This window comes from Pseudorasbora parva, chromosome 16, assembly GCF_024679245.1.
Source record: "Pseudorasbora parva isolate DD20220531a chromosome 16, ASM2467924v1, whole genome shotgun sequence".
NCBI lineage: Eukaryota > Metazoa > Chordata > Actinopteri > Cypriniformes > Gobionidae > Pseudorasbora > Pseudorasbora parva.
This window is the reverse complement of record NC_090187.1, coordinates 40991482-41135660: the sequence shown is the minus strand read 5'-3', so window position 1 is coordinate 41135660 and position 144179 is coordinate 40991482. Positions and strand designations below refer to the sequence as shown.

The window sequence follows — 144179 nt, the reverse complement described above, 5'->3', positions numbered from 1 at the left end:
CTTCTCTCTGAACTCCAGCCTGAGGCATTAGAGTAGAACTTTGTCAAAAGTGCAACGTGGCCCAGACAAAGGTCGGAAACAAACCCACAGAAGGGGTACCTAGTGGGTTGGGTTCCTCGAGTCCTCAGAGGAGGTGCAGTGCAGGTACTTCCTAGTTGTAAAATCTAAAAAATGTGGATGGTGAGGACCAGCCGCCTGCTGCACAAATGTTATCAATGGATACACAACTGGACCATGTCCATGAAGTGGAGTGTGCTCTGATGCAGATGGAGCATTGAAGGCCGATTGAGGCGTAGGCTAAAGAGATGTCGTCTACTATCCAGCGTGATAGCCTTTGCTTTGTGACCGGGCTTGCAAATTAACCACTCACTTGACTGATGCTAGAGAGCTTTTCCGGTATGAAGAAGTTACGGCTGTAGAAGCCTGACTCGCTCTGTAAAGGGGGAACTGTCTCAAAAGCCCCCTTTGCTAGCAGGTTTGTCTCTTCGATGCGGAGGACGTGAGCCACGCTGCTCCTTACTGAAGTGTTTACCATGGTATAAAAGCACGGAGGTCTGCGAGTGAATTGGAGCGAGTAACCTCAATTTATTGTATTCAGCAGCCATTCTGACACATCAGGGATGGCTTCCCAGAACTTGGCCCGAGTGGCTAGGGACTGAATTAATTCTGGAGGCGGGGGGCCGGCCAGCAGGGTGTTTGGAAGAGGAAAAGTGCTCTTTTGTTGAGAATTTTTGTTTTATTTTGTTCGCTGTTGAAACAGCATTTGGTTGCAAGGGTGCTTGATTTTGAACTGGCCCTGTTTTTTGTTTCCAACCACCTGAAATGAAAATGTGGCTGGAGATAACACACAGGCCTTTTTTGGGGGTGTCTTTTCCCAAAAAATCATATCTTAAACCAGACGCTAATTTGCGCTGCTTTTGGTAGATTGTGTTGGTCATAATGGAAATGATCCGGCTGCGTGTGTTTTCTTTCATTTGTGTGTCATCAGTAGATCATGCTCAGCCCAGTGTTACTTCACGCTTACTGACCGCCAGTTTAACTGATTAGAAATTAGCTACAAGGGTTAAATCATTATCACACATGAGCAAAAAAATATTTTTATCATGTATGAAAGTAAGGTGACACTTTAAAAATTCTGTGAACAAATTCCAACCTTTATTGCAAACCCATAAACACCTAATAGAAAACGCACAAAACATGATTTCTGAAATATTAAGAGAAAAAAGGTATACAGTAACCTCGATTGACAGACAAGGATTTATCAGTAATATTTCACAGCTGTATTTGAACTATTAAAGGGTTACTTCAGCGATTAGCATATGGCTTTGTATCAGTAGAAACCCTGGAGTATAATCAAATAATTGGGAATGGCCTCACAGGGCAGCGAAGCATTCTGGGAATTGTAGTCTTTCGTCCTCATGAGACAAAAATACATTTTGTCTTTTCTCAGTCTAGGAGGCACCGAATTCAAAAATAATTTCACATTTCTACTACAATAATGACCCAGTTTAAATACCGATTTATCTTTCCAGCGCTGAAGTACCCCTTTAAAAAAGGTCTGTTTCTACACTAAAAAAAACAAAAAAACAAAAACAGATTAGTGATAATCAGTTTAGTAAATGAAAAGAATATCTGTGTAATTTATTCTCTTAAGTGACTTATTTTTAATTATTTGTTTAGTGCATGCATTATGATAAACACATAAGTGATAAATTGGTCATTTAGAGGATTCTTTGCTTATTGACATTAATCAAAAGTGCATTAGAGAGATTGCTTAATGAAACAATGGAAGGCACTGATCCATTCTTTCAGTCTTTAATTCTGCAAGCTCAGCTGAACTGCTGCAGTCTCCTAATGTAATGCTAATTACCACCAGATGGAATGTTACACAACAGGCCTTGACGTCCTGAGTGGCGATGGAAGCCCATAAATTAACGTATCACAAAGTCACAAGAAAATTGTGAAATGGGAAATTGCTAATTTTTCATTGCACACAGCACTAACCAAGGTCTGAAATGAACACTTGCAAGTTTGCTTTGGCAATTGAGAAATGGTCATGATAAAACTCACTGGTAACTTTATAATGAACTGCGATATAATAATGTGTGTGCGTGTGTGTGTGTGTGTGTGTGTGTGTGTGTGTGTGTGTGTGTGTGTGTGTGTGTGTGTGTGTGTGTGTGTGTGTGTGTGTGTGTGTGTGTGTGTGTGTGTGTGTGTGTGTGTGTGTGTGTGTGTGTGTGTGTGTGTGTGTGTGTGTGTGTGTGTGTGTGTGCAAGTGCGTGCGCGTGTGCATGAGTGTGTGTTTAATCGAAATTTTCTGGCTAATATATTTGTTTTGCCGGTTAATTTCAGAGGTACACTATGTGGTTAAAAACCAAACTGCATGGATTTTGATTTGGTTGTGCTTCGGCTCGGCGTGACTGAATATGGTTCTTTCTCATGACAAAAAAAAAAGAAAGAGATTATCCTACTGCTCATAAAATATTCACTATGGGCTTAAGATATATAGCCAGTTTAGTTGAAAGGATCTGCAGTGACTAGCTGTAGATGTTACTGTAGTTTCACTCATAAACAGACATGCTACACTGTATAAAATGAAGTTATCATGTGTCCAGCATACTGAGTTGTGAATAACTGTGACTCTACAAATAAAAATGTTAGTCCAACAAAATTCTCCAAAATTTTTCTGTTGAGCAGCAGCGATACTTACTTGAAAAATTTCAGCACAGTGCAACAACAAACATATGTTTTATCATGAATGTTAGATAAGCAATTTATCTGTTAAATAAAATCCTAAACCCTTAAAAAAAAAACTTGCTGGCCTTTTAAGTAATAAAAACAGCTTAATCTCTCCATTATTTTTACAACAAGTCCCTCAGTTCTCAGATCTCAGAAAAGCCAAGCCGATGTTGATTCTTGTTTTATTACGAGCTCTGTCTCGTTCTCTTTTCTCCATCAGACTGATTCTTCGCAGGTTGGAGATTTAGCTGCTCCATGTCAACATTTCTCACTTTATGACAACCAGACACACGTCACTTTCTGACCTCCCACACCAGACACACGTCACTTTCTGACCTCCCACACCAGACACACTTCAACTTTTCATTTATGGATATGACGTATAAACGCAATATCCCACAAAAACCATCCCAACAGGTATAAATATAAACACCTATAATAAGCTTACCATATTGAATCAGGGTATGGCAAAAACATGTTTTGGAAGAATGATTGATGATATATTGACTCTAAATGTTATTAATTTTGAATCAAAAAGTTACATAGTGTACATTAAATGCGAAATACAGAACCCTGCCCCCACCTATCCAGCCCACACTGAAGTGAGAGAAAAAACGAATTCACCTCAGTTAACAACTAAAAGCAGAAACCTGTATAGGTTAGTCCTGCATATTTGCAAAGTCATGGTTCCATGGTTCAAAGATCATGCTTGATATACAACCTCCCACTGAGAGAGAAATTCACTGATGATATTAGAGTGATGTGACTGCCCATTATGATCAGAAAAAAAACCCCGGAATAATAATACAGAGCAATGAGATTAGCAGCACACATCAGTGCCATTTATTCCACGTTGTCATGTGGTGACAAAATGTGTCACAAGTCAACAGCTCGGTTGTGCCAGCTAAATGATTGACATTTGCTTAATGAATTCTTGTTGGAACTTTTTTTTTTTGTTCACCATTCATCTCAGATAATTGCACCCGCTGTGCTGGAATATATTTGAAATCTATGCTGATAGAGTTGAATAGCAGGGAGTTATTTGCATTAAAATTAAAATTATACAACAATGCCTACAAATTTTTGAAAGTTTTCTTTTCTTGCTTGCTCTGTCTTACACACACACACACAGAAGCACGTTCTCTAAAATTCAATAGTGTCTCAGCCTAATAACGGCGCTCTGAATAGTTCCAGAGATTGGCAATAAGCCGCAATTTCCCTGTTGCCAAGTGAGTCAGTGGTCTCCTAATGCCACAGATCACAGCTCTGACTCAAATTTCCTCTGTTGGGATATGATACATACATAGATGAGCGGTGATCTTCTACGCATAGTCTGGTTTTAATGGAGGTGTCTAGTCAGTTGTTCCTAAGCAGGAATAGAGCAGAAGCGTTTAAAAACATTAGGATGAGAAAATAATCAACAATCCAAAAATGAAACGCGCATATTTTTTGAAAGTAACAGTCTAATAGCAATGCATACACCAGCATCTCTTTTCCCTTTCTTGAGATCTGGTCAAATATAGGCCCATCGGGAGCTGTGCATCCAGGTTACTGTGATTGGCTGATTATTCTGTCAATATTATAATAGTTTATCAGTGACTGCCTACTAGGTATGTATTTACCAAATAAAAAAGTCTTTAGCTTTGTTCAAAATCACCCTCATTCACTATTCCCATACATTACTCCACTAATGTAGATGTAGTCCATATAAAGAGTGAAGGAATCGAGTTAGTGAATTCGGACATGAATACGCCAGAAGGGCTGCCACTTGTGTATATTTTTTTTTTTATTGTAAATTTTTATATATATATATACACCACAAATATATGTGGTGTGGTCCAAGAACCTAGGACTTGTGCACTTGAACCCGCTGAAGTAAGAAGTTTGATTTGGGCCAATCATTACGCTTTGTAATTTTTTATTTTTTATTTTTTTTTATTATTTTTTTTTATTATTTTAATTACTATATCTTTACGACTGTTTTAACTATGCTTGTTTTTAATTCTTTATTCGTCCAGATGGTATTCTTTTTTTTCTCATGCATTTGTTACCACTATTTTAATTAATTTCTATGTAAAGCACTTTGAATTGCCATTGGGTATGAAATGTGCTGTACAAATAAACTTGCCTTGCCTTGCCTTGCCTTGCCTTTGTCTGAGCTGTTTGTGTAAGTTCAGATGCTTTTAATTGTTCTGTTTAGACATGCACTAGACAAACATCTGACCATTGCACTGCATCTTCATTAATTTGTGCTGCGACTGTATTTTACTCGCTGTACTGCAATATAGTAATATAGTAACTATGGTGTCTTACATTTTTAAAAGCAAACCTACGCTCTGTGTGCTCGTCCCCTTACGCCTGTCACTCAGAAGTGAAAAAAAGTAACTCAATTTAAACTAAAGCACCTCTTCTCACCAAGGTGGATGAAGAAAACGTCTGTGTTTTAAGGTCATTTCCGATGATTGTATTTTGGTAGGCCTTGATGTGTGAATGGTATCTTATCAGAAAAAAGACGGAACGGCATTGATTGTGTGAACAGCACAATTGTGTATTTAGCGGAAAAGTTGTTCTGGTAATTTTATGGTAATTTACCAGTATTGCTTTGTGTAAGTAAAGAATAATTGACGATGGGTAGTTAAATTATTTGAAAAATAATGCACACCCGAGGTGGTAATGCGGCCACGTTACACCTCAGATGTGTATTATTTTTCAATAATTCAATGACCCGGAGTAAGTTATTCCACTTAAGCTACAGTTACCACATCTCAAAACATTGTTCAGAGGACGTATTTCAAGACAATTGTCAAGTTTTTGTCCTTTAAACACTCTTTTAGAACTAACTTCTTACGCATCTAATCCTAAATCTCTAGTGGAGAGAGAGAGAGAGAGAGAGAGAGAGAGAGAGAGAGAGAGAGAGAGAGAGAGAGAGAGAGAGAGAGAGAGAGAGAGAGAGAGAGAAAGCATATGTGTAGCAGCATCTCTACATGTAATATGACATCAGTTCACATATCCACATTGAGGCTTTAGGCCCCGATCACACCAAACACGTTTTTCAGGTTCGAAAACGCGAGGCGCAGCAAGCGGTTAAAACGCGAGGTGCCCAGGGCGCATAAGCAGCGCACATAACGCTCTCTGCCAACCGAAATACATTCAAAAAAGCCGCCTCTCGCTGCAAAAATGCGTTCTGTGTGATCGGGCCCTTAGGCAGGTTTGTTATCTTCCACTCCAGTAATAAGGGTTTTGGTTCTTTTGCTGTTGTCGGCTGTAAGGACCTTTGAAATAACTCAAATCATGCGGCGAAGTGATATGGAACTAGCCTAGAAATCTAGACGCACCCTAGCGGCAGCAAATTTAATTTGCCCGCAAGTGTCGTCTAGGAACTCTCAATACCCTTCTGAGCTGTATTCCTCACAATCTGGACGGGCCAATCACATCGTGTATAGAGTTGGCGGGCGGGGCCATAATGACGATGGCCAAGTTGCGTTTGCATGCTTCTGTTGTCTAGTAAACACAGAAACTGGTGATCGGCGGTCTTTCGAATCAGCTTTGACCGCGACTCTGGAAGACTTGGAGTTAAGCTTTTCTCTGAGAAAAGAACAAAGAACGGCACTGAAGTCATTCTTAAGAAGGGAAGATGTGTTCGGAGTTTAGCCGACCGGATACGGCGAATGTTTAATCTATCAACAAGCTCTGTTTCACCTTCTTTGCTCTGGTTGGTTGTAGCGCTATCCTATCGCGTGCAGAGGGAGTTTGAAAGACAACCGTTTATCCGCCCCTCGGATTGAGCTGTCAATGGTGAGTTTCCAGACCAAACATCTTGATGTGGGTCTGGCTTGTCAGGCTAATATGGAACTGTAATGCGGTCAAGACCTGCTGGAACTACTTTAGCCGTGCGTTTCCCTGAAAATAACTGCACAACTGAGCGTTAGTCAACCAATCAGATTCAAGCATTCAGCAGCCTGTCGGATAAAACACAAATAAAGGTTAAAACATCAAATGGAACTTTATTGTACACTAGATTTAAAACAATGCTAATAGAAGACTATGCCCCTTCATTTCAGATGTCCAACACACACCACAGGAGTGTAGCCACAGGCAGGGACACAGGGACAGGAAGGTTATGTTGTGTGAGCAAACAAACACTTGACTAGAAATGAATTGTTTGTTTGTTTGTTTGTTTGTTTTAATAGGTTGTTAATGTGTGCTAATACTAATAGTTTCCCAAAGGACATCACAGGTGGAACTGAGTTCATCTCGTGGCCAGGTTATAAGGGTTCGTACATTTGTACAAGCTTGGGGCAAAGTTGTCGCTTCTATTTACAATCAGGAAATGAATTGTGTGTGTTGTGTGAGTGTGTGTCCCATGCCCTCTGTGTGGGAGACAGACGAGGAGCTCATGGTAACAGCCCAGAATAGAAAGTGCAGTGTCATTGTGCTGAGCTGTGTGTGCTGGAGCACTGAGCACGCAGGTTCGGGGTGACATTGGCCTGAGCTGAGGCAGACACTGCAGTGGGATTGTGTTTCAAAGAAGGCGAAATGGAGAAGGTTGTGTGTGGGACTTGCGGGTGGAGAATGTGGAGGTATCCTGTTGAACACCTGACAGTGCAGAAACCAAGGAGGTCAATAATACCTAGAGAAAGCTATATTTTAGCACTCACAGCCATCTCTAATCCTCTAGTCATCCATAAATTAAAATCTGCCATCTTCACCCATTGTGCCTGGGGTTGATTATTCAAACAAGCAGATTTCAATGTAGGTCAAAGTACAAACAGTCTTAAAGAAGGTTTTGCCATAACTTCACCGTGTACATTAAAGGGATAGTTCACCCAAAAAGGAAAATGTGATGTTTATCTGCTGACCCCCAGTGCATCCAACATGTAGGTGTGTTTGTTTCTTCAGTAGGACACAAAGGAAGATTTTTAACTCCAACCGTGACAGTCATATAATCGTGTGAATGGGTAACTTTCTATGAGAGCAAAAAAAAACATGCTTAGACACAAAGAGGCCTGTGGCTCATGACGACACACTGATATATTAAGACACAAAACGTTCAGTTTGTAACATCACTTCTGGGATACACGAGCTGGCGTATATGCCAACACCAGAAGTGAATCTCATACACGATGCCAGATCATGTATATTGACCTTACTGGAAGTGAAGCGTGTTCCAGGCTGTTGGAAATAGCGTTGTATTGGAGGTAAAAAAAAATTATAAATACTGCTCGATTTCTCACACAAACTGATCGTTTTGTGTCTTAAGATATCAGTGTGTCATCATCAACCACGCGGTGTCATGGTGTTGTGGCGCAGGAGATGAGGGTTCAACACAGACTTTACTTCAACAGGACAAAGAATGTTCACTACATTCACAATAACCGACGAGGAACTGAACAGAACAGAGAGCATAACTACACGGGGTGAATGAGGGACCTAATAAGACACAGGTGGAGATGGTAAACTAATCATACACTCTAAAAAATTCAGAGTAAAAAACAACCCAATGTTGGGTCAAATATGGACTAACCCAGCAGTTGGGTTGTTTTAACCCAGTGATTGGGTTGTATGAAGCAAATATGTAACCCAACCGCAGGACTAAAACAACACAATCGCTGGGTTAAAATAACCCAATTGCTGGGTTAGTCCATATTTGACCCAACATTGGGTTAAAACAACCCAGCATTTTTTAGATTGTAGACAAACGAGCACAGGCGAAGACACGACAGAACATAATTGTGACACAGGGCTCTGTGTGCATGTTGTCTAAGCATGTTTTTTTTTTTTTTTTGCTCTCATAGAAAGTTACCCATTTACTCCATTATATTAGCCTGACAAGCCAGACCCACATCAAGATGTTTGGTCTGGAAACTCACCATTGACAGCTCAATCCGAGGGGCGGGATAAACGGTTGTCTTTCAAACTCCCTCTGCACGCGATAGGATAGCGCTACAACCAACCAGAGCAACGAAGGTGAAGCAGAGCTCGCTGACAGATTAAACATTCGCCGTATCCGGTCGGCTAAACTCCGAACACATCTTCCCTTTTTAAGAATGACTTCAGTGCCGTTCTTTGTTCTTTTCTCAGAGAAAAGCTTAACTCCAAGTCTTCCAGAGTCGCGGTCAAAGCTGATTCGAAAGACCGCCGCCGTTCGCCAGTTTCTGTGTTTACTAGAAGCACGCAAACACAACTCGACCGTCGTCATTATGGCCCCGCCTGCCGACTCTATACACGATGTGATTGGCCTGTCCAGATTGTGAGGAATTCAGCTCAGAAGGGTATTGAGAGTTCCTAGACGACACTTGCGGGCAAATTAAATTTGCTGCCGCTAGGGTGCGTCTAGATTTCTAGGCTACCATTATATGACTGGCACACAGCAACGGTTGGAGTTAAAAATCTTTATTTGTGTTCTACTCAAGAAACAAACACACCTACATGTTGGATGCCCTGGGGGTAAGCAGATAAACATTTTCATTTATGTGTGAACTATCCCTTTAAATATTTTTTTTTTATTTATTTATTGTTTTTTGCCTGCTACAGACTGTGTGATTTTGGCAATCCTATAAGATCATTACAAATCACACCATATGACATGGATCTAATAAACTCGGGTATGGCACCTATTTAATCGTGGACTATGACGCAAGTTCGAAGAATAAAACATCATCAGCATACTCTTGTGGTAAACAAATAGAACAAGGTGAATCTCATTTTGGCGATTATGGTTTTTATGTGTGCCTAAAAAAAGAAGAGGGAGCAAAAGAGGAGAATATGGACGTGATCATGGCTAGGGAAAGAGGCCAACTTGACATGCCATCTTGTAAATGAAGCTTGAGGTCAATAGTTTTAATTAAAGGGATTATGTCCTGAGAAATCAAATTTTCCTTGAGCTTTTGACATCATCCTATAAGAATATCTTGAACGTTTCAGAACTACTACTTTGCCCAGAGTAGGACTCATTGTGGAATGTGCCTAGATCGGTGAAAGACCGCCTCTGCAGAAGAAAGTCAACGCCTACTTAATCATTGAATCTTTGGCCCCGCCCACTGGTGTGTTAGTGAGATGACGAGGAGAGGAGAGAAGAGCGCTACAGGGTGAACTACAAATAACATCACCTTCCATAGGATCCTAATGATGTGGTTATTTATTTTCAACATATATTGTCATATTGCATCCCTAATTACAATGCAAAATTAATGCATTATTAATAACGGCTTAGGAAAGTTTCTAAGGAAAGTGTTACAGACTTTTCTATTTTCTTGCATTCATAAATCATAATACACTTTTGAATGGCCGCCAAAGGTGCTTTTTGCAGCCAGATGGTGTGGTAACAGTGTGTACCAGCCAAACCGTGGCCGTTTATTGGATGTTATTCTCAACGACACAAACCAGGCCATCTCCAACACTTTGAACTCAGACTTCAGACAGCAAATACTCCACTTCCATCCACCATCAGTGTCTCTGCTCTGAAGGTTTTCAGTTAGTATAAATAATGAATCAATGAACAGCACCTGACGTCTCTGCTTGAACCTAATCAGTGTAATATGTTTTTACCACTGGCCTTAAGGCTAACTTGTATCACATTATTGTCGAAAGGAACATTGATTATAGCCGGAACAGTGGTGAAATATAACCGCATGGTCACTCAGTAGGTGTAATTTAACGGACCACAAAAGTGATATTAATATTTCACTAGATTGGGAATGGCTCGTTTCTTGTGAAACCCAAATGACCCACACTTAAGCTTTAGATTGAATGTACACTAGCACCTCAGTCATGAATAAAACAGCCTAACAGAACTATTATCTTCATACTGTATGCCCTGAGTATCTCACGCTTGATGTGGTCTCTATATAAATCATAAACAGCTTGCATTTCTTGTTTGTTTCATAGGAGAAATAGTGTCGAAACGTAGCAGGTTCATGTGTTGTGCTGAGGTTTCATCTTTTGTGATGAATAGGAAGTCCAATAGCTTTAGATCGATCGTTCCCACGCTGGCCATATGCTTGCATTATGACTATAGATACGACGGGTTACTATATTAAACCAGGTCCTTTGTGAACACATTTGGGAAATTCTTTCTTGACCAATGCACCCTTGACTTCTTATATAAAATAATTAAGATCTCATTACCACCAATTAACCTGTCACATCTTATTACATCCCATTCAAAATCACCTTTTAATATGTTTTTCATTATGACTCGCCTAGCAATAATGGAGATGGTGAAAAGGGTCTTGGGTTTCATTTCAAACACGTTGTCAATAACTGCTTAAGCTGCTTTTCGCTGCAAGAAGAAAAAGTAATCTGTAACAATGTTGGAGACGTTTAATACACACAATAATATACTAAATAGTGATTCACATCTCCTAAAATTTGTATTAAGCATATCTCACAAAACAGCAAGTTACCTAACAATAAAAGCAATGATAAAACAGTGTAAATACAGCTGGAGAACAGTAAAAAATGCAACCATGATGGGAACACCAGTATCAGAAAGTTGAGTAGGTTTTATTTCCTTTTCTAATGTTGATATATGCGCTTTATTTCTACAAGCTTAAATGGGAGTTGGCTAGTATTTACTTTGTGTTTTAAATTATTGCCTGAACTAACTTACTGAACTTTTCTGTAGCATTTACTTCACCACAGAATCATTTTTATCAATGTACTGATAAAACTGTCTAGCAAAGCCCTGCCTTGACACATTCAGATCTGTTTTCAGGAAATCCAGTTAGACTAGATTCATTTATATAAACTCTAACGTACTGATTGTAATTGAGCCTTTGATGAACACCATCACTCTTCCTGAAGGTGTGATGGTTTAGTCTGACTGGCTGATATATCCGTGTGAAGATGAGAGAAGTTTCTGAGGGGTTTAGTCATGCTGCTCGCATCTCACACTCTGCCACAGCGTGAGCTCAGAAATCTGTTTGATGTCCGCCTGACGTCTTTCAGATCAAAGTCAACAAACGTGCATCCCTGCCTCATTTTTGGCCTGTGTAGAGAGAGATTTATATGTCAACTGACTGTACCTGTTGTGTGTGTCTTTCATCTGAAACATTTTGTGGGTTCGTAAAGCACATTATGACAATATGTTACGATTTTAACATCATTGCCAATGAGTGATACATCCGTAATATAAACAAATAGCCTGCCTTGTTGGCAGGAGCAGTGGCGTAACTAATTCTTCTCTCCTTTCCCATCGCATATCAGCTCAGACAGACATTTATTTTAAAGAAAAATATTCAAAAAGTGGAAATAAAAAGCTTAACAGCTATGCCATTATCTGAGTGTGATACTAAGTGCAAATAGCCCACCTCGTTGGCAGAGGTGCAGAGACGCTTTTTACACTAACTCCGACCACTGACGTCTTTTTGGGTCAGACAAAATTGCAGAAGATACTAGATTGTCAACAGAAGTGTAGGGAATAACTTTTGATGCAATTTAGCCTTCCATTGCATATCAAATCGGAAAGGCATTTATTTTCAATGAAAAAAAGGAAATATTAGAAAAGGGGAAATTAATTTGTCTTATGTGTGTTTAATAGTGTTTAGGGTCAGGTGTAGGGAGGGCTTTATTGTCCCAATAATGCTGTATCCATTTAATAATTTTAATAAATATTTAAATATAAATATCTAATAAATAGCATCTAGTTTACTATTATTCCAAAGGAAATACTGCTAATTTTACATAGTGTGAATAAAATCTATTGCTATCTAAACAAATTAAAGTCACCATGAAATCCAGTGTTTTGGCTTTTAGTATTAATATGTTAGTCTTACTGTTTTTTAAAAGCTAGTGCGCTCCAAAACAATGACAAAATACGTATCTAGAAGATATTCGAAACTCACAATCTCTCCTTCCGCCAATACGGCATTTCAGAATGTTTGTAAACCATCGGCACCAGGATACTTCTGGGTGGCAGAACGCGAGCGGCTTCTACTGACAAACTGAAGAGATCAGCCGCCTACTGTAAACAGTTACAGTTAAGAACATTGTTGTTGATTAAAGTTGAAACTATGACGAAAACGTGTTGTGTTTGGGGTTACGCCGTCTTATATACAGCAAAAGGTGTAGGATTGTATCGATTTCCTTCAGAAAAAAAGTAAATATATCCAGCAAAACCTGTGAGGAGGCTAAAGCGAGTGGACGTCGTCAAAAGAGGCGCTACAGAGAAGTATTCTCGAAACGGTCCATCTACAAAATCATAGCAGAGCATAATTATCTTCAGCTGGGGAAATTCGAGACTAATATTAGTAAACTTTAGATCTCTTTTAAATATCGAACTCATTGCCAGTCACTGCCTGAAGTTAAAGTAGGAAGAGACCGAACTTCTAGTGTCATGTAGGCCACTGATCGAATGTCAATGGAAGAAATAGGAAAAGCAAAACATAGTTGTAGGCTGATGGATGATTGATGCGTGTACCACACTGGCTTCATCATCACCGCGAGTTTAGTTTGAGTGAATGTCTAACATTAGCGGAGTAGCGCTAGTCTACAGCACGCTATCCTTTTGACCGTCAGAAGCTCACGACTGTGCCATCTGATCCGACCCCGACCGAGCAACAGAAGACGATCATAGCCGTTTGAGTTAGATAACAGGGAAATAGACCATCTACGATAGCCTAACATATTGTAAGTCAAACAGCAACAGTCACTAAAATAACTACTATTAGTAATAGTAATAACTACTAGTAGGCTGAGGCTCATTTAAAAATTATGGTATTAGACTAGAGCTACATCTACTGGAGCAAGGTTAGGCATTTCATGTATGGCTATCTCCTGAATTAGTTAATCAGTCCCTCAATAATCATGTTAACTGTCTGAATCCCAAGCAATTTACTAGCGTTGCCATAGGAACGCTTCAGCTTTTGTCACCCGGAAGATCGTTTATTACTGTTGGGACGTCATGGTGAATTGTCGTATATGGATCAATGATTTTGATGACATCACTCTGCACTTCAGCTTCTCATCAGATTTTCTGTCCAATCAAATGCTCTGTAGAATCTGAAGCCACGCCCCCTACATAAATAGACACTGAAGCTGTGACTAAAATCAGTCATTTGTTCACATATTTACTATTTATCTATGTCCCATTTGTCATTTTAGGTCTGAGAAGGGTGCTCACGAGGTGCGGGTTATGCAGGGGACTTTTTCCCGGCAGTCAAAACGGCATTACGTTGTGAAAGTGTGGACTCAGAGGAAGACCATGAGGGTTTAGAGTGCCATTTGGGACAGGCTATGAATAATGCTGCGCATTTCAAGGCATTTAAATATCTGCATAACAAGGGCTGTGTCTGAAATTACATACTCTAGTATTTACTAGTATTTACACTAGACTCCTATTGTCATGCCTGTAATTAGCTCTGTGGTCAAACTCAACTTGCTCTTGCCAACTATTATAACTGCATTTTGCACTTCATTTGTGAATTTGTGAAAATTATCGGGATGTACATAACGTGTAAGAATCAAACCCTTCACAGACCTTATTTAACTACAATAATCCAAAAGCTAATGGAAAAAAATAGTTTTTAGTTTTTTTTTTCGAGAGAACTTCAGGGTTGGCCTACAAAAACGTCTCATCCCTGCACCACTCTAGCATCTATCATTATTGGCAATCAGTGCAAATAACCTAAAAAAATAGTTTGTCAAGCCAAAATGTCTTGCATCAAAATGATTTCTTCAGTTTAAGTGATAGTTCACCCAAAAATGAAAGCTCTGTCATCATTTACTCACCTGGCCTCATGTCTTTCACCCTGTATGACTATGACTGACTTTATTGTGAATTAAATTAGCAATATTGGCAGACTGTCATCTTCTTTGTTGTGTTGATTGGAACTTAAAATAGTTTTGACATTCACTGTTCCCGCCGCACTGCAGCACGCAGATGCACCGTCTGCCATTGTGCATGCCTCACTGTCCCCTTCCTTTCATCTGCGTGCATAATGGATGTCCATCTGTGAGAAACTCATAAACAGAAAAAGGAGCTGCAGATGTTAGCAGGACAATGCAGATGGCACACATCACTCTCGCTGTCATCGCACATCTGCCCCGCTGGCCCGCAGGCCGACCGACCGCACATGAGCCAAAAGAGCTCCTCTGTAGATGAGGGTGCCAAGAGCTTTTGGAAGTTATTAAAGATTGATTGAACTTGATTTTAGTGGTTTCTGTTTTATAGTAATATTCAAGATGGTTGATTATTGTTTATTTGCAAGCAGATTGCCAATTAAACGCTGACTCAATGCTTCATTGTGCTGCTTGTGCTCATGCAAGGAAAATTTCAATAGTGCAAACAGTACATCTTTTACAGTATCTTGAACATTTTCAAGCAAATAAATACACCGTTCAGGCATAACATGAAAGGTGAATTACACTGATGATCTCTTCATCACGGCTCCTGTTAGTGGGTGGGATATATTAGGCAGCAAGTCAACATTCTGTCCTCAAAGTTGATGTGTTAGAAGCAGGAAAAAGGGGCAAGCGTTAGGATTTGAGAGAGTTTGACAAGGACCAAATTTTGACAGCTAGACGACTGGGTCAGAGCATCTCCAAAACTGCAGCTCTTGTGGGCTGTTCCCGGTCTGCAGTGGTCAGTATCTATCAAAAGTGGACCAAGGAAAGAATAGTGGAGAATCGGCCACAGGGTCATGGGCGGCCAAGGCTCATTGATGCACATGGGAAGTGAAAGCTGACCCATTGGTTCGATCAAACAGGCGAGCTACTGGAGCTCACATTGCTCCAGAAGTTAATGCTGGTTCTGATAGAAAGGTGTCAGAATACACAGAGCATCTCAGTTTGTTGCGTAAGAGGCAGCATAGCTGCAGACCAGTCAGGGTGCCCATGCTGACCCCTGACCCCGCCGAAAGCACCAACAGTGGCACGTGAGCATCAGAACTGGACCACGGAGCAATGGAAGAAGGTGGCCTGGTTCACCCTTTCATGGAAACCGTATTCCCTGGTGGCTGTGGCCAATAATGCTGTGCCACAAAGCACAAATGGTTCAGGAATGGGTTTGAGGAGCACAAGAACGAGTTTGAGGAGTTGACTTTGCCTCTAAATTCCCCAGATCTCAATCTAATCGAGCATCTGTGGGATGTGCTGAACAAACGAGTCCGATCCACGGAGGCCTCACCGCACAACTTACAGGACTTAAAGGATCTGCTGCTAACATCTTGTTGCCAGATACCACAGCACACCTTCAAGGGTCTAGTGAAGTTCATGCCTTTTTGTCTCAGTTGCCTCAATGTTTTTTGCCTCAGTTTTGGCAGCAAAAAGGGACCAACGTAATAATTATGTCATAATGTTGTGCCTGATCGGTCTACATCAAATGTGTACAATTATTCTAGCACATTTAAAAAATTCCATATCAGACAAAAGTGCTGGTGTGTGTGTGTGTGTGTGGGGGGGGGGGTAACGTTTACATTACTTGAAAAATCATATTTTAGATTGTCATATTTTTTTAAAAAACATTGTGAAAAGAAACTTTTGCCACAAGAATAAGAAAGTTAACAATAGAAGATTCTAATGATTTTATTCTAATGACTAATGACTCGTTAAACAAATAAAATCCAAAGACTACAATTAATATTGCTTGCACTAATTACTATGGATTAATGATCATTGTTTTCCATGACAGGAATAATAAATAAATAAAAACGCATTTCCAATGCTTCACATAACTATAAGAAAAATTATCTACATCAGTGGATTTGTTTCATTATAATTAGTTTATATGCAATTTATTTAAAATAATGCACATAATAACATTTATAGTCTGTACGAGTGAGTCACTGAATCACTAATTAAGCTAATTCGTAAAACGCTGAATCATTCAGGAACGAAACATGTGACTACTTTATGAATTAGCTGAATAACCAATTAGTTCAACAATGAAGTCACTCAGAAGTGGGTTTTTTATAACCCTAAATATTACCCTGACTAAATGTTAGTATGTTGTATATTATTGCATTTGATATCAAATGTATCTTCTGGATTACATTTTTAAGTAAAGTAGAAGGTTAAAAATCCATTATCCATAATACATTTCCTTTAGTTTGTCTTTTCTGATTTTAGTTAGTAGCACACATTTCAGGCAAAAGATTATATTTTTTTTGTCCTTTCTGCAAATCTATTTTAGTGCAGGAGCATTTTCACTCTGTAAGGACACCTCGAGTAGATTACCTCAGACAACATTTTCATTTGATCCAAAAGAGAAATGCAGTGTTTTGCTGTGTGTGCAGTAAAAGGTCATATTAATTCAGAAGCGAATGACAGCCACATCAGTTAAACTGTCAACGTGTCAGCGGTAACCTTTTGGAAAAAATATATGAAATTAGAAAATTGAGGAAATATTTCAGAGCAGCCGAGTGTGCAATCATTGCTCATTAATGAAGACCTTAAACCGTCTGAAGCTTTTAATTTGTAGGGTCCAGACAGCTGCGGAGGAGAGTGTCTGCAAGAAGCAAATTGCTATTCACATCCACATGTGTGCGTTGAGAAATTGTTTGCATGATTTTATGGACTTTGAAAAGGTCAGTTTGGATACAGTTCACAGCAAATATAAAGTGAGGATTCTGACAAGCACAGTGATTTTAAGAAACAGATGTATTTACCTTACAAACAACACATCTGCTGGGAAATTTAGCTGGATTTCTATAAATTGGTAATCAGAGTCACAACAACAGACAAACACAGTCTGCTCGACCACTTGAAATGTACTGGAAAATATTTGTGACGATGAGGATTAATAACTTTTCCTTGGCAGTGTAATATCACACACACACACACGTGTGCTTTGAGAACAGTTTGACATCACCATCAAACTGACAAATTCAATTGGCTTTCACGCCGATCCAGAGAGATGAATGTAAGGCCATCTGTCCGCCAAATGAAGCTCAGCAGAAGCTGGGTGATGCAACAGGACAAAATCCCAGCGCACAGGAGTGAAACGGGATCATTTGGAGAGGCCCAGTTATAGTCCTGATGCTTTGGCATGAGCTCGAGAGAGCGCTTCACACCAAATATCCCAAGAATATTGAATATTGTAGTGCAAAACTCTTCCTGGCAGTTGTGTGCAGGTCTGCAATTATGTGAAAGTTTTGATCATATATCTGTTTTTGCGCTCTGGAGAATGTCAAAGGTTTCTATTTAGGACGTGTTTTTTGCAGTGTTGAGCAGTGTAGCCAATCACAAACATATCAGTTGATTTCTTGAATGTAATGGCCAATCAGAGGTTCTGCTTGCAAATCCTCTCTTTATAACAAACAATTATGGGTAACGCTTTAGATTACAGCCCGGAAAGTACTGTGTAATTAAGTGAATTAACAGCGTAAATTTCAGTAATTATAGTGTAACTATAAAGTAAGTATGTGTAGGTATTAGGGAACAGTAATATTTGGGGAATAAAGGTGTAACCATCAGGAAAATTAAAAAATTATTTATACTGAAAGTATTTTTTAATTAAGGGGTAATTATCTATGTAGTTACAGTAGTTACAGGCCTTAGCCTGAAGTTGGTTCACCCGCCATCTAAGAATGTTGTTAAATTATAGAAATATTATAAAATAAATAAAAAAATAATGCCCGGTTTCACAGACAAGGCTTAAGCTAGTTCCGGACTAAAATGCATGTTTGTTTTAAAGGTGCACTATGTAGTATTTTTGCAGTAAAATATCCAAAAACCACTAGGCCAGTGTATTTTGTTCAGTTGTACTTACAATATCCCAAATGTTTCCAACTATTTGTAAATTGTGGGAAAATTGCTATTTTAACTAAGGACCGGGACGTTTCAGCATAGCGTTGAGGGAGTCACCTGTCAATCACGTCACATCTGCGTTATCCTCGGTTTTATTCTGCAGAAGCGCTTTACTCTTAGCAGTGTGAACATGTCACAGCAGCGCCGAGCGAATGCACAGAGTAACGTCAGAACATCATTTTAAACACACTTAAATGTATCTAATATGATAAACAGAGCTGCTTTACCTCATGACCGGAAAAGTGGAAGTGCGCGCCCGGCGAATGTGTCCCGTCCCGTCATAATAAAAGTCCCGGTGCTCGCGAGCCGTTTGCTTGTTAAATACTCGCTCCAGCGGCCGTGCTCAGCTCCACAACACTCTGTCCTGCTCTGCTTTAGACTACAGTAACGTTAAAGGGGGGGTGAAACACTCAGTTTCAGTCAGTGTCATGTCAATCTTGAGTACCTATAGAGTAGCATTGCATCCTGCATATCTCCGAAAAGTCTTTATTTTTTTTATAATTATATAAGAAAGATGCGCTGTTCCGAGTCTTTCCGAAAAAAGCCGAGCGGGTGGGGGCGTGTCGTGTGAGCGGAGCTAAATAATGACGTGTGCAGCAGCGCGCTGCAGTGAGGAAAGTGAGTCGCTCTGTGAGGAAAGTGATTCGCTCTGTGAGGAAAGTGATTCGCTCAGTGAGGAAAGTGATTCGCCCGCCGCGTGAGGAAAGTGATTCGCTCTGTGAGGAAAGTGATTCGCTCAGTGAGGAAAGTGATTCGCCCGCCGCGTGAGGAAAGTGAGTCGCTCTGTGAGGAAAGTGATTCGCTCTGTGAGGAAAGTGATTCGCTCAGTGAGGAAAGTGATTCGCCCGCCGCGTGAGGAAAGTGATTCGCTCTGTGAGGAAAGTGATTCGCTCAGTGAGGAAAGTGATTCGCCCGCCGCGTGAGGAAAGTGAGTCGCTCTGTGAGGAAAGTGAGTCGCTCGGTGAGGAAAGTGATTCGCTCAGTGAGGAAAGTGATTCGCCTGCCGCGTGAGGAAAGTGAGTCGCTCTGTGAGGAAAGTGATTCGCCCGTCGCGTGAGGAAAGTGCTAATACAGATCGACCGCCGGCCTATCAGTGGGTAAGTCAGTAGCTACTGGTTATATCACCTGTTTAGCATCCTACAAGCCAGCGCTTTGATGGGCGTAGCCTGTTGCTTTCGCTCTCTCCCTCGCTCTCTCTCACGCGCTTCCGGTAGAATTGTCCGTAAGGCCCATACAAGGAAATTCCGCCCCCATTAACGTCAAAGGGGACGCATGATCTCAAAAAACTTGCCGAAACTTATGACTAACCGGAAGTAGTATTTTTGACAAAGAAATACTCCCATCAAACGTCCACCTTAACTTTTGAAACTTTGTCTATGTTTAGTATGGGATTCCAAGTCTTTAACAGTGTAAAAAGATCAGTATGCATGAAACAGCATTTCACCCCCCCTTTAATAACCACATCCATGAACATGATTTCTGCCCGAGTCCTATTTTCCACCGGCTGTGAGGTGAAGACCACATGTCCCAAGATGCTGCGCTCAAACTTGGCGTCATCAAACTACGCCTTTGTTTAGAATAGGCGCCCTCTAGTGGACGGAAAGTTGCATAGTGCACCTTTAACTGAAGCAACTTCCACTCACATATCTTAAAATATATCACTGACATTGTTTTGTCTGAAGATGCACAGCAGTAATGTGTTTTTCTCTAAGTTACGTTTATAAAAGCTACTTAAATGTCCTAACTGAACTAAGGCCTAATCCTGGCTTAATCTAAACCCTGTCTGTAAAATCAGGACTATTCATTTTAAGGGTACAAGTAGATATTTTAGTCAAAGGGTTTTGGATGTCCTGTGTCTGTGAAACACAAAATAAAACTTTGTAACAAATGTTCCATATTAATAAAAGTAAATGGGGTCCAAACATTTTTTGGACCACTAAGTTTTTTATTATTTTGAAGAAAGCAGTTGCAACATTCTTTAAAATGTTGGATAGACTTTAGAATTTAAAATTTGAGAACCGTCCCTTTAAATGCCTATCCCTCTCCCACGTGTAAATGCAAACATAAGGATCAATTTATCCATAAATCCAAGTGAATCTTCATAATGTTTACTCTTTCTAGGCCACATTTGCTTTCCATCTCTGCTGACCTACAACATGAAAGCTGACTCGCTGATTGGTTTGGAAAAAACACTTTCGACTGACAGTTGCTCCAGATAACTTGTCAATTTTATTTCTGTTTGGTTGGAGCTGCCAGAGCATAATGACGCTTTCCCACTAATGTTATTTTCATGCAGGGCATACTGCATAGTGCTTAGATATGTAGATTGCCCACCGGGGATTGTTGTGTGTTTTCATCACAAACATTTCCAGCTTCAGATCTTCCCCATGAGTTAACAACAGAGGAATGTTATCTACCAAGGTCTGAGACATTCTCTGGTCCCCGAACGATAAAACTGATGAACTATAATGAGCACCAGAAGTGTTTGGACAACAAGCCTTTGCTGTGTACAACAGCTCATTATATTGAAATGACCTGGTAACACCACATGCATTCTGGGAGTGTCAGCAAATTATTGAAGCACTGGTCTGCTGTGCATGACTTTCCATACATTAAATAAGAGAGAAAGAGTGAGAGCAGTGTGCACTAGTTTGATATTAGATTCTAGCAGAGCAACTGCGTCTCTCATGCTAATGGATGCCGCTGTCCAGGAGGGTGGTGCTGAATCGCTCTTATAGGCAACACTCAAAGCAGGGTCTTTTAACAGTTGTTGGTCGATAAACCAGGTTTTTAAAAAACCCGACACCTGTTCTGAAATGTGACAGGAATATGACGTCTATCACAGCACTTCTATTTAAGTTGCCTTTTCAGTTATCCTAACTTGACTAGTGATTTACCCTCCACCATTCCCAGCTCCACCTCTTGTCCACAGTCAGGATTTGGGCTCTGACATTCCTAATGTCATTGTCATCGACTGCATTACAGATCATTAATGTTACTTCGGCAGAGGTGGACAAAGTACACAACTCTATTACTTGAGTAAAAGTAAAAGTACTACTGGTCAAATTTTATTCCGTTACAAGTGAAAGTTGTAAAAATAGATTTTTACTCAAGTAAAAGTACAGAAGTATTTGATTTCAAAAGTACTTAAGTATCAAAGTAAAATTACTTTTTTATGCCAATGCATTATTTTATTATTGTTGTATAAATGCACACTGTCATCATGGTTTAAGCCAGTCAGTGATGCTCCATCTGACATACTACCATACCACTAACTTAAACTCATTAAGATACTTGTATATAAGTTATAAAGCTCTTTACAAAGCTGCTGTCACTTTAAGGCCAAATGCACGGATCCAATACACTGATTCACATCTGATATTCTCCCAACTTTCCTCTTCTCTTTCTCCCAGATGTTTATATTTTTAATATTTTATAAGACATGCATCAAGTGTATAACAACTAAACTAATCTTGATTTTTTTTAAACTGAAACATACTTTCAAAGTATGGCTATGGGTGCACACACTTGTGCCTTAGAATCGTCTTTTTCTATTTTGCTATGAACTGATCAGTGTTCAAGAAAAGTAGCAATGTATATGACCCTATAAGAGTGATTCCTGACAGACTGTCTGAAACAACAACACCAAAAAAACGTTTAAAGATGGAAAAAATCATCCTCCGACTTTCAGAGCTGCTGGAGAAACGACTTTCGACCTTGATAGAAATGTAGTGGATTTGTCTTTCAAATGTAGTGAAGTGAAAGTAAAAGTATCCAGAAAAAATAATACTCCAGAAAAGTACAGATACTCAAAAAGTGTACTTAAGTACGGTACTCAAGTAAATGTACTTAGTTACTGTCCACCTCTGTACTTCGGTTCTCATATCACGGCTCCACTTTCTGCTCTCTACTCAGCACAAGATGTCAGTGCCATATTCAGACATCGGTGGCTTGACTTTTCTACAATGGAAGATAGTGAAGGGGTGTCATCCATCTTTTTTTACAGCCTTTGGAAGTGATGAATCAAGTTGCATGGTGATGCTCCAGAGTGGTGTCTTCAAAAATCTGGTGAGAAATAAAATAATAAATGCATCTCTGCTACAGTGTAGGATGATGGAAGTGTTTTTGGCTGCTGGTATTGGTGAGCTGCTTCACTGTGAACAGTCATTTAATGCTTCGGAGTACAGGAGAATATTACAGAATGGCTTGCTTCCCACAAATCTAAAGAGGCATGATCAGATGTTTTTTTTCAGCAAGACAATACTCCTGTCCAAATTGCAAAGACAACGAAGAAGTGGCTTGAGAACAAGTCCATCAGGATCATGTTTTGTCCAGCCTTTAACCCTATGTGAATATTAGGTCTTACATTATACTCAAACGAACTGGGAGATTTTTTTTTCAACTACTCTGTTTAAACTCGAGGCCATTAACATTGAGTGGACCACGACACAATCTTCCAGGAAAAAGCTGCCAGCAAGTTGTGGAGGACTCTTCCGTGTTATTTTATCTACAGTATTTGGGCAATTCGTGATCATTTCCTGACCATTGATATGTGGTCAAAATGGTTAAGATCATTAATAGACCATTAAATATTTTGGCATTTTGCCCAGGAGTGTACACAGAGCTATATAATCAATTATAGGGAGGATGCTGACTGCTAAAATAATCTCCACTACAGGATCTGTAAAGGTGATGATGCACGGGGCAACTTTTCAAGCAATGTTGGCATCAGATGAGATACAGGGCTCATGGCCAATCTAAACTATCCAGATAAAAATGTGTTGCCCATTTTCAATGGGAAAGTACCGAAGCAACATTGCAGGGTGTATCATCAACTTAAAGGTGCTGTGTGCTAGTTTTATACACCACAGCATAAAAATATCATAATATGTTTGCAGATATTTAGAAATCATTTCTCCGAAAAACAATGCTACAGCCAAGGTTATTTAGAAATGTGCGTCCCGTGTTTTTTTTGCTCTGTGCGAAACTGCATGCCGACAGTTCACCCAGTAGTATTTCGACACCACAGGTTACAGTTGGTGGAAAACACAGCGTATTGCTACCATGGAAGCCAGCAAACAAACTGGGTCAGAGATTGCAGATTCTATCCAACCTAAAAAGCCTTGGCATCCATCTAAAAATCCATCTCTGTGTAAAGGCCATTGAGCACATTGACGCTGATAACTCACAAATATCAGCCTATTGAAATAACAAATTTTTTTAATTTTATGGGTCTTAAAAGAGTCTGCATCTGTGATTAAATGTCCTTTCTTTAATATAAAATGCTCACTCTGTCTGGATGTATTTCATTGTGCTCTAAGTATGCATTTTTTGTCCCCTACACATGTGCACTTCTATAAGCCAACAGAAAGCAGGTTACATGCTGCGCAAAATCAGGGTAAGAGGCAAAAAACAACCTGTTCTGACCGATTTATGCTTACACTGTTTATGACCTTACTCCGATAAAAGAAAACGGGGTTTTCGCGTTTACATGACAACAGTAACTCGCTTGTGACACCAGAAATCACCATTGAAACGAATGGGACTGTTGGTTTGTCACTGGGTAGCTGGCAGTGTAAATGCTGCTTTAGAAGTCTTTTAATCTAATTAAAGCCAAAACCTAAATAACATAATTCACTTACAAGGACCTTTTACATGTCAACTAGAATTTGACATGTGTGTTTGCCCATGCAAAACTCACCTGATGCAAGGGTGGTTGTCAGGGTATCACTATGCAGCTGCTAAGGGGTTTTGAGTGTAACATGTTGGTATGCAGTTGCAAGGGTTGTGGGTGGTTGCAGGGCTTATGTCAAAAAAGTCTGCCTCTAACACACTATATTCTGGTCTAGATATAGCTGGAGTCCTTTTATTAATGTAAGCCTATGGACCCCCCCCCCCCCCCCCCCCTGCCCCCCACACAATGTCGTTTAATACTTAAAGGGTTTTAAAATAGTAATAGCAATGCTTGCCTTAACAAGCACATATGAAACAATTCTAACTCTATATTATTGCAATGTTCCTGTCCAGTGATGTCAAGTCAGGTTGAGTAGGAATGCAAATTTTACATGACATTATTCCATATTCACGAATAGACTTGAATAGATAACAGGCCTGCTGGATTTGAGCTGTTGTGTGTGACTGGAAAAATAAACTCCAGATCTCCTACCGAGAGTAGAAGTGCTTGTCAGAGTTTTTATTTATTTATTTTTTCTGTCCTCATCCTTTCTTTCTCCAGGCATAGTTCTCAGCAGAACCGTGTTGAGAATATGTGTGACTATTGTGTATGCCAGCTATGAAATTGGTTTGGATGCTGATAGGGCGGCAGCTCAACAACGGCCCGAAAGAAATCTGAGAATAGTGTCACTGCAGTTGAGACAGCTTTTGTTTCTACAACTGCTTTATACTTTCCTGCCAAATTAGAAACACTATTAACTGCCTAAAAGAATCATGGACACCATGCTTGTATTTGTGCACCATTTCTGCTGGCTAATTAGAGAGGGTCAATCGAATTAATTAGAAATGTATCTTTCTGAAGTGTGCTCTCTGCAACTATTAAAGTTTTTTAAAGGTGTTTGGTACAAGATTAAAACATCAAGATATATATATATATATATATATATATACAGTACTATTTTAACAGAAAACATAACTTTGCCATATGCGAATTTCAGATACTGTCAGTTTTGAAATGCAAATGCGGATTGGCTGTGAATGTACAATCAGTTTGTTTATTCTGAGCGGATGCAGTTGCTGAAAGATCTTAAACGGCCTTCTCAAAAAGCCGACATTCTGTGAATTTCAATATGAATCGTGATATAATGATATGCAAACACAGAGGACTGGTCCGTTTGTTTCACTGAGTATCATGCTTGAGCAAACTCTGTGTTGAAGGGTGGCAGAAATTTGAACTTCTGTGCTATTTCCAAGGACAGCCATATGCTCTCACATGAATATTAATCATTTCTCTGTGGGGTTTCATATTCTACTTCCCTGACATAGTTGTCACTGGCTGCATTCATCCCCACCCCTAATATCCCCCGCTAACTAAAGAAGGAAAGGCTTTCAGGAGGCCAGCGGGCAGTGCTGATAGCGGCTCGAGGGTGCGTGCAGATGGCTGGACCATGACAGCCCCGTTCCACTTCTTGCCCTCAGATAATTCCAAGACATCTGACTTTGGGACGGATTTCACAGCTGAAGTGTAGATTGGCTTACTCTCATAAAAGCATGCCAACCTGCAGCATTTTCCACTGTAGCCAAAGCCGTGATTTTCCTTAAAGGGAAAATTCTCTCATTTACTCAGCTTCATGCTGTCCCAGATGTATATGATTTTATTTCTTCAGAAGAAAACAAATGAAGTGTAAGTTTTATTGTTGTTTAAAAGCAGAGGGTCTATTCTTTCCTTTGATATATGCATGCTCAGATATTCATACAACAAAATATTCTATGGGCCATTACATTTTTGTAAAAATGATCATAAGCCCTGGGGGTGGCAGGCAAAACATTTTTTTTAGACGCTGACGGGGAAAGAGTTCATGTTGTTTGTATGTGTATGTGGTGTTTTTAAAGTGCACCTATTAGGGGTGTAACGATACACTCATGTCATTCGATATAAATCGTGATACTGACCTCACGATACGAAATATATCCCGATATTTTAAGCAAAAATAAAGGTGTTTTTTTTACAAGCTCGTCAAAATGACCGCTCTCAAACTGTAAATGTTTAGCTCAACCAAGAATTTTAATTCTCAATTTACTCACTATGATGTTGTTTTTCGCACTTCACGCAATCATTTGAACGTCCGTGTTTACTACACTATGTGTATCGCTGTAAATCTGTTCATCATAAGCCATCGTTTGTGTCTCTTCAGAAGACTTGGGTTTGGATTAGACACTCGATTAGTTAATTTTAAAATGCCTTTATGACTTTTTTTGTGGATCTTTTAAGTTTGAGAGGAATAATGGACTTTAAATGTAGGGACAGAAATATCTCAGGTTTCATAAAGAATATCTTCAATTGTGTTTGGAAGTTAAAGGAAAAACAACATGAGGGTGAGTTCATGATGACAGCGTTTACATTTGTGGCACATTTGTACATTTACGTTTGGGTGAATTATACCTTATAAATAGGCAGCCTACAGCAAGTTGAGCCTTGGATAAAACAACTCTATCGCGAATCATATCGTTTCCATCAACGATACACATCGTTTTATATTATGATATGTTACACCCCTAGCCCCTATTATAGTTTTTCGAATATTCCTTTTCATGATGTGCGTAATAAAGCTGTCTGTAAATGTAAATGTTCTGTAAAGTTGAAAGTGTAAGATAAATAAAGTTATTGTCTGTCAAATGAAAGAATCAACTCTGAACTGCTTACAGTTCGTTTGTGTTTTCGAATCCCACTGTGTGCTGGTTTTACGTCACTAGAAAAGACATCTGCATAATGTCCGCCTGTGTTGTGTGTCGTCTGTGTGAAGAACTTGACCCACCCTCAAACACTCTTTACTAATTTACATTTTGCTTCTCAATCTCGGAGTTGAATATGGGATTCCCAAAAAGCTTGCTCTTGAAAGATGGATCAGTACCAGTTTATTTGAACCAGCTGCTTCTCAGAATTCAGCATCACAACCTGTAAGTGTGAATCATTTTTATATATATATTTCTAGCAGGTGTTCAAAATGTGTTTTATATTGTGTAATCGGCTAACTCACCTATTACTGCCTTACTGAAAGACTTCTGCTCATCAGCTGTGGGCCAATAATAACTAATTAATGCAGATTGTCTGTTGTTCTTACTACTTTGAGAAAAGATAAAGGCAAGATTGATGTTAAGTCAGTCTTGGCTAGCGTATGCGCTGTTATTGATAAAGTTCCCGCATGTGCACTGCAGTAAATGAGAAATATACACATGGGTTTGTTGATGGACATACTCCTGTTAATGCTGATGGTGAGGAATTACAGCAGGAATCTCATGATGTACCTCAGACTGAGTACCGTATCCCTGAGAAACGTCCTGCTCAAATCAGCCTTGCGATGGAGGTTCAGGCTGATTAACTAGTTCTTCCGATGTTTCAACATCGGACTGTCTAGTGTGTACAATCCCTGAGGATTGAGAAAGCCTCCAGACCAGAACTGAAGTTTATGGTAATGAGCGTTTAGCTTCCGAAACACGAGCTGTAAGTGGTAGACCAATCACAACAGACTTGGCCATCTGGCCAATCAGAGCAGAGTAGCTCACAGAAAGGAGGGATTTAGAGAGACAAACATCGAGTCAAAATGTGGTGATGTACATTGTGTAATAGGCTTTATAAGAATGCTTTAAGATAAACCATGTTCAAATTCATCAACACCATTGTAGAGTATTTTCTCCTGCAGTGAACCAAAGGCAGTCTCAAAAATGCAGCATGAAACCACCCGTAACATTGACATTGATTAGTTACATGCAGAGGGACTATTCATTTGTAAATCATTGCTTCTGTTTAACTGTCATACGTGGGTTAATGAGAGCTTCGTGAAACATTGGCTGCATCCGAAATCATATGCTTCCCCACTATATAGTAGGTGAAAAACAGTATGTAACATGTTGTCATAAAAGAGTAGGGTACCATGTGATTTTTTTTTTTAACATACACCTATCATTTAGCTTCAGAAGATCGGACTATTGTGTTCACTTTGTGTGGTTTTTAAAGCGTTAACTTTAGAGGTCCTGTAAACTTGCTTCATATGGACGCTAAAAATCTTGGTTAGTGTTCATCTGAAGAGAGGACATATAGCCTACATCTGGGATGACATGAGGGTTAGTAAACAAACAGAAACTTCATTTTTGGGTGGAGTACCTTTAACGGTGCTTGCAGGGAAACAGAATGCATTTGGCATGTGTGCTATCAAAACTGTAGTGGTTCAAATGAATACCGTTCACATGGCTATGATCACCATGGAGCATGCACTCAATTTTATACTCACAGGTTTGCATTTGCAATGCATCATTAGAAGCACCCTGACTGTTTACATGACACCACACACAGAAACGGAGGCAATATGAGCTGGATAGTGGCCATTAGACTACGATCATACAGCATGTTCCTGCTGGTGTGATTTATGATGGCCTTATTGCTGTTTGTGTCGTTTTATTTTCCTACATGATAGAGCTGTTAGACCCTGGTATGATGAAGAGCAGGCAGTGGGTCGGACGTGTCTGCTGGGATTTTCCACTGTCATGTTACAGAGCTCGTCTCTCTCAGAAACTGCTCACTGTTTTATTGCCTGCCTGTGAGATTGAATCTGGGGCAAAGACACACTCCTCCAGAACATTATGCCGACAGGAGTTTACAAATACTGGCTCAGGCCTTTATTGTTATCTGAGCTGCTTAAAACTTCAGTTCCCTAAAACTCATTTGTGGGGTAAATTGTGGTCATCTGAAAAATAAATAAATTAAATATTTACATATTGATAACAGTGAAGCATTTATGGTTTATATGTAAACAACAATAATGATACATGAATTAGCATGTGTTAACACATTGCTAACATGATTTAGCACTTTGCTAGCATTAATTATCATGTTGCTAACAGGTGTTAACATGTTGCTAGTGTAACAGAGGCCAGCTACTATCATTGTGCGAGTAAACCTCACTCCTGATCTTAAGAGATGCTCTAGCGACTAACACTACAGGTTGCAGTCTTTAGCCTCCTTGTTAGAGCATCCGACTCTCATGCCAGCGGACCGGGGTTCAACTCCCGGTTGGAGCAGGCGATTTAAACAGGCCATTTTTAACACATTGATAACATGAATTAGCTGCAGAATGAGATTTCCACTAAACTGGTTGGGTTGGGTTGGGTTGGGTTGGGGGGGGCAATCATGTCTGACCCTGAATCGCAATGAACCAACAAATAAGGGATTCTCCAGACCTGTGACAGCGTGCTAAAGGTATGTTCTGTTAGACACGTACACATAATCAATCTATAACAATGCAATACTATTACATATAAAAAACATGTTTTACTCACATAAGTGTGTTGCACCATTCCTGTCAGATCTCCTCCTAAAGGAACAGGATTGTGTTTTAATCTCAATATATCTGCAAATCCAGCTCAACCTGAGACTTGTTTACAAACGATCCCGCGGTGAAATGAAGCGAACGCGTATAATGTCTTCCCCACGTGAGCTGGAACTTCATTAAAAATAAAATTCAACCACACATTCCTAATATTAGGATCCGAAGGAAGCGACACTATAACACTTATAGCGACTGTGTCCTGTGTTCTTCCACAACTATAGCAAAAGCGCAATATCTTGCTATCTTCCTCGGCATGTTTATTGCTGAAGGCTAGCGCAAGCCAAACAGGTCCATGAGTCGGAGTCTGGTGTCTATAAAAGTTTTTCTTTGACTAACAAGGAAGTTTTCATCTCTGAAATTCTCATATTACCATGACCTTTTATATATCAAAAGGTCAAGGGAAAGTTGATTTTTCAATTCATCACCCCTTTAAGGATCGCCTGCAGGGCGGAGTTTCCGCTGAACTGGTTTGGAAGAAAAAAAATCATGCTGTTGCTAGTATATTTTACCACATTTTTCTTATGTGAATTAGCAGATTTTAACACGTTGCTAACATTAATTATCATGTCGTTAACATGTATAATCATGTTGCTAGCATTTTGGTATGATTTAGCATGTTGCTAATATGTCCTAAGCTAGTTGATAGGCTTTGTTGGTGATTGATACATAGTTGGTGAAGCTTAAATACTCTATTAGAGTTAGTATTCAAGTTTTGATCATCTCAATGAAAGTGTATGGGACTTTTCGTGATTTTGATTGTTTAACAGAAATCGTCGGATCAGTTAGAAAAGATATGGTAACCCGAGTCTGCTCAGTCACAAATTATTATTATTAAAGGACAACTCCGGTGAAAAATGATCCTGGGGGTAATTAACAGATGGTTACCGAGTAGATCATTCTCTGGGATGCGTTTACATGAAGATCGAATGTAAAGAGTTTTATCTCTAAAAACAGATTAGCTTATATGGGGCACAGAGTAAGTAAAATTTAATCGCTAGTTAATACCACTAACAAGGCTCAAAATAGCCTCACACTAACACGGTAGCATAATGAGGGTCCCTACATGCAAACCGAAGAATTGAGAACTTTGTAAGTCTACAAACAGTTTAATAAGAAGATACTTTATAAACACAGTCCATAATGCGTATACAGACAGCAGCCATCTTGGAAAAAAGTCTTGACAAGTCGAACCACGAACGCTAAAAACAGCTGAAAAATAGGCGTTGGTTCTATTTCTAGCTCGAGCCACACGTGTCATGCAGGCAGTGTACAAGCTCTAACTAAAAATTAACGAGATCGACGAAATTTTTAACGATCAATTATTGATCGTCGATTAATCATGCCCATCCCTAGTTGTAGCAAGGCTTTAATCATGTCTTGAACATTGGGGGGGGAACACATTGTTTTTTTATTTTTATAAAAGATTAAAAAAACAGAACAGTGAACGAAATTCTATGTCTAATTCTATTTGGAAAATAATAAATTTGGGACTATTTGCAAATAATATTTGCATTAATTTGCATCATATATATCATTATTCTTTAGATTCTTTATATTAGTGAATAAATTTATAGATCCTGTTAATGTTTGAATTCCTTGGTGGTAGAATTTTTATAAACCATGTTGGAGGTTACAGGTTCTAATCCGCCCTCATTTTATTTTTCCTTCATTAAAAGATTTTCAATGCTTGTATATTAACAGCATAATCACATTTGTGTGCATTTTGTTTTGTGATTTCACTGGAAAGAACAGAGCCTCTCTCTGCAACAGCATTAAGTGATAGATTGATGCGCTTGTCTGTGTGAAGACTGTGAACGAGCCAAAAGAGAACGTAAACTTGATTTGATTGGCCATTTCAATCATTTTGACATTGATGAGCGCCGTTAGACCTGAGGCAGACCAGACTAAAAATGTAACTTTTAAACTTTTTTTTTCAGAGCTCTGCATAATGAAGTGCAGGAGAGCTGTGCAAGAATTTAAAAACATTTGGGGGGGGGGACAAATTGGCCATTTCCAATTATTGGGGGGGGGGGGGGTATGTATATATGGTGGTTACAGCCCTTTTAAGTTTCTAAAAGGACAAACTTCAAACAGTCAAACGATGAAATCTTTGTCCTGTGTTGGCTACCATATCTTCTTTATCATGTGCTTCAAAAGGGAGGGGTGAGTGGTGGGCGGTTGCAATTCACAACCTCGTCGCTAGATGCCGCTAAAATTTACACAGTGCACCTTTCAGAAAAGACATTTCTCTTGGCAGCCATCTTTGATCTTCTCGGGCATGCAAGAGCAGCTCCTATCTTTTTGAATGGGGAAACATCAAAGTCTCCAAAACTGTTCGCCAAGCTTGAATTTCATATTTGAAATCAGTGAAGTAAAAGTTTCCAGAAAAAATAATACTCCAATAAAGTACAGATACTCAAAAAGTGTACTTAAGTACAGTACTCAAGTAAATGTACTTAGTTACTGTCCACCTCTGGTTACATTTATAAAAAAAATTTTAAAAAAAATGACATTTTATGTGACAATAAAATGACATAAAACATAAGAACGTTATGTCTCTTCACCTATGAAGGAGCAACCGCTGGGCATTAACATTGTTCTCTAAACGCTCTCCCCAATGTGTTTTTAAAAATGTTCTTCTCTCCTAAATCAAGTTAATTATGCCTACAAAGCCTTCAGCTCTCCAAATACCTGTCGGCATGATGAAACAGCTCAGCAATTCTTACCATTTTTAAAGCAATTACAGACTCATACTCCTTTAAACCAAGAAGAGCAGCTTCACAGGGAGAGTTAAAGGAGTATTCCTTCAAGTACAGGCACAAATATGGACTCATTAAGCCAGCATCTCTCCTCTCCTCATTAAGAGCTGAACTCAATTAAGTCTAGTTGGGTGACAAAATTGCAGCAACAAAATCTAACCTACTCTCATCTGTCCAGAATGAAAGAGTATCAGGATAAGTGAGTGTGAGAAATAAAGGGAAGTGGGTAATATAATGCATTGCTATAGAATGGCTACTACATCTCTGTTTAATGTCACTAGTAGTTTCTGTGTAGGATTATAGGATAATGTGGCTCTCATACACACATTTCAATGTCATTCGAGCTCCCCCTGCTGACCAGGAGTCTAACTGCAGCTGGAATATCAACCTTCAACATGCATGATTTTGTGCCACATCCAGCCTGATTTTCACCATGTGCTCCTGCAGTTTAAATGTTGTCCATCTTTGCTGTTTAAACAATGCTTTATTTAATAATGCCAGCCCCATGTGTTATGTTTGAAAGCACTGAATAATTTAACATAAGCTGGGAACATTGCCATGCAATGAAAAGGAGAATCTGTCCATCTAACTTGTGACAGGCAGACATCGGGATCAAGATGAATGATATAAGGCAGCTGAGGCTGGAAAATATTGTATTATTAGAATGACCTGGTCATATTGATAAGATTTAAAGAGGTCATGACATGGCTTTTTTTTCTCTTAAAATGATATATATTTATTTATTAAAATCTTTTGCCAACCACAGCCAGGGTTTTTTGATTTTAATATCATGGTCCCCAGAATATTTTGCTGTATGATTGCACCAACTGGGTGACATTTGCTTGTAGTAACGCTTCAAAATTGCCCTTTTTTTTCAACACTAAATCTAATACTACACATATTTAACTGTACTGGTCAATTTCAGGTAACTTTAATTTACTTATTTTGTTTCTAAGCAGAAGATGGATGCATGTTTTCTCAGATCTGTTAAACTTATATAAAACTTATGTAAAATCCTTTGTTTTCATGGGTCGACATTTCATTCAGTAACATTAGGCGGTTTTGATTTATATGCTATTTAATGTTTGATGATCGTGATATTTTACATATGCACATGATTTCATATGAAATCTCTTGTTTCAGCTTCTTTTTCGCCTGTCTTTTGTTTAGGAGATTCTCTACTATTTCAGAAGATGTGTAATAGCGCCCCCTACCGTATAACAGTGAAAACATGGAAAATTCTGTGTTTGGCAACCGAGAGTACAAGCGATGTACACTCTGCAGCTAAAGAATGTACTGCGGCCATAATGCACTGTAAGGCCGTGTGTCCACCAAAAAGTTTTCAGCCAGCTGAAAACGCCTCTTTTTGCCGAGTGTTTTTGGAAGGCAGCGTTTTTTTTTTCTTCAGTTGAGACTCTTTGCTTGTTATGATACGGGAAATCTGCGGAAGTGTTGCTAATTTCACAGGTAGTTTGTTTCTGTATTGTTTCTATATTAAATTGCAGATACAATGTAAAAAATTTGCTCTGGCTCTTGTTTTAAATCATTTTGTTCCGTTATAATTGCTTGTTGTCATCTGTTCACGACACGCAGAATGTGGCAGTTGGTGTTGTATTTGTCCCACCCCTCCTCCACTGTGATTGGACAGCTGGGTGAAGTGTGACAGTGATGAGCGCTGCGTTTTACTCAAAGTTGAACATTCTTCAACTCTCGGCAACCAGTAAAAAACGCTGAGCACTCAGTGCCTCGTTGCACTCCATTCGTTCTAAAAACGCGGCGCTCCCATTGAAAACAATTGAAAACGCCAGCCGGCTGCGTTTAAGGTCCTGTTCTTCGCGATTCCATCTTTCAAACTTTAGTTAGTGTGAAATGTTGCTGTTAGAGCATAAATAATACCTGTAAAATTATAAAGCTCAAAGTTCAATGCCAAGCAAGATATTTTATTTAACAGAAGTTGCCTTTCAAAGCCTACAGCAAACGGCCGGTTTGGACTACACCGCAGCACTTCCTTCAGGAATGACGTCACTAGAACCGTTTGTTGACTAACCCTCCGCCCACAAGAACACGCAGAATAGGGGGCGTGGTCTTGTTGCTCTCCCACGTGGAGAAGAGCGCGCATTCAGCGCTCGCATCTCCCCGTTATGGTAAGAGGCGGGACCTTTCCGGGCAAAGTGTGCTAAGCTGCTGTCCAATCACAACACGGGAAGCGCTGGCCCAATCAGAACTCGTTACGTGTTTCTGAAGGAGAGACTTCATTGAACAAGGAAATCATCAGGCCGCTTTTAAGACAGAGGAAACAGCGCTGTACAGATAAGTCAATTGTGTGAACTGATACTGTGTTTTACACGCGAAACATGAACTCATGTTATATTGCACACTGTAAACATAATCAAAGCTTCGAAAACACGTGAAGAACGGGACCTTTAAAAAAACGCTTTGTTGGACACACGGCCTAAGGGTTGTGGCGAATGAATTCCCGAATTCTGAATCATGACAAAAAACTGCATTACTCAGGCTGGACAACTGTTTCTATAGCAACCGGACCTTCTGGCAGCTGCAGTGACACGATAATTTTACTAACCAGTGATTGGCTCTTTTATTTAGAAGGCGGGGCTTATTCACCATATTGGACGTTGCACTTTCTCCCATTCATAAGTATTCGGAGACCACCGCCATTCTATATATATAGTCTTTGTTTATTTAACAGCAAGCACAAACGCAAAAGCGCCACCCTTCCTGCACTCGCTTTCATTCACTCCTTCAAGTGGACTATATTAGTGGAGTAATGTAGGGAATAGTGAATGAGAGTATATGGTGCGATTTTGAACACAGCCTTTGTATTTGCCAGTGTGATGTCACAGATCCTACAATATCAAAACAAGCTGTTTCTGGAGCTTGATTAAATAAAGGCTTTTGTTTGTACACTGTAAAAAATTATTTAGAAAAAAAGTTACCTGGTTGCCTTAAAATTTTGAGTTCATTGAAATTAAAATTTTGCGTTAATACAATGATTTTTTTTTTAGATTCGACAACCTTTATTAAAAGATTATTAAAATATTTTGTAAGCATATTGGGTAATAATGTGTGTGTTATTTCTGATGACGCAGTGAAACATGCCAAACAGTGCTATTTTCATGATTTATCACGTTTTTTATGTGGTTCAGATACAAAAATATTTTGAGTTTCTATTTATTAAACAAATTTCCTTCATTGTATCAACTCAAATTTTTAATTTCAATAAACTCAAAATTTTAAGGCAACCAGGTTACTTACTTTTTTTAGTTAAATCAACAAAAACCACCACAAATTTTTTACAGTGTAATAAGGAGGATGTTTTAAGCTATGAAACTTGCAGGATATTTTAATGGTGCCTCTAATATGTCAAAAGATCAAGGCAAATTTTATTCCATCATGACCCCTTTAACATGAAAACAAAAACCTGTGATTTGCTTCAGGCTTAAAGTCACATTCGGTCATGAAGCAAAATCTGCCGTTACTTCTAGGAACACGTCTCTGGGCTGTTTTCTTCCTACTAATTGAATATAAAATGCATCACAGCAGATGCAAAGTGCAAAGGCTGCGTTCGAAATTTATTTAATTAGCAATGCTTGTCCTCAGAGAAGAACATGCAGTGAATCTCAGGTTAACATCTGCAATGGAGATAACAGTGACTAAGCCATGCATATAATTAAATTCCACCCAATTAATGAGATTTTTACTGTGAAGGAACGCAGCGTCATTGTCAGTCCAATTCTGTGCTGGAGTCTTAAAGAGCTTGATATCATTTTTATTACAGGATGTATTTTGTTTGCAGATTCTGAGTATTTCAGCAGAGGAAGGTAATGTATGTCTATATTACTGCCGGAATCAAATGATAAACACTTTCAGTTTTCAGGAGATCGTTCCTAACATGACCTGATATCAAACATTAAAATATGCATTTTTTTAAATGCATTTATTTTTTGCATCTGACCATTACTGCCTGTCGCTGTACCAGCAGTTTTATTAACGACGCTGACAATAAGCCTGGCTGAATTTATGCTTGAAATTGGTCGGAAAATATACGATGCTGGTCAGTTATATGACTATTTGTCAAGCTAATGTATATGTCTTCAGTCTTGAGATAGATGGAGCTGACGTTGAAGAAACTGGCCCTTGTCCAAGTACAGCGCTCATGTGCATCTTAAAGCCATCTAAAAGATCAGCATGCTTGTGTTAAAATTCAGGCCTCATGCTCCCTCTGTCACGTCTTGATTTATAATGCTGTAGGAGTCAATTAAAACGCTAATGGTTATTACGATTGCTCAGTGCGCACTTTGCATTTAAATGCTCTTCTCAAATCATTCTTTCTCCCACCATCAACTTGTTCATTATCCATTATAGAGAAACTTACAAGAAAACACAACCGTACAATATTTGAGGAACCCTGGCACCAAACAAAATAAAAGGACCATTTTCTAACCCAATTTTTATAAAGATAAATATTTTTTAAATATGAGATATATATAAACAAATACGAGGGAATATATTGTTTTAAAAACATGAGGATTGGGGATCCTTTTTTTTTACTTACAAGACCAGTGGAGTTTGAGTAAATGTTCTTCTTCTAAGCTAAACTATAGTGTGGTGCAAAGCATCTCCATTAACTGAAGTCCTAAGCACAGCATTTTCGTTTAATATAAAAGCAACTGCCTTTGCAATGTGCTTTAACTTTCTCTAATGACCTAATTATCCAGTAATGATTCATTGACCATTTAAAACCCCTGTTTCTTCATCTCTTCCCACTGGGTTTTTAACTAGCTGATTGATCAAAATATTTAAAAATCTCTTCCCCCCCCCCCCCCTCTCTCTCTCTCTCTCTCTCTCTCTCTCTCTCTCTCTCTCTCTCTCTCTCTCTCTCTCTCTCTCTCTCTCTCTCTCTCTCTCTCTCTCTCTCTCTCTGATTACTCGTATGCAGAGCTTTTATCTTGAATACCATCCCATCAGCTGTAATGATGTTGCAAAGTTAGGCAGTCAATTAGCCTCTGCCAGGATGCAATTAGACTGATGGGATGCCATGTTTACTGAGATGTAAACTAAGATGATGAAGTGGGTCATTGGTCTCTCTATTGACAGCATGATGGGTGCTACTTACTGTCGCCATGCACAGTGCAATGCTGAAAGGCCACAGTGTAAAATAAAAGTGTCATTTTAACTGCAAAATATTAAGCTTAAATGAAACCCAAATAAATGGGAAAAACTCCAGAATTTTGAGGTAATCAGTTATATACATTTTTAAGGTGAGAAATTTAGTTAGAAGAACTTGCTGATTTTTTTTTTAAATATTGATTTCAATTGCTGTAAACTTGAAATATTTTAGTAAGCAAATGTATACATTTAACGTAAAATTTCATTTTCAGAACATTTCCTGATAATTCAACTCACCCCCATCTCACCCAAGATCTTAATGTCTTTCTTTCTTCAGTCGAAAAAAGATTACGTTTTTGAAGAAAACATTTCAAGAATTTTCTTCACACAATGATTTTCACTGGCAACCAAAATGTTTCAAAAGGCTTTGAAAGGCTTCAGAGGCTCTGCACAAGGGTCTTATCTAGCCAATCCATCTGTCATTTTCTAAAAATATACACATTTATATACTTTTAACCTAAACTGCTCATCTTGTGCTGCTGTGAGACGTACCATGGACTGCTGGGATGGTGCAGAGCCTCTGAAGCCCTTCCTTTGAAACTGCATTGATTTGGAACTTCAGCATTTTGGTTGCCATTGAGGTCCATTGTGTCAAGAAAAATCCTGAAATGTTTTCCTTAAAAACTTAATTTATTTTCCACTGAAGAAAGAAAGACATGAACATCTTTACAAAAACAAAAACAAACATGAACAAACTAACATAACAAAAAAAGTAAACTACTAACTTTAATCTTGCACACATAAAAACATAGCCTATATAACACTTCATTTGAGAAATTGTGAGCATGCTGGAAATAAAAATATCCGCCCAGTTTCAGTTCAATTTAAGTTTGTCTAAATTAAAAGAAACAACTTCATAAAATGTAAAACAATTAAACAATTCAGATTACATCAAATGTGTCAGTTTTGTGACCTCAAAAAAATAATAATTATAAATACTCATAAAAGTTCATTTGATTTAACTCATTTGTTTAATTAGAGTTGGCTCTACTCATACCAATTACGTATATTTTGAGAGCTATTTACAGTGAACAGAGTTTGAGTTTGTATTGTAAAAATTAGTTTGTACTGTAAAATATTGTAAAAATGCTATGGGAAAAAACTGTTAATAGTAAACAGTAAGTTATTGTACTATAAACAGGGAAAATTGATCTAAAAGATGGAAGTAAAAAAGAAAGTATACAACATAGTCATTTATAGTCAAAAACTGTAAACTGACAGAATTCCCTACACTGTAAAATACAGCCTGACAGTAACATACTGTTTTCTATTACAACAGTAATGTGCTGTAGAAAACATTGCATTCTGGGTATTTTTCAAATTGCTGTTAATTTAGAGCACATTTTCAACTGTAATCTACTGTACTTATGTTTTACGATTTTTTACTATAGTATTCAATGCATTGTGGGCTGGTACATTTTTTTATGAACACTTAATGGAGAGGGTTAAATCCTGTCAATTTATTTAATCCCAAATGTCAGTGTTTATTAAGTCAATACCCCTGGGCTTTCTCCAGGTTTTCTACAGAGAGATTATTCATATTAGATCATACATGGACAGACATGAGTCTTTCAGACTGTCTATTTCTTTCTTCTTCTTTATTTTTTTTTTTTTTTTTGGCTCTCTAGTGCTCGTTGGCAAGAGAAATAACTGTCCTTTTAAAATGCAGTTTCTTTTAACTATAAGCTATATAACAGAGTTTGAGTTGGTGTTTGTATAGCTAGATCTTGAAAAGAGTATAATTGTGGTGGAAATTGTATATGTACGCAGAGAGCGCGGCCTAGGAACTCCTTGTGAGACCTGAAGCTGGTTTCTGCTGATGAAACTGCAAACTGTTCTTCTGTAAAAAAAAAAAAAGAAAGAAAAAAGAAAAGAAAAAAGTCTTCAAATTAATTGCACTTCTAACTCCTTTTCTTCATTCTTTACATCTGGTCTTGAGTCCTGAACTGTTTCCTCCAACACTATTGTCCACTTTGTATGTTCTTGCTTATAAATAAATGTTTCACAGTATTTACACTGAAGAATTACAGTATATTGCTGGCGACTCTACAGCCGGTATTTTACTGTAAAATAAAAAAATGTTTTTACTGTAAGTGCAATACTCATACCGTAGAATTACAGAAGACTGGCGTTATTTTACAGAGAATATTTTGTGAGTGTACGTGACCCTTCACATTTTGAAGGTATTTAGTTTAAATAATAATTTCTTTATATTTTGTTATCAGCACATTTGAGCTTTGTTACATCTGTTGTTTAAGGAATGTTTGCATGATTCAGGTGTCCTGTGTGTCACAATGATGGTGTTTTGTGTTTGTGTGCAGTGAATGACTCTAATATATGAGCTATAATGAACTTCTTCACGGTTCTTCCTCTTTTACCGCCTGATGCAGGCCATTATTATGCTGGTTGACAATATCAAAACAGATTTTAGTAGCAGTGTGCATTGCTGAATTTACTGGTTTAAATATAAATTCACAGGTTGTTCTTGAAATATTTTGATGATTTTACAGTTTTTTGTTTGTTTGTTTGCTTTGTTTTTTGTTGTTGTTTTTTTTGTTGTAAAAACAACAGGATTTTCTTTACATTTCAATCAAAATTATAACCAAAACAAAATTCTATAGGCTACATTTAAAAAATAATAATAATAATAAAATAAAAAATGGACGTTTGCATTATTATGGTGACTGTAAATATGTTAAAGATACAAAACTGATATTAGTGTCAGTGTGTATTGTGGCATTTACTGGTTTAAATTTAGTTCGTTTAATTTAAAGTTGTTCTTTATATGTTTACAGAATTATTCATAATTAAAAAAAAAAAAGTTTTGCACTGCATAAGATATAAGTCCACAATAAATGCATAGAAGATCTGTAAATATTCACGTCATTTTGCTTCTCTTTCATGCTTGTTCACTTGTATTAATAATTAACCTCGACCAAAACAAAATTATATAGGTTACAATATAGGCTACATAAAAATAAAATAAAAAGCGCATGTCATTTATATAAAGAGGACAATGGTCACTTAGAAATCCAAATATTTGGATGTGCAAATCTGTAACAATATACGGTAAAAGTGAGTTACGTCAAACGTTGAAGTTAACGGTTTGGCTCCACAGTTTGAGGATGAACTTCTGCTGAGACTGCACTGCAGTGTTTACACGCACTTCCGTGTTTTGAATCATTCAGAGATGTCGATCCCGCTGGTTTTCCTCGTTTTGAGCGCATTTAACAGTGTTTTCTCGGCAGGTGAGTCCCTCACGGCAATATTTAGATAATGATATATGTTTTAGTTTCCGCGTGTCATGCAGTGCGCTTTATGCGTTGACATGCACGTGTGGCTATGCTTGTGTAACGCTGTTCAAATGCTCTTATTTGCAATTTTACATGATGTGAAATACAGACCATCTGAAAGTGCAATGCATTGTTAGTGAACGAGTCTGGACTATTCAGTATTGAATGAATGATGAACCGGACCACAACAAACGTTAAACTAACTTTACCGCAATAACAGACGTGTTGTTCACGAATCGACCGGAACGCGCTTTCCCAAAAGCAAGTATAAACATTTCACGTGTGCAATGTTTATGATCAGAGTCATCCAATAATTTGATTGAGAGGGGCAAAGTAATTTATTTTAATAGCAAGATTGCAGATAGCTTAAAAAAATAAAATAAAACGTCATTGACAAGCACCAGCAAAAACGCGTAAAAAACAGCTATATGTGTGTTTACATTGGGCTTTATTGCATTCTGTTTACAGCATGTGATGATGTGTCACGCGATCATAGAGACAGACAGAGCGCGTTTGGTTTGGGTTGGCTGTGCTCTTAACTGTCGAGTGAGATGGTGAGTTAGAAATGTTCACCCGCAGTCAACTACTACGTTAACTAATGTGCACAGTAGCCTAAATATAACTGATGTAAATGTGTAGTACAGTATAACTAATAAATATGTAGGCTACAGTAATAACTAATGTAAATATGTATATGAAGATGTAACCTTACAAAAACAGTGAAGTTTCATGGTTAGTTCATGTTAACTAATGCATTTACTAACATTAACTAATAGGGGTGTAACAATTCACTCGTGTCACGATTCGATATGACTATACTGATCTCACAATACAATATACAATATTTAAGCCTTTTATTATTATTATTATGTGTGTAGGCTATTATTATTAGGCCTATTACGATTATTATTATTAGGACCCACAAATATACCTCCATTGCATCATTATACATTATATTCAACATTTTATGTACTATACATATAAGAATAAACCCTCTGAAATGCTTTGAACAATCATACTACTAAAACTAAATGTGACCTGGCGATTTAAATGATGTTTGCGCTTTTGAAGATTACCGTTCCGGCAGCGCGTGCACTTCAGATGATCAATGCAGTCTTTCACAGCTCTAATCGCAAGAGAGCGTGTCAAAATGACCCCTCTTAAACTGTAAATGTTTAGCTCATCCAAGGAATTGAATTCTGCATTTACTCCCTCTCATGTTGAATAATGGACTTTAAATGGAGGGACAGAAATCCCTCAGGTTTCATAAAGAATATCTTCATTTGTGTTTGGAAGTTAAATGAAAAATGACATGATGGTGAGTTCATGTTTACATTTGTGTTACATTTGTAAATTTGTGTTTGGGTTTGTGTATTATACCTTATAGGCCTACTTCAGTAAGTTGAGCCTTGGATAAAACAACTCTATCGCGAATCATATCGTCACATTTTTACATCACGATATATATCGTTACACCCTGTTAACTAATCCAACCTTATTATAGTGTTTTGAAATACAGCATTTAGGCCGACATTTAAATAACGTGCATCTTCATTTATTCATTGTAATTCACTACAGATGTGTTTTCACAGATTTATACATTCTCTACTTTAGATCAGTGTTCCAGTAGTATTTTAAGATGACATGCCCTTTCCAATTTCCTTTCACAACTCAGTAACTCACAACTCAGAATTTCGAGTTTCCTATATACGTTTGCTTTGTCATTCATGTGCTCAGAACTTGTAATTACGATATTTCCAACTCCACTATTCGTCCGTCCGCATGGCTACATCATAAAGGTTTTCGCCCCCTAATAATGACCCCTTGACCCCTTATTGTGGGTCAAAAATATCATATTAATACAATACAACGAATGGCAATTGTTTATGTCATGGGCAGTTTAGAATTATGTGGCTAATTTATAACATACTTTCATCCTCTGAAACATTTAAAAAAAAAATGTTGTCTTGCATTTCATAATGAAATTGGAGAAGCCCAGTGTGTGAATTTTAATGTGTGCAAAGGATTGTGGGTAATTGGGGATGTGACTGAGTGAGACACGGCAACGGCTATTTGCAGTAAGTGCAAAAAGTAATAGATTTATTTTGAAAGGGGGATTCTGAAATCCACTGCCGCTTCAATATACCTGTATATATTTAAATCCTTATTAAATTCATAATCAAAGCCTTAATCAATATTTATCTTCCTATATTATTATAATGATTCTATCCAGCTAGGATTTTGCTTTTAGTTTCTTGTTTTCTAAAGTGTGTATTTGGTCTCTGAGGAGTGACTGAGGGTCTGGCCTAGAGATGTGTGATGTGTCACTTGCAACACTTGCAACAAGGTCGTGTTTGGATTTTTGAGGTATCACACACCCCTAACATGTCAGGAGAGCAGTACCAGGGTTCGCTCACTTAGCCCGGCTTTCAGATATGAAATATGGATTTGTTTCATTTAATTTATTATATTTAATTTATTTTATATTTCCTTTTACTGAAACACTATGAATATTGCCTGTACTGCTGTGTGTCCCTCTCACTGAAAGAAGGCACATGTTATCAGTATGTTTTGGTTAGAACTGGAGCTTAATCAGCTCCAACCTTGGAGAGACTGTGTAGATCAGTGTTGAGAATGGTGTACAATGGGCACCCTAAGAGATGGGTGGACTTGTTGTTCTAGGCAAGCTGGCACCTGCTTCTGATCTGGAAGGTCACTACGGGCCTAATTCTGGGGTGAACGCATCAACAAGTGACACATCTATGGAAAAGTGCATCAGATTAAATGACATGAGTGGAAATTTACCATGACTGAGCATTTTCTCTGAGCCAATCAGAACCATCCACATTACAGTAATGACGTGGATAAGACCTTGAAAACGGTTGGGACAATTGTGTACGATCGGGCGGGGCAACGAGACGGTGAGAGCGGGAGCGCGGCCTACAAACACTTTGTGAGACTTAAAGCTGGCTTCTGCTTTTGAAACTGCAAACTAAATTTTCTTTGCAATAAGTATAAATAGCAGTTCGATTCTATTTATAAATTGTGGCAGATATTATTTACTCCTCAGTGTTGTTGTACATTAAATGGTGTGCAATAATAACAGAGTGTAAATTATTATATTTATTAAAATTATTAAATTAATGCCACCTTATTGGGACAATAAAGCCCTCCCTACATAAACGCTTTATTATTTAACACATGTTAGACACTTTATTTCCGCTTTTAGAATATTTATTCATTTTTATTGAAAATAAATGCCTTTCTGACCAGATATGCAATGGGGAGTTCAGGAAAAGGCAGATTTGAACTCGGTTGATTTGCATCAAAAGTTTGTGCCACACACCTTACCCCTACACTATTGCTACTGTTGACGATTCAGCGTATTCTGTCATTTTGCCTGGCCCAACCAGACGTCAGTGGACAGAGTTAGTATAAATAGCTTCTGCCGACAAGGCGGTTTTATTTGCACTGATGATACACTTGATGCATCCTTCAAAATATGCTAAAATAAGGATGCAAAACAATGGCCATCTTCCAAGGATACTTCAAACTGATACAAACTTTTATAGGGTTTATAAAAGTTTATAAACCCTATAAGCAGCCTTACTTAGATGCAGCAAGAAACACCCAAATTATTTTAAATAAACTGTTTGAAGAATTGGTTCATGTAGTTGGACTTTCCCTTTACTACAATGCAATCTTACCATAATTTAAAATCTTATATTCATTTCTTTGTATTTCCAGCACCAAGAGAAGTGTTTCAGTTGTCTTCTTATTATGGGGATCACATGGTTCTGCAGAAAGCGCCGGCCAAAGCAGTCGTGTGGGGATTTGGACAGACAGGAGCCAAAGTTGTGGTGTCACTGTCTGGATCCCACAAAGTGTCTACACACTTTACTCCTGTTATCAATGGTGAGTATCAGTTACACAGGTAAAAATGACTTGTCATTTCAATTATGTATGATTGACTTTCTTCTGTGAAACACAAAAGGAGAACATTGAATCTGTTTGGGGTAATTCAGAACAATGACAGTGCATTGTCTCACAGGTATTTGGTACACAACTCTCAATCCTGTGGAGGCCGGTGGTCCCTACAATTTGACTGTTTCTCAGAAAACAACTAACAGCTCAATCACGCTCACAGATGTGCTCTTTGGAGACATCTGGTTATGTACTGGACAAAGTAACATGGCATTCACTGTTGGTCAAGTGAGTACATTTCTCTTAACTCTTGAGTTGACCTCTTTCAGATGTGTAGTTAACCTAAAACATGTCTCTTGTTCTTCAAAAGTTGATTAATGCAACAGAGGAGCTGGCCATGGCGTCTGAGTTCCCTAATGTGAGGATCTTCCAGGCTGCCTTGGAGAAGAGTGATGAGGAACTAATTGATCTTGCAGGAGTGGAAGTTCCTTGGTCCAGACCAACAGCAGGTATGGAACACAGTCATATGGAAAATATTACTTTATATTAACACCTAATATAAAATGGGTCCAAGACTTTCGTTCATCTTCGGAAAACACAAATTCAGATATTTTTGATGAAATCCGAGAGCTCTCTGTCCCCTTCATAGACAGCTATTTAACACTTTCAAGGCCCAGAATGTTAGTAAAGACATAATTAAAATAGTCCATGCGACTCCAGAGTCAATACAGAGCCGGCGTTCTGACGTAGAACCCAGAAGCTCTAGCCTAGAAATCTAGACGCACCCTAGCGGCAGCAAATCTAATCTGCCGCAAGTGTCGTCTAGCAACTCTCAATACACTTTTGAGCTGTAAAAGCCAAACTCTGGTCAGGCCAATCACATCGTGTATAGAGTCGGTGGGCGGGGCTTAACATAATGGCGGCTGAGTTGCGCTTGCGTGCTACTAGTAAACACAGAAACTGGCGAACGGCGGTCTTTCGAATCAGCTTTGACCGCGACTCTGGAAGACTTAGAGTTAAGCTTTTCTCTGAGAAAAGAACGGCAAGTCATTCTTAAAAAGGGAAGGTGTGTTCGGAGTTTTGCTGAACGGATACGGCGAAAGTTTAATCTGTCAACTAGCTCTGCTTCACCTTCGTTGCTCTGGTTGTTGTAGCAATATTGTATCGCGTGCAGAGGGAGTTTGAAAGACAACCGTTTATCCCGCTCCTCGGATATAGCTGTCAATGTTGAGTTTCCAGACCAAACATATTGATGTGGGTCTGGCGTGTCAGGCTACAGAAGCGCTGCACTGCGGTTACAACGTAAACAACGTAGGAGTCTGATAGAGAAGAGAAGAAATTGTTGAATAAAATCATTATTTTTGTTTTGTTTTTTGCACACAACTTATTCTTGTCGTTTCGTAACATTATGGTTGAACCACTGGAGTCACACGGACTATTTTAGTGATTTCTTTACTACGGTTGGGGGAAACAGTTCAGGGCCCGAGACCAGATGTGAAGTATGAAGTCTAAGAGTCAGAAGTGTGATTAATTAAAGAAAAATTTACTAAACAATAGTTTGCCGTTTCATCAGCAGAAGCCAGCTTCAGGTCTCACAAGGAGTTCCTAGGCCGCGCTCTCTGCGTACTCTTTTCAAGATCTAGCTGTCATTACTGCAGGTTAAATGATTCTGATTGGCTAAGAGAACATCTTGGAGTAAATTTTCACTCATGGACTGATAGGCAGAAGCATGTCTCCACTGATCAACTGTTGACGGTTGGACCCTGGATTTAGGCACGCTGTGACCTTCCAGGTCATGAATAGGTGCCGGCAGGTCTCAAGCACGATACCAGTTACACACCAGTACTGATCTATAACAAACAATACTAGAGGACATACACAGATACACAGCTTCAATGTTGGAGTTGGTTGAGATACAGCTCTGACCAGAAACTTTTACTAAACATCCTGATAGCATGTTCTTTCTCTCAATAAGAGGTACAGACAATATTTACCTATTATTCTCTAGTAGTGGAAGATGCAAAGAAAAATAAAAGCTTAAAAATATAAAATTAATAAAATATAAGTAAAAGCAACATATGATTCTATAACTAAGTAAATCTTGTAATCTTGAAGAAGTGATTCAAATCATTAAATATATACAAAAGATATATATTGAAACAGGAGTGGATGCCAGAATTCACCCCTGTCTATGGGGTCAGAGAGATGTCAGATTTGAACGAAGGTCTTACGGGTTCGGAACGATGTAATTCGGAGTAATTAATGACAGAATTTTTGGATGTTTTACATTTCTGACCCTTCAAGAATGCATGTTTTTGTTTACTTGATGAAAATATAGAAATTAAAAACCTTGTTAGCAAAAGGCATGCATTAATCTCTATCTTTCCCTGAAGAGAGATAAGCAACTGTTCTTCTTGTCTTTTTAAGAATTGCTTGGTGGAAAGAATTTCGGCCATTTCTCTGCAGTGTGCTGGCTCTTTGGTCGCTATCTCTATGAGACACTTAATTATCCCATCGGATTAGTGGAGACGTGTTGGGGAGGCACACCTGTGGAAGCCTGGTCATCCCCGAGAGCACTTCACAACTGTGGGTTGAAGAGCTCGATGACCAGGTATTATAATAGCACACCGTTTTTAAATTATGTAATAAAATTAATTTTGATAGGTTTTTTATTTTGTTTTTATAAATATATGTAATACAGTTCGTAGATGGGAAGGAAGGAGGCGGGAACCGGCGAACGTTTCAAACATTTATTAAAAATAACTAAACAAAAAAAATGAAAGTAAAACCGCGGGCAGCCCCTCATGGACGACTGCCCGCAAACACACAAAATAAAACATAAACATAACATAACATAAAATTCCAGGCCTGGTCCTCTCTCGTCTTCCGCTGTCCTTGTTCCTCCTTATATGCTCCTGTCACATGGCCGCGAGACGAGACCGGTGTGCCACGCAGCTGGCACTCGTTAACATTAATCACCGGCCCGCTCTCGCGGTCCCTCGCCCCGCTGCTTGCCACACCACAATATATAATGTTACAAAAATATTTTAACAACTTTCAGAAAAAAAAATCATCAATTTTGTTTTGGAGTCTCATACTACAGGTTTACATGCCAGTCAAAAACACTTACATTTTCTTATAATATTGCACATCAACACATTTTTCAATGATTCTCAAATGACTCGATGGACGAATCAGTCTCTCTAAATCCCTCCTTTCCGTGAGCTGTTGTGATTGGCCTACCGCTCGTGTTTCAGAAGCTAAAGGCACATTGCCATAAACGTCAGCTCTAGACTTCAAGCCTAAAGATGACACAGTTTTTAACATATCAATCTGAGCATGAGTCTGATGATGAAACATTGGAAGAACTAGTAGTTAATCAACCTGAACCTCCATCGCAAAGATGACTTGAGCAGGATGTTTCTCAGTGATCCAGTACTCAGTCTGAGGTACATCATGAGAGGTTGCAGCTGTAATCAATAATTATTTGTGATTCTGAGGAGCAGCTAATGCAAATAAACAAGCATTTCGCGAATCCTGCGTTGAACTCCCAGATTTGAGAAGCAAAATATAAATCAGTAGAAAGTGTTTGAGGGTTGATCAAGTTCTTTACTAGCAGATGTATAACACAGGCGGGCATTATGTAAATTTATTTTCTAGTGACTTAAAACCATAAACATCTCGTAAAGGCAGTTCAAAGTTGATTCTTCTGGGAGACAATAACTTTATTTATCGTGCATTTTCGACTTTACAACTCTACAGAACGTTTACATTCACAAATAGCTTTATGCACTGCATGAAAGGGAATATTCAAAAAAATAAAATAGGGGCACTTTCAGTACATCATTGACCTTCATATGTAAATATGTTTTAATATATAGTTTGTAAAATACAGTACAATATAGATGACTTGAATTTAACATTCTCAACTTCTGTACCTGAAGTGTTCCTTACAGTCCTCCACCTATGCAAAGTTACCTCTTGGGGAACATCTCTGCTAAATGGATGAGTTCGGTGCTGTGGAATGCCATGATACATCCATTACTCAACATGACCATAACAGGAGCCATATGGTACCAAGGTACTTCTCCGAATTATAGCCCTTTATAACAATTATAACATGTGCAAAGACTCGCTATTTTTACCTTTGCTCTTTGTCTCAGGTGAGGCTAATGCAAACTACAACAGGGATAAATACAACTGCTCTTTTCCTGCCATGATTGACGACTGGAGGATGGCTTTCCATGAAGGCTCAGATTGCCAAACTGCACTAGACTTCCCATTTGGATTTGTGCAGGTACCGTTAAATAGAGTAGGTTCCAACTGCAGAGCCAATGGGTAGAGGTCAAGCTCCGCCTCACTGGATGTAATGGGTGGAGCTAGATAGTCAGACGAAACTCTAAGCATAACCATAACTCTACCCATTACATTAAAAGAATAGGAGCTGGACGTCATTTGGCTTTGCAGTAAGCAGAACTTGCTTAAATAGTCAGTAATGGAAGGAAAATATCTGAAGACCTATGTGTCATCATAGTAAAAAAATAAATTGCACCTCCATTTCATTTCTAGCTAAGCACATATCTCAAAAACAATCATCATGATGGCTTCAGAGAAATACGCTGGCATCAGACAGCAGACTATGGCTTTGCCCCTAATCCGCGCATGAAGAACACCTTTATGGCTGCTGCTATCGACTTACCTGATGAAAAGTCACCCTGGGGCTGGTGAGGAAGATAAAGTGTTATTCCAATAGTTAACTGGAAATGCTGGACTCTTAACATGCTGATTAATCTGATTTTGTTGGGGGGGTTCAATAGGATCCACCCAGAGGATAAACAGGATGTGGCATTCAGACTTGTGCTAGGGGCAAGAGCTGTCGCCTATGGGGAGAAGAACGTGTCTTTCCAAGGACCTTTCCCAACTCAGGCCATCCTCAACCAGTCTTCCATTAGCATTGTGTTTAATCAGGATATCAATGCCACTCTTGATAAGAATGATGGTCGTTTTTTTGAGGTAATATACATTTAAGTACACTGCACATCTAAGTTCATTAGAAAACTGTAATTTTAAGCAGGGGTGGTAAGTAATCAAGTAAAAATACTTTGATACTTTACTTAAGTATTTTTTTCGGGGATCTGTACTTTACTTGAGTATATTTTATTTGCATCTACTTTTACTCTTACTCCACTACAATATTAAAGGCAAAGTTTACTTTTTACTCCAATACATTTCCCCATGCCCGCTCCAAGTATTAAGTATTTATTACACTTGATTTCCAAACCGGTCTGGTCGGTCATGGATGATCCAGTCGGGTATAAACTTGGAAAAGCTGACAAGTCAGGTTTGCCACACTAACGTTAGCTCAGTGTTTCCCCAACTTTTTTATTTTGCGGCACACAATTTACTATGAAAACATCAGTAACATTTTACAATACAGGTGCACTATTATAATTCATGCCTAACTAATGCACAGATAATCATGAGTTAATGTATTACTAATGAAGAACTAAACCATTTATTAATGATTACTGCATCAGCAACTAATGAACATTCTCTATGATTAATAGATTAAGTAATATATGAATTGCTATTAATTAAATATGACATCATTAATTCCCTAATAACATATTACATTAACTAATAATGTAAATTCATGTATTCAAAGCCATGCATTCTGACTCTCAGTTGTCTGTTTAATTCATCATTAATCATAACAATTGGCAAAATTATATTATGACTTTACTTGTTGAGGCACATGACTATTAACTAATTGTTACGTAATATGTCATTGTGGTTATGGCTTTTGAATTAATTTTGAATTAGTTCATAGTATCTTGCTCCTCATCTGTTTTATGGAGCTAATGTTATGGAACATGTCTATTTTAAGTTTAACCCCTATACTGCGTTAAGGTGCTTCATTGTCTTTGCAAATCTAACAAATTCTTAATTGCAGTATCTAATCTTATCATTTGTTCAATTAAAGCATTTCATATCAGTCCCAAAAGATTTTATCTGCTTAATGATATTTACAGTTAATTTGAATATTTACTTTTTACTTTCCGTACTTGAGTACCTTTTAAATCTGATACTTTTGTACTTTTACTCAAGTGATGTTTGAATGGAGGACTTTCTACTTTTACTGGAGTATTTTTTTATTTAGGTATATATACTTTCACTCGAGTATAACTTTTGAGTACTTTTACCACCTCTGATTTTAAGAAATATGAATTCAAAGAATGGCTGGTTTTAAATGGTTAGTTCACCCAAAAATGAAAATTAGCCTACGATTTACTTACCCTCAAGCCATCATAGGTGTATATGACATTCTTCTTTCAGACTAATACAATCAGAGTTATGTTAAAAAATGTCCAGGCTCTTCCAAGCTTTATAATTGCAGTGAATGGCAACCCAAAATTTGAAGCCCAACAAACTGCATCCATCATTGTAAATATTACTCCACATGGCTAGATATTTTACTTTATAAAGTTTTAAAGGTGGATATTTTTCTTAAACAAAACCCATGGCTTCCCTTCAGAAGGCCTTTATTAACCCCCGGCGCCGTGTGGAAAACTTTTATAATGGATGGGTGCAGTTTGTTGCACTTCAAATTTGGTCCGCCATTCACTGCCATTATAAAGCTTGGACGAGCCCTGGGGCACTACATGCCCTTATATTACATGTTTTAATATAACTCTGATTGTTTTCTTCTGAAAGAAGAAAGTCATATACACTCAGGATGACTTGAGGGTGAGTAAATCATGGCCTAATTTTAATTTTTTTGGGTGAACTTTCCATTTAAAGGTAGGGTAGGTAATGTTTTTTATAAACACATTTTGTTATACTGGTTGAAAGTCTTCACATCCTGATAGCAATCAATAAAGGGGTCTAAATATCAAAATATGTACATATGTCTTCTCTGGAAGTCTTTTTTGTCCAATCAGTGTATTCGGTCTAAATGCAATGATAGGCTGTCCTACCTGCCTGTCAACCTAAGTATTTGCATAACAGTATCCACCTTTACAGTTCTTCCTGAACAACAAGCTAAAGGCTGCGTTTTTTTATGCACAGCCTGTCAGTAAAGGTTGCTCCATCTGAACGCCAGAGGGCACTCCATTTCCTGCAGAAACTTTAAATATGTGTGACGTTTTGGCTTGGCTTAGGAGAGCGAGCTCTGAAGGGAGGGTGGGGTCTTATGCTTTCAAAGCTAGTTTGCTATTGCCCGCCTCTCCGAAATGGCCTACCCTACGTGTTAGATGAGACTGCTACTGTTGAAATAATGTTGACTGTATTTTTGTTTTGTTTTTTACCATAGATCTGCTGCTCTGAGGATAAACAGTGTGAATCAGATGACAAATGGGGGCCTGCTTTTATTATAAATCAAGGCTTAAATGATGTCTTAGTTTCTACACCAGTGTGTCCATCTGCTTCTATTGCTGCGGTGCGTTATCTCTGGACAGACTGGCCCTGTAAATTTAAAGCCTGCCCCATCTACAGCTCTAATGGACTCCTACCTGCACCACCGTTTATCCTGGACATTTCAAAACCATGAACAGCACCTTCATGTTTAAAACAATGTCTCTTCATATCATATAGGAATGATTTCAAAATATATATATGAGTAAAATGTATGGGAGAGAGATTTTAAGCAAATCCTTTTGAGTCACATAAGCTGGAAATGTCTGTAATTTGTTTCTTGTGTGGTCATAAGGTATTTTCATCATTGACAGGGGCTAATCTGTGATTTTATTGCCGTCCGAATCCAGAATGTCAGTGTTTTTCTGCCACCACCAGCGTAAAAATCCCCGGCCGTATTACCTACAGTTTTTTGACAAACACCAAGGTCGTGTGGAGATTTAATTGCCGTCCGAATCCACATCTCTGAGTTCTTCTGATTACTTTAAATGCTTGCTTAAAATTTGCTTAAAATGAACTGTTTATATCCTTTTTGACCACTGCAGGGCACTGGTTGCGCTTCACTGTACTTTGGATGCATTTTAAAGAGCTAGCCTAAATTTTTATTTCTGAAATGTTGGAAAGTGTTTACAAACATAATCTTTCATCAACACTCAAAAGAGAAAGAAAAGAAAATCATGTACACATCTGAAATAAGCCATTATTACGGAAGTAATTAACACTACAGGTTAAATTTGCAGCATTGTATTAACTTTTTAAGATTTAAATAATAATTTCCTATTGTTAAATTAAATATTAGTATTTTATGCTTGGAAGTATTATTCCAAGCATATGACATTTTTACAGCAGACAATAATTCGACTGGCCACGTGAGCAGTGTTCCTAGGTGTGCAGGATCACAAAACTAACTCCTCCGCCAGGAAATAAATAAGCGTCCACATGAGAAACATTTACTGGTCCGAAAAGGGCTCTTGACTGGAGAGCCATTGCACACAAGTTCTGCACAATTCAGTCAGTTTGCACTTTAATTGTGTCCTTTTGGACATATCACACTTTTTATATGATATAAAATTTAATACCACTGTGTTAATCATGTTTATGTTTCATTAAAAAAAAATTGTCCTCAGACTGCATGATTTGAAAGTTTTTTTCAGTGTAGAATTCATATTATGGTACACTTTAAAGATATGGGTGCACTAATATGCATTAATTCATGTTTAACTAATGCACAAATAGTCATGAGTTAATACATGACTCGTGAAGAACCTTTAATGATTACTGCATCAGCACCTAATAAACAGTCCACATCATTAATAGTTTGGGTAATATATGAATTGCTAGTATTTAAAATTTCATCCAATATAAATTCCTTAAAAACATAGTGGTATTAGTGTAAATTGATGTGATAATTAACAAAACTGGTCAGAGCTATGTACTTCAACTTCCAATTGTCTGCTTTAATTAATCATTAGCTAATGATTTGCAAATGCACCATTATATTATGACTTGTTGAGGCACATGACTTATAAGTAATTTTTAATTATGGTTATGGGTTTTGACATCCCCATTAAAGGGGTAGTTGCAATAAATAATGTCAGAGGATGTGTTTGACAATAATGTTAATTTAAACAGATATTTATGCAAACAATAAAATGAACTTGAAAACAATAATAATGCTTGTTTCTTTGATAAAGTCCTAGTTTTGCTAAAATTATTTATTGTATAGCACACACATTTTTACATTATTTTTGTTTGCTGTATTGGTTATAGTATTTTGGACATGTTCTGGTGGAAACATGTTCAAAGTATTTTTTATAATGTACTGTAGATATTCAACGACTTCAGGTGAGTGTATACTCCCTATATGGATTTAAAGCAGAGTAGAGGACAACAATATGAGTTTGTTAAAAGGTGCAGTTTTCATCTCACATGAGAATGATAAACGGCCAATGCCATATCACTAGCCTAATAAAGTTTCATGGAGCACATAGACATGTTGAGATCATATGACCACAGCTTTATACCCATATATTGGTGGTTATTGGACACTATCTTATCATTTTTTTTTAGCTTTTATTAAGACAAATCTCATGTCAGGCAGCTCAACTAAGTGCATCTTTGATGCATTTTTCTTTAACTGTCAGCCATTATGTAATAGTTTGAGGTACAATACAAATACCGTTTGTTGTCTCAAAGTTTCAGAGTCACTCTTACAAAAGCAATCACAAAGCAAAGCACTTTACGACCAAAAGTCTGATAACCAACAGTACTAGACAGATCAAAGTTCACGTTGCTTACTAAATTGAATAAATAGGCCTATAAATGATTTAAATGCATGCATATTCCAATTTATGATATCCATACTGTTATTGGCAGCCTAAAACGTCTTTAAAGTTCATCAAATTACTCTGATAAGCAAACGTGTTCATCTTTATGAGCAAGAGTGCGCCGCCTTTTGGAGAATATTCTCAATTCTCAAATACATTTGAAGTGTTTTCGGTTTTCTCAGCTCAGGGATCTGACCACTGCGCATGCGTTGAGAGGCGTGTGCATGCGCGTGCATGTATGTAAACTAGCGGTAGCGGCCTGTTTTCAGTTGGTGACCGACGTATGTGTTTCACTGGCGAGAAAAATCAGACTATTACATTCTGTAAACATAAACAGGTAATTCGTTTAATTATATAAATCGCAGAAAGGAATTTGGTGACGATCGCACCGCTTCATCGTCGGCTGTTAGTTTACGCTAGATGTGAAATATAGCCAGCTAGCACGTTAGCATTAGCGGGTAACGTTAACTTACGTCCTTCAGCGTTTTGTAACATTATACATAATCACACGTGAGCTGTAAATATCAAGTTTGATACACAAGCTGAATAATAGACAGTCCTTTATATGTGTTTATAAATGGCATTAGAGAATGAATCGCTGACAGAATTGGCATGTGTGTGTTGTTAGCCTACTTTGCTATCAACTTTTAATTTAGTTACTGGGTTGTTTTAAATGTTATGCATTTTTAGTGTGAGTACCAAGCGTTTCAAACATTGTTATATCGTTTTGATGTTATTTAGGTAGCAAACGCAACCAATTTTACTCAAGAGCTGACGGTGTCAAACTTTATTAATTAATGATAGTTCATCTGTAACCTGTACACATCGTTCCCTTAAAGTGGTTAGTGTTTAGTAAAGGCGGTTAACTAGTTTTTTGTTATATTTTTGTGACAGTTGTATTGCTGATTGACATGTATTACACACAAGTGGCGTATTTCCCATACAGTAACTGCAGTTTATTACATGCAGTGGTGAAATACATAATACTAAATGTACACTGCAAAGGTGGCACAGAAGTGCACAACCGTTTTAACTGCGTATTGTTATACAAGGGGCTGAGGTGGGTCAGATAAGGCATAATTTAGACTTCAATGCTGTATTGCATCCGTAATTTTGAGCTGGCACAGAACAGCCTTAACTCAGCTGTGTAAAGATGCTTTTACAATTTAGCATGATGCATTATCGTAAGTCATCTACAACTAAATTATGGTTTCTCTGACCCACCTAAGCCTCTTATATAACAATGTGCTGTTAAATTGTGTGAATGCATTTATGCCACCTCTGAGTACCATTAAATTCACACCATATAAGATTTTTGGATTCAAATATCCAAAAAATACTAGAACAGTGTTAAATATTTTGTTGACTTGTGTACTTGCATTATCCCAGATGTTTAAATCCAGAGAAATAAGCTATTTGAACCAGGACATGTTTACACGCATTACATTTGATTTCTGGTTTTATTTTGAAACCATAGAAACACCAAAGATGCTTTAATATATTATGTGTTTTGTTCATAGACTGTAAAAAAATATGGACGTAGTGTCCGTGACGTCACCCATAGGATTCTGATAAGCCGTTCTGAAGCTTAAAGTAGGGGCGAGCTGGGCGTTGCCATCTTGTGAGCGAGTCAACGCGTGTCACTCCCGGATAACAGAAAATGGGCAAAAAGGCGGGATGTGGGCGGAGCTGAGGTGACGCAATAACTATAGACGGCGAATAAATGGCTATCCACTTGTAACCACGCCCTTAATTATGCAGAACCTTAAGGCTTTATATAACGGAAACGAATGAGTTATAAAAAAAATTCACCCCCCTCAGAGTTAATTAGCCAAAATTAGCCTTATAAGCCAAAACCACAATTTGTACCAGGCTGTAAACATGTTTTTTTTCTGCTTTAAAGTTGAGAATTTTAACATGGGGCTCAATGAGATTCTGCTCTCTTCTGGAGCCTGTCCCTAGTGGCCAGTTGAGGAATTGCAGTTTACATTACTTCCGTATTGGCTTCAAGAGAGATCGCGGGAGGTTGCCGCTTGGTTTTGTTAGACAAGGAAACAGCTGTTTGGAGACATTTATAGACAGAAAACTAGTTATTGTACGTTAATGCATAATTTTCTTCATCACGCAATACATTTTAAAATTAATTGAATGCCATTTAGCAACACAAGCCGTCCAGCATTTATTAATGTTATATAATATATCGACTAGTGTTATTCCAGTGTACAACAAGTGTCTCGTAGCAGCCACGGAGCGAACGCACAAAGTATAACATAATTTTTAACACTCTCAAATGTATTTAATATTATAAAACAGTGTTGCGTTACCCCACATGCACATGAGTGGAAAAGCTCTGCTTATCTCTCATTAGTAATCGCTCCAGCGACCTCGTTCTGCTCCCACAGCTCTGCTTCATACTACAGTAACATTAATAATCTCATCCATGAACATGTTTCCTATCCCGATTCTTTTCCACCAGCTGTAGAGGTGAAGACTACAACGCCAATCTCAGCGTCATCAACCTACGCCTTTGTTTTGAGATGACCTCTAGCCTCGGAAAAACGATACATCGTGCCTTTAAATAGTCTCTGTTAAGACACCTAATTGCCACTTCAGAAGCAAATATACTTTTCTCCATGTGTAAAGATTCAGAATGGCTCTGTATGAGGCAAATATCATGTTTGATGGATAGGTTGGTTGATTTGAATCCTCTGTGTCCCCTAACAGCAGCCCTGCCCCGACGCGCCCCAACCCCAAGCGGAGCCGTCATGTGGCAAGAGGCCCGCAAACATGAGCGCAAACTTCGTGGGATGATGGTGGACTACAAGCGGCGTGGAGAGAGACGCAGAGAGTACTATGAGAAAATCGTAAGTCGTAAGCCTTGACTCTACCTTCGGAAAATCCTGGTACTGGACAGAAGCTTTTGAATGAAGAAACACATTTCTCTTGTTCTGTGTAGAAAAAGGATCCAGCCCAGTTCCTGCAGGTTCATGGTCGAGCGTACAAAATCCACCTGGATTCAGCTGTAGCCCTGGCAGCTGAGAGTCCCATCAACATGTACGACACTAGCATAGCAGATCAGTCTGCATAAATGTTTATAGTTCTCTCACTAACATAAGAGCCTGTTCACAACTTTACCTCATGTCCTTACAGGATGCCTTGGCAAGGAGATACCAATAACATGATTGATAGATTTGATGTCAGGGCACACCTGGACTACATCCCCACCTATACGCCTCCTCTCTTGAACACTACGTGAGTAGTCTGATCTTATTGCATCTCATGTTGGAGAATAAAATAAATTGCGTTGTTTTCAATAGGGCTGTGTATCGTTCTAAAAATGTTTATACGATACCTTGACTTCAATACCTGGGCGATACTTTTTTCAAAAAATAGTTCAAAAGGGCAGAAAGAAATAACCAATGTCACAATATCATTTATGCAAAGCTGGCAATAAAGCCAGCTTCCAAAACATTATACACACAAGTACGTGTATGGAAATATTGTGTTTAAATTGTAATTTTGAAATTGAAATATTGATGATAATTTGTGATAGATTTTTTCCCCCCTTTTCACACAGCCCAAGCACAGTGTTTTATTATTGATTTTTATTTTTTTATTTAACCCTTGAGTACTTCTCATTTAGGGTTTACGCTTTTTCTTAATTCAGTACTATTCTTTAATATTTTGTATTTTCAGGCAATTTCATGTTATTAGACAATATTCACCTCTAAATTACACACCATTTATTTCTATTTAAAATAATACTAATAAATTCATTTGTATTGTAGGCCGATTGGGGTGGGGAAATAAGGAAAATTGTATGTGATTTCAGTTGCTTATAAGATTATTTGCAGACAAAACTACTTGTATTTGGTTTTGCATTTGGATATATATTTTAGGGGTGAATTGTTGAATTGCAATGCGGACGTGGCCGATTCTGTAAAAGACCACGATCGGTTATAGCCTACTCGCGTTCCTCTGACATCATTCGTCACATACGCACTTCTTGCACTAGCTTGAAATGGCAGAGGAAGGCAAAACTGAAGCGAATACATCTACTATTTTAACACTTTGTGCGAGGCTGCATGCATGCGCGTGTGTCAGCATTATTGTATCTTAAGTACACTACAGTTTCATGTGCTTTTAGTATGTACTAGTGTTTGTTAGTTCTAAATGCTCCTGTCGTCTGCTGTGTTCAGACTTAAGTTGTGTTTGATGTTTGCAATTTTCAGGAAGTGTACTTTCTTGGAGCAGATCAAAAAAAGGGAGTTCATATATCTGACTGCTTGTATTCATTGATGAAATGCAGCCATGTGCAGTAATATTGAAAATCGAGGATGGGCTGCATCGTGATATCGAATCGTTGACCATAATCAAAATTGATGTGAGACCAGTGACGATTCGCACCCCTAATATATTTAGACATGCTCAAATACCGCCGTATCTGATTTGTAGACACCTCAAAAAATGCTCTTCATTTTTATGTTTTCCATTAATTTCCTATGGTTGTCATTTTTTACCATGAAGATCACAAGTGTGACTAAGACCATTTCAACTTTTCTAATCTTGTTCACATTTAGGTTTTCAATTGAAAATATAAAACACCTTTTTTGGTCCAAAATGACCGCAGACCACCAGAGAGTTAAAGATGTTTTGATAAAATTATGCAGAGCTTGTTGCTGCTTTGTGTCATTTTTAATTGAGCTCATTGTTTCTTTCACAGCACCCCAGAGCAGGAATCAGAAGAGAGGAAGTGCAATTATGAGCGCTACAGAGGTCTGGTGCAGAATGACTTCGCGAACAGTGAGTTCCCTTACATTTCAGTATGCTTTAATAAAATTTTGACCCTTGTAATGTGACTAGATGCCATTGATGAACTTTGAAAAGCCCACAAAAAATTTCTTCTCATTTTGTAGTCTCTGAGGAGCAGTGTTTGTACCAGATCTATGTGGATGAACTCTACGGTGGCCTACAGAAACCAAATGAGGATGAAAAGAAAAAGTATGAGCTTGAAAATCACTAGTTTCAAAATACATGCCTGAAAATACATTCTGTTAGAATGATCACATCTCATGTTTTTCTCTGTTAGACTCGCTGAGAAGAAAGCTCAGATCGGTTATACATATGAGGACAGCACAGTGACCGAACCAGATGAACAAATGGAGAAGGGAAACGAGGATGACTCGGAAAACAGCGATTCTGAGGAAGATGAAGTCATCCCTGACATTGGTATGTCCTCCATATACAATAAACACTTCCTGTTAGGATAATGCAGTTTTATATAATATAGTAATGCTTCAGATATGTGATTTACTTATATAGAGTATAGAAGGGAACCGCCTTACAATGTCTGTGCTTGCTTTCTCATGTAGATGTTGAGGTGGATGTAGATGAATTGAGCCCAGAGCAGGTGACGGAGATTAACAAGATGGCCACCACTTACGGCATGGCGGAGGCAGACTTTGTATGGTTAGTTCATGCATTCTTCAGCTAAGCCGTTCAAATGCAAATCATAGGACATTTATTGGTACATTTATTGACTGCTTTCACACTTGTACTTTTGGTCTGCAACCGGGTCCGATTGATGTCAGAATTTGGTTCGTCTGGATGATGTGAGCGTTGTTTTCCGAATTCGCAAACCATACACAAGTTCTCGTAAATGTAGCCCAAAACTGGTTGTCCACTGAAGCTAGACTTCCTGAGAAAACCGGGTGGTAGAGTTGTTAGTGAGGCCAGCAGGGGGCGCTCACCCTGTGCTCTGTGTGGGTCCTAATGCCCCATTTTAGTGATGGGGACACTATACTGTCAAAAAGCACTGTCCTTTTGATGAGATTTTAAACCTGTGACTCTGTGGTCATAAAAAAGAGGCCCGATTTGCTCTTTGGCCTCTGTCCATCATTATGGCCTCCTAACATCCCCATTTAGAGGGTATGTATTGATGTCACTTTCCCGCCGGACTGAGTGGCAAAAGAGCTGCTGCTTGACTGAAGTTAATAGAGGAAAATGCACATAAAACACAATTCTTTTGTTTGGTCTTGATTATAGTGGTCCTTACAACTTACCAAAAATTCTGTGATCCATGGATATCGACATCCAGCCAGGAATTGTGTTTCCTGACATGAGCCTGATTTTGACGTCGTGGAAATACATAAAGCAAATTTTACATAAAAACAATATAGGTAGGTCTAAATCCAGGTAAAACTTGTCCTTTGTGCCACTGTTTATTTAAAAACATCCAATTGTGCAGGATAGAAGATGGTTATTATTTAATTGATGATTTGTCAATACAATATATAATAACACAATTTATAGGGCATGATCTTACCCCAAACTCTCAATCCCAAGGTCGGACCAGGCAATCAAACCAAGTGTGAAAGCACTCTTAATGAACACATTGTAATTTTCTTTTAATTCTTCAAAAAAAAAGCATGAAGTCTAGTTAAAATCTAATGTGTCTTTGTGGCAGGATGTTGAGGAAGGACAAGGAGGAAGTGGAGGCCATTAAGCATGCTAAAGCACTGGAAGCAGAGAAGGCCATGTACTCTGTATGGGCAGAAGCTTTTTAACTGTTCTTCTCTCCCATTAAGATGTTTGCGGTTGATTATCTGTATTGGTAAAACTGTATTGTCGTTTTGTTTTCATCAGGGCCGGCGGTCTCGCAGACAGCGACGAGAGTTTAGAGAGAAGTATATGAAAGGCAGGCAGATCAGCCCACCAAGGTAACAGCCCAACAAATATGAGCTACAAGCTTTCAGAAAATAATCCCAGATTTCTTAGTAGTTACTTGTATAGTTACTTGTATTGAATCACTTTTTCTGGTTCCATGACCAGCACCTAATTGCATTTAACTGGCATTTTAAACGTGTGTGTGTGTGTGTGTGTGTGTGTGTGTGTGTGTGTGTGTGTGTGTGTGTGTGTGTGTGTGTGTGTGTGTGTGTGTGTGTGTGTGTGTGTGTGTGTGTGTGTGTGTGTGACTGAAAATGTTCCTTAAAAAACACACAAAAAAGTTTTGCTGATGATTGAAAATTGATTAACTGTGAATTTTCAAAACAGCTATGCCAGAAGAGACAGTCCTACATACGACCCCTACAAACGGTAAGTGTTTTACCGTTAGTTTAAAAAAAAAAATGTTTTAATGAATTTTAAATTGTAAAATTTAGCACCAAAATCATTGAAATTCAGGTTGCATGTATATCAAAATTCTGTCCAATACTGATAAACTCACTTTCATATTTTTGCTGATAACCAATAAATGGCTATTAAAAAGTCTATTGTATTTTGCCTAAATCATTTTAAAAAAAAGAAGCTAATTAATATAGGCTTTATAATGTACGTTATGTTAAATTGGTATTTTGATATCATCAGAAGATTACATTTAACAGTGTTTTTAAAGATTAATTTTGGGTCCTAAAGGTTGGCATGGTTAACCAATGTCAAAATAGGGTAAATGAATATGCACAATGCAATATGACCAATAATGATAAATATAAAAACTCATTGATACATCAATAATCACCGTGGGACAGATATTATGTGTATTACTGATTAAAATTACATATACTACATTTCAAAGAAATAATTTTTTTTTTAATTAAAAAATTGATCAGAAGCGACAATGATGACTTTTATAATATTACAAAAGATTTTTTCTTCAAATAAATGTTCTTTTAAAATCTTGGCTTCCACAAAAATATTAACAACTCAAATGCATCAGATCATATTAGAATGATTTCTGAAAGATCATGTGACACTGAAGAATGGACTCATGAGTCCAAACTTTTAAACAGTAATGTACATCATTTATTAATATCAATGTTTCTTACTACTTTCTTTTCTCTTCTTCTTGTCCCAGGCCCGAGTCTGACTCGAGTTCAGAGTCACGCTCTCGTTCCCGAACCCCAGGCAATGATAAGATCACCTTCATCACCAGCTTTGGGGGCAGTGATGAAGAGGGAGCTGCAGCCGCTCAACCCCCACCTGCACCGGCGTCAAGCCACACCTCCTCCAACACCGCAGGTCATAGCAGGGGCTCCCGGTCGGTAACTTCCCCTTTCTACTCTCTGGCTCCTTAGTGGCTTTTTTTTCTCCATTAATTTCTAAGTGTGTTCAGCTGTGATAGCATGTAGTCCACTGTGCGAAGAGAACTGCCACAGGTTAAGCTTTAAAATGATTGGTGAAATGGTTGAAAGAGCGAGCCAACCAATGTCTGAGTTGGCCGTTTAATCTGATTGTTATATTTTGTGACATATTCAGGGTCAGAAAAAAAACTTGGAATCATTAAAAGCTACACTGTGTAACTTTTTTAGTTTATTCTTAGCTAAAAACACTTAGGTCATTCAAAAATATATGTGCTCATTAATGTATATTTACTTCTTTCAAGTAATAAAGTATTCTCGTAAGTTTATAATATGCCATTGAAAATACATACGGGTGAGGGGTTCGAATGCCGGTCGCCATGTTGCTCCTCCATCTTGAAAGTACATTAGCCAAAGAGGGACATACCCATAAATTAGAGCTTCGCCTTTTGCGTTTTAACACTCGATGGCACTCATGGACGAGGTCTAACTGGAAGCCATGTTAATCTTGGACTAAATCGGCCACCGTAGGAGTTAAAACTAAATCGGAATTGAGGGGAACAGAAACTAATATTCACTAGATGGGGGAAATATCACACAGTGTGGCTTTAAAGGGTTAGTTCACCCAAAAAATGAAAATTCTGTCATTAAATGCTTACCCTAATGCCGTTCGACACCCATAAGACCTTTGTTTGACATGCGATCCTAATCATGAATCGATACGCTGATTCATAACCGTTCAAAATTTTATTTTGAAGTCGGCCCATCTATATAAGTCGTTATTTCGTTTTTTGCTCACAAAAACTATTCTCGTCGCTTCATAAAATAATTGTAGGGCCACTGTAGTGAGATGGGCTTTGTAACGACGTCTTTAGTGCCTTTATGGGTCTTGAGAGAGGAAATGACATTGGTTTTAAAGAAGGCCTTTCTGAGCCATCGGATTTCAACAAAAATATCTTCATCTGTGTTCCGAAGATGAACGATGAAATGCATGGTCTTACGGATGTCGAACGACATTAGGGTGCATAATTAATGACAGAATTTTCATTTTTGGCTGAACTAACCCTTTAATCCTGAGTACTCGAAGTTCTTTGGCTTGTCTTGTGATTTAATCGGTTCTATAGGTTACACGTTATAACATGGCACTTTGTGTATTCCTTTCAGCCGAAGACGATCTTCCTCCAGTCACTCATCCTCTTCCTCCCGCTCCTCTTCGCACCGGTCCTCGCGCTCCTCCTCACGTTCCCGCCGGAGTCGCCGTTCTCGCGGGGGCAGGGACCGGGACAGGGACGGCCGTTACTCCAGGTCTCGATCTCGCTCTCGACGGCGGTCTGACTCCCGTTCGCGGCAACGCAGTGGAGGAGTTGGCTCGAGGAGGCGATACGACAGAACGAGGTCTCGTTCCACGGATCGAGGTAGAGACAGAAACCGAGAAAGAGACAGAGACCGGGATAGGGGGAGGCGCTACACGGACCGCAGACGAACCAGGTAAGAGAACTTGCAAGAATTCAAGCCTTTGTATTTTCTTTGACTGAAAAAATGTATAAATTGATCATATGAAACACCCCCTTTCCCAGGTCTCGCTCACGTGATCGCTCACGTTCGGATGATCGTTACCAGCGACGGAGTCGCAGCTCTGCGTACAGGAGGGGTGGAAGTGTCAGTCAAAGCCCCTCCCACTCACCTGCTGCCAGCCACAGCCCCTCCCCCTCCTCCCATTCTGCTCCGCCTGCTTCTGCAGACAAGCTGAGAAAGTAAGATACTATTTAACGACTTTACATCAAAACATCAGGGATGTGGTTTCCGTATTTTCCAACTTGAGAAATATGAACCACATGAATTGCGCAAATGCATGACCATTGTATATTAAACTTAAGCGATTAATCATTGTAAACATATGTAACAATTTGTAGACATGGGAAGGAAGGAGGTGGGAACCGGTGAGCATTCAAAAGACTTTAATAAATGATAAACTAAACAAAAGTAACGCGTCTAGCCCCTCATGGACGACTGCCCGCACACCCATAATGAAACAAACAAAACCATAACATAAAGTCCAGGCCTGGTCCTCTCTCGTCCTTGACTGGTGTCGCTCGTCCTTATATGCCTCCAATTTCCCTCATGAGAGGATTCGAGACCGGTGTGCTCTCTCCTGCTCGTCTGCCTCACCACGACATGTTTATTCAAATCCTCTGATTTAATAGGCAGTGCACGGACATATAAGTTCAAACCTTTTTGGGGGTTTATTTTAGCAGTTTTGATCATGTTTTTTTAATTTAGACATTTGCAGTTTAAATATGATACATTAGACTTTATAGGATTTAGAAATACTGGTGTTGCGATATAAAAAAATTATCATCTGTATAATTATTATAATGCTCTCTCTCATTTTTTTTTCTCTCGTAGGCCTGAAACTCCGGGTGGTAAAGAGACTGGAGCTGCCAAAGTCAGTAAGAATTTGATATATCTCGATTTGTTGCTAAAGACTCCGCCTCCCTCACCCCTGTCAGGCTGATGCAGTTAACAATCAGGCTGGGGCTCCTGCCCATCTCTCAGCTCTTCAGAGAGCCGTTGTTCTCATTTGAAATGTGTGTGTGATTGGCTGTCCACTTGGTGATCAGCTGCCCTCTGCTTGCAGAATGCAGCGGTCTTTTGAAGGGCAGCCATATCCGAACATACCTGACTTTTTTGGTATGCGTGTAAGAAAGAGGCAGGGAGTGACCAACTTTTTTCTCTAAAGAACCTGATATTTCTGTGTGATCTTCTTTGGAACCGCGATTTGTCTTCTATTTAGGAAATGATACATTATCCATGTGTATTATTATACATTAAATGATCTTCTTATTATCTGAACGATGGACTGTTGATAGACACCTGTTGATGAATGAAAAACTACAAAGGAATAATGGTTCTTAGCAGGTTTGCTCAGAGTTTAACAGCTCAGGTGTTGCTTCTGCCCTGGGCTTGTCAAGACAGGCAGAGCAACTTCACTCACTCGCACACCTAAACACACCTGCATAAGTCAATACACATTGTCCTTGTATGTAAAAGTTGAACAGCTTCAAGCACCTTCTGCAATGGCTAAAGTTACTGCCATTTTGTAACCGTTCTTCGAGTTGGTGTACCTGACCTGGAGAGAAGACGAGTCAACAGCTCTGCTGTTCTAAATGGCTGCTTTCATTTGTCTGTTCACACTTTTCCATATACCTACAAATACATCCAGAACATAAACATCACAGGCATTTCTGTGTGTAGCAGGACCATCTGCAGCTGTTCAACATGCAGCATATTAAATGATCTGTATGTAAATTAAAACACTTTTTTGCATGACATGACACAATCTTAATCTAAGAAATTAGATGTTTTGTTGTAAGTTGTTGTTCTTTGCCTGAACATTCCCATCCTGCTTGTTCTAAAGTCTTTGTGTCCATTGCAGCCCAAGATGACCCCTCAAGAGAAGCTCAAACTCCGTATGCAGAAAGCCCTAAACAAACAATGTGAGTTTCACATTCTGGCCTCCAGGAACCACAATTTTATACAATATTTATGCTAGGAATAATATATTGGTACTAGCAATATACATTTTTTTGTAAATATTTATTTGGGATATTTAAATGTACACCATGTAGCTTTTGGTCCTCTAGGGGTAAAAACAAAACTGCATGCATTTTGTGGAAGAACTTCGTTTTAGTTGTGCTTCGGCTCTTTGTGACTGTGTGGCTGAATATGGTTCTTTCTCATAACTAAAAAAAGAGAGAGATTATCCTACTGCTCATAAAACATTCACTACTTGGAGCAGCAATACAACATTGAATAAAATTACCCGTCACAATAGGTAATGCTTCACAATCAACTCTGTTTGAGAGCTACATATGTCAATTCTCACCTGTTCTCGGCAAACGCCATCAAAGCATCAAATTTTAAATCCCTCAGATCTCTGAAAATCCAAGCTAATGTTGATTCTTGTTTTATTACGAGCTCTGTCTCGTTCTCTTTTTGCCAGCAGAGTCTCCTCTGTTTGACATTTGTTTAAAACGGATGATTCTCCGGAGGGTGGAGGTTTAGGTATAACTAACCTCTGCCACTCCTACTTTTCACTATTTGCGAATATGACAAGACTCGCATGGGCGAGTGACACGTATTGAATTGTACGCGAAAACCATCCCAACAAGTCTAAAATATAAATACTTGATAGGTTTAACATAGTGAATCAGGGTAAACTCGTTTTGGAAGAACTATAGAAGAACTTGGAAGAAATATACTATAGAATAACTTTTTTCTTTTTTTTAACAACAAAAAAAGTTACATAGTGTACTTTAATTGTGCATGCTTATTCCTTCCTATTATAACCTTTGTCTCAGCTAATTCTTATTTTAAACCTTTAATAACTCAAATCCTTTGGTAACAGGTAAATATAGTCTTTGGCCATGTCAACACTAATACGTTTTAATTTGAAAACGTATGTTTTTCTCTCCGTTTTGGCCTTCCGTCCACACTGAGACAGCGTTTTAAGTCAATGAAAACGTATCGTTTTGAAAACGCTCTCCAGAGCGGATAAATTTGAAAACGCTGTCTTCGCGTCGTAGTGTGGACTGTGAAAACGGAGGCTTTTTAATATGATGATGCATTTTTAGCCTTGTGATGCAGTCATATGACCAATTCAGCCAAGATCGTGAACAACATTGTACAGCAGTTGTTTTGTATGCTTTCTGTTTTGACAGCCTTGTTAAATATTAATGTCAGTTTGTACATAATGTTAAAAAAACGAGTTGAAGCGCAGTACGGGGATGTAAGCGTTTTCAGACGTTTCAGTGTAGATGAACATTTTTTTGAAAATGATATTGTGGATGCGGAGGGTTTTTAGACGACAACTCTAAATAATAAATAAATAAATGTATCCGGATTAGTATAGACGTAGCTTTAGCAAGTGTCAAAATGTAAATCCGTCTTTAATTATGGTTCAAAAGTTTGTTCAGTTAAACTTTTTTTTGTATTTGAAAGAAATGAATAAATACTTTTGTTCCACAAGGACACAAATTATAAATTGGTTTTCTGTCACTTTTTATTAGTCTTAAAAGAATCCTGAATCAAATGTTTCAGTTTCCACATTTCCACCAAATATTAAGCGAGACAACTGTTCAGCAAATCAGTGTATTAGAATGATTTCTAAAGGATCATGTGACTCTGAAGACTGGAGAAATGATGATGAAAATTCAGCTTTGCCTATACAAGTGTAAATTATATTTTAAAATAAGTCATTTTAAAATGTAACATTTAACAATATGAAAGTTTTTTTTTAATCAATAAATGCAGCCTTAGTGAGCACGAGACCTTTTAAAAACACAATTCTTACGGACCTCAAACTTTTGAATGGTCATGTATTTAATAATTATGATTCTTAAATTCACCTGTAGCATTTAAAACTATTGTTTGTTTCGTTTAGCTATACTTGTGAGGTCCAAATGTCTTCACTTATATAGTGAAATATTATGATAACCAGTTTTATGACTACTGAGGACATTTTACTGGTCCTCTGTCAAAAAAGCTTCTAAATCTGCCAAAACATGTTTGTATTTAAATCTAGTGTTTTGCATGTTTCTGTGATGGGTAGGAGTTAGGCCATAGAAAATATCATTAGCCTGATCAATGCAAATCTATGCAATGTCCTCAGTAATATAGTGAAACAAACGTGCATTGCGTAATTATGGTCCATTTATTTGACTAGTAGTGAGGCATTCATATACTATAATAATAATAATGTAATAGCTCTTTTGTTTGATCTTATCTTAAGATTCTCTCTGTTCTTGGCGTATGTAATTCAGTTAGATATTTATTGAAAGTTTTTAGGAGTCTCTTGTGCTCAAGGCTGTATTTATGTGATCAAAAATACTGCAAAAAACAGTAATATTGTTAAATATTACTACAATTTAAAATCTAATCTATTCCTGTGACACAAAGTTGAATTTTCACCATAATTTCTCCAGTCGTCACATGATCCTTCAGAAATCATTCTAATATGCTGGATTTGATGCTCAAGAAACATTTATCACACTTAAAAACAGTGCTGCTTATTTTTGTGAAAACTGGATTTCCAGGATTCTTAAATGAAAAGTTAAAAGAGTAGATTTTATTTTAAATAGAAATATTTTGTTAAACAAGTCTTTACTCTCACATTTGGTTAATCTAAGGCATCCATGCTGATTCAAAGTATTAATCTCTTCAAAAATTTGAATAATATTACCATGTTTCATGCTGTCTGTGTGTAATGGGAAAGATGTCTGAGAATGTTGACCCTGCCTCACCTTCTGCTTTCACCTTCATCAGCCAAGGCGGATAAGAAGGCAGCGCAAGCCAAGATCCAGCAACAAGAGCACAAGCGGCAGGTAAAAGCATGGGTGTACATTTGGTATGTGTGGGTGGAGAGTTCCAGGTAGTTCTGAACTTTAACACTCATGGTTCCCCCTCCCATCACAGGAACGAGAAGGAGTTCTTCGCGCAATGGCACGAAAAATACGCATGAAGTGAGTCCCAACATGTATATACATGTGCAACGTGTTCATGTTGTGGGAACTAACTGTCCTCTCGCTTTGCAACGGAGAAGATACAGTTTGGTCATTGTTTGGTCTTGTAGGGAGCGGGAACGGCGGGAAAAAGAAAGGGATGAATGGGAGAGGCAGTACGGACGTCAGAGTCACTCGCCCTCTCCCAACGCCAAATACAGTGAGTTTACATCCCACCATCTTCATACAGTGTTATCCATATTATGAAAGAATTGAATCCAGACTCTTCTGTGGATTGAATTCTGCTCTATAGCCAAGAAGTCTGTAGATTTACAGTGTGTTAATAAAACATATGAGCAAACTGACTCATGAAGAAGATTCTAATCATAAATCTTCAACAACCCACAGGTCGAGACCACGGCTCATCTAGAAGGTATGCCAAAACCAGTTTGAACCGGCCACACTTGTCCATATAATCTTAATGTACCGCCGTACAGGCTCATTTCAACCATTTCTACTGTCTTCCTCAACAGGAGATCACGCTCGAGATCACGGAGCCCTCATTACCGGTACTGAAGAAATCGGCTGATTATACAAGACATTTTAGAAGTGAATGGTGACCATAATGGCAAGAGTTTACATGCAAGCTTGGGAAAAATTACCAATAAAATTCATTTCACTCACTTCAGCTTCGTATATCATCCGATGGAAACAAATACAATGTGAAAATGAACACCATCATGCTCTAAAAACAGTTTCTTGATATTTCACAGCAGGAATGCTTTGAGCTGCTAGGATTCTAAACAAGCTTTGCAGATTGAGTTGATCTGTTGAATTTTATGGCAAGATGGGTATGGATCTATTCTCTCCGTGTCTCATACCTTATTTTAAGATGGCGTTCCCCAAAAAATGCAAATTCTGTCATTTACTTGCCCTCATGTGAGGGTGAATAAATGACGGCAGACTTGTTCTTTTTGGGGTAAACGGTCTCTAAGCGGTGAATTTTACCTCATCATTGTAAATAATCCCTTCATTAATTCAAGCGTGAGAGAAAATCTTTTACAGAAAATGCAGATTCTAAACACCCATAGTCTTTTTCACTCAGCAATGTAAATGTCTGGTGGTTATTTCTTGTATTGGAAACAATCATAAATGATCACAGATTTTTTGACATTGAAATAAAAAGCTAATCATGAAAAAAAAAATGGTCTGAGTGTTCCTTCCTGGAATTATTCAATAACACTATTAAATGTAGTATTGAGCAAAATCCATCTTTAATTGTTGTTTGGTAATTTTTATAAATTAATACATTTATTCCAAATGGACACATGAAATTGTATATTTTCTGTCACTTAGTCTTAAAACAGTCCTGAAAAAATGTTTCAGACATTTCCCACTACATTAAGCAAAAATTTAGCAAATCATATCATTTCTGAAGGATCACATGACACTGAAGACTGGAGGAATGGTGCTGAAAATTCAGCTTTGCATCGCCCCAGGAATAAAGGACATTTTAATGTTTTAAAATAGTTTTTGTTGTAGCTGTTGTTTTATTGTAATATTTTACAATATTACCGGTTTTACTATGTTTTAAATCAATGAATGAGACTTTAAAGGTTATAAATTCTTACAGACCCCAAACTTTTGAATTGTAATGAATTTAATAATTTAGCGATTCTTAAATTAAAACTATTGGATTTGTTTTAGTGTTTTATCAATTTACTTACACTAAGTAATAGTCCTTTTTTTAGTGTAAATCTCTAATGGTTATTTATTGTATTGGAAACGACCGTAAATAATCACGTATTTTATTTGACATTGAAATAAAAAGCAAATCATGAATAAAACCCTTTGGTTTGAGTGTTTCACCTTTTTCCCGCGTTTTCGTAGGCGTGAGCAGTCACGTGTTGTAACCGCCAGATGGCGCACTCAACCGATAAAACCAATCGTGATTCTACACAAATTGCTGTTTTTTTAATGTGAATTTGACCACTTTATAATACACAAAGACGGGTTTAAACGCTACCCGTCAACCCTTATCCCCGCCATCCACAAAACAGAAGCAAGCGTCTGAAAGTAAAGCGACAGTTACTTTGGGTTTCGAAATAAGCGCCGGACAGCCAAACAAACACCTGTCTCAGTCGACCTCGATAAAGCCACTTCCTCTTCACCCACATCCTTAACCAGCACATTTTATTGATGTCAGAGCAGCAGCTGCGCGCCATCAACACGACTATTTACATAATTCCTCCAATACGACAGGTAGATAAGGAATATAACGCGTTTGAATCATTTAAAGTGGCTCTGAAGATGTTACCTAAGCACAAGTGGAGTTGTTTAATGAGGTCAGTGATGATAAGACCGAGGATGAGGAGGATGATGATGGGCGGGCTGAAGAGCTGGAGGCGTTGCTCGTGCCCTCCTCCTCCTGTAGGGCCAGCAGACAGTGTGTGTGAACTTGAACACTGACGGGCTCAGCACCGACCGACAGTCGAGCCACATACACACACGCACACATCATTGCCGTTTTATGAGATTTACAGTGTCTGTTTAGTTCTGGTGTAGTTTTAGAGGATCTTCTCTCACTATGTCCAGACGTAAACTCGGGAGCAGACCGCAACACCTGAGCGCAATGCAAGGTAAGCTGGATTTTGGACAACTCTATTCACATTTAAGCGATAAAAACCTGAGATATTCACTGAGAACCGAACCATATGTGAGAGTGTGAGCATAAGAGTACGAGTGATCAATAACCAATAACGAGTAATCAATGTAATAACTTTTCACGTGGTTTGTGTCTCACCACTAAGTTAGCCCCAGTGCGTGTCCAGAACTTGACATTGGAGTTGAAATAACGCACCACACCATCATGTTTTTATTATTATTATTATTATTATTATTATTATTATTATATGTGTTTCTGACGAGAAGTATCGTAGCAGTAGTCAATCCGTGTTAATGCTATTTAATGAGTTTTAAGTTATGTTGCTTGGACACTGCCCGAGTTGGAGCAATAACATGCACTTCCTTATTGCATCTTCACGATATCTTAATGTTTTGGTGTCTTCAGTCATACCTTAGTGGCTACTTTTTTACTTTTTTATTTATTTTTTACCATTCTGTTATTTATTTTTACATAAACAATCATTCCTGAATACTTGTAATTTTACCTGGTGACAAGTGCGCTTCACTTACTAATATTTATTTATTATTGATTGATAAACAGTCCGCGTAAGACGTATGAGTGCATATGAAATAGTTTTGATCATGACTGGATCTTTTTGTTGTTTGTTTTATCTTCTAACTGTGGGCAGCTGTGCATGCCTCACCTGACCACAAGACTTGTCTTGTGTGTGTGTGTGTGTGTGTGTGTGTGTGTGTGTGTGTGTGTGTGTGTGTGTGTGTGTGTGTGTGTGTGTGTGTGAGAGAGAGAGAGGAATCCGATTCGTGAATGTTCTTTTGAGTCGGATATGTTCAATGAATCGGTTGAATAGGATTTGATTGACAGGCTTAAAAACAAGGACCGTTTTCACAGACTGATTACGAATTTTAAAGATCATCAACATCGTAAATCCGCAAAGTTTTAAATATTTATTTGTTTATTATTAAATTATTATTATTTATGAACCTTTATAAGATTATACTTTGTAGCCTAATATATTACCTTTGCATCCAATTACAAAAATAAATAAATAATCAACGATGCTGTGAATGATGTCTTTCTCTCATCTGACTGCCGTTATCAATCTATTTTTCCCCCATTATCTGAAAGTTGTGAAAACACTTGTTTTTTTTTTCTTTAGCTATTTTGAGCAAATGAAATCACACACATATATATGTAGTCTTTCATTCAACGTTATAAAAGTTAACCCAACTACGACTACTTCCACTTCTTTTAATCCTGGTGTGTGAAAAGGGTCAATTCATGTTTACTGATCGATTTAATATCCTCCAACGAGATACCACGTGATAACATGATAACCACCGATAAACGCGTGAAACGAACTGCTCGAAAGAACCGATTCACTTGAATGAGTCGGACTTCCAGCCACTAATTTGTGAGAGAGAGCAGCCGCGCCTTTTGCGTGTCGGCACAAACAACCAGAGCTGTTGAAACAGGAAAGGTGACATTTTTGAGTAACCACTGGTGAAATCCTCCCCTTCCCGGGACTGTCTGTACCTGCATCGGCATGGACAGCCTAGCCCTGGCAGGTGGATCCAGTCCAGTGTGTGTGTGTGTGTGTGTGTGCGTGTGCTTTGGAGTCCATGACCACAGCAGCGGCACCCAGGTCAAAGGGCAAGTTCCTCTCTTAACTCGTTTTCTTTACTGTCAAGGTAAAGGCGCTCTGAGCAGGATCTGGGTCTGTGCCAAATGCATTGTGTATAAAAATGAATTTCTACATAAAAGATGTAGCCTATTAAAGTATAGAGATTTGATCCACACTAGGCTCTGCGTCTGTGTAAAAAAATTGCAGTAGTAGCATTGCATCCTTAAACATTGCCTTAATCATTGCAGACTTTCAGTTTAGGCACAGATATTCATATTTAAAAGCTAAAATGTAGGGCCTGGTTCAGTGTCGACGTTTCACAAAAACCTAGGGTATGGAATGGAGTCCTTCTGGCCACACAACAATGACATTCCCAAATAATCACATTATATCTAAACAAAACGTGGAGAAAAATAATATAAGCCTAAACTGTGTCCTAACCAAACGTGACATGTGAGAGAGAAAAAAAATGTTTTTATTTCTGTGGAGTTGTGGCTGGAACAACATACAAAGTAGGCCTATGACAAGTGCAGATCATGTGCTTTATTTAATGTAAAAATAATTTAAAGTGAGTTTGAATATAATTGTACATGACCTTTATAGACAGCCTTACTGAAAGCAACAATGGATTCACCTCAGATCTTGAAAATAAAGGAAACAACTATGTTCAAACTGTCAAGATGAACAAACAAGTGTATTATATGATATAACAAAAAAGATTTTTAGTCATTCGGGATGTTTTTTATTTAATTGTGTACGATTAAGGAATGTGATATTCGAATGCAGTCAGTGCGCTTCCAGAGAGCCCGCCCATACGCTTTTCTAATTGGATGGGATTTTTGATTGACTGATTTTGATTGGTGTGCGTCTCGACGCAAAACAACAGCACTGACATACTTTAAGATCCAAGTTGCTTTCAGTTTAAACAGTTCAAACATGCATTTTAGTCTGAGACTAGTCTGTGAAATTGGGGGTAATATGATTTAAAAAGTGTAATTCTTGAGTAAATGCATTTATTTCACCTCTTTGCAGCAATAATCAGTGTTTAAATGCTCTTTTTGTAGTATGTGTAAAAACGGGACAACATATGAAAGTGTCTTCCACTTTAGACTCTTTAAAGTTTGTAATGTAGGCTTTATTTTCTTAGTCTTGGTAGCAAACTCAAGCTTGGCTCAGCTTTGACCTGGCTAGATTTACACACTGCCTCACTCATTCGCCCCAGTAGTTATGAGTGGTGTGAAAGACACCGTCTCTGTCAGCAGACTTGTGAGCGTGGCAGGACGACTACAGTGCAAAGTGCCTGATATATCAGCGTGCACTAATGGGCGAATTGCTCAAGCAGATCGGAGCTGCATCGCACTGCTTCCTGTGCAAAGCAGACCTCGGTGGCAGAGACACAGGAAGTGGTCAGTATCTGCTGACCAGACAGAGCCGTGCTGAGGGTGACAGTTTAGCAGTATGCCGACAAATGCAGAGAACTGAAAGTAGCACATTAGAAGAGAAACGAAGTTGTTGCAAAGCCACTCAGTTGGGTCATTTCAAAACTTCTAAGGGACTCTCTGAAACAACAAAAAGGCTCCTCATACCGCGCGTAACCACTTATCGTCAGTCTAACCCCTTTTTTTTTTATTTACCTGGGATTATGACCCTGCATTGCGGTGTCAAGCACCGTGTGAAACAAAGGGGTGTTAAAATGTTACCCAATCATGTACCTCATTAACATGCTTTTGATAATCATTGTGTAAACGGTAGTTTCAGCGCTTGAAGAGAAAAATGTCAAATGGTGACAGAAAACGCATCTGAAGTAAAGAAGTGACCATTTCATTTTTACCTTTATAGTCTGAAAAGTCCGTTCAGGGATAGTACAATCTGAAATGTATGCTCAGGGATGCGCAATACTAGAGCCAGGTTGCATTCTGCGTATGTCCAATAGCTGACATTGACACTGCGAAATATGCAAATGAGAATTTTAACCTAGGGTTTACAGTGTGACATGTTTGTTGTTTATAATTAACCAGCATTAATTCTTAACACTGTGTAATGTGAAAGGGTTCCTCTAACCCAGCGTTAACTCTTTGTGTATTTTCATTGGCCACAATTTTAACATGGACACCATGGGGAAAACTGCCATATAGATATTTTCAACATCTCATAATTTGGGAGGAAGTTTATTAGGCTGCTGTCCCTTTAAGACCTGACGCATGGGTCCATTATACTGTTACATGTTCGTTTTCTTTCTCAACTGTTTACGTTCACTTAAAACTAAACTGACTGTGTTTATGTGAATACTTGCCAAGAACAGCATTTTGACCTTATCTTGTGTGTTTTTGACTTTTTAAGTGCAATAAACAGTGAAAAAGAACTCAGTTTAGACCTGAGAGGTGGCTTTATGTGCGCACACTTTGGGTGTGAGCACAAAATATGAGGGAATAGTGTTGTCAAAAGTACTGATCTCGATAAAAATGTGACGCTTCGAGCGCTGTTGAGCAGTAATCGTAAACACCTCTGACTGGCCATTGTGCTCATGCCTTCATCGGATGTGCCTGTGATTGGCTACAATGATCAACGCACGGCAGCGGTTTGAAAGAACACAGAAGTGTTTTGAAAGCGGGAGCGTTTGAAAGCACAAGCAAGCGTCAACCAGCCGACCGGTAGGCTGATAGACAACTGCATAAACGCTCTGTGTGTATCTGTGCAAGCGCTCTGTGAAAAGCGTCATTGATATATTTGTGAACATGTTTGTGAAGCGCTGATCGTAGTAGCCAATCACAGACATATTTGATGAGCGCGTGATCACAATGGCCAGTCAGAGGTGTTTACGATACCGCTCAACAGCGCTCAAAGCGTCACATTTATAACATTTCTGTACCGCTTTGGTATCGAGGTCAGTACTTTTGACAACACTGTGGGAATGAGTAAACTTATGCGCAAAATCACACAGAAAACTTCAAGCCCTAAACACCAACAATATTCATCCGGAGCCAATTCAATGAGTGAGGAGAGGTGTGTTTGTGTGTCACTCGCCGGTCAGAGAGAGGGAGGGAGAGAGAGAGGGTATCCTGTACCTTTTCAGAGGAAAATAAGTATTGGAAGCGTTTCAGATATTTCAGTATTAAGAAATTGATATTCTTGACAACACTTCTTTGCACTTGTTCTGCTCACAGATGATCCAGATTCCACAGTCATCCCCGCCGTCTCCTTGCTGTCACCCGAGCGGATGCCTCAGCCGGAGGATGAAGGCCGTGATCTGTTGACTTGTGGCCAGTGTGGTCAGGCGTTCCCACTGGCCCACATCCTCACCTTCATCCAGCACAAACAAGGCGGATGCAGCACAGCCCGAGCCCAACCTCAGGGCCACACCCCTCCCTCTCCGGCCAATCGGACGCTGCAGTGCTTCCAAGGAACACAGGTGGAGGCGGGATATGTGGAGCTCCGGCGGATGACGGACAGGAGATGGAAGGAAGAGCCAGGTGTGAGGGTGGAGGCCAACCGAGCTGGTGAGTTCTAGGTGCTAATTAGTGTCTTTTTTTGTAAAACTGTCCCTTCATTTAACAACCTCGTCCCCAGTCCGGCTCATTAGGCCGCCGTTGCTGTGGCGCTGAGGCCTTGGTGAGTTGGAGAGTTAGAGACGCGGGTGTCTAATTGTGTGGAAGGGATAGGTAGTTCTGCTACACACGCGAGGAAACGTACACTTATACTCTCACCCTGGGGGATGGCACCTGAGCACACCTGAGCTTCTCCTTAGCTCTGTCTCTCAGGTGAAGTGGCCAGGTAAACACAGCACAGTCAGGCCACCAAACTGCACAACTCCCAGAGCTCTCGCACTCGCACACACACACGCACACACACAAACACGCACGCTTTCCTCGAAACCCCTCATTATTCTTGCACTGTCAGTCATAGCAGGTGCTGACCTGGGCTGTTATTCCCAGAGTCCTTTGTGAATTGCATCGCTCCCATCCTCTCGCTGTACTCTTCAAAATAAAGTCTTGACATGTGAAATGCACTCTTAAAAATAAAGCTCCCCAAAGAGGGTTTTTGCAGCGATTCCACTGGAAAAAAAACTTTTAGAACCTTTCAGTGAACCTTTTTGTTTCTTGGTGTGAACATTTTAATAATCTGAAGTTAGGCTGCACGATTAATCTGTAATATATCGGTTAAAGGATGCTGAGGTTAGAGCTGCCAGGCAGGAGGTCAAGAGGAAGACCAAAGAGGAGGTTTATGGATGTAGTGAAGGAGGACATGAAGGTAGTCGGTCTGAGAGAAGAGGATACAGAGGATGGGAATAGATGGAGGCAGATGATTCGCTGTGGCGAATCAAAAGCCGAAAGAAGAAGAAAAGCGAATTTTGGTGAAACATTGAACTCTTTCAACTGTTAAACAGGATGTTGGTGGGTGTGTGTGTGTGTGTGTGTGTCTGTGTGTTAAAGCTACTTGAGTGTTTTTCAGGGCAGTAACCGGCCGTAAAGGCAGTCGTCGGCCTGTGCAGGTGTTGTTGCTTCTCAGTGTGATGCTATTGAACCGTGACCTGAACCGCTTCCTCATACGGGCAGGATTCTGTCACTCCACAACACGAGGGTCAATGCAAACATTTAATAGTGTATCATTACAGACCGTTTACAGAGGCAAGCGAGTGATCACGATTGATTGTTCTCACGAAAACGTACTCTTGCTTTCGGGTCACTCCCTCTTACACATGTTTGCGCTTCCTTCCTTTTCGTGCTCTGCATCCGTCCGTCCACGTTTCTCGATTCTCTGGGGTTCATTCCCTCTTGCCTTTTTTGTGTGTGAAGGTGTATGTTACTGATAAAGGTGTCAGGGTGAGAGGTGCAATATATACTAATGTGTTACTTCCTCACTGCCTCAATAATAACCCTTGACTGTTGAAAGAGATTTTGAGGCATCAGATATGAGAAGATGGGGTCTGATAAGGGACTGTTTAAAACATAACCCTTCGCTTTAATGACAGTACATAATGAGTATGTATGTGAAATATGATAGTAAGTGAGTGATCATTTGTTTGAACGGATATATCAGGGTTGCCAGCTCTGCATGACAAAAACAGTCCAGTGGAAGAATATACTCTGCCATTCGATAGTTAGTGGTAGGGGAGTGTTTTTTAATGCCTATCAAGGCTGCATTTATTTGCATTTCTAAAACTGTAATATATTGAAATATGTTTACACTTTTAAAATAACTTTCCTTTTATTCCTGTGATGGCAAAGCTGAATTTGATGCATTCATAATATTTCTTAATATTATTATTATCGATGTTCAAACTGGTGGTTGCACAGCATTTATTTGAACTAGAAATATTTTGAAACAATGTTAAAGTCTTAACTTTTGATCAGCTGAAGAAAAGATTACTGCAAATGACTGACCCCAAACCTTTGAGCGGTATGCCACTCCAAAACCAAACAAATGTAACTATTTTGTTTATTTGTAGAAATAGTTATATCATACAATGTACATCATTGTCTTGTAAACTTACCTATAGAAACAATATTTGTATCCATTATTAATATATATATAATTCTAAATCCAATTTGTGCCATTTAAATGCACCAAACCCTCACAACAACAAATCTATCGATGACAGAGTTTAAAAGTAGCTCAATTCTTGGCAACTCTTGAAGACCAAAAGGATATATTTTTGTGCTGTGGATGAGGGCGTTTTGTATGCACGTCGTATTTACACTTTCATGTTGACTCATCCAATGAAAAAATCAGTTAGCCCACAAACCATCAGAAGGAGTGTGTGTTTGAGCTCATATGTAGGTGTAAAAGAGTGACACAGAGAGATTTTTGGAGTGGAATAGATTATTGAATTAGTTTAGACAATGTATCAATAGTCTTATTTTTATTTCTTCCAGCCTTCTCTTTGCTCTTCATTTCAACTGTCCCTTTATTCTCTCTCTCTGTCTTCTCTGTTCCCTAGAGAGAGAAGATTCTGCCTGCTGCTCGTTAGCGCTCTCAGCCAATCTGCATTTTTAATTAGCGGTTATTGCTTCTGCTTAATATGCAATTGCTACCCTGGGCCAAATGGGAATCCTTACAAAAAGAGTGAGGGGAAAGAATGAAAGAAAGGGAGAGGGAGAGAGAGACAGGCTGGGTATTGTGTTTCACTCCAAGACCCTGAGACAAAAGCCCCTCCACCCCTCCTCGCACCCTCCACCCCAGGGAGAGATTTGGAGGCAGAAGGGGTGTTGTTGGGAGGGGGTGAAGGTGCAGTCACAGGGGTGATGATTTCTCTGTTGTTTTTCATGACCTGTGCAGCTATTTCTTTTTGTTCTTAAATTAAACACGTTTCTTCCATCTTTCCCCTGTTATAACCTCCGTCCCAGAGGCTCAGAGATCTGCTTCTTGCTTTTCGACTCGAGTTCTTCTCCAGGCACACAGTACGAAAGAAGAGAATAGGAGAGGCTCTTTTTAATCTTCTTCTTCTTTGCCCCCACCCAATAAAATGCAGAAGGATTTTGACTTGAGGAGATGTAAAAGAGGCTTATGGCACTCGGCTTTGAACCCTTTGTAAGAGAATAGGGGGAAAAATGAAATGAATTTTCCTCTCAGTTTTGGGATCCTCTTTGCAGACAGGCCCCATTTATCAAGGAGGCTGAGTCAGGACTCATTTGCATAAAACCTTCGTTTGCCCCGTTCCGCTAATTAGCAATTTGCGGCTTAATTGGCGAGCGGCTCTCTGAAATAGAGACAAAGCTAACCACGTTTAAAAATACCACCAGAGCCGCTGAAGGAGCCCATCCGTGCTCATTTGCTTCTGTCTCCATCTCTCTCTCTCCGCAGTCATGTGGCTCTCCTGTGAGCACACCTTTAATCAGACGAGCGTTTCTGCTCGGGTCTGACTCAACAGCAGCTCATTATTGCTCTGACACCTGCAGGGGTTTGTGACATGCAGCTTTTCTAAAGAAAAAAATTTGCCTGAAAAATTAGACAAATGAGGAAAACGTGTTCTCGTGAGGTGATGCGGGAGTTTTGGGCTGTGTTCAGTGAAGCGTAATACTAGGGTTATTGCAAAACATGAACCGATCAGATTTCACTCGAAGATCAGAAGTTAAAAAAAACTTGTTTAACTTTTTGTGGTTAAAAAAAAGAAGAGAAAAAAAAATTGTGACTATTATGAATGTTTTCATTACTGTTACACCCGGACAGATCTTTTTTTAAAGCAGAAAAACAAGCACATCCATGATGTATAAATACAATTTAATTAATGCATGATGTATTATATCATGTCATAATAAAAATTACACCTCATTCACACAATGTTTGACTTAGGGCAAGTCTGAAGCTTAGTGTTGACGTGACTGCCATAGTGACAACAGCCAATCACAGTACTTTTCCGGTCTTGCATGCAACGCAATGAACGCAATATCATCTGCGTAGGGTATTTGCATAGGCGAGCTGAATGGTTGACACTTGCGTTGGCGCTTAAAGTTGCAGATTTTTCAACTTTTGCCACAAGCAACAGCAGTGACGCGATGCAACGGATTTATAGACTATAAAACAATGGACGAAGTGTCTATCACTACGTCACACGTAGGTTTCTGAAGAGCATTTTTAAAGCCCAAAGTGGGTGGAGCTGGGAGGAGCCATTTTGGCAGCGCCAAGAAAAGAGGCTGGACCATATCAGATAAGCCATTCTGAAGCTTAAAGTAGAGACAAGGTTGTCGTTGCCATCTTGCTAGCGCGTCATCGCGAGTCAATCCTGGATAACAGAAAATGGGCAAAGAGGCGGGGTGTGGGCGGAGCTTCTGCTGTAAAGTTGGGAATTTTAACATGGGGCTGGCTCAATTAGGCTCTGCTCCCATCTGGAGCCTGTCCCTAGCGGCCATTTTAGGGATTGCAGTTTACATTACTTCCGTATTGGCTTCAAGAGAGATCGCAGGAGGTTGCCGCTTGGGCTGGATGTGGGTGACACTGAGGTGCCTGTTGCTGAAACCAACAGCGGCAATCCACCTGTCACTCATATGTCCATGCCCTCAATTATGCAAAACTTTACGTTTTAATTTAAACGGGTGAGTTATAAACAAATTCCCAGTTGTCATGAAGGGTAAAATTTGCCATATAGACCAAAACCACTTTTTATACCAGGCTGTAAACATATTTTCTTCTGCTGTAAATGCATGAATATGGGATTGTCTCCCTTTTGTAACCTGTTGATGAAGTGCAGTTTAAGTCACTTCTGTGTTGAATTTAAGAGAGAGACCAGAAGGTTGCCGCTTGAGTGGAACCCAAAATTCAGTTCTGGGATGCATGACGTCAAACTGTAAATGTATGAAAAGTGTTAATGCTCCTCTATATATAATGACAAAATGGGATGAGTGTCATAATGCAAAAACTTACTAATACAAAAAATAGGCTTCATTTTAGTACAAAATATAATTTCTGCATTTGGATTTTGGGATTCAAATATGATCTGATCACGTTCTTTTCATGTCTTTTCCATCATGTTCTATTTTTTCCAAAATGAAGAGTGTACAGCAAGAAACAGTACTTACCTTTAAGTTTTTACACAATGATCTTATATAAACTAAACCATATACAATCTCTATGATGATTTCGAAGCATGCAGTGTATTTAGGTCACGTGACCACATTGTAGCTGATTAAAACATTTATTGTTGCATTCAGCATACTGCAAAATTTTAATGTAACATTATTTTTTTATTATTGTGCCTTGTGCAATACGCCTTAAGAAGTATGTTTTGAATAATTTTCTAAACATAGCCGTGGACAGTACCTGCCCTGCTTTCACAAATGTTTGTGGTTTTACCTGTTTTGCTCTGTTTTCCGTAAATGACCATGTTCGCCTGCAGCCTTTTTTTCTTTTTCTTTTTTTTTTCTTCTTCTGCCGTTTCATTTTCATGTCATCACGATAGACATCTTTCCAGTGCACTCCGTATAGTGTGAGTAAGGCTCGGTTTGTTTGCATTTTTAGTATAGACGTTCACACAACCTAGAAATGAAGATTCAGTCTACGGACCTCATCAGTTATCCACATGGCTAGTTAGAGATATATAATCATGTTATGGACCATTTAGTAGTCAAACAAGTTCGGTTTTGTCTCCTGAATGTACAGCTATTTAAAAAAAATGTCATCTGTTAGTGTGAATATATATTTTTAAAAATTATTAGCTTTTAGGTGTTTGTTTGACTGATAAGTTGTAATGTAATGTGTTAATATTGTGTGCACCTGCCCACGGACTGCAGATGTAAACTAGCATGAGCTAATTCTTTTACAAAACATCTTTTCGTAAGATTAATGCATTTTGTACACTGTCCCTGACAAATAAACTAATTAAATAAAAAAATAAGTTAATTTTCTCTATCTCTCTTCCTTTCCAAAACAGAAGAGCCCTCCATTTTCACCTGCCAGGTGTGTCAGTGTGTGTTCTCCAGCGCATGGACTCTCCTCCAGCATGCTCAGTACGCACATTCTCTCAGCATCTACCATGTGGAGGACGACACCATCGCACCGACGTCAAAACCGGCAGCCACGATGGATCCACGTCACCTGGGCGCTGCACTGGCCTCTGCATTTCAGCCATCCTCCCAAAGATCGGCCCGCCCTCACAAGCCTTCTCACAGCTCCACCTCTGCACCGCGAGATTTGCAGGGCCTGAACTTCTCCATGTGTTTACAGCGCCTGGCGGAGGTTAGCTGCAACAACGGAGGAGTGGTGCCTTCTCCATCCCCATCTCCTCCAGCTGCTTCACCTTTTCCCCACTCCACTCCACCTCTTCACACAGCTTACTCCTGCCAGCTGTGCGGCCAGGGCTTTCAGTCTCTGCGCAGCCTGTCCGCCCACCGCCGCACTCACGCCTGCGATAGGCCCTACCACTGTGGTCTGTGCCAGCTTACGTTCTCCCAAAGCGGCGAACTGGCAAGACACATGAGAAGCCATCGTCGTTCTGCTGCTGGACAGGAAACCTCTGATCCCATCCCTGCCAGTGGGGACGAGGACAGAAAGCTTTCCGCACAGGGAGATAATGATATTTCCGGTGGTCATGGCGCTAGTTTGGAAGCTGGGAAGCATCCAGGAGGTACCAGCCTGATCTTGATATCTTCGCAGTCCAGAGGTGTGGATCGCAATCTTCTGCGTTTCTACCAGCCTCTGAGAGAAGCGGAAGAAGAGGGTCAAGGTGAGCCTCAACAGCCGTCTCCTTATGGAAGCCCCTCGGAGGGCTCTCTGGAGAGCGGAGATACAGGTGGAAGTGGCGAGAGCGGGATCGCCAGCGGGAACTGCACACCAAAGCGTCCCGAACGGGAAGATCGCCCTCAAGGCGAATGGGAGCAGGAGGTGGAGGCTGTGGAGATAGTCCAGGACTGGCAGAGGGAGAACGAAAGAAGGCAGGTCACCAGCGGCGGAGGCAAGAAGAAAAAAGAAGAGGCTTGTGAGTTCTGCGGAAAGTGTTTCCGTAACAGCAGCAACCTTACAGTCCATCGGCGCAGCCACACGGGCGAACGGCCGTACCGCTGCGGCCTCTGCAGCTACGCCTGCGCGCAGAGCAGCAAGCTCACACGCCACATGAAAACGCACGGCGCCCGCGGGACACGCGCCGCCTTTCAGTGTCAGCTTTGCTCTGTCCCATTCACCGTCTATGCCACGCTGGAAAAACACCTCAAGAAGGTCCATGGACTCACTCACGCCAGCGCCGGCACATACAGCCAAGGCTCGCTCACCGATTACAACAGCCTCAACATCAAAATGGAGGATGATAAATCAGGAGCTACCGTCACAACGCTCACAGAATCGAATGTGGACCTATCAGAGCAGCTCAAAGAGGAGGACGCTGAAATGAGGGTCAGTGCTGATGAGCACCCCTCCTCTGAAGAAACTGTGGCACTTGGTCAAACCGCAGTATAAAAATAGCAACACGACACTGATCATGGCCAAAACCACCAAGCGTGATGATCTTCTGCCCACGACTACATGCATCTTATCAAAAAACCAAGACGACCTTACCCACCCTCTCACCTCAATCACTCTAGAGAGTGATGCTGGTACTGACCGAGACTTCTCATATCAGTACAAGTGCCTACTGTTAAAATCCTGACCTGCAATATTCTGAACTCTTTAGTCCCAGCCACTATCGTACAAGGCACTTCGAACCCAGAACATGACAGTTTGACTAGTCAGTGTATACAAAGATGGTTACAAATCATTTGAGCCTTTTGTTGAGCCCAAAAGACAATCAGACAGGAAGACCGAGTGGAATCTGTCAATGGGATTTTTTTTAATTCTGCAATGCAATTCTGAAGTGGACGCTGTTTTGCCACTCTACCACAGAGCCTTAAAGGTTCCTGGTTCATCAAAATCTGCGTGTGTGTCTACATCAGGGATGTCTAATCCTGCTCCTGGAGGGCCACTGTTATCCTGCAAAGTTTGGCTCCAACCTGAAACACCTCATCCAAGTCTTCAGGACCTTTTCTTAACTTTCAGGCTGGTGTGTTGGAGCAGGTCAGAGCTAATCCATGCAGGATTTCGGCCATCTAGGAGCAGGATTGGACACCCCTGGTCTACATCAGTGTAGTAAGTGCACAGATGACAATAGACAAATTTAAGCTTGTGTTTTTCCAACTATCTGACAGGGTTGTTTCCTTTTCTGATACTGTATATTAAACAGGACAGATTGGGTCTGTGGCAATACATGTTCACTGTCGCATATCACTGTTAAAGAGCATTTGTTTGCCATTTAGTTTATCGTTTAGAATTGTGTAAATGTATATTTTAGTTTTTGTCGACATTTTGCAACATATTCCACAAAAATGTATCCCGTATTGGTTTCATAGCCACTTTACTGCACAACAAATAAATTTTCGTTGTATTTTGTGAGCCTGTTAAGTCTGTTTGCAGACGTTTGTTTCACTGCCCGAGCACATAGAAAGTTGTGTTTTGTGGAAGGAAAAGCCTTGGTTTCTGATTGGTTTCTGGAGCTGTTGAATGGTGAACCCACTGAGAGAGCACTTGTGTTTGTTTGTGTATATGTGAGACCAGATATATGATAAATCTATACAGGGAAAGTCTCCTTTGTTACAGTTTTTTTATGATAATTATCAATGTCAGGGAACTGTTATGTTACACTTTATGTTTGCGTGGTAACAAATATGGTAGAATACATCATCAAATGGATTTTTTTGTATTAAGAATAACAAATGTGAAAATAGTTGGACATACAGTGTGTCCGTTTCTTCAGGGAGCAGCGAAAACAAAGCTCTTTTTGTCCTCTGTATATTGTTATAATGATTTCTTTTGGTGTCATGTCTTGCGCGATTTCTCCCAGAAATCCCTGTGTAGCCCACCACTTTGTGTATTTTGTATTTCTATGCCTATTTGTACGATGATTAAAAGACTGAGGCAAAGTCAAAGGGTGTGTGCGTGTGTGTGTGAGTATGTGAGAACCAGAAAGTGTGACGAGAAGTCAAACCTGCCGCTACATGTCTCAGATCACATCACAAATTCAACAGTATTTGCACAGATGAGCCGCTTTCCGCTCACGGCTATTGTCGTTGAGTCATAGTCCGTTAGTAGGACAGTCATATCTGACTAAACCACTGGGTCATTCAGGTTGGTCTTCAAGGAACAGGGTTTGATGGAACGGATGAGATTGCCATTGTGATTAGACATCTGGAGGTAGAGAAAGGGTTCTGAGATTGAGAGTTTGAGGATGTAGAGAAACCAAGGGGGAGCAGAGTCATCTTAACAGCTCTTTTCTTTTGTAACGGGACAACCTTCTCGCCAGTATCTCTGGCCCCTCTAATGAGTAGGATGCTCTATGATCCCTATAGCTCATTAACAAGCAACCTTTTTAATGAGCTTTCAGCCTGGGCTGGGGGAGGTTGGATTGAAGGGACCATATGTAGCTCTCGCCCCATCTCCAATTATCGCCGTTTTGGAAAAGAGAGAAAGATAGCGAAGCGTAAGGGAGGGCTCTAAAGCGTCATGTACGACTGGTAGTTTAGAAAAAAAATTCCTAAATCTCTGAATCACAGGTGAATGCCCTGGGACCTGCATCGCTTCTCCTCTATCCTAACCTTATACACCCACCTCAGACTCGCACCATTTGGTGGCCGCACGGCCCCAATTACATAATGTAACACGAGCTTCTGCGAGTTAAGATGGCCTCTGGCAGATGAAAACATTCCCAGGTGCCCTTTGTCTCTTTTGGGCCGCCTCTCTGCACCTTTTCTCAAACACAGGACTGGCCTGTTTATCTTCACTGACCAATCACAACGTCGCCGGTCCTATCGGGGTGTGGTGACGGCTAACTGACCGCTCAAACCCGCAGATGCCCATGGACTTTGAGATGTGTGAGTACAGATCACAATAACTAGCCCTGTTTCTGGGTGAAAAGGTTGTGGTTTTGGGGTCTGTAGGTCTTGTCTGAATTGATTTAATTGGACGCCCTTTTATAGTGTATAAAGTTCATCTTTTAACACACATATAGCGCCATATTAATGTGTTTACATAATGTGTTATGTTAAAATAATATAGATTCATCACCTGTATTGATTAGAATGATTTTCGGATGCCTTTTTTTAATATGTTTAGATTTGTGTTATGCAGGATTACATTGCATGTGCATAATAATAATAATACTTTTTTCAAATTTATGTTATATTGATTAATCACCTGTAATGATTGGGGTAGTAAGGCTGCATTTTATTTATTTAATTTTCCTTATATTTGCGTTATAATGCTTAAACCATAAACATTAAAACATTTTTTATATATAATGATATATCATCTAGATGGATTAGTATATGGGTTTATTTATTTAAATATTTAATTTGTGGTATAATTGATTATAATTTTTTTATAGATTTGTTTTACATTTATGTTATGATATTTAAACTGCATATGTTTAAAATAGTAATTTGTATATGCATACTGATTCATCATCTGTATTAGGGTAAGAGTATATTTTTTATGAAGTATTATAAATTAAGTTTAATCATTTATTTATAAATTCTCGTGTTTTCAATATTAGTTTTATAATAATTGTTTTATTATTATTATGATTAAACTGCAGTGTTCGGGTATTCATATATATATTTTATTATTATTATTTTACCTATTTGTATTATTATTTATTAACATTTTAATGTAAAAATACAATGTAGGAGAAACAACAGCATTTAGCTGAATTTTTAAACCTTAATAATGTCTTCTTTTTTTTTTTTTGTACTTACTGAAATATTCCCCCACAGATATTTGCTTCAGATCAAGCAATAATTTGCAAGCCCTCTGCAGTAACACAGCAAACTCTCTAGAGGTCATGGACTGCTGCTGTTTCCAAAGCGCCTGAAATCGCTTTCTTTCATGGCAAGATCAAAAGATGCAAAACCAGTTCTCATGAAACCTGATGTGAATAGTAAGACGGTTGGTGATTGTCAGACTGGTAGATTAACAGATAGTAGATCATATCACATACACATCTGTATGCTATTAAATCGCTGCATATCACTGCATTATAAGTAGGGTTGTGTGTTCACGGCACTTAAAGGGGCAGGTCACGCAAAAATTAAAAATCTGTCATCAAAGTTTTTTTCTTTTCTTCTGCTGAACACAAAAAAATATATTATGGAGAATATGGGTTGCCAAACTGTTGATAAACCCCATTGACTTCCATAGAATAAAATAATAATACACAGACTGAGCTTAATTACTTTAATTACATTTTATATAGAAGTGCCACTGAATTCCTCGTCTTTTCTTCCCACAGGACCATTTCTGGCGTGACGGCATCAAAGAGTTGGAGGGAATGAGCAAAGGAAGCTTGTGTGAATGGGATAAACCACAGAAGTGGTTTCTCGAGTGTTTCTTTATCCTTGTTCCTAAACCTGCATCCAATATCATCCTCCTCCTCCTCCTCCTTGTGGTAACGTCCCTCCTTTCCTCCGCAAGGACCACAGAGAGAAACCTGAACCCTAAAATTAACCCCCCTGCCGCTGCAATGTTTTAGTGGCCTTGCGTGGGAGAGGAAGACAACAGTCCAGCTGTCCTCTAATAATCGGTGCTGGATGAACGGGTTACGATTCCAGTGTCGTAGAGGGAACAGCCACAGATATGGGTTTAACCATGACCCGTCTCACCACAAAAAACAAGGTGTTAATCCTGTTACGGCTGATGCTCCAGAACTGTCACATTCCCAGCAGATGTGGTGGAAGTGGTTAAGCATTTCATATTTTCATTTTAATGTGATCCTTTCAAATCAAATCCAAAAATCTAATTCAAAAGTAGTACGGAAACCCTTAACTCGCATTTGCACTTTGAGTTCGCTCACCCAACATATGAGTTTCTCCAAGAACCTTTGTGTCCGCTCACCCAACATTTGAGTTTGTCCAAGAACCTTTGCGTTCGCTCACCCAACATTTGAGTTTCTCCAAGAACCTTTGTGTTCGCTCACCCAACATTTGAGTTTCTCCAAGAACGTTTGTGTCCGCTCACCCAACATTTGAGTTTCTCCAAGAACCTTTGTGTTCGCTCACCCAACATTTGAGTTTCTCCAAGAAACTGTGTTCGCTCACCCAACATTTGAGTTTCTCCAAGAACGTTTGTGTCCGCTCACCCAACATTTGAGTTTCTCCAAGAACCTTTGTCCGCTCACCCAACATTTGAGTTTCTCCAAGAACTTTTGTGTTCGCTCACCCAACATTTGAATTTCTCCAAGAACCTTTGTGTCCGCTCACCCAACATTTGAGTTTCTCCAAGAACCTTTGTCCGCTCACCCAACATTTGAGTTTCTCCAAGAACCTTTGTCCGCTCACCCAACATTTGAGTTTCTCCAAGAACCTTTGTCCGCTCACACAACATTTGAGTTTCTCCAAGAACCTTTGTCCGCTCACCCAACATTTGAGTTTCTCCAAGAACCTTTCTGTTCGATCACCCAACATTTGAGTTTCTCCAAGAACCTTTGTGTTCGCTCACCCAACATTTGAGTTTCTCCAAGAACCTTTGTGTTTGCTCACCCAACATTTGAGTTTCTCCAAGAGACTTTGTCCGCTCACCCAACATTTGAGTTTGTCCAAGAACCTTTGTGTCCGCTCACCCAACATTTGAGTTTCTCCAAGAACCTTTGTCCGCTCACCCAACATTTGAATTTCTCCAAGAACCTTTGTGTCCGCTCACCCAACATTTGAGTTTCTCCAAGAACCTTTGTGTCCACTCACCCAACATTTGAGTTTGTCCAAGAACCTTTGCGTCCGCTCACCCAACATTTGAGTTTCTCCAAGAACCTTTGTGTTCGCTCACCCAACATTTGAGTTTCTCCAAGAAACTTTGTCCGCTCACCCAACATTTGAGTTTCTCCAAGAAACTTTGTCCGCTCACCCAACATTTGAGTATCTCCAAGAACCTTTGTGTCCGCTCACCCAACATTTGAGTTTCTCCAAGAACCTTTCTGTTCGCTCACCCAACATTTGAGTTTCTCCAAGAACCTTTGCGTTCGCTCACCCAACATTGCAGTTTATCCAAGAACCTTTGTGTCCGCTCACCCAACATTTGAGTTTCTCCAAGAAACTTTGTCCGCTCACCCAACATTTGAGTTTCTCCAAGAAACTTTGTCCGCTCACCCAACATTTGAGTATCTCCAAGAACCTTTGTGTCCGCTCACCCAACATTTGAGTTTCTCCAAGAACCTTTCTGTTCGCTCACCCAACATTTGAGTTTCTCCAAGAAACTTTGCGTCCGCTCACCCAACATTTGAGTTTCTCCAAGAACCTTTGTCCGCTCACCCAACATTTGAGTTTGTCCAAGAACCTTTGCGTCCGCTCACCCAACATTTGAGTTTCTCCAAGAACCTTTGTCCGCTCACCCAACATTTCAGTTTCTCCAAGAACCTTTGTGTCCGCTCACCCAACATTTGAGTTTCTCCAAGAAACTGTGTCCGCTCACCCAACATTTGAGTTTCTCCAAGAACCTTTGTGTCCGCTCACCCAACATTTGAGTTTGTCCAAGAACCTTTGTGTCCGCTCACCCAACATTTGAGTTTCTCCAAGAACCTTTGTCCGCTCACCCAACATTTGAGTTTCTCCAAGAACCTTTGTCCGCTCACCCAACATTTGAGTTTCTCCAAGAACCTTTGTCCGCTCACACAACATTTGAGTTTCTCCAAGAACCTTTGTCCGCTCACCCAACATTTGAGTTTCTCCAAGAACCTTTCTGTTCGATCACCCAACATTTGAGTTTCTCCAAGAACCTTTGTGTTCGCTCACCCAACATTTGAGTTTCTCCAAGAACCTTTGTGTTTGCTCACCCAACATTTGAGTTTCTCCAAGAGACTTTGTCCGCTCACCCAACATTTGAGTTTGTCCAAGAACCTTTGTGTCCGCTCACCCAACATTTGAGTTTCTCCAAGAACCTTTGTCCGCTCACCCAACATTTGAATTTCTCCAAGAACCTTTGTGTCCGCTCACCCAACATTTGAGTTTCTCCAAGAACCTTTGTGTCCACTCACCCAACATTTGAGTTTGTCCAAGAACCTTTGCGTCCGCTCACCCAACATTTGAGTTTCTCCAAGAACCTTTGTGTTCGCTCACCCAACATTTGAGTTTCTCCAAGAAACTTTGTCCGCTCACCCAACATTTGAGTTTCTCCAAGAAACTTTGTCCGCTCACCCAACATTTGAGTATCTCCAAGAACCTTTGTGTCCGCTCACCCAACATTTGAGTTTCTCCAAGAACCTTTCTGTTCGCTCACCCAACATTTGAGTTTCTCCAAGAACCTTTGCGTTCGCTCACCCAACATTGCAGTTTATCCAAGAACCTTTGTGTCCGCTCACCCAACATTTGAGTTTCTCCAAGAAACTTTGTCCGCTCACCCAACATTTGAGTTTCTCCAAGAAACTTTGTCCGCTCACCCAACATTTGAGTATCTCCAAGAACCTTTGTGTCCGCTCACCCAACATTTGAGTTTCTCCAAGAACCTTTCTGTTCGCTCACCCAACATTTGAGTTTCTCCAAGAAACTTTGCGTCCGCTCACCCAACATTTGAGTTTCTCCAAGAACCTTTGTCCGCTCACCCAACATTTGAGTTTGTCCAAGAACCTTTGCGTCCGCTCACCCAACATTTGAGTTTCTCCAAGAACCTTTGTCCGCTCACCCAACATTTCAGTTTCTCCAAGAACCTTTGTGTCCGCTCACCCAACATTTGAGTTTCTCCAAGAAACTGTGTCCGCTCACCCAACATTTGAGTTTCTCCAAGAACCTTTGTGTCCGCTCACCCAACATTTGAGTTTGTCCAAGAACCTTTGTGTCCGCTCACCCAACATTTGAGTTTCTCCAAGAACCTTTGTGTTCGCTCACCCAACATTTGAGTTTCTCCAAGAAACTTTGTCCGCTCACCCAACATTTGAGTTTCTCCAAGAACCTTTGTGTTCGCTCACCCAACATTTGAGTTTCTCCAAGAAACTTTGTCCGTTCACCCAACATTTGAGTTTCTCCAAGAAACTTTGTCCGCTCACCCAACATTTGAGTTTCTCCAAGAACCTTTCTGTTCGCTCACCCAACATTTGAGTTTCTCCAAGAACCTTTGTGTCCGCTCACCCAACATTTGAGTTTCTCCAAGAACCTTTCTGTTCGCTCACCCAACATTTGAGTTTCTCCAAGAACCTTTGTGTCCGCTCACCCAACATTTGAGTTTCTCCAAGAACCTTTGTGTCCGCTCACCCAACATTTGAGTTTGTCCAAGAACCTTTGCGTCTGCTCACCCAACATTTCAGTTTGTCCAAGAACCTTTGCGTCCGCTCACCCAACATTTGAGTTTCTCCAAGAACCTTTGTGTCCGCTCACCCAACATTTGAGTTTCTCCAAGAACCTTTGTGTCCACTCACCCAACATTTGAGTTTGTCCAAGAACCTTTGCGTCCGCTCACCCAACATTTGAGTTTGTCCAAGAACCTTTGCGTCCGCTCACCCAACATTTGAGTTTGTCCAAGAACCTTTGCGTCCGCTCACCCAACATTTGAGTTTCTCCAAGAACCTTTGCGTCCGCTCACCCAACATTTGAGTTTCTCCAAGAACCTTTGTGTCCGTTCACCCAACATTTGAGTTTCTCCAAGAAACTTTGTCCGCTCACCCAACATTTGAGTTTCTCCAAGAACCTTTCTGTTCGCTCACCCAACATTTGAGTTTCTCCAAGAACCTTTGTGTCCGCTCACCCAACATTTGAGTTTCTCCAAGAACCTTTGTGTCCGCTCACCCAACATTTGAGTTTCTCCAAGAACCTTTGTGTCCGCTCACCCAACATTTGAGTTTCTCCAAGAACCTTTGTGTCCGCTCACCCAACATTTGAGTTTGTCCAAGAACCTTTGCGTCTGCTCACCCAACATTTCAGTTTGTCCAAGAACCTTTGCGTCCGCTCACCCAACATTTGAGTTTCTCCAAGAACCTTTGTGTCCGCTCACCCAACATTTGAGTTTCTCCAAGAACCTTTGTGTCCACTCACCCAACATTTGAGTTTGTCCAAGAACCTTTGCGTCCGCTCACCCAACATTTGAGTTTCTCCAAGAACCTTTGCGTCCGCTCACCCAACATTTGAGTTTCTCCAAGAACCTTTGTGTTCGCTCACCCAACATTTGAGTTTCTCCAAGAACCTTTGTGTCCGCTCACCCAACATTTGAGTTTCTCCAAGAACCTTTGTGTCCACTCACCCAACATTTGAGTTTCTCCAAGAACCTTTGCGTCCGCTCACCCAACATTTGAGTTTGTCCAAGAACCTTTGTGTCCGCTCACCCAACATTTGAGTTTGTCCAAGAACCTTTGTGTCCGCTCACCCAACATTTGAGTTTCTCCAAGAACCTTTGCGTCCGCTCACCCAACATTTGAGTTTGTCCAAGAACCTTTGCGTCCGCTCACCCAACATTTGAGTTTCTCCAAGAAACTTTGTCCGCTCACCCAACATTTGAGTTTCTCCAAGAACCTTTGTGTCCGCTCACCCAACATTTGAGTTTGTCCAAGAACCTTTGTGTCCGCTCACCCAACATTTGAGTTTGTCCAAGAACCTTTGCGTTCGCTCACCCAACATTTGAGTTTGTCCAAGAACCTTTGCGTTCGCTCACCCAACATTTGAGTTTCTCCAAGAAACTTTGCGCTCACTCGCCCAACATCTGTGTTCCTCTGGGATTACTAGAAATTCAGGATTACTAGAAAGCTACAAGCAGTTTTTTTTAATCAGGGTTGGAGTTAAACTCTGCAGAACACTGGCCCTCCAGGACCTAAGTCACCCATCCCTGCTTTTTCGTACTTTAGGGGCTCCGTAATGCAGCTGCTTTGATCAGTGTTTTTGTTGGAAAAAAAATATGTAAAGATCAAACCTGGCAAAATGCACCATTTTTAAACCTTTTCAAATTTTTAAATGAATTGATGGAATGGTACTCTTTGGGTGAACTATCCTTTTAAACCAGTAATGATTAATTGATATAATATATTATTTAAATTAATTTATAAATTGCCTAGTTAGTTTTGCAGCATTACTCCAGTCTTCACTGTCATGTGATCCTTCAGAAACTATTCTTATATACTGATTTGCAGCTCAAGAAATATTACTATATTATCAATGTTGAAAACCGCTTGAATGTGAAAAACATTTTTTGATGGATATAGAACAATAAACAGCATTTATTTGACACAAATCTTTAGAAACATTATTAATGTCATCTAGCTGAAAACGTTTTTTTCCCCATTTGTGGTATATATAGAAACTGGTAAGACTTTACATAGTTCTTTCCTTGGCACAAATGTGACAAATTAGGTGAAAGGAAATCCATGCAACACCTCTGCTTTTGCACATGCTCTTTCTCTCTCACACACATACACACACACTCACAGTTCTATGCCACTCCTTAATAACCTCGCAAACAATCTGCATGTGATACTGAGAAAGGGGAGGGGGATCACACAGCACCTGGTGACCTTTACTCTCACACAATGAGCCAGATACAGGTCAAAACAGCCGCCTGACGCCGGACAGACACACAGACAGACTGGTTGAACTAGCCTTTACTCCAAAACAGAGCTTGCAGGTTCTCATTGTCATGTCCACAATGCTGTGACCTGCCCTGAGGGATCGACCCATACTTACATGAGTTAACCGACTTGTCCTTCGCCCCCTAGAAAATTACACCTTTTTCGGTTTCTTTCACAGCATCTACTGAACTAAAAGACTGGGGGGGGAAAAGGAAAGGAGAGTACATAAAATGTTTAAAATTATTTAAGTGCATGATAAAACATTTGGTCAGCAGTTCTTATAAATATGTATGTGTTAAATGGAGACTGATCAATAGGGAGACACAAATATAAAGAGTTAGAGATGGTTAAATAGAGTAAATACTGATAGTAAGCGACGTATTGAGGCAGGATAGTTAAATAGTAAGACATAGAGTAATTGTCTTTCTGTTCTTGACCTCCTGACCTTTTTTCATCCCATTCTAATGCATCCTTACATTGGGCAGCACTGCAGCGCCTGGGAACCGACTGGTGTTAATTGCTGCCTGTGAGCAGATAGACTCTGGGTTGGGGTCGTGGACGTGCCAGGAGTGTAATAATGTTCTGGGCGGGTCGGTAACCTTTGTCGTTGCGACATAATCCTCTCTAACTAAAGGACCATATGTAGCTCACAGACGATATAAGCATCAATAACACGAGTTAAATGTGAGCGTTTGTTCACATCCGTCTCATTATGAGCGCTGTTTATTTAGCCCATGCAAGCTTGTCTGAAAGTCTTTAGCAAGGCGCGGGCAGCCAGTGAAAGAAAGGCAAAGTAATGTTTCGAGGTCAGGTGATTTGATTAGTACAACATTTATTTTTTCCATTATGTTTGCCTTCAAATTAACCTATTTAATATCACTGCTTACTTTTTACAATGCATTTATTTTGTACATACATATTAAAGAATTAATGTATGTATGTATGCATATATGTATGTTTGTATATATATATATATATATATATATATATAATATAAAATTTGAAAAAAAAAATTATATATATATATATATATACACACACACATACATACATACATACACACAAACACATATACAGTGTGTGTGTGTGTATATATACTTCATGTACAGGTGCTGGTCATAATAATTACTAAATAATAGTATTATAGTATCATCAAATATCATAATTAGTATATCATCAAAAAGTGCCATTCAAAAAAAGGAAACTTGTATATTATATTCATTCATTATACACAGACTGATATTTCAAATGTTTATTTCTTTTAATTTTGATGATTATAACTGACAACTAAGGAAAATCACAAATTCAGTATCTCAGAAAATTAGAACATTATTTAAGACCAATACAAGGAAAGGATTTTTAGAAATCTTGGCCAACTGAAAAGTATGAACATGAAAACTATGAGCCAGCGCTCAATGCTTAGTTGGGGCTCCTTTTGCCTGAATTACTGCAGCAATGCGGCGTGGCGTGGAGTCGATCAGTCTGTGGCACTGCTCAGGTGTTATGAGAGCTCAGGTTGATCTGATAGTGGCCTCCAGCTCTTCTGCATTGTTAGGTCTGGCATATCTCATCTTCCTCTTCACAGATTTTCTATGGGGTTAAGGTCAGGTGAGTTTGCTGGCCAATTAAGAACAGTCCTAAGAATAAGTCTTGTTGGAAAATTAAATCTGCATCTCCATAAAGTTGGTCAGCAGCAGGAATCATGGAGTGCTCTAAAACTTCCTGGTATACGGCTGCGTTGGCCTTGGACCTCAGAAAACACAGTAGACCAACACCAGCAGATGACATGGCCCTCAAACCATCACGGAAACTTTACACTGGACCTCAAGCAACATGGATTGTGTGCCTCTCCTCTCTTCATCCAGACTCAGGGACCCTGATTTCCAAAGGAAATGCTAAATTAACTTTCATCAGAGAACATAACTTTGGACCACTCAGCAGTCCTTTTTGTCTTTAGCCCAGGTGACACACTTTTGATGCTGTCTGTTGTTCAAGAGTGGCTCGACACAAGGAGTATGACAGCTGAAACCCATGTCTTGCTTACGTCTGTGTAAAGTGGTTCTTGAAGCACTGACTCTAGTCTACTCTTTGTGAATCTCCCCCACATTTTTGAATGGGTTTTGTTTCACAATCCTCTCCAGGGTTCAGTTATCCCTATTGCTTTTACACTTTTTTCTACCACATCTTTTCCTTCCTTTCACCTCTCTATTTATGTGCTTGGACACAGAGCTCTGTGAACAGCCAGCCTCTTTTGCAATGACCTTTTGTGTCTTGCCCTCCTTGTGCAAGGTGTCAGTGGTCGTCTTTTGGACGACTGTCAAGTCAGCAGTCTTCCCCATGATAGTGTAGCCTACAGAACAGGCTGGGACAATTTAAAGGCCTTTGCAGGCGTTTTAAGTTGTTTTGAATAAAAAAATAAAAAAAAGGTAGTGACTTCTCAGATTTTAGATATTTTTAAAATTGCTTGATATCAAATCGCAATTGCGAGAAGTCATAATTGTGAGATTTAAACTCACAATTGTTAGGGAAAAAAGAACGAATTTGGGATATAAACTCATAATTGCGAGGAAAACTAACTGCGATAATAGTCATAATTGCGAGATATAAAATCATAATTGAGAGGGAAAAGTAAGAATTTGGGGTATAAACTCATAAGTGCAAGAGAAAAAAAGTCATAATTGCGAGGAAAAAAAAGAGAGAATTTTGGATATAAACTAATAATTGCACAAAAAAGTCAATTGACGATATAACCACATAATTAGGGGGGAAAGCATTTGGGGTCTAAACTCATAATCGTGCAAAAAAATTATTTGTGAGATATAAACTTATAATTGCGCAAAAAAGTAATTTGCGACATATAAACTCATAATTGTGAGGACAGATGTCAGAATTGTGTGATATAAATTCATAATTGTGAGAAAAAGTCTGAATTTTGGGATTTAAACTCATAATTGCAAGAAGAAAAATGCGTTTTTCTAATTCCATGGCAGAAACAAGCTTCAGTAGTTTTGCAATACAAGATGAACATAATAAGTAAGCATTGTGCCAAACAAAACGTTTTGGAGTAAGAACGCAGGCCTGTGGTTTGAGTTTGACGGTTGGGTGGAAGTAATAAAAATGCCATCTGACCGAACTGTTTGAATGAGTACATATGGGCTTTTATTAATTGTTTTAAATGTATGACTCATTTCTAGCTAGAAATAAGCATTGATGTTATCATCCAATATTTTCTTAGTTATCTCTTTGGCTCACTTGACTGACCGGCATTTGCCTTTGGTTTCAGACTCGTCACTGTCTGTCAAAACTCATTATGGGGAAGTAGGCCTACCTGTCATAGAAAAACATCATAATAGGCATTAATACATTAAATGAAAAAAAAAAAAAAATGTATTGTTAGATTATCCACTGTGCTCATGAGGACATTATATTTGAGTAAATTTCTCTGACGCCATACATGTCACAGTTTTAAGTCTGGATGTAAAAGATACCATTTGTTTGGAAGTTTCACCAGGAGAACAACTTCTCCTTGGTCTTAAAATATTACAAATTATCAAATTTAGCACTTATGGAAAATTATAATATTTTATAATTCAAATTTAAACCTGACTAATTGTTTGTTATAAATCAACAGCTCATGAAAATGTTATGGGGTTTGTAGTGACTTTCTGTTATAAAACATTGATTTCATGTCCACTGTAGAGGACACTAGTGTTGTACTGCTCGAGACCTCGAGGTGTTAAGACCATTTGTACTCGTCTTGTCTCGGTCTCAGACTAAGAGGACTCTGGATTTTGTTTCAAGACCGGTTAAGACCACAACTGCTGGGATATTACTAAATTGCCAGTTCATTGCCTGATTTATTTATTTGCATCCTTAAATCAATAACTTACTTCTAATATTGTGCCAATTCAGAGTTTAATTAGGGATTGTGTAAAAAAATGTCACCATAAATGAATACATATTGTCACAAAATTCAAGATATTGATGCAAAAAGTTCTTGTATGAGATCTGGGTTAATAACGTGATATAATTAAACAATATCGCAAGAGAGCTGTTTTCACAAATTTGAGCATGACTGCAAACATGATGATGTTGCTTTAACAGATATAATATATATATATATATATATATATATATATATATATATATATATATATATATATATATATATATATATATATATATATATAATATAATATTTTGTTCTATCAATTAACGTTTAACATTTTCCTCAACATTACTTATGCATTTGTAATTTACCAATTCAGATGGATCTTCTACAACACTAGGCCATTCCTGAATAAAACGTTAAGATAACATGAATAAATAAATAAAAAATATAAAACAACATTTTTCCATGTTTCTTAAGCTCTAACAATGTGATGGCATGGAAAAAATATTAAATTCAAAAGACTTTCTTTTCCTGGGTATTAGGGGGTTAAAATTAAATATTTATTTTACTGTTAGCCACTTTCTATTAGATATTTTCTTCTCTTTTTATAGAAAAGGTTGTTTGATTTTATTCAGCTATTAAAACAAAACTGGGGTTTAACGTGTTAGATCTGCAAAAACTGAGGTAGTGACATCGCAGTGCCATCTAGCGGTCAATGTGTTATTGCACACATAACAGATGGTGATGTTTGTTTACATCTGATGTTTAAATCAAATAACATTCCCCGGTGTAGGCTATAAGTGAATATAGGCTATTACGAAAAAATATACATTAAAAAAAACATATATTTTTTTATGTATATTTTTTGTAATAGCCTATATTCACTTATTGTGTGTGTGTGTGTGTGTGTGTGTGTGTGTGTGTGTGTGTGTGTGTGTGTGTGTGTGTGTGTGTGTGTGTGTGTGTGAGCGATATCCCCCAATATCGCTCAGTGGTTTTTACTTTGATATCGAAGCGTAGCCTATTTCTAATTAATATTAGCATGACAAATTCAGATCTATTTGCACCTCAGGAAACCAAGATAGTCTGATATTATCACACACCGTCTCATGTTTCTACAGCTCCGGCCAGTCAATATGAGAGGGTGGGGATTGGGTGGGATTGGGTGCTGCTCTAAACTTTTCCCAAACTAGAGCTCAGAAACTTTAGCAGCACAGGCTGTGAGTGACAGGACTGAATCATCTGATTCTGAAGAGATGTCTGAGTTAGGCTCTATTGACAATCCGGTGAAGTTCAAGGATCAAGACTATGATGCTCTGCTGCAGAAGTGTCTCAAATCTGCCGTTCTGTTCTCAGACTCGGTGTTCGCGGCGAACCAAAGCTCCCTCGGGATTCCAGCGGATCCCGATCAGAAAAAGGCAGTGAAGTGGCTGCGCCCGAAGGTAACTGCAGAAATCAGAAAGCTGACTATTGTGACAAATCATCAGATGGGCTTATTGATTTTCCAGGGAAAATGTTATAGCTTCAGATTGTTTCTATGCTTATTCGTGTCATTGGTAACAGCGTAGCGTAATTAAAGTGTAAAAGCGTAATTATTGACGATATTTGACAATAAGTTCAATTTAATTGAACACCAGAAAGTGTAGCAGAAAACGGGAGGAATGTCATTGATGATAAGCCAGTAAAGCTCACAGAACTTTATGAGGCCATTAAAGGTGATGTCGCACCTCAAGGGAAACTCACTGTTAAAAAAGCTAATTAAAACCACATTCATTAAAAACTTTAATTACTGCCTTAAATGTTTAATGTTAAATCACAGTGAAAACCTGCATTATTTGAACCACTTTTTAAAATGCATTTATGGTTAAATAATATATGACAACTACAATCAATAGAAAAGTGAAATGGATCAATTATTTATATATATATATATATATATATATATATATATATATATATATATATATATATATATATATATATATATATATAGGCCTACATTAAAAACTTTAATGTTAGGGGCGATTAATCATGATTAATTACAGAAAAAATAATTCATGTATATAATTAAGACATTTGCATGTATGTGTATGCAGTATATACATAATAATTATTCACAATACACACATAACTTTTTTTTGGGATGTGATTATTCGATTAGACAGCCCTAATAGGCCCATATAATAAATGGGCCATTTCTCGAGGTGAATAATTTACTTTGTTTTTTCATTCATATAAAAATACTCAAGAGTTCAATGAGAAGATTTAAAGTGATATTCTACCCCAAATCCCCCAAAACAAAAAACTGTTATCCTTTACTCCCCCCTTCCAAACCTTTCCTCTGTGGAACACAAAATACGAATGTTTAACCACATTTGGTTCCCATTGACTTATATTCTATTTTGTCAAAATAGAAGTCAATGGGAACAGAAATTGTTTAGCTACCAACATTCTTCAGAATATCTTCTTGTGTGTTCAGAAGAGGAATGGCATGTGGATGAGTAAATGATGACAGAGTTTTTAGTTGTTTGGGTGGACTATCCCTTTAAGACATTCAGACAGACACTGAACCTGAAAAGTTCTCCTCAGATGTCCTGATCAGCCCATCGCATGTTCTTGCAAATTGTTTTTGGCTCACACCCATCTCTTCCACCCCACCTCTCCCCCTCTTCAGGAAATCACAAGTAATGCTGTCTTTGTCGAGGGCACCATGGGCACCACCGATATCTGCCAGGGCCAGCTGGGTGAGTGCATGCTCGTGTTAGCGCACGGTTGTTCATATTTTATGCCAGGATAATGGGATAACGCCTTACTGCACCTCTCAGAAACCAAATCACCCGAAAGCACCCTCAAGGCACGAGTGCTATCAGAGAAATATCCGTCTTTGGCAACGCTCCCACTCTTCCTCTCCTTATCGTGCAGATGCCCTCCCCCCATCTTCTTCCACCCAGATCTTCCTCATCACGCTTAATGTACTATCCCCATTCTGTCCCTGTAGCCGCGAGACACTGCGCGGATCTCCGAGTCCCTGCTGAGAGAGGCAACACGCCGCAGGCGACTCACATCAAAAACACGACAAATGTACTAGAGACAGGGAGGAGGGAGCGTGAGGTCGGATCGGCATCATCTGTACACCCCTCCCTCACCCGCCTCCCTTTTCCACCCACCTAAAGAATAACAATTATTGTGCTCAGCGGGTATTGTTTTATTGTTTTCCCTTAGCCCTCTCTCTTCCTCTCCACATATGGCATTGCTTTGGAGTTGATGGAAAGCGCTTATGTTGACGTGCAATGTTAGAAGTTTACACACTCAGCTTTATTCAGTGTTTCCCAACCTTTTTTTGTACCCTTAAAGATCCATCAGAAAGGGTCAAGTACCTCTTTACCAACACCAAACCAAAACGTGTGCCTTTTAAACGCAACTAAAAGTATACAGTAAAATTATAATTTACATTAAAGTAAAAAAAGAAAGGATATGTCGTTGTGTCCATGTAATAGCTTTTGCTAAATGACTTTCATTTACCATGGAAGAGCAATTTTCGGTTACACTTTATTTTAATGTGTCCATGTTATAGTGTAATTGTACATTTAAGTGCACTTACTATAGGGTTAGGATGAGAGTTTAGTATAAAATAGCTGCATTAAATATGCATAATTTATAGTTATTTTTATGTATCCTCTAGAATCTAGAATCCCTTAAAAGGGCAGGATGTCCTCATAAAATTGCTTTCCTTTTTTCAAATGCATTAGGACAAGTAATACAATTTCTTTCTCCCTTTTTCATTGATTTACAGTTTTGATCTCCCATAAAAATAATAAGTAAGAGGCATTTTAACATTTGCATTTCTATGCAAACAAAATGACATTGCAAAGTTTAATGAGTTGCGCTCGTGTCCGTGTGTCCGCATGACATTTGCTGTATCCGAAATCACACACTGTTTGAGTAGGTACTTGAATTAACTTCACAACCATTAAAAAGTATGCCATTGATATATATTATGAATATGGGTATGAATTAAATTTGGACATACTACATCCGCCTTGCTGTTAGTTACTCGCGTCAGTTGCGTTGCTTCTCTTCCATTCATTAATCCCCTCCCGTGGCCTCATGGGATAGTAAAGTCCGTCGAGTGCTCAGAGTAGTAGTTCATCCGGGGACTTTCCAGCTCCTGTTTTTTGAAGTTTTTTGAGTTGCATCCCAAATCACGCATTCTACACTATGTATGCACTTCTACTATATGCACAATGTACTCATCCGTGTAGTGTGTGAATTTTATAAGGTTATTGTGTCATTAAACATCAGAGTCTAATGCCCCTCCCCATCCGTTACATAATTAAAGTTGCCACACTTTTTTCCGTTTAAGGGCATCATCCGGGTATTTAGAGTGCACTTTTTCTTTTATTAAAGTTTTTAGTGAACACACTACTCACACTATTTATACTTAACCCTCATCCTCTGCTCGCAACCTCCAACAAATCATTCCCTTGTCGGTCAAAAACGCCCTAAAATGATAAATTATGCTCTTTTTTTTTTGTCTAGAAAGCTTATATCCTTACTAATTTTATTTACCTTTTAATTACTATATTTTATCAATAAATATTATAATTTACGCACATTCTTCACATTCTTTCAACTTAAAATCAAAATAACTCAATAACCCTTAAATATGGAGCAAATGCACTCTTCTGCTGGGTCCTAAAGTCGGTTCTTGAGTTTATCTCTTCAGTATGCATTCAGATACACATATACATTATAAAATCATCTTTTGGTTTTAGCATTTTTAGTTTTAATTTTGAGCATTTTTTTTATGTATACTGAAGCATTCCTCACATTCAAGGATTGGTTTCTTTTTTTATTACAAACAAATAAAATCCTCAAATCCATTTTTTGTGTATTTATGGTTCAAGTGCGACAAAAGTCCTAAGGTCTTGGACCACTCAGATGAACACTAAATTAAAAAATCGGAATGAACTGAGAAAAGGATGAGAGTGCACGTACGTGAATTGGGACTAAAAAGGAACTGCTTCTCTTTTGGGATCCCCCAGGATCCAGTACCATTTCAAGGATACTTATTGATCAATAATATCATTCTCACAGCAACATCTGGCTGCCATTTATTGCGAAACTCAACATTTCTGACATTTCTTGTGCACACACATAAAGAACTGTGGGCATCTTGTATCAAAGCATGCAGATCTGTGCTTAAATCACGAAGTGTGCGTTTGCCACTCAGGATTTGGATGGCCTCTCTAAATAATATATGAACATCGCAACGCACAGAATAACAAACGCATGTAAATAATCTCATTTGAATGGAGATCTACCCAAATAATGGCTTATTCTTAGCACTTCAAGCAGAAATTTTAATTATTTGTTTTCAAGTGACTTTCCACATCAACATATCCAGGCCGTTTTCTTGCGGTCGGAAGATTAATTGGACGGGCTCCATTGTAGAGCTGTGTTTGGTGTCATTCCTATGGGATCTGGTGTTAAGCACTTTTTTTTATTTTTATGAAGTGAAGTTTCCCCCACATGGAGCAAACGAACAGCTGTTACCTGTTACAGAGGAATTTGTGTGTGTGTGTGTGTGTGTGTGTGTGTGTGTGTGTGTGTGTGTGTGTGTGTGTGTGTGTGTGTGTGTGTGTGTGTGTGACAGGCAGCATGTCTCCTGCTTCTTCAAAGCTTGAACTTACACCTAGTGTTTGAGGCTGTGGTCATTATAAACGTTGAGAGGATTGCCTAACCGAGCCTGTCGTCGTGTCCCGCTGCAGGTAACTGCTGGCTGCTGGCGGCCCTCTCCTGTCTCACCATGCACCCGACTCTGTTTGTCAAAGTGGTTCCATCTGGACAAAGCCTGAGTGAATCCTACGCTGGCATCTTCCGTTTCAGGGTAAGGGGGAGCAGGAAACCACAATGAGATGCTCACAAATGTATGAGATTATTCTTTTGTTAAATACGTCATGCTTTTCTTTCACAGTTACTTTTTAATATCATAATAAACTAGATCAGTGACTATAAATGAGTGATTGATGGGAAAGCATGAAAGAAGCCATGAATTTTACATAAAGGGGCCCATTTTTTATAGTCCAAGTGGGGGTTTGAGACTTGAGATAGGGTCGAATCAGGCTAGAATTCATATCCTCGTCTGCTTATGCATCTAGATTTGGAGATTGAGTACGTGCGTCCTCGGGAACGGTAATTAAAATCTTCTTTGACCTTTACCATCCCTAACAGCTGAGGTTCATTTCCAGAAACAGCCCGTCTTCCTTTTGTCCCGATGACATCTGCATGTCCCGCCCCCTTTAAACATGCACCGCATTGGCACAAATTAACATAATTCAGTTGTCTGTTTTTCATTCACAGAGAAGGAACATTGTGTTTCTGTTGGTAGATTTCTTGCAGGCCCCTTTAATCCTATTCGCTTAGTCTCCTAATGATCCGAATGGAACAAACCTGGTCAATAAAATCCAAAGTTTGGAATGACCACACATCTTAAAATGGTCCTAAAGTTGCCAGTTCTCACGCATGAGTGTTTTCCTGTAGGTTTTCCACCGTTATTGAGAACAAACAGCCAGAATAGTCCTTATTTTGTCCACCCCCCGGGCATCCTGTCCATCTTGTTACTGAACCACTAGAGAGAGATAAACTTACAAAATGAAAGCTGCACTTATATTGGTAGCCGGAAAAAAGAGGCCCACCGTGAGGCTCAAGACTGAAAGGCTGAAGTGATTTACTGACAGAGGTGAAGGTGGGCGGAGCTTGTTCATCTAATCCTGTCAGTCACATCACAAGGATAAACAGACTGCAGATTATGGGGGAATCGGACCTTGTGTTTTGTCTTTAACCTCTTTAAAATAGGGGCTAGGGGTGGCATACGACAAAGAAAATGTCCAGAAAATTAGGGATGCGCGATATATCGGCCACCGTATCGGTATCGGTCGATATATGTTAATTGTCGGCCCGATAAGAAAATTTGTCCGATATACATTAAAGTTGATAAAAATTTATTACTTCCTTTAGCTGAGACACTTCAGATGCCCACTGTTCGCTATGATGGTTTTGAATTGAAATTTGATCGCAATCGCTTAAAGCTACACTGTGTGATATTTTCCCCCATCTAGCGGTGTAATGGTATATGACCATCCAGTGAATATTAGTTTCTGTTCCGCTCAATTCTGATTTCGTTTGAACTCCTACGGTGGTCGATTTAGTCCAAGATTAACATGGCAATCCCCCTCTTCACATTCGACACGGTGCCATCGAGTGTTAAAACGCGAAAGGCGAAGCTTGAATTTACGGGTATGTCCCTCTTTGGCTAATGTACTTTCAAGATGGAGGAGCAACATGGCGACCGGCATTCGAACCCCTCACCCGTATGTATTTTCAATGGCATATTATAAACTTACGAGAATACTTTATTACTTGAAAGAAGTAAATATACATTAATGAGCATATATATTTTTGAACGAACTAAGTGTTTTTAGCTAAGAATGAACTAAAAAAGTTTAGCTTTAAAAAGGAAAATATGGTCAAGTCTGTCATATAGGCTACAGAAAATTATAATGAGAACATTATTGGGACATTGATTCAATGGTGAGACTTTTGTTTTTGTAATCAGGCTCTCAAAAATTACAAAAAAAAATTGGATTTAGATTTATCTGCCAATATATCGGTTATCGGCTTTCAAATATAACAACATATCGGTAATACAATCGGCTAAAATGTATCATATCGGTGCACCCCTACAGAAAATATTCACTGATTGGACTATCCCTACCAAAAAAATTCCATCATCTATATTTTATACTAAATATGGTTAGGGAGAGTGGGGTAAGCTGTGCCATGTTGACCCAAAAATGAAAATTCTCACATATAGCTGCTTTAAGATGTTTTGTAGAAAAAGATGAATGAGATAATAAATAATATGCGCATAATTATATAGTAAGTGAGAATAACAAACATTTTACTAATGCATAATTCTATCACATTTCTAAAATTTAATCTTTAATATACAGTCAAACCAAAACTTATTCAGACACCTTCAACATTTTCTCACATTATCAGTTTTTTCGCTATAGTTTAGAAAATAATAATATATGACAAGTTAAACTGTGTCAGAACAAATTCATCTTGATAATGTCGGATCACTTTGATAGAAAGGGTGTAATGATTACAATCAACCAATCAGCTGTTCGATTAAAAAGACACAATTAGATAATACCAGTTTAGCTCAACCAATGACTAATCAATGCTTCGTTTTGTTCAGTCTGTGGTGTCAAAGGTCACATTAGCAATTAAAGAAAAAACACTTGAGGAAAACATGCTCAGGTCAAAGAGTTTGAAGCATTTTGCTCCCAAATTGTTATAAATTTTACTGGAAGAATTTTGGGGTATAATATATCACACTTTATTTTAGTGTCCTGCACCCACTAGTAAAAAATTATATATCTGGTGTCTGAATAATTTTTGGTTTGACAGTATATTGATGAGTTCACCAAAAATGCTCATTTCAAACACCATGTAGAAAATGTACAAAAATAAAACACAACACAAATAAACTTTATCATAAGCATCTCTCAATTACAGGCTGCTGTATAATGAGATATTGTATGTGATATATGATAATTAAATTACCCTCTGACACATTTTTCTCACCTACTCCTCGGGGTTTGTTTACTGAAGCACAAAGTGACGAATGAACCACTGCGCGTATAATTATTACTGCCATGCTATTTGTTTCAGAGAGTTCACCTTAACAAGGCTTACATTAAAACAAGCCTCTACAGCTCTCGTGGCTTGTGTGCGTGGTTATGAACTGAGTCTGAGGTTAAACTCGGGAGATAACAGCACAGTTCATTAAACAATCAAAACATATTAGACCCGAAGAGCTCTTATGCAAGGTTGCGTTATGTAATTGTTATGCCATTCTCAGCATATAATTTCATCCTAGCGGCCGTATTATCAAGTTTAGAGGCTAAACAGGTATGTGCAACATGACTTGACCTGATCCAGGAGGGTTAGAGAGGGGAGGAAAGAAAGAAGACACATCAGAAACTGATTGACAGAAGAGAAATAAGGAAAGGTTAGAGGACTGTTGATTGGTGGACGATTCCTGAAATGTCTAGGCTTGTTACTGTAGCCCAAGGACATGGACAGAGAGGTGTGGACACACACTGAGTGCAGTGCTACCTGCAGGCTGACATGTCCATTCTTGTCTGTTAAATATCTCATAAAGACTTTCAGCTTCACGTTTAAATGGCCATTCATACAATTTCATTTATTAATGTGAATAATTTCCACCCTAAATAGTCTGGTTTTGTTGCTGTGCCTTAATGACTTTTATGTAAATTATTATCGTTCAAAAGTTTGGGTCAATATTTGTTTTTGAAAGTAAGAAATTAATGCTTTTATTTGGCAAGGAAGCATACATACACAATATTTCTCTTTCAAATAAATACTGTTCTTTTAAAATTTATATTAATTAAAGGATCCTGAAAAAATAAATAGATATATGGCATGGTTTCCACAAAAATATTAAGCAGCACAACTTTTGATCAGCAATTAGAATGATTTCTGCAGAATTATGTAGAGTAATGGCTGCATACAATTTAAAATGCTTTAAAAACAAAAAAACTTTATTTTAAAGGTACACTATGTAACTTTTTTTGTTCAGAATAGGGATGTTGAAAACTAAACATTTTCTTGACCGACCACTGATCCTCATTAGCCGGTTGAAACCGGTTAAACGATTAGTTTAAAATATGCTGCGCTATTTGAAATAACAGCCGCGAGCCGCGAATGCAATTTCGCAACTCTGTCGCATCTCTCTGCCGCTCTGCCTCCCGCTCTCACACACACACTGTCCCGGCGCCGCCGCCTCCCTTCCACTCACGTACCTTTTTTAAAATCCCCCACAGCGCGAAACATGAGTCCCCAAACGCGGCGCCGAGGAGCTTGTTTGTAATCGGAGGACAAATGGCTCATTAGTTTCGAAATGGTTTGGGTACAATATGATCGCGTTGAAAATAAAGGCATTTGTCTAGCGTAAGACGCTCATTTGAAACATTGCTGCGGCTCATTTAAGAAAATGACAGCTCTGAAGAGACGCCGCTTTAGTTCAAGGTAGTGCTAACAATAATAAAGAAAGATGACGAACAACACCTCAACACCTTATGTGTTACCACTGAATATATTTCCAAATGTAAGCCCATCTTATGCGGAATGACGCTTCATACTGTCGTCTGCCCTGGCTCTAACCTCGAGTGTTTTTAGTCTGTTTACTTTCTGCAAACCTTGTGAGCTGTGACCTCACGCCAAATGTTTTTATTGGTATATTAAGTACAAACAGGCGAGTTATGAAAAAAATGAGTGTGAGGGGATTTTGGAATGAGATGGCTAACTGTAGTATCGTTTAGTCACCTGTCTATAATAGCCTAATTTAGAGATCACTTTTCTTTTTTTTAAACGACAACCGATAACTTTGATCGGTTAACGTTGATACGGTCAACCATCGGTCAAACGGTCATCGGTTAACATCCCTAGTTCAGAATTAACAAATGTAAATGGGTGAATATACATCATCAATCCTCTGTGTTTTTGTCTTAACCTGATCTTAATTTGATCATACCCTGTTTATATTTTAGACCTGTTGGGATGTTTTTTGCTTGAAATTGCGTACATGCGTCACTCGCACATGTGTCTAGCCATATCCGTAAACAGAGTAAAATTATATATATACACACACACACACATATGTGTGTGTGGGTGTGTGTGTGTACTGTACTACTAATTATTAATGTATATATATATAAATACAATATTTATATTTCATATAAATTATATAAATGTATATACATGCAAATCTTTCTTAAATGTATGAATGAGTATTGTATTTAAATATACATAATAATTGTAATATACGTAGCTATGAAATATCCTTTTTTTCAGGAGCATCAACACCCGAATGTGCAAATGTAACCTCTCTCTCTCTCTCTCTCTCTCTCTCTCTCTCTCTCTCTCTCTCTCCCTCTCCCTCTCCCTCTCCCTCTCCCTCTCCCTCTCTCTCTCTCTCTCTCTCTCTCTCTCTGTGGTGTAGTTCTGGCAGTATGGTGAGTGGGTGGAGGTGGTAGTGGATGACAGGCTGCCTGTGAGAGAGGGCCGTCTGCTTTTCAGCTACTCTCGCACCACCAACGAGTTCTGGAGCGCCCTGGTGGAGAAAGCTTATGCCAAGTCAGTTCCAGCATATGTGTCCTTGACTGTGTGTGTGGGCGTGCGACTATTCATTAGTGACGCTGCTCACGTGAAGGCCATTGTTCCTTTGTGTTATTTAAGGACTGATATTTTTAGAAAAAAACATCCAGTTGTGAAAAAATCATAACAGAGTAATTAATGAGGAACCAATCCAAACATTAGAAGCCAATTAATCTCTCTCTCTCTCTCTCTCTCTCTCTCTCTCTCTCTCTCTCTCTCTCTCTCTCTCTCTCTCTCTCTCTCTCTCTCTCTCGCTCTCGCTCTCTCTCTCTCTCTCGCTCGCTCTCTCTCTCTGTTTTTAAAGGCTGATTGGTTCTTATGGCAGTCTGAAAGGGGGGATTATCTCAGAGGGAATGGAGGATTTCACAGGGGGCATTGCCTACTCCCTCCCCGTGTCTTCTCGGCCCCCACGCATGCTCTGGAGAGCCATCACTGCTGCCCTGGCCAGGGACAGCCTGATCAGCTGCTTTATACACGTATGGACACATTTTCACACAATATAACACACATACACTACCAGTCAATATCTTGGAGTAATATATACATTTTGGAATAATAAATATACAATACCTGGCCAAAAAGGTCATTATTGGATTTAAATAGGCAAGAGTCTATGATTGTCTCATTATTTAAGCGATTATTATGTTTCTAGCATATTATATGTTTGGCAACAGTTTTAGCACATGAATCATTTCCACACATGAATCGGCTCCTGAGTCCAGAGCATAAATTTAATAATTTTTAAGTCTATGGGATGTGCGGGAGGAGACTTTACAGAGTGCTGGACTCTTGCATTGACTCTTGATGGAAATAAATGTTGTGCCAGTTTGAGCTGATGAATCTTGGCATTGTCATCCTGGAACATGGCCATGATGTGTCTTCCTACATGGTTGTTTATGAGATGAAAAGCTACACACTCCATCCATTACGGTTGGCTTTTGCTGAATTTTTGCAGGGTGTGTACATGTTAAACACACATTTGTTTTGTGCGCAGGCTACGAGTGTGAAGGACATTGGCATTGTGACGTCAGATGGTCTCATCAAAGGTCATGCCTATGCCATCACTGATACAGATAAGGTATGAGAATAATGCACACACACATTATTTCAGAAACATGAAAAATAGTTATTTTTTATGTATTCTTTAGAATATTTTTCTTTTGAATTTGGTGTGAAATATGACCTGGGTTTTTCTTGACAGTGTTTTAATGATTTATCCAATTAGTGATTTAAAAAAAAAAAAAAACGTTTTTGGTAAACATCTCTGTTAATAGATTAAGAGACTAATATACACCACATAGGTTTTCACATGCTATATTTGTGTGTGTGTGTGTGTGTGTGTGTGTGTGTGTGTGTGTGTGTGCGCGCGTCTGTGAGAGTGTATGTGTGCACAGGTGTGTGTGGATGGTTCAGGCAAACCCTAAGTTATGGGGACAAAATGGCACTATCCAAAATCCTTGTCCTTGTGGGGACATTTTTCTTATATGATCTTATAAAATCACACAGAATTATGTTTTTTGAAAAATGTTTAATTGCATAAAGTTTTGTGTGATGGTTAGGGTAAGGGGAGATAATACAGTTTGTACAGTATAAAAATCTGTCCCCATAAAACATTAACCCAATGTGCGTGTGTGTGTGTGTGTGTGTGTGTGTGTGTGTGTGTGTGTGTGTGTGTGTAGGTCCAGAGAGCATCTGAAGAGGTGTTACTCCTGAGGCTGCGTAACCCCTGGGGGTTTGTTGAGTACTGTGGACCCTGGAGTGACAAGTTAGAAAGACTTCAGCTGCTCATTTTGTTACGAGTATTGCATTTCAGAGCTGCTGAAAAGTGGTCATTTGTGTGTGTGTGTGTTTGTGTGTGTGTGTGCGCACAGGTGTAAAGACTGGGACGTTATAGACAATGCTCAGAAGGCCAGACTTGAGTTGGCAAAAGTTGAAGATGGAGAATTCTGGTATGTAAATGTTCAGTACAGAAGACATTTTCCCATAACTATATAGTCAACAGGGGCTCCTGTAGAAACGTATCTTGAGACATGCACACAAACATATATTTGTAAATTAAACATTTATTCAGACAAATGTGGAAAATAAAGAGGCTTTAGTAGCTCTGCAGAACATAAAAATAGAAACAGGCGGATCATTAACTGAAGATGCAACTAGTGCTTCCGGTGTAGATAATGCCATTGATTATGTGTATGTGTGTGTGTGTGTGTGTGTGTGTGTGTGTGTGTGTGTGTGTGTCACACATCCCTCTGTCTCTTTCTATTGGGGAGCACTGCCAAACCTGGATCAATTAAATGCCTCGAATTATAAAACACTACTAGTAATACCTGCCACTGCAGTCAGTGCATCCTCTGCAGGCCTAGCTCAAATCTGCCTGTGTCTGGACTTCATAAGCACGCATGTTTTTCAGGATTGGAATAGAGGACTTTTGCCGGCTGTTTAATACAGTGGAAATGTGCAGTGTGAATCCGGACTCAATGTCGGGGGAGGCGACTGATGACACGGCCACCCCGTCCTGGACGCTGAGCACACATCAAGGCACCTGGGTCCCAATGTGCTCTGCGGGGGGCTGCCGAAAATACCCCAGTAAGTGCATGTTTAATATGATGAACTCTATATCAGTGATTCTCAACCCACTAGGGGGCCTCAGCGAACTTACCAAGGGGCATCAAGATGACTGAAAATTATTTAGACAAAACATCAACTAAAACAATAAACAATAAAATAACTAATATCAAGATTTTTTTTGTTTTTTGTTTTCACACAGTCTTAGAAGAAAAGGTTCTGTATAGAATCTGTCAGGCGTGTCATATTTAGAACCTTTTTATGAGTTCCCAGCATGGGATCTTTTATGGATTTAGTTTTAATTATTTTTTTCATTTTAATTACATTTAATACATTAAACGGCTTGTAAGCATACTTAATCACTGGAAAATCATTTAAAAAAAAAAACTTAAAATAAAAGTATAATGCAATAATTTAAGACATTTTTCCATATAATGGACCATCTAGCCTGACAAGCCAGACCCACATCAAGATGTTTGGTCTGGAAACTCACCATTGACAGCTCAATCTGAGGGGCGGGATAAACGGTTGTCTTTCAAACTCCCTCTGCACGCGATAGGATAGCGCTACAACCAACCAGAGCAACGAAGGTGAAGCAGAGCTCGCTGATAGATTAAACATTCGCCGTATCCGGTCGGCTAAACCCCGAACACATCTTCCCTTTTTAAGAATGACTTCAGTGCCGCTCTTTGTTCTTTTCTCAGAGAAAAGCTTAACTCCAAGTCTTCCAGAGTCGCGGTCAAAGCTGATTCGAAAGACCGGCGTTCGCCAGTTTCTGTGTTTACTAGAAGCACGCAAACGCAACTCGGCCGTCGTCATTATGACCCCGCCCACCGACTCTATACACGATGTGATTGGCCCACCAAGAGTTAGGCGAATACAGCTCAGAAGGGTATTGAGAGTTGCTAGACGACACACTTTTAGAGCCGATTAGATTTGCTGCCCCAAATTTAGTCAAGAACCCTAGGGTTCTATATTGATTTCTAGACATGGAAAAGTAAAGTCCATGGTTATTTTTATAATGAACATACATTCAAGTTATGCCAAGCTATACAGTATTGTATTGGGGGTCCTTGGAGTCAAAAGAGTTTATAATATAATATAATATAATATAATACAATACAATACAATACAATACAATACAATACAATACAATACAATACAATACAATACAATACAATACAATACAATACAATATAATATAATATAATATAATATAATATAAATCCATACAATAATAAAGTAAAAAGTGTTTCTTTATAATGCCTGAATTCCTCCTTTTCATCCCTGCAGGATCTTTCTGGAAAAACCCTCAGTTCCAGATGATTCTGTCTGAGAAAGATGTGGATGACCATGACTATGGAGAGGAAGAGGAAGCGGAGGAAGGTGACGGAGAGGAGGATGAAGATGTCAGTTTAGTGGCTCCTGTGAGCAAGACTGAGAAACAGGGAGAGAAAAAGAAGAAGTGCACAATACTGGTGGAGCTTCTCCAGAAATACCGCAGGCAGAAAGATAAAGTCAACTTCCTCTACATCGCATTTCACATCTACAAGGTAAGAGGCGGATTATAACTTTGGTTGGAGTAGGGAGTCTGTTAGAAACAAATAAAAGTGCTGCATTTTAATACAGGCATATTATAATACACCTATAGAACAATAGTAATGCATTTACATATTTTGTTATGATGCAAACCCATTAAAATAATCATTATTGATGTATAAAATCATACTTATTACATTTTATTTTAATTTAATTAATATAATAATTTAATAATAAAACAAGACTAAAGACTGGAGTAGCTTACCCATCACAGGAATAAATTATATTTTTGACATATGTGACCATGGACCACAAAACCAGTTATAAAGGTTAATTTTAGCTAATTTTGCTTTGAAAATCTGGGATCTGAGGGTGCAAAAAATCACCTTTATAGTTGCCCAAATGAAGACCTTAGCAATGCATATTACTAATTATAATACATTTATATATATTTACAATAGGAAATTTACAAAATATCTTCATGGAACATGATCTTCACTTAATAAATATTTTTGGCCTAAAAGAAAATCGCTTATTTTGACCCGTGAAATGTATTGTTGGCTATTGCCACAAATATACCTGTGAGACGCATGACTGGTACAGGGTCACATATTTTGAAATAGAAAATTGTGTCGTTATTCTATTTTAAATTGTATTAATATTTCACAATTTTACTACTTTTACTGTATTTTAATTGAGTCAATTCAGCCTTGATGGACATTAAAGATTTCTTTAAAAACAATTATGTGAGAGGGACACACATTTTTTTTAGCTTTGTAACATTAGCTTTGGTTGAAGATATTTGTTTTTGTAAAAAAAATTTATTTAATTTTATTTAATTTTATTTTTACTTGTCAAAAATTTGTTTGAGATCAGTCATTTGCAGTTTTAACTCTTTCCCTGCCATTGATGGAATTTTCCAGCAATCCATATTTTCCCTGTTATACTGTAGGGGGTACTATTACACATCTTCTGAAAGAGTGCAGAATCTCCTGATCAAAACACAGGGGAAGAAGAAGTAGGAACAAGTGATAGAAATTTGCTTATGCACATGTAAAATAAAGCAATAATTAACATTAAACAGCTTATAAATAGAAACTGCCTGATGTTACTGAATGAAATGTCGACCCAGGACGAGCTACAGGACTGTGAAGATTTAAGGGTGTTGATGGACTCCATCTACTCCATCTGTGTTTTGATTATCGCTCTGAATCCCATCTGGACGTCGTCCTTAGCCCTATTTGGACGGAAAATTTTTCTCGTGGGGTCATAAGGTATTTTCATCGTTTACAGGGGTTGGTCAGTGATTTTTTGGCTGTCCGAATCCATAATGTCATAAAGAGTGAAGAGTGTTAGTGAAGAGTGTTTTTCTCCCACCACATGCGTTAAAATCCTTGGCCGAATTACCTACAGTTTTTTTGCCAAACACCAAGGTCGTGTGGTAATTTAATTGCTGTCCGAATCCGCATATCTGAGTTTCCAAGAATATATCAATTCAAAATTTACAGTTTTTATCATTTTTGACCACGGCAGAGCACTGTATGGTTGTGCTTCGCTGTAATTTGGATGCATTTTAAAGATTTAGACTTTTATTACTGAAATGCTGGCAAAAAGATGTGCTACAACAAGTATTAAAATAGTAAACTACTAGTATACTTATAAGTTCCCTTGTTGTTTAGATGCAATACAAATGAGAAACGTTGAAACACTTCAAAGTTTACTACTGTTACACGTAAAAGTATACTTTTATATACTCAGAAGTGGGTGCATCAATAAGCCTCAGCCGCTTATGACACTGTCGCCAGTTCACCAGTTTTCCGTCCTTGGAGCACTTTTAATATATTCTGACCACTGCAGACTGGGAACACCCCACAAGAGCTGCAGTTTTGGAGATGCTCTGACCCAGTCATCTAGCCAACACAATTCGGCCCCTTGTCAAACCCACTATATCCTGTATATCTAGATCCCATGCACCCACTAACAGGTGTCGTGATGAAGAGATAATCAGTGCTACTCACTTCACCAATATATCCACAACAATATATTCTGGGGTTTTGTTAAAGTGATCAAAAATGCTGGCGCTGACAACTTAAAAAAAAAAAAAAAAAAAAAACCTGGTGGGGAAAGAGTTAAAGGCTCTGCTCTAGTTGCACATTCAGCTCCACTGTCCCTTTTGTATTTTCCCCTTGTCTTACCTCTTCATTCTCTCTTTCAGGTCCCCTCTGAGGTGAGCGGCTGAATGAATATAAAACACTCATCTACAACATTTCATAATACATGACACTATTATAATAAAAACACATACACACTATTTCACATCTTCTCTATGTTTAGCAGGACAAACCAGTATCTCTGGACCAGCAGTTCTTCTCCAAAAACCGCGCGGTTGCTCGCTCTGGAAAGTACCGGAGCATCAGGAGCGTGTGGCGGAAGGTGCATCTGGAGCCCGGCAGTTATGCCATCCTAGCCTCCACCTACAGGCCCAACCAGCAGGGGGAGTTCTTCCTCCGCATTTACACCAAAACCGGCAACATACAGGCGTACGAAGAACAACAAACTGTCTGTTGTAATAATGTGTTAATGTCTGTCCAGTGGTTAACCATATAAAAGTTTCAAATCTGCTTTACAGATTCCCGGATTTCCCCTGCACCAACAACTACTCTGTGGTAAGACATGTACTGACCGAAATGAGAAAGAACAACCGTCAGTGCGTGCATCTCTCTCTCTCTCTCTCTCTCTCTCTCTCTCTCTCTCTCTCTCTCTCTCTCTCTCTCTCTCTCTCTCTCTCTCTCTCTCTCTCTCTCCCTCTCTCTCTCTCTGTGTGTGTGCATGTGTGTCGTGGTTAACCCTACTTTATGGGTACAAAATGTCCCAACAAAGATGGCAAGATCCGAAATCCTTGTCCTTGTGGAGACATTTTTTGATCCCCATGAGGAAAATATCTTATAAATAATACTAAGTGATGTTTTTTGAGAAATTAAAAATGCAGAATGTTTCCTGTGAAGGGTAGGTTTAGGGGCAGGGGCAGTGTAGGGGAATATGATATACAGTTTATACAGTATAAAAACCATTACACCTATGGAAAGTCTCCATAAAACATGGAAACACAACTTGGCAATACTTGTGAGGGCACAAATGTCCTCACATATAGTAAACTATGAAAACAACTCACTAGTAAGGACATTTGGCTGGTCCTCACGAGTTAAAAAGGCTTATAAATCAGCCCAAACATGTTTTTATTTAAATCTATTGTTCTGCACATGTTTCTGGGATGGGTAGGTTTAGGGATAGGGGTTGGGTTAGGGGATAGAAAGTAGCATTAACCTGATATGAAATCAATGGAAGTCTATGTAATGTCCTCACTAATATAGTGAAACGTGTGTGTGTGTGTGTGTGTGTGTGTGTGTGTGTGTGTGTTTGCCTGTCCATAGATGGTCATGTCAAAGCCAGCCTTACCTGAGGACCAGTTTAGGGTGCAGAAGTGGTTTGATGAAAAGGCTGGAACTGTAAGCATCTCAATCCCATCCAGTCTCATTCTACTGTGAAAAGGAGTATTTGTGGTAATATGTAATTGTTTTTCACTTTCCAGGATGACAGAGTGAATGCTGTGCAATTTATGAATCTGGTGAATTCAGGTCAGGATTTACACATTTAGCACAAGCTGTCAGTCACACAAGTTATGCAAACCATTAAGCAAACATGATTGCTGTACCATAAATGGCCACAAGGTGGAAGTATTATGTAAATATGATCTCAAGCTGTACTACACTGGCTATATATTCACCTACTGAGAGAAAAAAATACAAAAGCACATTTCTAGACTCTAAAATTGCTAAATGTTACTGTATAAAAATGTTTATATAAGAACACTCACATGACACAAATATATCAGTTGCCTAATGCTGTTTTATTTGACATGGGATACGTTACCATGTGATAAACCCCATATCATCAGACGCATTCAGTGTCAGAATAAATCAGCTTTGACAAAGTACAGTATTTCTGTCATAATATTAGTAACCAAATATGTTTGAATAATCCAAGATCTTTAGTGTGCATTTAAAACAAGTGCTTTATAAAATAAGGTAACGCTTTATTTTAAGGTGTTATAGTTACACATTACTTCATGTACTTACTATAGTAATAACAGTAAATTATGCACAATTACAAGTAAACCAATGCCTAACCGTAACTCTTTGAGTTCATGTAGTTAATTTATATTACTCAGTACTTATTTGAGTAAGTAACTATGTCATATATATCATATTCCTGGTTATGTTTGTATTATGTTTTAGTGTTGGAAAAAGACTATGAACTTCCTCTGGAGACCTGCAGACAGCTCATCTTTGGAGAAGATGTATCCTTCTTCAATCTAGCAATATTTTTATGTTTATTATATAGTTTTACACTACTATTTAAACGTTTGGGGTCAGCAAGATTTTTTTTATTAACTAAACTCATGATTTTATTCAGTAATGATGCATTCAACTGATTAAAAGTGGCATTTGTTATGTTACAAAAATATATATATTTCAAATTAAAAAAATATTTAAACAATGTATCATGGTTTCCACAAAGTCTTAAACAGCACAGCTGTTTTCAACAATGATAATCATAAATGTTTCTTGAGCAGCAAATCAGCATATTAGAATGATTTCTGAAGGATCATGTGACACTGAAGACTGGAATAAATTACATCTATCTTACATTTGCAGTTATCTTAAATTGTTATTAAATTATCCTGAACTTTTCAACTGTAGTGTGTGTGTGTGTGTATATATATATATGTATGTATGTATGTACAGGGCTTGACATTTAGGGCTGTTTCGAATGCCATTTTTTGAGCTTCGAAGCTTAGGTGGCGATCAATATCTAATATTCGAAGCTTCGGTGGGTGGGGCTAAATATATAATAATAGTGTCGGTTTGCATTTGTATCATCTTTCACGACTTCACGTTTCACTCTTCGGCATCGTAAATGTGTTGCGGCACACCCAGTGGAGTGCAGTGTTGCATTTGGTGCAATATGATCAGGTGGCACACATTCTTTAAATATTAATAAACATTTAATAATCTTTTAAATAGAACAGTTTCCGGTACGCATTACACGGGCAGGTTTATGCTCCGAAAACGGACAGTGCACAAGTGATACAAAACACAAAGTCTGTTGAGAGCAAGAACTTTAATAAGGTATTAATAACGAACCTTTCTTTAAAACAAATGAATCCCAAAACAGAAATTAAATTAGTAACACACAGTGATTTCAATGAACTGCATGCTTATAAACAGTTGAATAAGAATAAATGAATTGTTTTCAAAATGACACAAAATGTAATATCTATTACAATTAGTTTTATTCTAAATAAGGGATTTATTTTGTCTTATTCTGACTTTTTGTTAATTTAAATCTTTAAAATGCGCGATGCTTTTATTGAAAGCATGTTGCGGTGTTTTTTTAAATTTATTATTATTATTTCAAGCATGAGTGAGAATGAGTCCGCGACGGAAGTCACGTGTTGAAAAAAAAAAAACGAATATTCGAATCTCAAAACTGAAAATCGAATGCCACCTCACCGAACGAATATTCGAATATTCGATTATTCTAGTACAGCCCTATTGACATTAAATGTGCACTATGTAACTTTTCCATCTGCTAAAGTTCAACTATTCAAAACAAAGGCGTAGTTCGATGACGGCAGGTTTGAGCACAGACTCTTGGATCATGTGGTCTTCACCTCACAGCCGGTGGAAAAGAATCGGGATAGGACTCGGGCAGAAATCATGTTCATGGATGTGATTATTAACATTACTGTAGTGTGAAGCAGAGCAGGACCGAGTGTTGAGGAGCTGAGCACGGCCGCTGGAGCGATTGTTAATAAGATTTTCGAAACACACGGCTTGCGAGCAGCCGGACTTTTATTATGACACAGTCGCCTGCGCCTTTTCCGCTTTTCCGGTCATGAGTATGAGGAACACAGCTCTGTTTATCATATTAGATACATTTGTGTTTTTAAAATTATGTTGTGACGTTACTCTGTGCGTTCGCTCAGCGGCTGCTGTGACACTTGTTCACACTGCTAAGAGTAAAGCGGTTCCGCCAAATAAAACCAAAGGGAACGCAGATATGAAGCAATTGACAGACATCCCGGCTCCTTGGTTAAAATAGCAATTTTCTCACGATTTTCATATAGTTGGAAACATTTGGGATATTGTAAGAACTCAACTGAACAAAATATATAACACTGGCCTGGTGTTTTTTTTGGATATTTTACTGCAAAAATGTTTTACAGCTTTAACTTTCTTACTTAACAACCAAAGTTACTAGCCACTCAGCATTTCCACTGACATCGATACCATGGGGGAAAAATACCATATAGATATTATTTATATTATCTCATCATTTAGCAGCAGGTTTATTAGGCTGCTGTCACTTTAAGATCTGACACACAGATCCATTATACTGTTACACATGCGTTTTCTTTCTCAACTGTTTACATTCACTTAAAACTGAACTGACTGTGTTTACGTTTCACCTCATTTTGACATTATTCTGTGTGTTTACTATTTAGGTGCAACAAGCAGCAAATAAGAACTCAATTTAGTCCTGAGAGGCAGCTTTATGTTCACACACTTTGGGTATAAGCACAAAATCGGCGGGAATGAGTAAAATTTAGCAGAATATGCACAACATACCATGCCGAAATTCAAGCCCTAAACAACAACAATATTCATCCTGAGCAAATAAAACGAGTGAGTGAGGGGAGGCGGGTTTGTGTGTCACTCGCTGCACAGCTGGTATCGTGTCTATTCCTAAAATTCAGTATTGAAAAATCTATATTTTTGACAACACTACATTGCATTTAGTTTATTGTCAGATATCTTTTCAACAAACTTTTATACAGCCTATTATATATAAATTCAGGAGTGTTTAGGAGTGACTGCGTTTTATTTTTCTCCCATTCTTGGTTAATATTCTTAACGGCGGTGTGTAGACTGGAGGCAGAGGCCGTCTGAACAGAGCTCAAGCAGAGAAGCTGCTCACCTCCCTACGCAATCTGCAGGTATCTCCGTTCTCATGCGTGAAAAGGTCACTCCGAGCTTTGGCACAGAGTTAGAGAGAGCAGTGAGGACACTGAGCTGTGACAATTATCAGGTTGTGTTTGGTTACATGGAGCTTGTCTTGCACTGACCAAAAGACCTTGAAACGTTGTTGTTGTTGTTTATCCTGTTGACGAACTCGATTGCTTCAGAGCTCTGTGCCAGTGTCCTATCGGAGTGTCATATCCCAATCACTGGCTTCCTTTCAAGTGCCTAGAAACCATGGGGAAATGACTTGCTGACATTTTCTTTCTTCCACAGTCTATCTTCTTTCAGTTTGATGAGGATTCGTCAGGAACTATGAGTCCATTTGAACTCAGTTTGGCTCTGAATGCTGCAGGTGAGCACATACATCACATCAGCAGAACACGGTTGTCAATCTTATATTTGAGTCCTTAATGAGCTTACATTAACACACAATTCAGTTATTTATGGGAGTGACAACCGAATACACACTGTAGCCAAACTCACACATGTACATTTTCAGGACTCACAACCGCATTCTCTGAAAATCTGTGTGTGAACAGAACCGGAGTGACAACTAGTTTTCTGTCACGTCACAGTGCGAGAGAGCCGCTCTGTGCTGTACAAACACACGTCTACCAAGTGTTGCATGTTTTCCTGTGAGGTTTTGGTAACTTACAGAGGATTATGAGGGTTTTAGGCTACGTTCAAAGTGAGAGTCTCAGTGCTCAATTCCGATTTATTGGTTATATTTTTTTTGTGTAGCCGTGTTTAAATGTGGCCAATATCAGATTCCAGTGTGAACAGATCATGACTCCTAAATGAGCAAAAGAACGATAAAAACACATCACAAAGCATGCTGCCATACAGAAGTAAAGTAGGACATTAAAGTAAGTGATACATTTTAAAGGGATAGTTCACCCAAAAATAAAAATGTGATGTTTATCTGCTTACCCCCGGGGCATCCAACATGTAGGTGTGTTTGTTTCTTCAGTAGAACACGAATGAAGATTTTTAACTCCAACCGTTGCTCGTATAATGCATGTCAATGGGGTGTATTTCTATGAGAGTAAAAAACACACAGACATACGAATCCATATTAAACCCCTGTGGCTCATGGTGACATATTGATGTCTTAAGACATGAAACAATCGGTTTCTGTGAGAAACCCAACATTATATTCGTTATTTTTTACTCATATCAGACGAATCTCATCTAGTATTCCCCAGCGCCATTACATCCGCAGAAGAATGTAAATATCCTGGTGCGATCATAGACATATTTGCATAGATATCTCATTAGTGTCTGCATAGATCGGTCGAATGAGGCATCTATGTTTGCGCCAGGATTTTGACCTTCTTAAGCGGAAGTAATGGCGCTGGGAAATACTAAATGTGTTTTTTACTCTCATAATGGCTCTCATAGAAATACACCCCCTTGACATGCATTATACGAGCAACGGTTGAGTTAAAAATCTTTATTTGTTCTACTCAAGAAACAAACACACCTACATGTTGGATGCTCTGGGGGTAAGCAGATAAACATTTTCATTTTTGGGTGAACTATCCCTTTAAAAAACTGCTCTCTTTTTTCAGATCCTTGTCTTTTTTATATTGCCTGGCTTGTATAAATTTGCTGGCTTCTGCAGCAGATCACACTATAAATAAACACGTAACCACTTATTTTAATGTATCTGTGCTTACTACTGTATTGATGTTTTTTATCGTTCTTTTGCACATGCGGGTCAGTCCAGGACCATGATCTGTTCGCACTGGCATCTGATATCGGCCGCATTTAAAACATTAATGTGAAGAGCTATACAAAAAAATCTGATCTGAGCAGTAAATCAAAAAAAAGCATTAAGTTGCTGTGAGATCGGGACATTTCAAGACTCACACCTGTAAGTAAATGCGGTTGTCAATCCCCAAAACTGACAGCGGTGAACTCAGCCATACACAAACACCACACCCTGTTTATATACAAAGGGAAGTTTACACTTCTCCACTGCGCTCACGCTCTTTCTGTGTCTGTTTTTACCCTGAGGTGTGGAGTGTGACAGTGTTGTGGAGCAGTTGTTGTGGGAGAGGTTTGGCGCTGGTGAACAGTACCTGCCCTTCTATGGCTTTGTGTCTTGTGTTGCCAGACTGCAGGTGCTCTTCGGTAAGTTCCTCTTCCCTGACCACAGAGTCCATACTGTTAGCTATAGTCAAAAATAATAAAATAACCACCCATATTTACTGGGAACTTGAAATCACCATGAAATCAAAATGAAAAAATTCAATTTTTTATGAAATATTGCTGCATTTATTATAAATGATTTTTTGTTATTCATGTACCCTCATAAATTGCCCTCCCTCTTGCAATGACATCTCTTCTCTGATGAGGGCGGGGCAACTGTCACTCACATGAGCTCCACCAATAGCAAACCACTACCATCCAATCAATTCCTGATGGACAAAATCAAGTCCCTCCCTACTTTTCACTCATAAGCCATTTACCTCAGATATACATCACAATAGGGAAGAAAAGGCGATCGCAACTTCCGATGTCCCAGCATTTTGCTTTTAAAAGACGTTTAATTTGCCATCCAAACACAGCCCTGACGTCTAGACTAAAACAAGGTAAAATATGCCCAAGGTCAGTGTTGGCTTTGCTTACATGATGGAATCATGTACATCTCGCAAATTATTTTGGCAAAAATGACATGCAACCAAATTCAAGGTTATTTTGGCTAAAAGTGTGTTACTTATAGCCGGACTATATTGGGTTTAAAAGTTAACTGAGAAGGTTAAATGATGGCTATTGCTCGCTCAGTTATGGCAAAACAATTTGGTTAGGATAAAAAAATAAAAAAAGAGCAGTTTTATATTTCTTTTTTACGCATCCTGACAGCAGACAGGATCTGATCTGATTTCTAATACATCATAATGAAAATTAAAGGATGTGCATTAGGTGTTTCATTGATGATACGCGTTTTATATCATTTGGGAAGTGTATACGTGACCCTGGACCACAAAACCCGTCATAAGAGATTTATACATCATCTGAAAGCTGAATAAGTAAGCTTTCCATTGATGGGTTAGGATTCACATTGATGTATGGGTTGTTGGTATTGGACAATATTTTGCAGAGATACAAGTATTTGAATATCTGGACTCTGAGGGTGCAAAAAAATCTAAATATTGAGAAAATTCGCCTTTAAAGTTGTCCAAATGAAGTCCTTAGCAATGCATATTACTACTAATAATATTTTTTATATATATTTACAGTAGAACATTTAAAAAATATCTTCATTGAACATGATCTGTACCTAATATCCTAATGAATTTTGCTATAAAAGAAAAATCTATCATTTTAACCCATACAGTGTATTGTTGGCTATTGCCTCATATATACCCGGGAGACGCATGACTGGTTTTGTGCTCCATATGTGTTAATTTTTCATATTAATTTTCCACTGGTGTTTTACTCGTATTTTGAATTATGCATAACATTTCGTTTTTTAGGGTTAAAGGAAATCTGTAAACAGAACAGATAATGTACTGGCAGAAAATCACCAGCACCTTTCCTTTTTCCTATAGATTTTTTTTCTTACAGTGTATTTTCATCACACAAGTAGTGTTTTCTGCCAACCTTTATTTCCTTTCTTTATCAACAATTAACAGAAAGTATTCTACTAAATTTTATAGCCTTTTAACTTATTTTGACTTTTTTTTAAAAACGTATTTCGGATCAGTGTTAAGTGTTATGATTTTTAAATTTAAATGCCTAAAACTTGGAAAACGACTCGATGTGTTTCGAAGGAAACAATCCTTTCCAAGGTTTTGGAAAAGTGTGATTTTCTTGAAAGTATTCAAAGTAATATTAAACTATTAAGTTGCACAAATGTTTCAAATCCACTTATCAGAATGATTTCTGACAGATCACGTGACACTGAATACTGGAGTTATGATGCTGAAAATTCAGCTGTGATAATAGGAATAAATAGAAATAAATTGTAATAATATTTAACAATATTACTGCTTTTATTGTGCTTATTTGATCAAACATTTGCATCCTTGGTAAGCACAAAAATTTGTTCTAGCAGTAGTGTGTGTGTATTTATAATACATGTAAACTCAGTGCACACTTTATTAGGTACACCTGCTTGTTAATGCAAATATCCAAACAGCCAATCATGCAGCAGCAAATCAGTGCATAAAAGCATTCACATTTGAATGACAATCAGTTGTTGTTTAAACTTAAAAAGAGATTAGGAAAGCATTAAGTGACTTTGACCTTAAAAATGAATGCTAGTGCGAGAAGGAAGGGTTTTAGTTTCTCAAAACCTGCTGATCTGTGATTTTTCTGTACGGCGATAAAAAAAACCCTTTTTATTCAGAGAGGTCAGAGGGGAATGGCCTGACTGGTTCAAGCAGACAGGAAGATGACAGCAACTGAAATAACCAGACGTTACAGTAACACTATGCAGAAGAGCCTTTCTAAACACACACACAGCATGTCAAATGTGGAAGATCATGTTCCACTCCTGTCAGCTAAGAATAGGTCACTGATGCTATAGTGGACACAAAATTACCCAAACTTGTCAGTTGAAAGCTGGAAAAGCATTGCCTGCTCTAGGAGTCCATCTCTTCAGTGACATCCAGATGAAGGGGTCAAAGATTCTTGCAGACAGGGTGAATCTATGATAGCATATGGAGGCAACAAGGCAACAAGGCACTTGATTGTGTCACATCCTGTCTACTGAGTCCCTGTTTACACCCGGCATTAGAATGAGGTTTGTAGTGTTGCAATCAAGACCACCTAAACCAAGACCAAGACTTGGGATCGTGGGACCAAGATCAAGACCAGAACTCCTCAAATGGATAAAAAAAAGAAGGTCCCCGTTTAAACCTGTATTTAGCCTTGTCCACTTGTGATTCGATCGACTTAACTCATCTTAATACCAGGTGTAAACAGAGAGACCTTCATCTGATGGATTTTTGTAGGCAGATCAGATGCTTATTCAGTCACACACATACACAAATAAAATGATAATTCAATCAGATATGTCACTTTCATAAAGGGTTGAAGACAAAAACAGCCTTTTATCCATAAACACCACTAATGCTATCTATTAGAAATTTGTACCTTTTTAAGTAGGCACTGATTATATATTTATTTTATATTAGGTTGAATTTACGGCATGTACATATGGTTATCACTATCTGCATCCAGTGTGAAGGTAAATATAAATATAATGTAACACTCCATCTCATCATGATGTTTATTGGCAAGCTCCAAAGCTGTGGAGATGATGTCTGTGGCGTCATTAGCAGTGAGGTGAGCGTGTGCGCATTGCCTGTAAACATGTTAATAGGAAGGATTCAGCTTGCTGATTGTTTCTTCTCAGATCTTTACGAGTCGGAGACCAACCCAGAGGTGAAGGACAAGGGCATCAACGCTGTAAGATCTTCTCCGACTGTCTTGTTTGTCAAAGTCAGCTCAGTTCTTTCGATCTCTTCCACAGTCATCTCGACGATGTTAAATTGATTAACATTAAATGAAAAATATCGATCACACACGGCATGTCCAGGTGTATTCAAGACAATTTAATAGAAATGTGTCTAACAGATATTTATGCATGGGCGTTGGAACCATTGCATACGGGTGGGACAAGACCCACCCACTTTTTAAGACCAATGATATTGGACCCACTCACTTTTATCATATATAATTCATCAGCATATGTCTGTTTACCAACCCCTAACTGATAAACACGTTAGACGCTTTATTTTCAATTTTCATTTCATTTTTACTGGAAATAAATGCATTTCTGATCTGTTGTGTGATGGGAAAAGGGAAATAGCGAGTTTGGCAGAAGCCCGATTCGAACCTCGGGTCAATTTGTGCCAAAATTTGATGTCATGCGTCCTACCCCTACAATATTGCTACTGTAAATAATTCTGTGTTTTCTGTAAATTTTGTCTGGCCCAACCAGATGTTTAGTAAACGAGACGAAATATTTGTACTTAATGTAAATGGCATCTACTCCAGTAAAAAAAAAATCTGGGAGAGGACCCACCCACTTTTTTTTTTTCCTTCCGACGCCCTTGTATTTATAGACAATAAAAAGACATTAGGCAAGGCAAGCTTGTTTTTTAAGTTATATTATTAATACTAACAGATACTAATACTAACAGACATTACTTCTTGACTTCTTGAATACTAGAGATGGTTTAAAAGGACAGTTTACCCAAAAATGCTAATTCTGTCATCATTTTCCCTCATGTCGTTCTGTATTTCTTCTTTTTGTAAAAGACAATTTTGAGAAATGTCATATATATTTAAAAAAAAAAAGTTTGGTTACCAACATTTTTCAAAATATTCTTATATTCCACCCTCTGGTGCTTTTCACATTCACAGTAAAAAATGATTCTTCCCCCCCACCCACACCCCCAAGAAGAAAAAAAAAATGAAAATAATGTTTTACATTTTAGTTTGATAATGTTTTTTATTTAATATTTTCTATGTTTACTGGGGATTTTTTGGGACTAAATTATATTTATGCTGTAGCTATAATCTATTTATTCATTTTTTTGAGTTCACTTTTTGTTTCACATTCATTTCCAATGCAGTAATTTGACTGCGAGGAGGACAAGTGTGACTATTTATTTCCAGGACCGTTTAACCTTTTCAAATCGCGTGTGTGTGTGCGTGTTTGTGTGTGTGTGCGTGTTTGTGTGTGTGTGTGTGTGTGTGTGTGTGTGTTGATATAGCAAGTACCAAAACCTTTACCAAGTTTCATACCATTCAGATTAAGTAGCAAATTCTAAAAACCCAAACCATGACGTTTAGGGATAAATGACATTTCTAGGTGAACTCTCCCCAAGGTTATATGCATCTAAACCATGCATGTACAATATAAGCATATATTTATTAAGGTGTACAGTACATTCACTGAATGGTTTCTCTGATCTCACTGCAGTGGCTGCTCAGGCTGTTGGCTGTGTGAGCCTGTCCAGACCCGACACCTCAGCGGGACAGACATGCTAGGCCAAGACTACTCTGACGTCATCCACCTGGGCCTACGTCTCCTACATCTCCCCCTTCTATCTCATTTGGGATCTGCGGACCTTTGCCCTGCGGTTGCATCCACCCACTCACTCCTCCATCAGTTGGGGTCTATGACCATGTAGGTCATTACTGCCTGCATACAAAACATCTCATCCCCCTTACCCACATACTTTCTCATTTAAGAGATTTTAAAGAGATATTTTTACTTAAAAAGTGAATATTCTGTCATAATTTACTCGTTTCAAACCTACATGACTCTCTTTCTTTTGTGAAACACAAAAGATATTTAAGCAGAATGTCCAAGTGGCTCTTTTTCCATACAATGAAATTGAACGGCGACCAGGAAAAGAGCAGCTTGGACATTCTGCTAAAGATCTACTTTTTGCTCCACAGAAGAAAGAAATGCATACAGGTTTGTAATGTAGGAAAATGATGACAAAATATTGTGAACAATTTGTTTAAATTTATATCTAAAAAGCATTGTAACACATTTATCCATTTTATTAATAGAGCAATTGAACCTGTTCAAATGTGACCCTGCACCACAAAACCAGTCATAAAGGTTACATTTTTTTTTTTTTTTAGATTTATACATCATCTGAAAGCTAAATAAATAAGATTTCCAATATTGTGTGGTTAGGTCAATAGGATAAGTAGGATAGGTCAATATTTGGTCGAGATACAACTATGTGGAAATCTGGAATCATATTTGGGTGCAAATATCTAAATAAAGAAAATCCAAAGTTGTCCAAATGAAGTCCTTAGCAATGCATATTACTACTAATAATACATGTTTGATATATTTACGGTAGGACATTAACAAAATATCTTCATGAAACATGATCTTTACTTAATATCCTAATGATTTTTTCATTCATTAAAATCATTTTAACCCACACAGTGTATTGTTGGCTATTGCCTCAAGTATACCCGTGAGACGCATGACTGGTTTTGTGCTCCAGCGTCACATTTAGTGGCAGAAATTGATATATCCCTTGTAAGAAGCAGCCTAATTGCTTTTTTTTTCTTTTCGTAAAGCATGAGTCGTACTTCCTCTTGTACTTTATATATGAACATTATGTATCTGCTTAATGGCTTAATGTTTTTTGCTTCCAACTATAAAAGCACAAGTCATAATCTTTCATCACAGGGCATTTCTATATTAAATTGTTTCTGTGCGTATACCTACACCTCCACACACACACACACACACACTCTCTCTCTCACACACACATTGTTCAGGGAGCGATATAGTAGCTGTGGGTATTAAAAGCGATGTCTCAGCAGCCCTGCACGCACCGGCTCTATTCTTATCGCTCTGACGCCACGCACAGCGTCATCACGCCATCGCTCCCTCCTCCGCTACGCTCTCCCTGCATCCCTCCCTCCAGCTCTCTCTAGTAACTGTCTCATTCTCACAATCTGCTTCCTCCTCCTCGTGTACCTTGCGCTCGCTCGCTCACACATGCGCGTATGCTTGCTCACACACACACACACTCGTACGCTCTTGTCCTCTCTCCCGCTGCTCCTATTAATAGAAACCTTTGCTCACACAATGCTTCCTCCCTGCAGTAAGGTGACCGAACAGAGGTTGCCCCCAGCAACAGTCCAAGCGCCTCTAGAAAAACGGCTAGAAAAAGCATGCCTGTCATTGATCACTTCCTCTTCCATACTTTACCGGTTACATTTTGTACTTTTTATGCCTTAATCCCTTTGTGTATTGGCTTTTCTAAGAGCTTCTCTTGACTCGGTTATCCCTGTCTGCCCGTCCTGCTCTCTGTCTGTCTGAGTAATAGTGTTTCAATAATATCTGGAGAAAGTCATCCGTTAGTGTTGACCAGAAGTATGCGATTTGAAATCGGCCATCTTCAATTTAATAATACCCAATTGTTTGTAATACCCAATACCCAATTGCTTTTAATACCCAAATCGGCCATTTGCTCATGAGCCACTTGAGGTTTTTTTGGACCAATCACTGGAGCTGCAAATTCCATGTGACTGATTACTCTAGAGTTGATTGGCTGATGGCGAAAAACGGGTGCTAAAAATCCCAAATCCTGAACTGGGATGTGAAAATCAGCTGATAAAGAACACTGTCCAATTTACACTTTTAAGAGCCTTCCAAAAAAAATTAGGCAATGGTAAAACATTCCCTATAATAAAATATTGGGACTACTAATTTTCCTACTTAAATCGATAAATGTGCCGATGGGAGTGGAAAGATCTTCTGACGACGTGCAAATTTAAGAACACAGATCTGGTTTAGGACGTGATTTTGGGCGGTAAATAATAGAACAAACACTAGTAAATTGACTAGCACAAACCTTAGTAAATCACCTTTCATTTAAATCCTCTCCTCCCATAAATGTTGTGTCTAAATGGGAAACTCTTAGAAATGCATGTGCAATAATGTCAGCCGCAAAAATAACCCTGTTCACACCTTAACAGCACTCATTTTTCACTGCATGTCTTTAGTAAATCCTGACAGAAGCTTTTTAACGTCAAAAGAGGGATTGTGCTGTCGCAAGCCGTGAGTAAATCTGGCCCTATGTTTCCATCCACCTATTTTTATGTGCATCGTTTAAAAATACACTGGATGGAAACATCAAGATGCACATAAATTCTAAAAATGCACATTAAAAACTTAAGAAAATTTTCCGATAAGAAAACATGCGCTTAAACTACGATGGAAACGCATTAAAGGTGGGGTAAGTGTTATTTCAAAACCGTTTTAGAAAAAGGACTCGGGCCGAGAGGAATAACAAACTTGTAGCCAATCAGAAGTAAGGGGCGTGTGATGGTGAGAAGAGCGCTCACTCTCGCTCCGTGCACGTCATTATTTAAAACACACGAGTCACACATGACGGACATTAGCCGAGAACTAGCCTAATATATTCTGCTTTTGCTTGACTGTGCTCGTGTGTCATGTTCACTTGTTAGTCCATTTGCGATCGTATTGTGTCTCACTTTAGCGATGATAAAGACCCGTTCATTTCCACACCGTATGGAGCATCTAAACCTCCTTACTGTGTGCTTCAAGCAGGGACTGCATTAATGGACTGCATTTATACAGTATAGCGCTTTTTACAGACCCTATGGCCATCCAAAGCGCTTTACATCTTGCCTCACGTTCACCCATTCATACACCGACGGCGGTTTCTGCCATGTAAGGTGCCATCCAGCTCGTCGGGAGCAGCTGGGGTTAGGTGTCTTGCTCATGGACACTTCGACACTTGGTCAGGTGGAACCGGGGATCGAACCACCAACCTTCCGGTTTGTAGACAACCTACATGAACCACTGAGCCACTGCCGCCCAAGCATCCGCTCACAAAATGTGTCCGACAAGTAAGATACTATACTCCTAATATATGTTTGTTTCCTCTTTTCATGATCTATATAACCCTTATCCGGTCATAACGTATGTGTGGGGCGGAGCTATCAAAATAGGGGCGAGATCCTTTTGGGGGTAGGGGCGTGTTTGTTTTTGGTGATTTGAAATATCAACAACGGTTACCAGAACGCACTTACCCCACCTTTAACTGAATACATTTCTTAATGCGCATCAAAAATGACGTGACTTTGCATGATGGGTTAGCATAACTGGACTAACTGCATGGCAGCCCGATCTCGTTGCATCTGAAATGCTTTTTTTTTTTTGCTCATTCTGAAATGCCTGATCCAAAATCTGTTGTCAAAGGGGTTCAGTGTAATTCCCTCCCAGAACGGGCTTAGACGACTGCGTTCTTAAACAGCAGGCATCTGAAAGCAAGAAAACATGATCGTGTTTATGGCCTTTCATCTCAAGGCCAAAGTTATTCGTTATACATGGAAAATGACCAACAGTGGATTCTCCTACTGCAGCCATTTTCTTAATGATATTTGGCAGCAGTTTATCAGGAAGTGGAGATATTGTTTTCTTTTTAGCTTACTTAAATGGTGCTTTATTCGCAAATGTTTTATGCAATATTACAGTTTTGTTTAATTTGCAAGAAAGCTGCTTTTTGGGTCCAAATAGTAGTTATGGCATCTACTAGCACACATTGCTGAATTTAAATATTTATATACATACAGTACTGGTCAAAAGTTTGGAAACATTACTACCGGTATTTTAATTGTTTTTGAAAACATCCCCCTTCACATGATTATTTTTTATATAACCGGTGATACTTTTTTTCAGGATTCTTTGATGAATAAAAGGTTATACCATTTATTTAATTAAATCAATTTATTTAAAATAGAATTTTTTTCTTTTTTCTTTTTTTGTGAAAATGTATAATTTTATTCACCAAGGACGTTAAGTTGATTTTAATTTAAATTCAATTTTTCAATTAAATTCAAATTTTAAATTTGAATTCTATTTTGAATAAATGCTGTTCTTTTGAACTTTTTTCCCAGGTTCCAAAAAAATATTTAATTTGGGTTGCTAGTTAAAATTAGATTCGAGTATTTCATCTGAGAAATAAGATGGGAGGCAGTTTGGCGTTTCAACTGGTGAGCCAAGAGCCGACTTGATCCCAAAAAAAAATATTAAGCAGCACAACTGTTTCCAACATTGATAATAGCTGAGTATCAAATCTGCATATTAGAATGATTTCTACAGGGTCATGCGACACTGAAGACTGGAGAAAATATTCAGTTTTGCATCACAGAAATAAATTATATTTTAACGTATATTAAAATAGAAAACCCTTATTTAAAATTGTAATATTATTAAACAATATTGATGTTTTTCTGTATTTTTGATCAGATAAAAGCAGGCTTGATGAAGAGACTTTATAAAAAAAATACTGTTTTCAAACTTTTAATGAAAAACTAAGAGTTTACAATTACACAGAGTCACTTATCCTCAAAAATCTGAATAATATTCTGTATATTATTGTATATGTGAGTATGACACTTTAAACAGCAAAATACTTGCTTTGGTATTCAGTAATATTGTTCTGACTTTGAGGATAATGGGTTTCATTTGATTCCTAAATACCAAACCATGTGTTTTGCTGTTTTAAAGTGTGGTACTCCTGACTTTGAGGATGCCACCAAATACATCCCATTCTAAAGCAGTCCTGACGTTTTATCACAGCGATTTGCCCTCAAATAGAAGCATTAAGGCAGAAGGTTAGTGTTTTCCTGCAGACAGAATGAGTGTCTGCCAAAAACACTGCAGATCAAGGTTATCCACACACACAGTAGCTTCCTTACAAATATTGCATTTGACTATATTGAAAAAAATATTCATTTGTTGACCACTAGCAGAATTTACAGTAACACTTTTGTTTTACAGTGTCATTGTTACATATGCATGTATAAATTATCTATAATTAGACAAACCCTAAACCAAACTCACTGCAACTCTATCATAAATACATGTAGTTCATTAATATTACTTAGTACTTAAATGTATAATTACACGGTAACAAAGGCACCTTAAAATAAAGGGTAACCAAGTTTATTAATAATAACATAAAGCATAAAGATGTTCACTCTCTTAAACTGAGATGTGAAATCTGTCTCTGACGCAATGACTGATGCTTTAAACCTTTTACTACAGCCGTGTCTGTGCATCAGATCTGCGCTCCAATCAGATAAAGCTGATTTATTTAGAAAGACCGGAGAATCTATTAGAAAGTTTGCCTACCTGAATATGTACAAGCCAAGATGACAGATGGCCAGAAATATCAAGTTCTGTAAGGTGTTTTGTTTTTTTTCTGAGAAAGGACTAAAATAGAATCGGGGTTTCTGGCAGAACATTTACTTTGATTGAATCTAATTACAAGGGAGGACACGGGCACAGCAGCTTGGCGAACATGTGTTTGTGTGACTGATTCACAATCGCAGGGTCGAATGAATAAAATCCTCCAACCTTTTCTCCACCCTCCTCCATCTGTGTTCATGTTATCATTCTTATCCCCGTCACCCCTCGCTCCATTCCCCCCGTCCGTCCCATTGGTGGGCCGCGGTGACATGTTTTGCCTCTATTTCTTGCCGACACTTGGTAATTTGGTACGCTTTTATGGGGGTGGCTACAGGAATAGCTCCAGAGTTGTAGCGCAGCGTGTGTGGGAGAGCGATTTCCAGAGTGGAAGCTACTTAAGGAAGGTGCCTTCTTCAAGTTGACTGCCAAGATGCATTTTTAGACCTGGCTGGAGAACACAATACTACTGAAATTGATGTTACTGGATGTATTTATAGATATTCACTTGAAGTTTTTCATGTTTTTACGAGGGAACTGTGTCATTATGAGGCAGAAAGCGTCTGTCTCTGAGCATCATCATCATCAGCCTGAGAATATGCATCAGGCACTGACTCCCAAACACTCTCTTCGCTTGACTATGAACAACGACAATATGGGTAAAATGTCAACTCTTTGGGTGCGAGTGCATCACATACTGACTAATGCGTCACTCAAACTGCATTTGACTGTTTGCCCCCACACTGACTACTTTGATAAATGTGCTCACTTCTACGTCAACTCATTAAGGGCTGACGCATTAATGAAACTGGGGTGAACTTTATTCATGTTTTAAAAATACATACTGATAAATTGGCAGGATGGTGTAGGTATTTGTGTGCCCAATGCAGCGAGGTTGCGTGTGCAGGAGGGAATGAGTATTAAAGTAATATGATAATAATCAGCAGGTAGATTTCCTTTCTCAGCCCTGTTCTAATTGCTAACTTACATCCGTATTTATCGGATAACAACTACAATAATTGCTCGTAATTGCACTGTTAAAGGTGCGTTAATGCTATATAATTACAGACTGAAGTGCCTTTAGTTCAGTGTAATGACAAAAGTGTGGTATTGCCTAAATTGCTCAATTATTTAGGCTGCATGCATATGCCCGACTACAGTCTGTTTCACTTTATGTGAACCAGGCGCTCAAAGAAGCTTCGAGAATGAATATTTCGGCATAAATGTCAAACTTCTGCAACCATAATGCCATGGGCCATCACCAGTAAACATCTCCCAGGCTTGTGTCTTAGAAACTGAGCAGTTTGTGTTACCCTATGGAGCTATTTCTATCCCGACAGATGCTTACATTTCATCTCAACCTTAATTTGTGATTTACACAGCTCCAAAATGTATAATCACTCTTGCCTGATTAAAATATGGGATTATGTGATCTCTCTCCGTTTGCTAAAAACAGTTCAGGACATCCACTATACAGTCTTTGGTTCCGCAACATTTCATTTAAAAGGATAGTACATGCAAAACTTAAAATCATGTCATTCATGTGTCTTTCCAAAAACCCGGACCTCAAAACCAGTCAAGTTTTGCAGCCATATCACCCTGTAGCCCAAGACTGGTTTCCCACTGAAGCTAAGCAGGGCTGAGTCTGGTCAGGACCTGGATGGGAGACCAACTGGGAAAACTAGGTTTCTGCTGGTAGAGGTGTTAGTGAGGCCAGCAGGGGGCGCTCACCCTGTGGTCTGTGTGGGTCCTAAAGCCCCAGTATAGTGATGGGGACACTATACTGAAAAAGAGCACCGTCTTTCGGATGAGACGTTAAACCGAGGTCCTGACTCTCTGTGGTCGTTAAAAATCCCAGGATGTCCTTCCATAAAGAGTAGGGGTGTAACCCCGGCATCCTGGCCAAATTTGCCCATTGGCCTCTGTCTTTCATGGCCTCCTAATCATCCCCCTCTCCTGATTGGCTTCATCACTCGGTCTCCTCTCCACCAATCAGCTGGTGTGTGGTGAGCGTTCTGGCGCAATATGGCCGCCGCCGTCGCATCATCCAGGTGGATGCTGCACATTGGTGGTGTTGAGGAGATTCCTCCCTTCAATGTAAAGCGCTTTGAGTGCCTTGAAAAGCACTATATAAATCGAACACATTATTATTTTATTATTAAGTTGTGTGCTGTATTCCAGAACTTTGTTCTTCAATAAAAACAAAAATAGGACTTAATTTCACATCTTGATAAATGTATCAATAATTATTTGCAGAGCGCCTTACACTGTAAAACAATATTTAAAAATAAGTTACCTGGTTGACCTAAAATTTTGAGTTCATTGAAATTAAAAAATGTTGTTAAATACAATGAACATTTTTGAGGATCGACAACCTTTATTCAAATATTATAAAATTTTGTAAGCATATTGTGTGTGTTTTATTTGTGATGGTGCAGTGAAACATCCCAAATTGTGCTATTTTCATGATTTATCACATTTGTTATGTGTTTCAGATACAATAATATTTAGAGTTTCTATTTATTAAACCAAATTCCTTCATTGTATCAACTAAAATTTTTTATTTCAATAAACTCAAAATTTGAAGGCAACCAGGTTACTTACTTTTTTAAATTAAACCAACAATATTTTTTTACAATGCAGTTGCATACCCGTCAAGTATCCCGTTTTGGCCGGGATAGACCCGTATTTTACCCTTCTTTCCCGCCGTCCTCCCGTATTCGTATTTTCCCGTAAATCTCCCATATTTTAACCTGCGTTATTAAAAAATAATAATACCGGAGTAAAAAAAACTAAAACATTTCCAATATGAGCTCTGTAACTACCCTCGCGATAACTGCCATCCGCAGTAGCCTACACTGTATAGGTGGCCGTTGTCGCGAGGTTAGTGTGTGAGGTCAGATGACGAGTGACAACGCGGGGAAAAAACAAAACAGAGACGGATGATGGACGTAACTAACGATAGAGACGGAAGGCACTCCTGCCAAAAAACCCAAACCCTTGTGTAAATACCGTGATCAATGGGACAGCGAATTAAATTTTCTGAAGAGGAGCAGGTGGGGGACAGTCACACGTTTTATAAGTTTTGTAACTGCGACTTCATCATGTGCGACAGCAGAAGATCTTTTAAAGTGACAGTAATCACTTATAATGACAAAGTAAAGAACAAAAGTAATTGCTCACTAAATATGCTCTGCTCTTGACTAAATAACTTCAGTACCTTTTAATAAGGATTAACCTGAAATCAGCTCTCAGAGGCACATTTCACAACACTATGGACCTTTGTTAGAGTAAAGGCCATATTTAATCTGATGCAAATAAAAAGGGGTGTAAGGGACATATGTTCTGTTTGTTTAATGCCATAGTGTTGTATACCACACAACCTCGTTTTCATTTGTGTCAAATTAAATAAGTCATACGATGTTTTTTTGCATTTGTGACCCCTGCTGGCAAAATTAGTCAGAATGAGCAGATTTTCAAAAAAAGGGGTTGTTATTTTAATACAGTCCTGACAGTTTCATATTGTGGTCATGACCAACCATTATTCAAGATTTGCTACATTAATGTCCACAAACATCTTGTTTTGTGTGGTGGCGCATTATTAATAAAGTAGTCATTAATACGTTGAGGAAAATGTTCCATCTCAATTGCTCTGACAAGATTCGCCAACCGCAGTGCATCTAAAGCATTAGCCACCGACTGCGCACTCTCACTGTCATCCATATCAATTACAAATCAGTAATCTTTTCATGTTTTCAGAGGATGGACGCTTCCATGATACCACAATGCAGAGACTTATTGAGACTTGAGAATTCTCTATGAATATCCACAAAGTTGATATTACAAACAATACCAAACTTGTGCTGAAGGGAAGCACCGTTCGGTAAGAAGCAAGCAGTGTGTGTGTGTGTGTGTGTGTGTGTGTGTGTGTGTGTGTGTGTGTGTGTGTGTGTGTGTGTGTGTGTGTGTGTGAGCCTGTTTATGTGGTTTATGAGGACACAAATTTGTATAACTACATGGGTATTACACTGGTATTACACTATAAATGTGGTTTATGAGGACATATCAAATGTCCTCATAATTCAAATGGCCTTAAAAACATACTAAATGATGTTTTTTTGAGAAAGTAAAAATGCAGAATGTTTCCTGTGACGGGTAGGTTTAGGGGCAGGGGCAGTGTAAGGGGATAGAAAATACGGTTTGTACAGTATAAAAACCATTACGCCTATGGAGTCCCTGTAAACCACATAGACCAACATGTGTGTGTGTGTGTGTGTACACGGATCAGGCATAACATTATGACAGGTGAAGTGAATAACACTGATTATTTCACGGCACCTGTTAAAGGCTGGTATATATTAGGCAGCAAGTGAACATTTTGAAGCAGGACACATTGGCAAATGTAAGAATTTGAGTGAGTTTGACAGCTAGAACCAGGGCCGTTTCTAGCCTTTCTGGCACCCTAGGCGAGATTCATATGTCCCCCCCACCCCTCCCCCCCCACCAAACTACCTACTTATTAAGTAAATATGACTTCCTTATTTCATGGGCATATTGTACATGCATTAATCGAATAATGTAGCTAGGTTTATTATCAATGAGTTCACAGATGTTGGGGGGTTTTGGGGCATGCTCCCCCGAGAAAATTTTGATTTCTATGATCTACATATGTGTATTTTAAGATGTTCTGAAGGCCAAAAAATTAGATAACAATAGCTTGAAAACCATGTCACTCTGCGCCGCTGCGGATTGAAGAACACACTGACACAAAGACTAAAAGACGGGAAGAAGCCGTAGCCGAAGCCTTGCGCCAGTTTCATATAACTTATGTTTTAAAGGTTAATCACATATTTATGCTGATGCATAAGTTCATAAAAAAGCGCCTAGTGAGGCCCATGGTTATGACAGTATTAGCCTACTTGATCAATTTGCACTAAACAGTTATCTCTGATGTAAAAAAAAAAAATTATTCAAATGAACTGCTATAATGTTCTGCACCTGAAATGAGCATGGCGTGTGGTCCGTCCAGTACTAATATTTAGTGTAATGTTTTGCTCAACGTTATGATAGAGCGACCAGCTTAGTAGAGAACAAGTAACCAATGAGTAGGCTAACATACCTGTATATTTCGCTTTCTTTTTTTATATTTCCTCTTTTTTCTTTTTACGATACTGAGCCCCTGATGGCTTTGACCTTTTCATGATGATGAAACTAAAGCACGCTGTAACGAGTAGAAATATAGTGTGGCTCCTTTAAGAGTTGCGCGCGCTCCTTGCAAACGAAGTCTGCATTTTGTGTATGTGCGCACTGACTCTTGAGCTCCCATGTGTGGGGATTATTTTCTGTTTCTGTTGTTAACACTCAGTTATTTTGTTTTATTAAGTAATGCTGTGGACGGAAAGGGAGTTTGTGATGAGTTCAGCGGGGAAAGTGCGATCTGTTTGATGTTAATCGCCTCCGTGTTTGCATCCACTCCAGTTACATTAAGTGAGCTATCCGCATTTTTCACTCGGACACAAGCGTTACAACGCCACGGATGACAACGTTCCCTGCCGCCCTCTACATGATCTCATTCCATTACAGCAGCTCCACTATCACCATGGCGACTTCACTCCAATAATCGCAACTAATCATAATGCCTTGAAATAGCAAAAGTACGAAATATTAATAATAAAATATATATGAAATAACTAAAAAATGTTGTTGGGGCGGGGGCTCATTGGCGCCCCCCAGCTGTTGGCGCTCTAGGCGACCGCCTAGTTTGCCTATGCCTAGAAACGGCACTGGCTAGAACACTGGGTCAGAGCATCCTGCAGAGCAAAACTGCAGCTCTTGTGGGCTGTTCTCGGTCTGCAGTGGTCAGTATCTATCAAAAGTGCTCCAAGGAAGGAACAGTGGAGAACCAGCCACAGGGTCATGGGCGGCCAATGCTCATTGATGCACGTTTGGAGCGAAGGCTTACCTGTGTGGTCCGATCAAACAGGTGAGCTACTGGAGCTCACATTGCTCAAGAAGTTAATGCTGGTTCTTATAGAAAGGTGTCAGAATACAAAGTACATCGCAGTTTGTTGCGTATGAGGCGGCATAGCCGCAGAACAGTCTGGGTGCCCATGCTGACCCCTGACCCCGCCGAAAGCACCAACAGTGGAACGTGAGTATGGCGTTTAAATAAAGTCAAAAGTCGCGCGCACGAAAACCACGAGCACGCGAATAAACCCAAGCGCGCAAAACAGACCCACGAGAGGAAAATAGCAACGCGAGAGCGCATCTGTACACCCGCGAGAGCGCATCTGTGCAGCCGCGAGAGCGCATCTGTGCAGCCGCGAGCGCATTTGTACACCGCGAGCGCGCGAAACAGTATTTAGGGGCGGAAATGAATACTAGCGCAAGCCCCTGCTGCCTAGCGCGCACAACTGCAAATGAGCGCTCGCGTGACTACTCAACACTCGCTCGCTCCTCGAGTTGACTTTTGACACTTTGAGGGCGGGGCAATGAATTTTGTCTTCCCACCTGTGATTGGTCATTTGTTTAATCAGTTTCACTCTTTTTTAAACATGTAGCAGGACTAGGACAAGGCACGTTTTAAGGAACCATTATGTCGGACCCTGAGTAGGTAATTTAATTTTTAAGTCTTTGTGTTTCGAGTGCAATATATTCAATATATGAAATTATATTGTACAATTTCAAAGGTATTTTGTTTACAATCATCTTGAATAGTTTGTATAGGACCTTAACACCAAAAAAGATAAGCTAATTTAAGATAAAGCTGACTAACCCATAAATGTAGGATGTTAAAGGTTAGTTTTGACCTACATTGACAATATACAGTAAATAAATCATCGCTGAGTAGCATTTCTAACTACTTAACAAAACTAGTATGCTAATGTACTAAACAAAGCAGCGTAAATGCAATCTTTGTAATTTATTCAAACCACAGCACCGACCCCTATTGCCCTATTGCTATTATCGTAATGCCGTTTATAAAATGATTAGAACACATTACAAACGGCATTAGTGAAACTTAAGGGTTACATCACTGAAAGCGTTTTTCTGCTGATGGTCTATGTGACCCTGTAAAAAGTGTAAAACAAAAAAAAGTGACGTTTTGATGTTTTCTGTCATCCTATATGCAAACAATTAAGAAAATAATTTTGATAGATGTACTACTAAGACCATGTTTGAAATAGGGAAATTAGTAAGTAAAATCAAACTTTGATGCTCATTATCTGATTTTTTTTTATACTTTCCTAGACTCAAAGGATGAGTAGAGATAATGTAACACTTTCAACTTTTGAAGTGTGTTTATCACAAAAGTGACATGGTATCTTAACATCTCATTAATTATTCTTTGTTCTGTCAATAGCTAAGACACCACTTTTTGGCAAATCTTTTACACAAGTTGCAACAGGCCTTCAGCACAATACCACTGGATTTAGATTATCTGGAGTTTCTGTGTCGTCAGGAGCTGTATATTCTGGAGGCCCTGTCCAGTCACATACAAGTACCCCCTGCTATCATTTACATTTACATTTACATTTAATCATTTAGCAGACGCTTTTATCCAAAGCGACTTACAAAAAAGGGGAGAGTAATAGAAGCAACGAAACAGACAAGGCCAACAACCTGTAAGAGCTGTAAGAAATCTCAATTAATTAGCACAGTACAAATATATATATATTTTTTTTTAATAGACATGTACAACAAAAACTCACGTACGCAAAATACAAAACACTGGATTTTGATAGCTATGATAACAACCCATTAGGACTAAGGCTGTTGCCCCAGCTGTTGTCGTTAATGCAGATTCAGTGGCCCAATGGGTGGTATCACCCAGGCTTTGCAAGAGCTCTTTGACCTTATACGGGCACAAGCGGAACATCCAGCACCATGTGTCAGATAAATAAATCACAAAGATTGCATTTACGCTGCTTTGTTTAGTACATTAGCATACTAGCTTTAAGTAGCTAGAAATGCTACTCAGCGATGATTTATTTACTGTATATTGTCAATGTAGGTCAAAAATAACCTTTAACATCCTACATTTATGGGTTAGCCAGCTTTATCTTAAATTAGCTTATCTTTTTTGGTGTTAAGGTCCTATACAAACTATTCAAGATGATTGTAAACAAAATACCTTTGAAATTGTACAATACAATTTCATATATTGAATATATTGCACTCGAAACACAAAGACTTAAAAATTAAATTACCTGCTCAGGGTCCGACATAATGGTTCCTTAAAACGTGCCTTGTCCTAGTCCTGCTACATGTTTAAACAAGAGTGAAACTGATTAAACAAATGACCAATCACAGGTGGGAAGACAAAAGTCATTGCCCCGCCCTCAAAGTGTCAAAAGTCAACTCGAGGAGCGAGCGAGTGTTGAGTAGTCACGCGAGCGCTCATTTGCAGTTGTGCGCGCTAGGCAGCAGGGGCTTGCGCTAGTATTCATTTCCGCCCCTAAATACTGTTTCGCGCGCTCGCGGTGTACAAATGCGCTCGCGGCTGCACAGATGCGCTCTCGCGGGTGTACAGATGCGCTCTCGCGTTGCTATTTTCCTCTCGTGGGTCTGTTTTGCGCGCTTGGGTTTATTCGCGTGCTCGTGGTTTTCGTGCGCGCGACTTTTGACTTCATTTAAACGCCATACGTGAGCATCAGAAATGAACCACGGAGCAATGGAAGAAGGTGGCCTGGTCTGATGAATCACGTTTTCTTTTGCATCATGTGGATAGCCGGGTCTGTGTGTGTGGCTTACCTGGGGAACACTTGGCCCCAGGATGCACTATGGGAAGAAGGCAAGCCGGCAGAGGCAGTGTGATGCTTTGGTCAATGTTCTGCTGGGAAACCTTGGGTTCTGCCATCCATGTGTGAGGTTGTTTTTGCAGACCATGTTCATCGTTTCATGGAAACGGTATTCCCTGGTAACTGTGGCCTCTTTCAGCAGGATAATGCTCCTGACACAAAGCAAAATAGTTCAAGAATGGGTTTTAGGAGCACACCGAGTTTGAGGTGTTGACTTGGCCTCTAAATTCCCCAGATCTCAACCCAGTCAAGCATCTATGGGATGTGCTGACCAAACAAGTCCGATCCATGAAGGCCCCACCTCACAACTTACAGGACGTAAAGGATCTGCTGCTAACATCTTGGTGCCAGATACCACAGCACACCTTCAGTCTAGTGGACTCCATGCCTCGACGGGTCAGAGCTGTTTTGAAAAGGGGGACCAACACAATATTATGAAGGTGGTCATAATGTTATGCCTGATTAGTGTATGTATGCACAGTGCTGTTCACTCATCTTAATCGCACCATCTCGTCTTCAAGACAACACCTCACTCTTTTCTGCTCCCAGCTCAGGTCTGAGCCAATCAGTGCACAGAAACCAAAATTATAGGCAGTTATAAAATAACAAAAAACGATTTTTGCATCAACTTGCACAGGATATGCAAACACAAACTCAGCAGTAATAAAATAATAAATTAACAAATTAGGGTGTGTTTCACTTCTTGGTGCCATTTGTGATATTATTATTAATAATAATAATAATACATTTTAGTTATAAAGCACTATAAATAGGGTAATAACCCTAACCCTAAGCAGCACTAGAAAATCTTTTTAAAAAATGTAAACACAAAGCAAGACAAAGCTTTCGATAGACATTTGAGCTCAGGTGTTTCTTCAAAGGAAAGGAAGCTACTTACTTAAAGGTATACTTCATTCAAAAATAAAAATTCTATCATTTACTCGTCCTCATATCGTTCTGAACCCGGCAATCTATTGCTGAACACAAAAGAGGCTATTACGAAGAATGCTGGTCCACCCAATTGACTTTTATTGTATATATTAAAAAAATAACAATATTGTAGAAATAGTGTAGTGATGCATGAAGGACTTCTCACACCAAAGTCACTTTGTTTTAAGCTCAGCTTTTTGTTTGTCAACATGGCAATCTGACATGATCAACTTGACCATGAGCAATATCTGTGTAAGTACTGCATGAATGAACCTCATTGGTTCTCGCTGAAGCTCAAACGTGATGCGTAACACGAGAATGAACCTCATTGGTTCTTGTTGAAGCTCAAACGTGCTGCATAACACGAGAATGAACCTCATTGGTTCTTGTTTAAGCTCAAACGTGCTGCGTAACACGAGAATGAACCTCATTGGTTCTTGAGGAAGCTCAAACGTGATGCGTAACACGAGAATGAACCTCATTGGTTCTTGCTGAAGCTCAAACGTGCTGCTTAGCATTCATCATTCATGAACCTCATTGGTTCTCACGCGTCACGTGAACATATTTGAGCTACCGTTTACCTCAGCTAATGTGATGAATGTTTATAAGTGAATAAAAGCCTAAATTAAATCTTTTCATCATATAAAGCGATCAATTCTCTTCAGAAAATTTGGACTAAACCTCTCAATTTATATGGATTCATTTTAAAATCTCTTGATGAACTTTTTGTAGCGTCAAAGTAGTAGTTGCATCAATGGACGGACAGAGATCTCACAGATTTCATTATAAAGATCTTCATTTGTGTTCTGAAGTAGCCTGGATGCCAGCCGAACTCACCCCCGCCCACAACATTTGAGTTCGGGCAGTTCGGTCTGGCCTCGCTCCATAGAGAAGTGATTATGCCCAAACAGAAACTGTTCAGACCAATGAAATCATCACAGTGGGCTTTAGACGATGACGGACAGATGATCAACAGTAACGTAATCATGCACGTCATCAAAGGGGCTTGGATAATATTTGTTCGAATCCTAAACAGAAAGCTTGTTTGTATATGCATTCTCCTTCACAATTTCTCTCTGAAATGATGATCATGTTGGGTAAGTACTCTGTGTATCATTCAATTCTTC

The 144179-nt window shown here is 38.9% G+C and overlaps 4 protein-coding genes across 6 annotated transcripts; all 4 read left to right on the top strand.

The window, feature by feature from the left end:
- The first annotated feature begins 40600 nt into the window (after window positions 1-40600).
- On the top strand, window positions 40601-53245 carry siae (sialic acid acetylesterase). Its single transcript, XM_067419056.1, has 10 exons — window positions 40601-40737; window positions 44530-44697; window positions 44834-44994; window positions 45077-45215; window positions 47134-47317; window positions 48651-48787; window positions 48870-49003; window positions 49276-49430; window positions 49524-49719; window positions 52019-53245. Exons 1-10 carry the CDS (start codon window positions 40680-40682, stop codon window positions 52253-52255), a joined length of 1569 nt encoding a protein of 522 aa, XP_067275157.1. The 5' UTR covers window positions 40601-40679; the 3' UTR covers window positions 52256-53245.
- Window positions 53246-54648: 1403 nt separating this feature from the next.
- Window positions 54649-69704, top strand: clasrp (CLK4-associating serine/arginine rich protein). 2 transcript variants are annotated; one of them, XM_067419054.1, is made up of 21 exons: window positions 54649-54783; window positions 57171-57310; window positions 57403-57500; window positions 57597-57698; window positions 59170-59249; window positions 59363-59447; window positions 59536-59675; window positions 59819-59915; window positions 60913-60991; window positions 61092-61165; window positions 61500-61541; window positions 62299-62481; window positions 63686-64009; window positions 64099-64275; window positions 64928-64967; window positions 65958-66018; window positions 68846-68904; window positions 68996-69042; window positions 69153-69241; window positions 69430-69454; window positions 69555-69704. In XM_067419054.1, the coding sequence occupies exons 2-21, from the start codon at window positions 57212-57214 to the stop codon at window positions 69595-69597; spliced, it is 1944 nt and encodes a 647-aa protein (XP_067275155.1). In that variant the 5' UTR covers window positions 54649-54783; window positions 57171-57211; the 3' UTR covers window positions 69598-69704. The 2 variants fall into 2 exon arrangements, 1 of the variants encoding a protein (XP_067275155.1); XR_010898404.1 differs by lacking the exons at window positions 69430-69454; window positions 69555-69704 and having other exon boundaries at window positions 64928-64971.
- A 1643-nt stretch (window positions 69705-71347) lies between these two features.
- Window positions 71348-85667, top strand: znf296 (zinc finger protein 296). 2 transcript variants are annotated; one of them, XM_067419052.1, is made up of 3 exons: window positions 71348-71660; window positions 76454-76786; window positions 82654-85667. In XM_067419052.1, exons 1-3 carry the CDS (start codon window positions 71609-71611, stop codon window positions 84168-84170), a joined length of 1902 nt encoding a protein of 633 aa, XP_067275153.1. In that variant the 5' UTR covers window positions 71348-71608; the 3' UTR covers window positions 84171-85667. The 2 variants fall into 2 exon arrangements, with proteins under 2 accessions (XP_067275153.1, XP_067275154.1); XM_067419053.1 differs by lacking the exon at window positions 71348-71660 and adding an exon at window positions 73132-73318.
- Window positions 85668-99409: 13742 nt separating this feature from the next.
- capn12 (calpain 12) lies at window positions 99410-128774 on the top strand. Its single transcript, XM_067419051.1, has 21 exons — window positions 99410-99603; window positions 100836-100905; window positions 103933-104051; window positions 109257-109390; window positions 109716-109887; window positions 110406-110489; window positions 111091-111176; window positions 111283-111360; window positions 111822-111997; window positions 113270-113529; window positions 115731-115742; window positions 115850-116055; window positions 116145-116181; window positions 116947-117021; window positions 117105-117150; window positions 117811-117872; window positions 120507-120575; window positions 120874-120952; window positions 122620-122736; window positions 125969-126021; window positions 127544-128774. Exons 1-21 carry the CDS (start codon window positions 99418-99420, stop codon window positions 127568-127570), a joined length of 2148 nt encoding a protein of 715 aa, XP_067275152.1. The 5' UTR covers window positions 99410-99417; the 3' UTR covers window positions 127571-128774.
- Window positions 128775-144179: the final 15405 nt, after the last annotated feature.

What these genes read in the sequence shown, in the direction of transcription:
- siae (XM_067419056.1), top strand. Translation starts at nt 40,680, where the DNA reads ATGTCGATCCCGCTGGTTTTCCTCGTTTTGAGCGCATTTAACAGTGTT. An exon ending in TTGGTCCAGACCAACAGCAG is followed by an intron (nt 45,216 to 47,133) that starts GTATGGAACACA and finishes TGTCTTTTTAAG; the next exon opens with AATTGCTTGGTGGAAAGAAT. An exon ending in AGGAGCCATATGGTACCAAG is followed by an intron (nt 48,788 to 48,869) that starts GTACTTCTCCGA and finishes TCTTTGTCTCAG; the next exon opens with GTGAGGCTAATGCAAACTAC.
- clasrp (XM_067419054.1), top strand. Translation starts at nt 57,212, where the DNA reads ATGTGGCAAGAGGCCCGCAAACATGAGCGCAAACTTCGTGGGATGATG. An exon ending in GCTGAGAGTCCCATCAACAT is followed by an intron (nt 57,501 to 57,596) that starts GTACGACACTAG and finishes ATGTCCTTACAG; the next exon opens with GATGCCTTGGCAAGGAGATA. An exon ending in GCACGAAAAATACGCATGAA is followed by an intron (nt 69,043 to 69,152) that starts GTGAGTCCCAAC and finishes TTGGTCTTGTAG; the next exon opens with GGAGCGGGAACGGCGGGAAA.
- znf296 (XM_067419052.1), top strand. Translation starts at nt 71,609, where the DNA reads ATGTCCAGACGTAAACTCGGGAGCAGACCGCAACACCTGAGCGCAATG. An exon ending in ACACCTGAGCGCAATGCAAG is followed by an intron (nt 71,661 to 76,453) that starts GTAAGCTGGATT and finishes TTCTGCTCACAG; the next exon opens with ATGATCCAGATTCCACAGTC. An exon ending in GGTGGAGGCCAACCGAGCTG is followed by an intron (nt 76,787 to 82,653) that starts GTGAGTTCTAGG and finishes TTTCCAAAACAG; the next exon opens with AAGAGCCCTCCATTTTCACC.
- capn12 (XM_067419051.1), top strand. Translation starts at nt 99,418, where the DNA reads ATGTCTGAGTTAGGCTCTATTGACAATCCGGTGAAGTTCAAGGATCAA. An exon ending in TATCTGCCAGGGCCAGCTGG is followed by an intron (nt 100,906 to 103,932) that starts GTGAGTGCATGC and finishes GTCCCGCTGCAG; the next exon opens with GTAACTGCTGGCTGCTGGCG. An exon ending in TTGATGAAAAGGCTGGAACT is followed by an intron (nt 117,022 to 117,104) that starts GTAAGCATCTCA and finishes TTCACTTTCCAG; the next exon opens with GATGACAGAGTGAATGCTGT.